Genomic DNA, 144179 nt, shown 5'->3' with positions numbered 1-144179 from the left:
TGCAACCATATTGCCACATAGCCCGAATGGAATATACGAGAAGTCATGAGAGAGATTTATTTATTTATCAGCAAGAAAAGAGATCTCTATGGAGAACGAAGCAGGAAGCAACAGGCTTTGAAGAAGTGGCCTTTGAGCTTGATCCTAAAGGAAGTAGGTGAAGAGATATCCCAACTGAGGAAAGAGCATAGTGGGAAAAGAAAAAAATACTCCAGGCTGGCAAGGGCATAACATAAGATACAAGATTTGGATGACAGGGTTAAGCTGAAGAATTGATTATCTGAATACTAAGTAATAGAATTTTGGGTCTAGGCAAGAGAAAATGAATAGTAATTGAAGAGAGAAAAGGCTTCAAATTCAGTTAAGGAAAATGAGTAGGGTTTCATGCCAAGAATTTTGTTATTTTTCCACTTTGTAAACAATGTCTTGGCCTTAAAGATATACAGCTGTTCTTATTAGCTAATTATGAATCCATCATCCCTTCCCCCACTTTTCATTCTATAAAGCAATAGACAACTGTACAGGGACTGTCACTAATCACCCAAGAGATGCTGCTACAGGTGTGGTGGGGAGGGGCTGTCATCAGTCTTCTTTTTCTCGCCAGGAATACATTCATACTAAAATTATTCTAAATCATTGCAGTAACTACATGATAGGACTCATCTTAATGATGCAGTACATGAGTCATAGCAACTCATTTCATGATCAGTGCATTTTTTATTGCAAATAACTGATTATTTCCATCAAGAGAGGGTGTTCCACACAACGGTACATCCATATGATGGTCTATTATGCAGCCATTGAAAATAATGACTTAGAGCTATACAAATTGCTATTGGGGGATTACCTCAAAGTGATATGGTAACAAATACTAATAATTAATTACCAAAAGCTTACTATCTGCCATTGTTTTCCATATATTATTTAAAATCCCCAACCAAATTCTAGTGCTATTTATCTCTTTTTAAATTAAGAAACTGAGGCACAGAAAGGTTAAAAAATTTGCTGAGAGTCGCACATGGAGTAAGTGGCAGAACCAGAATCTGGACACAGGCAGTCAAGAGTCCAACCTCTTAACCACTACCTGCTTAACTCTATATGCCATTGTCTGAGCTAAAGTTGGATTTGCTAAAATCTCTATGTGACTTGTTACATTTTGTTTATTACCAAATACCACGACTACAGCATTAAACCTAGGCAATCAAATGGCTACTTGCAAAGTGCTATGAATTGTTAGTCCTGGGAAGATAAAATATCTGGATTACTTTTTTTTCCACTTAGTGTATTTTTTGATAAAGCTGTAGAGAGCCATAATGTGGTGGTTAGTCAGGACAAGAGGGTTTCAAATAGTGCTAAGTTAAAGAAACAGCATTTCATTTTCCCCTATTTGTCTCATTTTTGCTTTTTAGATTGTTCTCTCCTTTGCTCTATTCCGTTAGTTGAAATCTAGCAAGTAGGACAATTTTTCTTTTTGTTTTTAATAAGTAGAAGCGTCATTTCTACCATCTAAACTGGTTATGTTTTTGTAAGTAACATGTCCAGAACTGAACAGATAAGATGCCAAAGGCATTCCAAGTTAAAATTTCTTCCTCCCCTAACCTCTGTCGGGCCTCCTGTTAAGAGCCTGCTGGAAAGTGGGGAAAAAAAGGGAAGACGGGGCTGGTTCTCTTCCTTTCTGTTTTTCTACCTGGTGTTTCTAGTTTATCTTTGTGCTACTGATTTCTGACTGACTTGCACTGTGCTCAGAGAATATTCTCTAAATAATTTCAATCCTGGGGCAGCCCGCGTGGCTCAGCGGTTTAGCACTGCCTTCAGTCCAGGGCCTGATCCTGGAGACCTGGGATCGAGTCCCACGTCGGGCTCCCTGCATGGAGCCTGCTTCTCCCTATGCCTGTGTCTCTGCCTCTCTCTCTGTTTCTGTGTCTCTCATGAATAAATAAATAAAATTTGAATAAATTAAATAAATAAATAATTTCAATCTTGGAAATTTGTTTAATGGCCCTGGATAAAGTCAATTTTTGCAAATGTTCTTTCTATACGAGAAAAAAATATATATATTCTACAACCAGTAGGTACTGTGTTCTACCTAAAGTCAATTAGTTTGAGTTTCTTAATCAAACTGTTCAAATCTTTGATATCATTTCTACAGTTTTGTCCACTTCTTCTTTTGGTTATTAATACAGATGTGTTAAAGTCATAACTATAATTGTACATTTGCTTTTTTCTCCTTATGCCCCCATAAATTTTGGCTTTATACATTTTTTTGGTAAATTTATTTATTTATTTTAGAGAGAGTGTGCATGAGTAGGGAGAGGGGCAGAGGGAGAGGGAAATAAGTAGACTCCCCACTGAGCAGGGAACATAGAGCCAGATGTGGAGGCTCAATCTCAGGACACTGGGATCAAGACCTGAGCCCAAATCAAGAGTGGGACATTAATGGAGTAAGCCACCCTGATGCCCCAATTGCTTTACACGTTTTGATGTTATGTTGTGAGGTGCGTTCAAACTTAGAGTTACTCTATCTGCTTCATCTATGGTAAATTTTTGCTTTAAAGTCAGCTTAATTTATTACTACAGCTTTAATGACCTTTTTGGTTTTTTGCAGTTTATCTTCATTTCATCCTTTTACTTCCAGTATTTATGTATCTTTGTGTTTATATTTGTATCGTGTTTGTATTGTAATATATAGTTATATTTTGTATTTTTATCCTATCTGACATTCTCTGTCCTTTAACTGGATTTGCATTTAATGTAATTTTTGATAGATGTGTGATAGATAGAATCTGCTTGACATACTGTTTAAGAAGTCTGCTGGTATATATATCAATATATCTATTCTTCTGTCTCTATCTATATATATAGATCTAGCTCTTTCTGAGAGACCATCCAAATATCTTTTCATCTTCTCATCCTCTCAGCTGCCTTCTCTAGAATTAGAAGACATCTCTAAGAAAAGAGCAGCCCCAAATAGCCCAGCATGCGTATACTCATATCTTTACGGGCTTTCTTCCCTCAAATGTTGGCCATATACATCTTCAATGCCTTGTCAGCTTTCTCATGTTATTAAGCAGATCATTTAACAACATTTTCACCATGCTTTCTCCCTGCTGTCAATGAGAAGATTGATTTGGTTTCCTAGTCCCATTACTGGAAGTGGAAATCTCACCTAGGATTTTCATTTTCCATCTTCCATTACTAGGCTGCCTCTGATTCCTCCAGGGTTGAAGAAGGGATCGACAGGTGGCAGAAATAAGAGGTAGTAAATGTCTTACTAGACTCACACCACTATACGTGGCTATTGGTTTCTTCTGTCTGATGCCAGAGTTTCTTCTGTCTAGAGCATTGTAGTAGGACTTATCATATTGCACCTGGATTCAGGCAATTGTCTTCAACTAATAACGTATGACCCCCTTGTGCATCCAAAGGTTTACTTTAGGATTTTTCTGCTGAGGTTGCCTGTCCCCTTATAAGTGGATTCTGTAATGGGACCCTTTCCAAAACAATTCCAGGATAAAATTCCTATTTCACATTCCACATCTGATCTCTAAAATTATCTGTTACTCTTTAACATTCTCAAGAGGATATATTTCCAAATACCCCTCGGCTCCTTTGCCATGGAGGGTTTTAGCCAGCTTCTATCCTATGAACTTCTTTTTTTTTCATGAATAAATCAAATATTATAAGTCTGTGTGGCCCTTTACCATGAGATCCACAGAAAGTTCTTCAAATGATCTTCACAAATTCTTTCTTATTGTGCTTAAAGTGAGAGTAAAGGACCTTCATCTATCTCTTAGCATAGATGGGCCTCATAACACAATAATTCTCCTCAGAGAAACCCTCAATTTCCAGCAACTCCAAGCCACTTCACTTTTCACCATTTCATATCTGAATGGGGGTGAGGAGCTAAGAATAGCAAAACTACTTGATACCATCTTCTCTGAAGTCCTATAAAAGAAGTTAACTTCTCATTTTGGAATTTGGGATTAGTTGGCTCCTATTGCTTGAAATCTTAGCCTAAACATAGACATATCAAGTGCCAATTTAATAGTGCTTTTTAACATTTACCAATTACTACTGTACACCTACTTTACACCAGTTTTTATTCCAGGTACTTCATATATATGTTCTGATAGATTGCTTACAGCTTTGTGAATCTTCACTAATGGTTGATTGAAAATTCAAATTAAGTTAATATGTATCTCTATCTTAAAGTTGGATAAAATAATTAAGAAATAAATATGGAAGGAATGCAAAATTAAGAAACATGGTAAATTAAGAAAGTGTGTTTTATACATTTGGTTTAGAAATGGCATATATTTCAAAACCTCTTCAAACTTTTCCTTAAGCCAAAAGTGAATTTTCTGCTTATAATCTAGTCTGTTGCATAATGGGAAATTAGAGCAAATAGTATTTGTCTTTATTTCCTGTGTTCATGAAATCAAAGTGCCCCATTTTATTTACTTTATATTTCCATTCCCATGAACTCATTGGTTTGATTACTCATTACCACATTCTGCAACCACTTCTTGGTTAATTTCGCAGTTCCAGTATCATCTTCATTCAATTGTCCCTGAATACTGCTACAAGTTTAATTTTTGCAGCACATCATTGTCATCATATCACTCTTTAATCCAAAAAATGTACTAAGACATCCTACTATAGTTCTATCTTCTGGAAGAGGAAATTAGGGACAAATCCACTAATTCTTGACTAGCTATTTGCAAAAGTGAATGATACCACAGCTAGAAATGCAAGAACAATATCATAAAGAGCAACAAAATGTATCTTATTCTTTATTTTTAGCTCAAGTCTTGGGTCCCAGACCCAATCTCATTCTACTCTAATATAGTTTTGTTCCAGTTAACCTGGACTACCATGAATCTAATCAGTATTTCTCTTGAGCTCTACTACTCGTCCCTTCCTAGTTTTGCAAGAAAAAGAATGGTGACTCTGAATGGGAACCCATGCATAGGTTGCCTACAATTTCACAAGAATTTCATGACACAGAAGTGTAAGATAAATATTTGGGGAATTTTCTTTATAATTCCTTTACTATCCCCACCAAAAGCTTTAGACCTAGCAGAAGCTTATGTTTCTCTAAGCTCCCTCCTGAAGGTCAGAGCATTCATTAACACTTGCAATCCACCACAACAAATTCACAATTTTCATTGTACTTAGAGCAGACCATTCTCAACCCAACATCATTTGCTTGTAACAGAAATACAAGCAGAATGCAGAAGAAATTTAAAAGGATTCATAAATATCTAGGAAATGGTTTTACTGATTGTTCCACCATTCACTCATTCAATAAACATGCTGGGACGGAGCACAAGTTTTACCTTTCAATTTTAGCAGAATTGTTTTTCCAAGAGGTATAAGTAATAGGGCCTAGTAGCAATAAACGATATACTGAGTAAGTATCTGGAAAGGAGAGTGTACCGAAGGAAAACCTCTTCAGACAATAAAGACTCAATGTGTTTCATTCATTCATTCAATGTGCCCTATTTTGAATGTCAGGGCACATCTGGTATTGAACAGTGAACAATGTATGGCATCTACCCTACTAAGGTGACAGCTGACAGGTCAGGTGACAAGAAGGGAGCCACATGAAAGAATGGCAGAGAAGAAACGAGAGCAGAAAGCAGAAGGAAACAGGTATTTTGCAAAACATAACATTTGAGCTTTAAAGGATGAATAGTTTGGGATTAGTTGGGAATAGGAGAAAGGGCACTGAGTGATGTCATATAAATGCATCATGGATGTATCATAGACCAATAATAAGCTGGAAATTTACATTTTGATTCCAGTAAGATTTTTATTACAGAATTTTTTTTGACTTTAGAGAAAAATTAGGAAAGAAAAATCCCTCACATGCCTGGCCAACAGCCCCAAAGTAAAAATGATCCAAAACAGAATAGAAAGCCAGAAGAGGGGGACTGAGAAAGAAATGGGATCCATTAACAGTAAAATTCTCCTGTTTAAATTATGATTTGGGATATCTTTGATTCCAGCAATGACATTTATTGTACCTGACTTTTATAAATATCCCAAGTCAATCCATACAATAAATAAGCTTCCTTCCACCAACCAACCTTGTTGATAAACCTATTCCTTGCATTTGTAGAGACTTTAAAGGTCACAAGAGTCTCACCTTGCATCAAGACTTAAATAAATAAAATTGCACGGGACTTAGTGGTAGGGGCAAGGAAGTGAGATGCACTTCCTTGGGATGTTTACTAAGATGCACTTCCTTGCCCATGAATTCAGTGTTGCATCTACCATGCCAGACTGAATAAATCAAAATATCATAGGAGGGAAAGATTGTTCAGAGTCATTAAAACCATTTTCTTTCTACAATCACTGTGCTAAGCTTTAAATTTTCCCAGTACTATTTATAATGAAAAACTGCTAGAGTGGTTTAGCGCCTGCCTTCTGCCTGGGGCATGGTCCTGGAGACCTGGGATCGAGTCCCACATCAGGCTCCCTGCATAGAGCCTGATTCTCCCTCTGCCTGTGTCTCTGCTTCTCTCTCTCTCTCTGTTTGTGTGTCTCTCATGAATAAATAAATAAAATCTTAAAAAAAAAAAGAAAAAGAAAAAGAAAAACTGCTAGAGCATGTTGGTAGCCATAAATCGTGAGATCATTAAAAGCACATGATTTTATTAAATAATTTTTTAAAAAACTGTCTCTGAGGATTTGAAATTTTCCACTTTCCATGTTCTCACCATGTTCAAATAAGGATGGAAAAACACAGATTCATTAAGAGGCTCTTCTTGGAGACAATGCATTCTCATTGAAAATATACAAAGTTAGACTTGTCTCATTTGAAGTTAATTTTTGTTCATTATCATTCAACAAGGATTTATTGAGCACTCAACAATATGTTTAAGGATTATATCAAGTGCTAAGGATAAAGCAGTGAAACAAACATAAAACATACCTATATCTCATTTTTGTGACAAAAACAGTCTTGTGGATAATGTCTCAGAAACAGGATGTTTTCAAGATTGTTTCAAGCATAAGACTTTGCTATCTTTCAATGTTGCAGTAGTTTTTTAGCAAAATTAGAGAAAGGGGTTGTCTTTGCCCTCAAGACTCTGACTTTTTAAATTTTTGACAGTATGGTAGATATAAATGGTATAGCATTGGGTTTATAATTTGCATATACCTAATAACTAAAGAGGTAGGGATTTTCATATATTTATTAACCATTTGTATTTCTTCTGTGAAATGTCTGTTTATCCATGTGTTTATTGAGCTGTTGGTCTTTTTCTTTTTGATATTTAGGAATTCTTTGTATATTATAGATAGTAATCCTTAGTTATCAGTTATATTCTATATTCTATACAAAAGGCTAGAAGGCTTGATTTTGCCTGTATCCCTTAGTAGATCCACTCTCACAAAAATGATAGATTACTCTCACCTTTACATGCTTAAATCAGGCTTTCCCCCATTCCCCAAATTTCTTGTCATGAATTTGTCACCTACCATGAAGTGACATTCATCCTGTCCTACAGATCCTAATAACATTAAAAAAAAAAAGATTTTTTGAGAGAGAGAGAGAAAATATGCATATGAGTGCACAGAAGGAGGGAGAGAGGGCAGAAGGATAGGCAAGGGGAGAGGGGGAGAGAGAACCTCAAGCAGACTCTCCACTGAGCATGGAGCCTGATGCAGGGCTCAATCACAGGACCCTGAGATCATGACCTGAGCTGAAACCAAGAGTCTGATACTTAACCAACTGAGCCACCCAGGTCCCCCACCTAATAACACTTCATATATATCATTACATTGATATATCTCTAGCACTTAGAGGAGTATCTGATACACTACAGTTACTTAATAGCTTAGATGAATAAACAAATGAATGGCAATAACTATCCAGGATCTACATCTCCCAATATTAGGGCTGCTTTATTATTCTTTCATACAATAAATATATGGTTGGTATTTACTTGTAATAAGTAATTCAGGGACTGTAAAGGTTAACTAAAAGATGTATTCAAGTCTTGTGGAGGAAATAACACATTAGAAATTATTATTAGAGTAATAAGAATGATAGTAGGATGGATTCATTTGTTTGGTCATATCCTACTTCTTGTAAGGGACCAAATGCATTTTCAGAAAAAGACAAAAACAAAAGCAACTTGGAATAAAAGTGTAAAATTTAAATATAAATTAAAAAATCAAGATCAAGTGAATGTGAATTGAATTAGTGTGTCAAAATCAGAAACCCAGGGACACCTGGGTAGCTTAGCAGTTGAGGTCTGCCTTCAGCTCAGGGCACGATCCTGGGTCCTGGGAGCGAGTCCTGCATCAGGCTCCCTACAAGGAGCCTGCTTCTCCTGCTGCCTATGTCTCTGACTCTCTCTGTGTGTCTCTCATGAATAAACAAATGAAATCTTAAAAAAAAAATTAGAAACCCTAATATGTAGTTTAAACATAGATCACACATAGGTGCTTTTTCAGATCTGATTTTAAAGCTACCGGTAACACAATAGAAAGGGATATAGCTTACATTTTAGGTCTTTTGCATTAAATGGAGAAAACATAGTAGCATTTTTAGACTGTGTTTTCCTAGAACTTAGTGCTGAATAAATTTCCCAAATGGCTCTTCATGTTGGAACAATAATGTCCTAGAAAATGGCCTTCCAGTGGCCCTTCAGAATGCAGCCTAACATGAGCTGTGTGGAGTGCTTTCCTGTATAGGTCCTAGGCATGTGCCAAGGGTTTGGGGAAAACTGGGGAGATCTTAACCCATTCTGTCAACTTCTGTCCAAGAAATAGAGAGGTGACAGGAATTCCAGAAAGAGGAATGGATTCAACTTGAAGAAATAGAAGGGGTAGATCAAGTGTCAAAACCGTTTCTATGGATTGAAGGTAGAGTATGGCACAAGCCCATTTCTGATAGTGGAAAAACAGAATAATTGTTCAGTATAGGTGAAAACAAGAATGAGAGTTGTATGGACATTGGAGGTTAAAAAGATGATGTGTAAGTTCCTGTAGCAAGTCACCAGGGCAGTGACTTGTCGCTTCAAGGTTTGTTTTGAAGTTTATATTTCATGTATGGGCCTCCACAAGTCTTAAAAATAAAAGCTTTAAAATGTGGAGCCTGCAGGTTTATCCCATTCCCCACTCCTCAGGACTAAGCTGGTTAAGTCAAATGACGGAGAAAAGAGGACACGTACTTCTATTCATTGATTCTATTATGCACCAGGCATTTTTCAAATATTATGATGTTAAATACTCAAAAAACATTTCTGTAAAGTATAATCTCCATTTTGCAAAAAAAAAAAAGGAATTATAAATTAATATTTATTTATGATTACTGTGAGGTATTCAAGTGAGTAAAATAAGGCTTAAAAGATAAGCTACTTGTCTGAAATGACCAGCTTGTGATCTGGTGGAGCCAAGGTTCAAAATCAAGATGTGCTAAACAGATATAACACATGGTTGGATTTTGCATCAATCCATTCTTTTTTTTTAATAAATTTTTTAAAGATTTTATTTATTTATTCATGAGACACAGAGAGAGAGAGAGAGAGAGAGAGAGAGAGAGGCAGAGGGAGAAGCAGGCTACATGCAGGGAGCCCAATGCAGGACTCGATCCCAGAAATCCAGGATCACATCCTGGGCCAAAAGCAGATGCTCAACGGCTGAGCCACCCAGGCATCCTTGCATCAATCTATTCTTAATGGTAAACTATACCTGATCTTGTGCCCAACGTCTTATAACTAAATTTCTACTCTGGATAGAAGCTGCCTTCTAATAATGGAAACATGATCCTAGGACCTCCCCATCCTAGGCCTAAGGCTCTATTTTCTTCTTGGTACCCATACCCCCTACTCAGAGTGGTATGATCCTGAGAGATTGCCCACTAAATGAATTAAAGCCTCACTTTCTGATTTTCCTGGACTAAAAATTTGCTAGACAGCCAAGGTTTTCAAATATAGCATCTCTTAGAATTCCCCCCTCAGTATTCACTCCTTATCAATTGGGACCTGATGTTTGAAACTGTGTTGCTCTTTTCCTGAAAATCTATATTCTGATATCAGACAGTTTGGGAAACACACTTTGCTTAAAAATTGAACTTTGTATTAATGCTTATAAGATAAGCGCAGTGTCTCCCTGCCACATAACTAACATATACTGCAATAAAATTCACTCTAAACTTCATACAAATGAAGACTGCTATTTTTAGAATTTTCTTCCTATCACCTAAGAAATCTTAAGGAAGGTATATTTTCTGAGACATTAAAAACTCTAAGAAGTTAGAAGCCAGATTAGTGAGCATTTGATACATATTATGAGACTAAATATTTTATAGTCAGTCATAATCCTTTTTAATATGAAATTAAGCCATAATAGCAAAAATACCCATTTTCAGCTTTACTATTCAGTATTATAAGCTTATATCCTTCAACAATGATCTATCAGCATTTTAGTATATGAAGAAAATTTTCTTTTATTCCCCTTAGTGGCCTCTTCCTCTTTGTTTCGTCATTTCTCATTAATTGTACTCTTACATATAATTTTATCTTGAGATTAATGTCCCACTTCAAGTAAGAATGATCATACTTGAAGAAAAAGCCAAGCTGGTTTCCTGCATTATGTTGTCTACAGAGGACAAATTAAATCACAGGAAATTGGTGCCTATCAGCTGAGTCAGATAAATGTTAAAGATCATATTTTCAAGTTTCACAAAAGGTTTCGATCATTCTAAATTTTTACATAAAGCTGTTAGATTCTTGGAGATGGTGGTAACTGATCTGAAAACAGCTTTCATTATAGAGGGCTCAAAAGTTTGAATCTCTATTGCTTATACCCATCAATCTAAAAAATTACAATACTAGTTTAACACACACACAAGAATATACACTTCAAATAGTAAATATAGTTTAAGATTATCAGATGACATCACTTCTGAAAACTTCAAGAAGCCTCTGAGAAATCTAGACCATCTATGACTGCTAATATCTGATCTTTTAAACTAGCATGTCATGAAAGGTGACAACTGTAGGCAACAGATTGCTTCTCTCTTTTCCCTATAAACTTAGTACTAAATTATGCCACTGACTAATTTAAAATGTGTAGTTACCCACTCTCTCCTCAGTTAACTTCCTTCCTCATTCTTTATCTAGAAAAGATGTGCTTCATTTATTTCGGGAACAACTAATATTCCCAGAAAACAAGCATCCATATCTGTCACTAGTTTCATACAAAACAGGAATTTTGTTATCATTTCAAGTTTAAGAATGACCCCTGGACACCCATAGGTTTGTTTTTAGCTCTCTGAAAATAAATGATATATGATTATTTGTAAAAATGTATTTAAATGTTGAATTACCCAACCTATTTCTAAAGTCCTAGGAAATGTTTACTGATGAGGAAACTGAAAGAATGTAAAACTACCAGCAACTAATTAAAACATACATACGTGTGCACACACTCTCTCTCTCTTTTTCTCTCTCTCTCTCTCTCACACTTTTTTATATTAGAATAATTCCTGAATAAAGTGTAAATAAGGAGCTATATTGCTTTGCATGTATTGTTTATCTTAATGGTAATGCTTTAGTGCTTAATTCCCAAGCTAATGAAAGGTAGCCATGAATATATTTTGCAAGATTTACAAACCCATATAATAATATACCTTATGTTCATGTGTCATTTAGTATTACATTCTCTCATTATCACAATAAACTTCATGAGAAATTTTGTAATCATATATTGTCTATGTTTACAAATGAGGAAACAACTAAGACTCAGACAAATTAATAGATTTGCCTAAAGCCACAAAGCTACAGTGTCAGGAATGAGACTCCTTCCTGGTCTTCTGCCCAGAGTCTGGGATTGCTTATTCCATAAAGGTTGCTTCTGTTCCCAGTGAAAAGTAGCTTCTCAGACATAATCCTAGAACCCACACATGGTACAGAACTTGAGCAAGTTACCAAGAATAGGGTTTTTTAATTTCGATTGTTATTTATTTGAGAGAGAGGGAGAAAAAGGAGAGGGAGCATAGGCAGGGGGAGGGGCAGAGGGAGAAGCTGACTCCCCACTGAGTAAGGAGTCTTACTCAGGCTTGATCCCAGGACTCTGGAATCATAACCTGAGCTGAAGACAGATGCTTAACGGACTGAGGTGCCCCAAGAATATGTTTTAAAATGAGTGACAGAGGAAATATGCTACATAGCATAGGGAAAAAAAAAATGAGCTTTGGACTTTGTCAAGACTTGATTCACATCCTATCTTCTAAACTAGCTAGCTCTGGGACCTTGGACAAATTATTCAACATTTCTGTATCATAGAAATTGCATGGAATTATTGTTAGTAGTAAAGGTAAAGTACCTGCCTCATTATAAACACTTACACAATGGCAGTTGTAAAAAGAGCCAGATACCCCAGCAGAGGTGGAAAAATCTGATTCATCATCCGAGTCACCTGTAGAACATTGGAAGACCATAGATTTCTGGGCCCCAACCCAAAGAGAATCTGAATCTGAATCTGTAGAATCTGAATCTCCATAGATACAGCCTGGGAATCTTTTTACAAGATGTTTTAGGTGATTGTGATGAACAGCTAGATTTGGAAATCCTTGATTAATTCATAGAATATAAACATTTCCTCTTATTCTTGTTTTAGCATTGAAATGATAAAATATAGAGAATTGAGACAGAAACCAGACCAAGCACTTGATAGCAATTTATCACAGCAACACAATGAGATAGAAAATTTTTTAAAGATTTTATTTATTTATTCATGAGAGACACACAGAGAGAGAGAGAGAGAGGCAGAGACACAGGCAGAGGGAGAAGCAGGCTCCATGCAGGGAGCCTGTTGTAGGATTTGATCCCGGGACTCCAGCATCACGCCTTGAGCTGAAGGCAAACGCTCAACTGCTGATCCACACAGGCGTTCCAATGAGATAGAAATTATTTTTCCCTAACTAAAAAAACTGACACTTGGTGAACTGAAAAATAATGGAGCCAAAACTAGAACTTAAGTCTATCCATGTATTTTCACTCCACATATCATGTTTCTACATATTCATGTTGGCTGCAGTTATAACATATGTTGTCACTGAAACTGCTCTCCAAAGTTAATGTGATTATAACAATGACGTACTTCTGAGCCATAAAATTGTTGATTCTAATTAATGCCACATGAGGTGAATAGAGTGGAAATATACAGCATTGTGTAAATCGTTAGATTTTCTTTTTAAGGACCATGATTGTTTACTTATTTCTCAAGACTGGGCTTCTGAATATAGATCATTTGCCTGAAGTGAATCATCTCTTCTAGTGATATTTAGTATAGATGTAGTTTTCAAGTAGAAGCTTCAACAACTTAACCCTTTTCAATAAAACTATATCTTATAGGCTGGAACAGCCCACCTACACAATCACAAAAATGTGTAGTAATTGACACTGTTTCACGTTACATGTTACATCATGTTGCAGATTATCTACCATTTTTGTAGGAAGTTTAACTGTTCCAAGAAGATATTTCTGATGTTAAATTTAAACATGATAGTTTAATGTCTAGAATAGCAATAGTCATTTACCATTCATTCAATTTTTCCTGCAATCATTGGAGGAGTATATATATTATATTAAGAATATAATGATGGGGATCCCTGGGTGGCGCAGCGGTTTGGCGCCTGCCTTTGGCCCGGGGCGCGATCCTGGAGACCTGGGATCGAATCCCACGTCAGGCTCCCGGTGCATGGAGCCTGCTTCTCCCTTTGCCTGTGTCTCTGCCTCTCTCTCTCTCTCTCTCTCTCTGTGACCATCATAAATAAATAAAAATTAAAAAAAAAGAATATAATGATGAATAAAACCATCAAGTCCTCTTTAAAGGTTTCAGTCTAGGTGGAGAGATGATTCTTACTCAACTAATCATATAAATAAGTGTTAAAATGGAACTTTTAGTACCATAAAGAAAAGGTATGCAATAGTACCATGAAGGGTCTGATGGTTCATTTTATGTGTCAACTTGACTGGGCCACAAGATACTCAGGTATTTGATTAAACACAATTTCTGGATATGATATTAAACCCAGAATGGTAAGTTTCTGGAAGAAACTGGCATTAAATTGATGAATGAAGTAAAGCAGATGGCCTTCCCCAGTGTGGGGGCATTTAATCCAGTGTGGGCTTTATGTATCCTTTTGGTTCTGTTTTCTTGGAGAATGCTGACAAATATAAGGGGTTATAATTGGAAGATTTTTTATGAGACAGTGACACTAAATGAGGTCTAAAAGATGAATAAAATTCATTAGGTAAAGAGAGGTAAGAATAATATGCCAGGCAAAAAGAAGAGTCTGTGTAAATGCTCATTTCTATGTAAAAACTAAAAAAAGGTGAGTATGAGTAATAGAGAGGAAGCTGTGGTGGGAGGTAGGTGAGACCAGGTTATACAAACCTTGTCAACTATGTGAAGAATTCTTTCTTTATCCTAAGAGCATCCACAAACATTGAAAAGTTTTATGGAGATGAACTGTCAAATTTGTATTTGAAAAAGATCCTTGGCTGTCAGAGGGAACATAAAGGAGACAAAGGAAGGTATAAGAGAGACAGAAGGTATAAGTGAGCCAGAATAGTGGTGGTAGATTTAGAACAAAAATTACACACACAGAAAAGATATTTAGGGAGTAAAATAATAAAGAAAGCTTTTCTAGCTAAACAGATCATACTATAATTCACTCAAAGGGGAGAAACAAAGACAGGCAGATTTGATGATAAGGAGAGGGCAAAGGACTCTTAAAGCTTTAGTCCCATTTTGGATACACCAGGTCTGAACTGGCATCATAATATTCAAGTGAAATAAGTAGGCTTTTTAAGATTTTATTTACTTATTCATGAGAGACACAGATAGAGAAGCAGAGACACAGGCAGAGGGAGAAGCAGGCTCCCTGTGGGGAACCTGATGCAGGACTCAATCTCAGGACCCCAGCATCATTCCCTGAGCCAATGAGAGATGCTCAACCAACCACTGGAGTCACCCCGGTGTTCCTCAAAAGAGCAATTTGAAAGACAAAAAGATTGGGGTTCTTGGGTGGCTCAGTTGGTTAAACATCTGATTCTGGATTTTGGCTCAGGTTATGATTTCAGGGTTATGAGACCAAGCCCCATGTCAGACTTAGAGCTCAGGGAGTGTCTGCTTGAGATTCTCTCCCTTTCCCTCTGCCCCTCTTCTCCAGGTTTGCATGCACATGTGCACACACTCTCTCTCTCAAATAAATAAATCTTTAAAAAATACTAAAAGAGAAAAAGATCAACAGCATCTTCTACTGCTATGAGATTAAGTATCATGAGGTCTCAAAAATCTCCAAAGTTGTTCTATTATTTTACTCCATATTGTATAATATATGCCTCTTTTATTACTTTAAATATGTATAGCCCTATATTTAATTTCCAAAATGGTTTATGGAGTAACAAGGCATGAGAAACTTTTGTAAACAAAGGAATTTTGGGATCCTGACAGGTACTAACTAAAATAAAAAGCCGGACTTCCAGATTATTTTTCTCAAATTAGACAATGAACTCACTCACCATGTAATAATAACACATGTACATAATCCTAGAATCCCTGAACTATAAAATATCATGTGGGATCAAGAGCATTTTGGAAAGAGATTTCAGAATTTCTCAGTGATAAGTAAATTTGTTAGCTAAAAGTTAAGTGAGAGGTATAAAATTCAGGTAGATCATAAAAACAAAACCTATCTACTTTATATTTACATATTTTTAAATATTTTACTATATGAAATAGTAAATATTTTACTATTTAAGAATATGTAAAACATGTATTTTTTAAAAACATTTAAGGAAGACTAAAAGTAAGAGAACAGGAATGACATGGATGGATATATAGACAGATTTATAGATGAATAGATATGTGAAAAAGTGAGTATATTAAAATGGTATAATTTAGATAATGGGTCCTATGTAAAGACTGGTTAACTTCACTGCATACTTGATAATTCTCATAATAAAATATTAAAAAGTAGGCAAATATCAATAAATCATAAAGTTCAGTCCTATCTACCATACATTCTCTAATCCCAATGTAATAAAATTAAAAATAAATACTAACAGAACTTAAAAATTCCAAACCACTAACAAATATATTTAAATAAGAAAAACTCTCAGAATCAAAATTGCAGAATATTTAGAAGATAACAGTAATGTAAATATTACATACAAAAACTCTTGACAAACAAGAAAAAGAACAAATTCAAATAAATTAATATAAACAATCCACTAAGTTTGAAAAAGACTATAAATTGCACGGGGGAGGCAGAAGGAAGAAATCAACATGATAAAGTCAGGAAATACTAACCAGATAAGAGCAAGGGAAAAACTAAATAATAAGCCCATGATCTACTTTTATAAACAAAAACTAATTAACAAATCAACCATTAGCTAACATAGCTAATCAAAGGAAAAATCCCCCAAACAACAATAAGAAATCTAAATGAGAGAAAAAAATCATCACACTTATGTACTAGAAATTGCAATAATAAAAATTTGACTATCTGAATTTTAAAAATCTGTTGTGTTCAAAAGTTGTAAAACATATCTGAAATAAAAAAGAAAAGGAAATTCAGTTTGTAATAGAAAAAAATGAGCAAGTGGTCAAAGACTTGCTTCCTAAAATGGTATCAGATAAACACAATTTCACAAAGCACTCAAGTAATTTATACCAGTTATCAGTTACTCAAATAACTTCAGTAGTATTTTACTTATTCCAGGGAGAATATTAGAAAACAGGCCTCCTACTTTTCAGGAGCCAGGGCTTCTGGTTTTGTCATTCAACACTATAACCTCTGCATTGACTGAGGCATTCTTCATTCACCAAGCCAGCTACTTCCGCTATAGAAACTGGAAATGCCAGTCACTCATTTTCCCAGCCTCCTGTACAGTTAGAGCTAGAATAAAACCCAGGTTCTGGGGCACCTGGGTGGCTCAGTCTGTTAAGTATCTGCCTTCAGCTCACGTCATGATCCCAGGGTCCTGGACCCAGTACCACCTTGGGCTCTCTGCTCAGCGGGGAGTCTACTTCTCCCTCTCCCTCTGCTCTTACCCTCCACTGCTTGTGTGAACAGTGTCTCTCTCTCTCAAACAAATAAATAAAATCTTAAAAACAAACAAAACAAAACAAAAACACCTAGTTTCTGCCTGGCAGATGTTCCCAGGTAGACTGTGAGTCAGCCAGTGACCCAGAACCAGAGCCTATACTAAATAAAATCTAACAGCAGAATAAAATGACAGCAGAATTGGTTGTAGCCATTTCTGTTTTCCAGAGATAATGGTGGAAGCAGATCCCTCTGTGGCACCATTGAGATTCCCGTGTTCATCATGTGGGCTGTTCAAGTCACAATGTCTGGTGCTCCCCAGTGGCAGATGTGGTAGTTTCTCTACACTATCCTGGACAGTGTCTTTGGGTCATTGCTCTGGCTATGTAGTCTCCTGGTCTAGTTCTCGGTATTCCAAGATATCCTCTGAGCCTCACAAATGCTTTCATGAATCCCCTTTCTACCACTGTTCAATAAGTTTCCATTTCTTCCAGTTAAGAATCCAGACTGGTGGTGCCTGGGTGGCTCAGTCAGTTAAGCATCTGCCTTCCTATTCAGATTGTGATCCCCGGGGGCCTGGGATTGAGCCCCTTGGTGGACTCCCAGCTCAGCAGGAAGTCTGCTTCTCCCTCTGCCCCCCGCCACCCCACACTCATGCTCTCCCTCTCTCAAATAAGTAAATAAATAAAAATATTTAAAATAAAAAAAAATCCAGACTGATGCACAATAAGACATTGGTAACAGAAGCTGACAGAAACATCTTTTAAAACTACAGATCTATCTCACATGCAAGTATCAATGTTAATGTAAAAATCATTTAATATAATCTAGAAGCTTATAAAAGGAATAATTCATCATGACTCAGAGGGGTTTTTCCAATGATTTCTCACTGTTAGGAAATCAGCTATAATTGATATAGTTAAAAGGTCAAAGGAAATAAACCATTTAATAATCATCACTAAAGTGATGCCAAAAAGACATGTGATAAAATTAAAGATCCATTACTGATTCAAAATACAATCTTCATAAATCTTGAAGAATATATTTTTAACATAATAAAATATATTTTTTCAAACTTAAATTACATTCATATCTAACAAGGAAACTATATTCATAAGCTCACTAACATCAGGAACAAGATAAGCATGCCTACTACCTTAATTGTTACCATAATAAGAACTGGACAAAGTAACTAGAAAAAAGAAGAGGGGCCCTTGAGTGACTCAGTTGGTTAAGAGTCAGACTCTGGGTTTCACTCAGGTCATCTCCAGGTCCTTGGATTGAGCCCCACTTTAGGCTCTGTGCTCAGCAGGGAGTCAGCTTCAGGATTCTCCCTGTCCCTCTGTGCCTCCCCCAGCTTTCTCTCACTCTCTCTAAAATAAATAAATCTTTAAAAAAAGAAAAAAGGAGTCATAAAAATTGAAGAACAAGTGATAAAGTGTCATTTATTTCAGATGGTAAGTTTGTATGTCTGTAAACTCAAGGGTATCAATTGATTTTCGATTGTAAATAAAAATAACTAAGCTGGCTAAGAACAAATCAATTTGCAATATCAACATCAACAGTTTTCCTACAATGCCTTTCTTTATAACCTGTTAGGAAAATGTGATAAAAGAAAAGGTTTGATTTACAATAGTAACAACAAAAATATCTAGGAATAAACTTAAAAGTGTAGAATTATATGATGAAAACTATAGCCAAAGAGACATAAACAAAATTAAATGCATTGCAATGCATATATTTATTTCGGAAAAGAAGGTTCATTGTTATAGTTGTGTTTGCTCTTCTCAAGTTATTTTACAAATGCAATGAAATCCCAATAAAAATAAAATGTCTTTTGAGGGAACAAGACAACCTTACTATGAAATTTGTATAAAAAATAAAGATGGGAATAGGTAAATATAGAAGTAATGAAGGACTAGTTTTGTTTTATCAGATATTTAAATCCATTATATAATTACAGTAATTACAGCATATGATATTAGCAAATAAAAAAGATCAATGCAATGGAGGCATTCAGAATGAGAGCCAAAGAGAGAAATTTCTTTATGCTAAGGCAGCGTTTGCAATAGTGGAAAATGGCAAACTATCCAATATATGGATATTCTATCTATCTATTTTGAAATTGTTTGGCTACTTAAGAAAGGAGAAAACAAGCTATTCCTACCCAATTCCTCAAATGTTGATAAATTCTAAATATATCCAACATTTAACATAAATAAATAAAAACTAAAAGTGGTTTTTTCTTTTTTTTTTTTTTTTTTTTACTAAAAGTGTTTTATGAAAGCATGAAAGGGTTTTAGTGGAGATGACTTTCTTCACATTCAAACTATAAAAGGCATAGTTTGACAAATATGAGTGCATTAAAATAAAACAGTTCTAAACAATGATAACAACTATGTATACACAAATGTATAATTGCAAATAGCAGTATGTCTGTGTACATTTTATGTGTGTATGCATGTCTGTTTGTATAAGTGCCAATAACTACGTGAGATAAAAACACCCTGAGAGCAAGTCTGGCAGGAGCTCATCCTGAGAAAGCCTGAGCCACTCCTGGCTAAACCTTGAGGAAGATAGAAAGGAAGATGATGAAACTCATTCTCTCTCATTCTCTTTCCAGTCTCTCCTCATGGGGGACATGAACCATCACACATGAGAAGGAGTTAGGAAGAGCTCAAGGAGAGACCGGGTCTATTCAAAAGCCTCCCCTCCAGTCTTGAATGTCTGACGCCTAGCTCCAGGGTCCTGCTGGGTACAAGTAGACAGTGTCTTAGCTCAGGTTCCTCAGGAAACACTGGAGGCTTTCACAAAGGCACTTTTCCAAAGAATGCTCTGAGAAACAGCATCCTTAGGTGGTCAAGGGAGTAGTAGTAAGCAGTGGAGTCATTGAACTCACAGGTGTTAGCCACCAGCCCTCCCAAAAGCTGAGGGATTAAATTCCTCAGCCCTGAAGGGGGATCCAGGCAGTGCTCTACAGCATCTACCACAGGCTGCAAGGGTGCCTCAGAGAAGCCTTGATTTAGAGATGAAGAAATGTAGAAAAAATATTTTCCGAACATATAACTTTTGTCACCTAAGTCTATTGAACAGTCTCAAACTTGCATTTTATTCACTGTTATATCCCTACACATACATGCATGCATACACATATACACATAGATAGATGCATATATAGAAAAATAGATTCAATAGATGACTAGTTAAAAGATGTTGGTTGAATGATTGTATAAATAAATAAACAAACAGGGGAGTCTGAGTGGCTCAATTGGTTAAGTGTCCACCTCTTGGATTTCACTCAGGTCATTATCTCATGGTCGTGAGTTCAAGTCCTGCTTCAAGGTCTACCCTTGATGTGGAAGCTGCTTGAGATTCTCTGCCTCTCCCTATCCCCCTTTCCCCCAATATGCATATATGTGCATGCTCTCTCTCTCAAATAAATAAATAAAACCTTATAAATAAATCAAACAAATAAGACAATTCTTTCAACCAATTGGCAATATCTATCAATATTTTTAATGTATTATATCCTTTAGCTTTTCAATTTTATATCTAGGAATTTTTCCTACAGTTATACTCACATAGATGAAGAAAACATTTGTGATAGGATATTACTTGCAGCATTGTTTATAATATTAAAAGACTGAAAATGCTATAAAGTTTACAAATATGTAACTGACTTTAATCACAGAATATCATGATGCAGTGAGTACCATGCAGCTACTCTAAAGGAAGTGATAAGATGTACTGAGGAACTATTTCCAAGGTATATTTTGTAGTGATAGAAGTATGGTGCAAGACAGTGAGGATAGTGTTCTCATGTTTGATAAAAATAAAAAATATACATAGATAAAAATAAAAATCAGGTAAGAATATAATAAAATGGAGTGATGGTCTCCTGTTAAATTTCTCTTGGTTTATCAAAGGTATTTGTCATATTTTTAATCTTATCTATTAAAGCTGTTTCTTTAACCCTAGTGTTACTTTACCAATCCCAAATGCTCTCAGAGCAGTTATATCATATTTATCTAGAGTCTAATTTGTAATCATTGCTGATTTCAGGCACTCTTTAAATTTAGCACTTTTCTAATTTCAGCTTTACAAATTAATAAATAGATGTCTCAGCATTTCTTACTACATATAAGCTATATTGTTGATCTACGTGAATTTTAAATGCACTCTTTTATTTTCTAATTTGTTTATTTCCTTCTAGTAGAGGCATTATAGGAATTTTTATAGCTGAAATAAACTCTAGAAAACATTTTTGATGTGAGGACTCTGGCCCATAGAGATGAAAAGCATTATCCAAGATTTAGTGCAACTTTGTACCAGAGGCTGCTAGAATTCCACATATCTGAAAGCAAGCAGTCAAGGGTTCTCTTTGGTACAAAACAATCTTTCCGTTAGATTTCATCTGGCATGAGCTTCCTGACCTGCTAAAAATAAATTGTGATTTGGCGAGAGGAAAATATTAATCATCTAGTATAAATTTCTTTTCAGAGATAACATGGCCAAAGTAATCACCCATTGTGTAGTTTATACCTAGGCTAACTAGGTTGATTTTTACAGTGAGAATATAATTAATATAATACAATATAATATAATATAATATATACTATTATGTCATGAAATAAACATCCTGAGAAAAATTAAGAAAAGTGTTCTTGTAGGACTCTATTAAATAAATCCTTATGTAAATGCTCTACTTTTTTCCCTAAAAGAGTTTACATTTCTGTTTAAGTAGAATGTTTGAAAAAATATATCTGTAAAGCTTTCTCTAAAAACTTAACAAAGCCCAAAGCTTATTTTTAATAAACAAGAAGCTTTTGCCCTTTTCTGTTAGCACATGATAAAGAGCACAAATGCAATCCCTATCAAAATATCAATAACGCTTTTCACAGAACTAGAACAAACAATTCTAAAATATTTATGAAACTACAAAAGACTCTGAATAGCCAAAGCAATCTTGAGAAAGGAAAAAGAAAAAAAAAAAAAAAAGCTGGAGGTATCACAATCCCAAATTTCAAAATATACTACAAAACTGTAGTAATCAAAACAATATGGTACTGGCACAAAAATAGACACATACATCAATGGAACAGAATAGGCAGCCCAGAAATAAACCCACAATTATATGGTCAATTAATCTACAACAAAGGAGGCACAAATATGCAGTGAGAAAAAGACAGTCTCTTCATTAAATGGTGCTGGGAAAACCATGCAGCTCATGCAAAAGAAGGAAACTGGACCACTTTCTTATACCATAAGCAAAAACAAATTCAAAAAGTATAAGACCTAAATGTGAGACCTGAAACCATAAATATCCTAGAAGAAGAGATAGTCCATAATTTCTTTGACATCACCTATAGAAACATTTCTCTAGATATGTCTTCTTTGATAAGGAAAACAGAAGCAGGGGCACCTGGGTGGCTCAGTGGTTAAGCATCTGCCTTTGTTTGGCTCAGGTCATGATCCTGGAGTCCTGGGATCAAGTCCTGAATCGGGCTCCTAGCAGGGAGCCTGCTTCTCCCTCTGCCTATGCCTCTGCCTCTCTCTGTGTCTCTCATGAATAAATAAATAAAATCTTTAGAAAAAAAGGAAAACAAAAGCAAAAATAGACCATTGAGACTTCATCAAAATAAAACTCCTGCACAGCAAAGGAAAAAAAAAAATCAATGAAATTAAATGGTATCCTATGGAATGGGAGAAGGTATTTGCAAATGAACATATCTGGTAAGTAGTTAGTATCCAAAATATGCAAAGAACTTGTAAAAGTCAACACCCAAAAACCAAACAATCCAATTGAAAAACGAGCAGAAGACATTAATAGACATTTTTTCCAAAGAAGACATATGGATGTACCCTATATTTATTGCAACATTATCTACAATAGCCAAGATATGGAAGCAGCCCAAGTGTCCATTAGTAGACGAATAGATAAAGAAGGTGTTGTGTGAATCTGTATAAAATGTATATATACTTATATATATATTTATATAAATTGTTATTATAATCATGATATAAATTATTTTGCTTATTATATATTGATAATATATTGTATTTATATATAATTTTTAATATATATTACTCAGCCATAAAAAAAGAATAAAATCTCTTGCCATTTACAATAATACGGATGGATCTAGAGGGAATAATGCTAAGTGAAAAGAGTCAGTCAACAATAGCCAAACTGTGGAAGGAGCCACGGTGTCCATCGAAAGATGAATGGATAAAGAAGCTGTGGTCTATGTATACAATGGAATACTACTCAGCCATTAGAAACAACAAATACCCACCATTTGCTTCAACGTGGATGGAACTGGAGGGTATTATGCTGAGTGAAATAAGTCAATCGGAGAAGGACAAACATTATATGGTCTAATTCATTTGGGGAATATAAAAAATAGTGAAAGGGAATAAAGGGGAAAGGAGAAAAAATGAGTGGGAAATATCAGAAAGGGAGATAGAACATGAAAGACTCCTAACTCTGGGAAACAAACTAGGGGTGGTGGAAGGGGAGGAGGGCGGGGGGGGGGGGTGAATGTGTGAGGGGCACTGAGGGGGGCACTTGATGGGATGAGCACTGGGTGTTATTCTGTATGTTGGCAAATTGAACACCAATAAAAAATAAATGTATTATAAAAAAAAAGAAAAGAGTCAGTCAAAGACAAATACCATATGATTTCACCCAGATGTGGAATTTAAGAAAAAAATAAACAAAAAATAGGCAAATCAGAAAAGAGACTCTTAACACTAGAAAACAAACCAATGGTTACCAGAAGGGAGGTGGGTGGGGGGGATGGGTGAAATAGGTGAAGGGGATTAAGGGTACACTTACGGTGATGATACTGAGTAATGTATAGAATTGTTGAATCATTATACTGTACACCTGAAATTAATATAACACTGCATGTTAATTATACTAGAATTTAAAAAATTCCAGTGTGTATATGTGTATCAAACGAGTGGAACAATTTGAGACCTTGCAGCCCAATAAAGATGCAATTGCACCCACCCTCCAAAGAAAGAAAAAAAATTGCCTGTATCTATGAACAAAATGAAGTATTCTTAGTATCTAACAGAACACAGTCTACTGTATCACACTCTTTTGACACTTAAATTTTAAATAAAATTTGTAAAATACTTATTTTTATAAAAGTGATATACATTTGTTTAAAAATGTAAACAAAAAAATAAAAAAATAAAAATGTAAACAAAAGATTAGCAAAAAGATAAAACTTAAGATTATCTTCGGTAGCAACACTAAGAAATAGTTACTCCCAAACAAACATTAAGTGCTCATTATCTACCAGATAGGACACAGTCTCACAGACCTCATCTCCTAAGAGCTCCTTCACTCCCTGCCTACCAGGCATATTGGCCTTCTTGTTCCTTGAACATTCCTAACAGTGACCATTTTCTCTCCATTACAGATATGTGCGTAAAGATATAAAAAGATTTATTTGCATTTAAAATCTCTCTTCATTACAGATATGTTTGCAAAAATGTACATAGTATTCATTTCATTACTAATTATTAATTTTTCAGTTATTTCTGAATTTTATTTGCATTTCTTTGTTTCTTAGTGCAGACTATATGTTCTTATGATTATTGCCTTATGACTTTCTTATGGGATTACTAACCAAGTCTTATGATTAGTTTCTTATTATTTTCTTATGATTACTAAGCAATTGTCTATTGAATTAGTTGATCGTGGCTTTTGCCTATATACCAATTGGCATGTTCAGATTTTTTTATTCATTTGTAAGTGTTCTTTATTTAATAATATTACAATTATTTGACAAATAAAATTTCCATAATCTTTCTTTTACTTATTTTTTGTTGTATTTAAAAAATACATAAGTATTTAAAATGATTTTAGCAGGGACACCTGGGTGGCTCAGTGGTTGATCGTCTTCCTTCAGCTCAAGGCGTGATCCTGGATCCCACATTAGGCTCCTCTCAGGGAGCCTGCATCTCCCTCTGCCTATGTCTCTGCCTCTCTCTCTCTCTGTCTCTCATGAATAAATAAAATCTTTAAAAAATAAAAAATAAATAATTTTATCTAGTTAACATTTTTTTATATAACTATTGGTTTGATCATCTCATATTGGTTTTTTTTTAAGTTTTTTTTTTTTTTTATTTGAAAGAGAGCAAGCATGAGTGAGGCAAGGCAGAGGGAGAAGAAGAAGCACACTCCTCACTGAACAGGGAGTCCAATGAGGGGTTCGGCTCGATCCCAGGACACTTGGATCATGACCTGAGCTGAAAGCAAATGCTTAACCAACTGAGCCACCCAGGCACTCTGATCATCACTTGTTATCATATTCTTATTCCTTTGTTCAAAAACTATTTTGAGCCTTGATGTCCATCAACAGATGAATGGATAAAGAAGATATGGCATATACGTGTATATATTTATATACAATGGAATATTACTCAGCCATTAGAAAGGATGGTTACCCACCATTTGCTTTGATAGATGGAACTGGAGGGTATTATGTTGAGTGAAGTAAGTCAATCAGAGAAGGACAATCATCATATGGTTTCAATCATACAGGGAATATAAGAAATAGTGAAAGGGATTATAAGGTAAAGGAGGGAAAATGAGTGGGAAAAATTAGAGAAGGTGACAAGACATGAGAGACTCCTAACTGGGAAACAAAGGGTAGTGTGGAAGGGGAAGTGGGTGGGAGGATGGGGTAACGGGGTGACGGGCACTGAGGAGGGCATTTGATGGGTTGAGCACTGGGTGTTATACTATATGTTGGCAAATCGAACTTTAATAATATATATATATATTAATATATATATATTAATATATATATATATATAAAACAACAAAACAAAATTATTTTGAGAACAGACCATGTATTGGGTACATGTATTTGGTGTTAGAGATCACAGGAGTGAACTGAAGAAACAAGGATGATACTCTCACAATGAGTATATTTGAGAGAGGAAGACAATAAGCAACTAAGTAAATTTTAAAAATTAGATTGTAAAAAGTAAGATGAAGAAAAACAAGAATATATAATGGAGAAAGTAACTGGGGTTACATTATTTGAGCTGATAGCTGAGAATCAAAAAGAAAAAAAAAAAAACTCAGAAAAACCACTCTGGGTAAATAATAGCAAATCCAAAGGCCTTTCAGCAACAAAAAGATGTGATTAAGACACACAAAACCCGTGTGACTGGGTCATAGTGAGGGAGAAAGTTTATAGGCCATTGTAAAGAGTTTAGATTTTATTTCAAGAGTAATGAGAAGCTATTAGACCTAACAGATGGGACATGATGGTTATTACCGCTTTTAAGACCATATGTTTTAAAACAAAGATTAGTAAAAGTGATGTATGTTCAGCCCAACTGCGTATGTGTAGTTATTGGAACTCATTTAGCAAAAAATCCATAGGTAGGGCAAACTCAAGGGTAAATTGACCAGGACTCTATCTCAGTAATGCCATCAAGGACCCAGGTATTTCTTAACCTTCCATTCTTATACCATTGATATATTGACTTGTACAAGACGGCCAAAGCAGCTCCAGGATTCACACAGCTAGATGTTGCCCACAGCGTCTGCCATAACCACTGCATTTTAAAGAGCCTTAAAAACGTAGATTCCTTTGACTTGGATATTCCAACTTTAGGAAATGACTACAAGATGAAGTAAAAGTCATCTCATTTTTAAAGTCTATTTCACAAAAGATAGATTCACCCATTTATTCAATAAAAGATTTAAAAGATTTAAGCACTGTTCCACACACTTGGAATCAACAGTGAGAAAAGCACCTATATTTGTAAACTTTACATATTTGGTGGGGAAGAAAAACAGTAAACAAAGTATCTAAGTAAAATAGGTAGCATGTAAAACGTTGATTAATACAAATACATAATTACTCTGGGTGGGTTGTAAGCCCGTTAACTCCAATGAAGAATATGAAAGGAAAATAGCTTTTTGTTGATGATCTGTTTGTTTGTTTGTTTGTTTAAGGCTTAAAATGTATTTTAAAAGTTGATGCTGCATTACTACTCCATTTCTCAGAAAAACTCCAAAGGTATCAAGGACAAATCAAACATGGTACACAAATAAAAAAAAAATGCACGGCATAACTACCTAAGATGGGCAAGGCTAAGAGCTACCGTCTGGCCTCCAGCATACAGCAACCCTGTTCCCAAGATTGTACTAGGCCTATCAAAAGCTGTGAATAGCATCATAGACATAAAAAGGCCTTTCCTGGGTTATCCTTACCCAGAAAAAAGATGGAGGCAACCTAACACAAGATTTTTTTTAAGATACACTAAAATGAAAATCTCTAAGAGAAAGGTCTTCCTGGGGACATGAAGGGGTAATATACAGGATATAACAGAATCATATGTATGTTGTCTGTGATCTTTGTGGACATTTGCCTGAATTCCCACCTGTGAGCGAATGGAATGGGGCTAAGGTCATTGGGGGATGTTTGTTTTTGTGGTGTATGTAGCAGTGTCTGTGGTGTTGGAGGATATAAGAATGAGAAAGCAAAAAGAACAGGATGGACAAGAATGGAATGATCAAGATTAATGGGGCTCTAACTGGATCCATTTTGCCATGGTTCCACGCCCACCCCCCACCCCAAGGCCCTTAAGAATCACATGAGACTTCAGGAATGCACCACACCAAATCAATTAGTTAAAGGATATACCACACAGAACTGATTTGTTAAATATCGCCCCTCCCTTGCCTTCAGCCTCCAGTAAACGCCCTCAAAGTAGTACAGGCCAGAAAGACCTCACTATTGGGAGGAATCCGTAACACTTTTCCAGGGCAGAATTCTGGATAGTCCAAAAAAGGTCCTGCCTTTAAGAGTTTTGGGGAAACTAGACATTGACATTTTTATTAGTATCGGCGACGTTTGTTTGGAGCAAATTCAGCTCCAGGCGCTGCATGGTTGAATGCAGGAGGGGTTCCACCAATTGCCCCAATTCCTTCCATTGTAGCAGCCTGGCCAAAGCGTTCAGTTGTTGGTGGGGTCAATCCCAAGGTTCCATCTGGCATCATAGTGGCAGGTCCTGGAGGAGCTGGGGTACCAGCTGGCACTAGAGCAGGGGGCATGGCACCTCTATTGTTTATGCCCATAGCACCGCCCATAGCCATCTGGCCCATCCGTGTCTCTTGCTCTCTTGCATTAGGGAATGTTCCCTTGAATCCTTCCTGCTGCCACCGCATCTCTTCCTCTCCACGCCTGCGCTCTTCCTCTTGTCTGAGCTCCAGTTGCTTTCATTTTTGCACTTCTTGGTTGTACAGCTCCTAAGTTCTTCTTGACGTCTGGGCGGCTGCTCTCGCTCCTTGTGAAATTGCTGGTTCTTTATTATTATTTTTTTAAAAGATTTATTTATAAAAAAAAAAAAAAAGATTTATTTATTTATTTATTCATGATAGAGAGACAGAGAGAAGCACAGACACGTGCAGGGAGCCCGACGCGGGACTTGATCCTGGGACTCCAGGATCGCGCCCTGGGCCAAAGGCAGGCCCTAAACCGCTGAGCCACCCAGGGATCTTCAGTTGCTGGTTCTTTATAACCAGTTTCTCTGGAAGTCCCTCTTCATCATCCAACTGGGCCATGGGCTCCACAGTCACAGGCCGAGGAAATGTGGTTAGCAGGCAGGAGCCTTCCCTGCACCTGTCCAGAGCTTTCCCAGCAGCTGGCTTCCCTGAGAATTCAACAATGCCTTTTCCTGAGGGCCTTCCTCGAACATCCACGATGACTACAGCCCTCTCCACCTGGCCAAACGCGGAAAAGGCTTCCTCCAGCACTTCATTGCAAACATACTGAGGAAGGTTTCGGACTGTAAGGGATGCACTATGGTAGGCAAAGCACACACGCAGCTGCTTTCCATGAAGTGGCATGTTGTCCAGTTCTACTTCGGCAATCTCCACCAAGGTTTGGGTTTCCAAATGGATAAAGCCAAAGCCCTTATCCTTATGAATGAAGACTTCACCTGCTTTCCTGTATTTCTCAAATAGTTTCCTCATCTCCTCTCCAGTGATATCAGGAGGAAGATTGCCCACAAAGAGCCGGCTATGTTGGGTGAAGGTCTTCTCTCCTGATTTCCTAAAATTCTTCAGGTCAATGGTCAAGCCTTCATTTTGGCTACTGGCTTGTTGCCCATTTGCAGGTATTGGTGGCGGTGGTGGCTGCTGCTGTTGCTGCTGGTGGTGCTGCTGGTGGTGATGCTGATGATGCTTCCTTGGAGTATGGTTTTGCTTCTCCAAGTTAAAGGTTTTATTACTCTGCATTTTTGCACCCCGCTACCGACTCTTCTCTCCTCAGAGTAACGGCGACCCTGTTTGGTTTTTAGTATGGTCAAATGAAAAGATCCAGTTGGAAAAGTGGGTTTGAAATTTGGATTTGATTCTGAGGTACAGATACAACTTTAGAAGCAGGAAACTCAAGCTCCAGTTGAAGCAATTGAAAAGGAACCAAATATCTAAGACAAGAGAATATAGATTTTCAACAAAGGGAGAAAGAGGCCTTTTGTGAATGCTATCTCTGGATAGGAAAGGAATGAGAGAAGGAACAAATTCTTCAGATATTTGCAAGGGAATCGTTGTCCCTAGGGTAGAGTAAGATCTTAGTTAAGAAATGAGCATCTGACATTATTCATCCTGCAACATTCAACCTGGAAGATGTTTATCAATGATAATGAATAGTCAGTAAACAAATATGCACTGCTTCCATCAAAACAGTCTTGTGGCTCCTGTGGTGGAGATTGTTTTCTTCTATCCCTAAAAATGAAGTGAAACATCTGTGAGGGGAATAGAATTCATAGGTTAACAAATTAAAAAAAGAAAACAGCTAAAATCAAAAGCCCTGATTTATAGACTGAGGTTCCTTTTTTTAATTAATAAACTTTAATATTTAGAGCAGTTTAAGGTCACAGCAAAATTGAGTGGAAAGCACAGAGTTTCTACATCCCCCATCTTCACACGCACACACACACACACACACACACAACCTGCTCTACTATCAACCCCCAACCCAGCCAGAGTAGTACATTTGTTACAGTTGATGAACCAACATTGAGATGTCCTTATCATTCAAAGCCCATGGTTTACGTTAGGGTTCATTTTTGATGTTGGAGGTTCTTTGGATTTTGACAAATGTGAAATGAATGACACATATATGCCAGTGCAGTATCATATAGAATAGTTTCACTGCCCTAAAAATCCTCCATGCTCTGCTTATTCATCCCTACCCTTCCCTTAACTCCTAGCAACAATTACTCTTTTACTGTTTCCATAATTTTGCCTTTTCTAGAATATCATATACTTGGACTTATACAGTATCATAAGTATTTCAGATTATAGTATTCTGTTAATATCCTTTTAATTGCCATGAGATATGTCATAATGTTCCCTTTTTCATTTCTAAAATTCGTCATTTGTGTCTTCTCTCTTTTTTCTTAGCCTAGCTAGAGACATGGATTTTACTGATTTTTAAAACAACCAGAATTTGGTTTCATTGACTTTCTCTGTTGATTTCCAATTTTCAATTTCATTGAAATTGGAATTTCATTTCTGCTCTAATATACATTATTCCTTTTATTCTGTTTACTTGGATTTAACTTGCTCTTCTTTTTAGGGTTCCTAAAGTAGAAACTTAAATTATTAATTTTAGATTTTCCTTCTTTTGTAATATATGCATTCAATGTTTAAGCACTGCTTTTGCCGAAACTCACAAGTTTTAAATTGTATTTTCATCTTCCTTTAGTTCAAAATATTTTAAAATTTCTCTTAGTATTTCTATTTGACTCCTGTGTTATTTCGAAGCATATTGTGTAATCTCCAAGTATTTGGGGATTTTCCAGTTATCTGTTATTGATTTCTGGTTTAATTCCATTGTAGTGTGACAGCATACATTTCTTTATTGTTCTAAATTTGTTAAGGTATTTCTTTTTATTTTATTTTATTTTATTTTATTTTATTTTATTTTATTTTATTATTTTAGAGAGAGCGTGTGAGAAAGAGCACGAGCAGGGGAGAGGGGCAGATGGAGGAGAAATAGTCTTGTCGCTGAGCAGGCAGCCAGCCAGGTGGGTTTCTTGTAAAAATCATATAGTTTGGTCTTCTATGACCCACCCTGATAATCTCTTTTTTGTTGTTTAAAATAATTATTGATGTAGCTAGATTAATATCTACCATTTTATTTTACTGTTTTCTATTTGTTGTTTTTTGTTTTGTGTTCCTATATTTGTGTCCCACTCTTTTTTCTGCTAATTGTGATTTTAATTGAGAATTTCATAGGATTCTATTTCTTTTTAATGCATCAATTACACCTCTTAAAACATTTTTTAGTGGTTGCCCTAGAATTTGCCATATACATTTACAACTAATCCAACTCTATTTTCAAATAACGTTATACCATTTCATGGGTAGTACAAGTACTTTATAGTAACAAAATATTGCTAATTTCTCCCCCTGGTCACTTGTATCATTGCTGTCATTTATTTCACTTACACATAAGCTATAATCTTCAAATACATTTTTGTTATTATTTTGAACAAACTTATCTGTTAGATCAACAAAGAATAAGAAAAATAAAAATTTTGATTTTACTGTCACCTATTCCCTAATGCTCTTCCTTTCTTTAGGTAGATTCGAGTTTCTGAGTTATCATCATTTTCCTCTTCTCTGGAGAATATCTTTTAACACTCTTCTTGCAAGGCAGACCTACTGGATACAAATTTCATTCAATTTTTGTTTGTCTGAGAAATTTTTTCTTCTTGACTTTTGAAGGATAATTTCCAAGGGTACAGAATTCTAGATTTTTTTATTTTTTTGTTTGTTTGTTCCATACTTTAAATATTTTCCTGTGTTCCCTTCTATTTACATGGTTTCCAAGGAGAAGTAGAAAGTAATTCTTACCTTTGTTCCTCTAAAGTAAGGTGTTTTTTTTCCTTTACCTTCTTTCAAGATTTTTTTCTTTTTTATTTCCTGCAATTTGAATACGATATGCCTAGATGTTTTTTTTGTTTGTTTGTTTGTTTGTTTTTGGCTCTTGCTACTTAGTGTTCTCCGAGTTTTCTGGATCGGTGGCTTGGTATCTGACATGAATTTCAGGAAAATTTCAATCAATATTGCTTCAAATATTGCTTCTGTTTCTTTCTTTCTTCTCCTTCTTATATTCCCATTATGCATATATTAAAGTTTTTGCAGCTGTCTCACAGCTCTTGGATATTCTGGCGGGGTCGGGGGGGAGGTCCAGTATTTTTTTTCTTTGCTTTTCAATTTTGAAAACTTTTATAACATATCCCAAAGCTCAGAGATTCTTTGCTCAGCCATGTCCAGTCTACTAATAAGCCCATCAAAGATATCCTTCATTTCTGTTGCAGTATTTTTGATCTCTAGCATTTCTTTTTGATTCTTTCTTAGAATTTCGTTCTCTCTGCTTATATTTTCTGTTTCTGCATATTATCTCCTTTTTTTTTTTTTTTTTTTTTTAACAAGCCACCTTAGCGTGTTCATTATAGTTGTTCAAAGTAAGAGTTTGTTACTTCCAATATCTCTATTATATCTGTGTCTGGTCAGATGCTTGTCCTGTCACTTAAAACTGTATTTTTTGCCTTTCATTATGCCTCGTAATTTTTTGTTGAGAGCTGGACATGGTGTATGGGTTGAAAGGAACTCTCGTATAGGACCCTGGCAATGTGGTGGTGAGGTATGAGGTGAGGAGAAGGTTCTATAATCCTGTGATTAGGACTCAGTCTTTTAGTGAGCCTAAGCCCTTGAACTGAGAATGTCACACTGCTTTTCAGTCCCCCAGTCCCATGTCTTATAGATGGGGCTAAGGGCTCCAAGCTGGAGTTGAGTAAGTAGGCAGGATGGAAGGCTAGAGGGGATGGAGGTGGGTATTTCCTTTCCCCTAGGTTAGTTTCATTCTGATACAATCCCAAAAGTTGAGGCTCTGGTTCTGGTGAAATAGTTTCTCTTGAATGCAGGCCTTATTGAAAAGAACAGAATGCTCTGGCATATTTCAAGATGGTTACTTTTCCCCTTTCCCTATCAATCTCTCAAGGGTCCTCAAGGGTTTTTTTTCCTTCTGATATTTGCTGTGTGAGAACCTGGTAGAGCTTCAGGAGGTGAAACTCATAAAAGCATGGGCTCCTTTCCCTGAGGTTTTTAACTCTCAGACTTCTCCACATTGAGCATCCAGACTTTGTCAATTATACCTTGAATTTTCCAGTCCCAGTACTGGTTTCAATGGAGGTTTCTGCATCTGAGTTTCTGCTCTGCTAAGCTGTGCTTCTCCGTATGGCCTATCTCTCAAATTTGGGGGGCAGGGGAAGCATTTTATCCTATCACCTCACTGCCCTAAGAGATCTAAGAAGAGTACTGAGCTTTCAGTTTGTTCAGATTTTTACTTGTTATTAGGATAAAGTGGTAAGTTTCAAGCTCCTTATGTACTGGTGAAGAGATTGGAAGTCCCAATCCTGATATTTAATAGGTGAGTGTGTTCTCACTATGCCCACTGTTCGACCTGCTTACACACCCCTGCACTTCCTTATTCCCTTTTGAGATTCCCAACTCTAACACAAGGACTGGTTCAGTCTACCTTGGCTCATCTGAGTAGTTATGACATGCAACCGTGAAAAATGAAGAAAAAGAAAAGTCAGGGGTGAGGGTTAATTGACAGAAAGAAAGAAGACCAGCTTTTCATAAAACTCAGAAATGGTTATTATCTGGTATTTCTTCATGGGTTTATGTGACAATATTTTTTTAATTAAAAAAATATTCTTTATGGCCTTAAAACTTCTATTTTATATAGCCAAGAATGGCCTTTTGTAAGTAGCATTTCTGTCCTTTACGGAACAGATAGACTCTGTGGCATACCTTTGCTAAAGAAGCTCATAAGAATAACCCTAAAGCAGGATGGCAAAATTTCTCTTCAAGCCAGCATGCCATGAATGAAAAGATGTGGGGCAACTTCCACTCCCTCTGAATGAATCACTAAATCAACCAAAGTGGAAGGGAGGGTCATGGAAAGAGCCTCCATGCCGGAGATAGTAGATCAGAGCATTCTTGCATGTCTGAGTGGTAAAACCCTGTTCAACAATAAAAATATGTGTCTCAAAAACGTTAGTTCATTTAGGGGGCACTTGGGTTAACAGTCTGCCTTCAGCTCAGGTCATCATTCTGGAGTCCTGGGATCCAGCCCCACTCAGCTGGCTCCCTGCTCAGCAGGGAATCTGCTTCTCCCTTACCCTCTGTCCACCCACTCCCCTGCTTTCTTCCTTTCTCTTTCTCTCAAATGAATAAAAAAATATCGTTTTAAAAAATGTTACCCATTCAGAATTTGGGGTATTAAGACTTTTTTTTAATTTTCTTTTAACTCATATAATGGCTTATTCAATTAATAAATATTTAATTCCTTTTCCGTATACTCAGGAGTTAAATCTAAAATAAGTACTGCACATGTAGACTTTTGTGACTATTATGACATCAGACACAGAAATCTACCTACCAATCTCCACAGCATCACAAAGAAAAAGAAGTTGATAGAAATTCAAGCAGCAGAAGGGGGCAGTAAAACTCAACAGAATACTCTGGCAGATTTTTAATATGCTTTCTTATTTTTTCTTCATAGAGAGAATTTCCCAATACATTTTGGAGACTAACTTAAAAAAAGTCTGATATATATATATATATATATATATATATATATATATATATATATATTATACACAAAACACTAAATATACACAAAAGTGAGAGCTATGATTTTACATAATCAAAACCTTATTTTTTATTGTGTGATATATCATAGTACTTTTCCACATAAAACAGGTTTAGCTGTTTGGATTTGGTTTGGGACATTTCATTATCCCCTCATGACCAGGAATCCCAAATGTACTATCCACTCTATGTCATGGTCTCAGACTTGTCAAAATTACTTAATAAATGATATCCTAATGGTTTTTCCTCAAGCCCATACTTGGACTTCTTTCTAAACTGTGTCCATCCTTCAAGTGTCATTTTCTCTTTGAACTCTCTTCTGACTGTAGAGGTACATGGAAATCTCTCCATTCTATCATGCCACTGAAGTTACAGGTTAAACCAAGCAGTTGAACCACATAGATTTTTTTCATTGAACTTCCACTGTGAGCGAGAGTTCAATTTCTTTACATTCCAAGTAGTCTAAATGTGATTATTCTCTAGACTGTTTTGTCCTCATCTTTGAATTCAGTCTCCACATTAGGATCTAATAAGGAGGATATCGATGATGAGGACTTCAACACGAATTCAGGATTGCAATGTAAAACTTTAGTACACTACCAGAGTCAGAGTATGGACTCCTACATGACACCTAAAAATTAAGCTCAAATGAGTGGCCCTAAATATCACTCTAAAATTTGAATACATACAACCTACTCATTTAATAGAAAATGGAATTATTAAAAAATTATGCTCTTAGTTTTAATTTCACGTAGGATTTAATACAATAAATGGGAGTGTCACAAATCGAATGATTAAATATGACTAGAGGAGGAAAAAGGCTTCATGGATGAGATGGAATTTTAGTCATTTGTGTCTCATGTAAAAATCAGATATTGTGTACCTTAAGCAAAATGGTAAGAAAAAAAAAATTCCAAGTGAGTCTCTTTTTCAAGACTCCTACAGACTGAAGTATCCGGTGTCGTTTTACTTTAGGTTCTATGCTGTTATTTCTATTAGTGCTAAGAATGTATGGCTTAACAGAACTTGTTATTCTCCACTTTGCTGCTGGTCACTAACTTTCCTCTCTCTCTCTCTCTCTCTCTCATTTCGCCCTTACATCACCAACCAAAAGATATTAAATAAAAGCAAAGGACGATGAAATTTTAAATTGTCAAAATCATCCGTCTTTTCCACCCATTCTACTCACTTCCTCATCAAAGTATGTTCCAAAATGAGAATAGAAAATTTGCACTCTTAAGCCCAATTGAAAAAAGTAAATGCAATGTTGTATTTTGATCCACCGTCACAGTCCTCCTCGTCTCTGAAAAGTGGGCAGAAAGACAAAAAAAGCAAACTTAAAAAAAAAAAAAAAACTAGTTTCTTCTCCGTGTATCTCCTGTGAAGGGCTGGTGGCCAAAGTGGTGAAAGAAATGCACGAAAGCAGATGTGCTGAGCTTTTAGCATCCCGGCAGATCCCTCATCACAAGAGGGGAAACACGGTAGCTCAAGCTCGGACGGACTGTTGGCAGGATCGCCGCTTAGGAGCAGTCCTGGGGCGAGGAACCAACAGCTTACAGATGTGCACACTGACTCCAGATATTCTATTTCATTCAGCCAAAATTTTTAGAAAATCGTAATGTATGGATGTATGTGCTACACGTACACTAGGTGACGGGTCGCCACGAACATCATGACATGTTTGACATACATGACGTAACCCGTGTCAGCCTTTCCTGGCCCCGTCTGTCCAGACTGTGACTCCTCGGGCCCGCAAAGACCTGGGCATGAGACGCGGGGGTGGCCGCGCGGGGAGATTCCCTGCGTCCTGGGACCTCCGGCCGCTCGGATTCCGGGAGAGGAGGCCCCGGATTCTCCCTCCCGGCAGGGGGACCCGCCGCGGCGCCCGCGCGCTCTCCGAAGCTCCCGGTCAAAGACTGCGGAGAAAGGGAATCCGGCGCCAATCGCCCTCCGGAACCGAGGGGGGCAATTCGCTTTGCACCCCCTTGGGGAAGTCCGAGGCAGCTTCTCGGGTTTCCGATTTTCTCATTTGCGTGGAGTCAAAAAAAAAAAAAAATCCTTACGCAATTATTAAGTAGACAGGGGGAGGGGAGAGTGATGGGGGGGAGGGGGGTGGAAAGAAACAGTCATGCGTCACGTGGGCTTAGTTATCATGCATAAAAGGAAGGTTCCGTCCGTTAGCGACTAGTTGTCAAACAACTTGCAGCGAGCGTCTGGAGCACGCTCGGGAACTCCGCACAGCGCCTGCCTCCTCCAGCGCCGCAGCCCCGAGCCCAGGACGGGAACGCCTCCGCCTCCGCCTCCGCCGCCGCCTCCGCCTCCGCCGCCGCCTCTGCCACCGCCCGCGCTCCGCCCGCGCCCCGCCCGCCGCCGCGATGCTGGCCCGCGCCCTGGTGCTCTGCGCCGCCCTGGCGGTCGTCCGCGCAGGTGGGTACCTGGCTCCCCGCCGCGGGGACTCCTCGGCTGGGTGATCGCCGCGGAGCTTCCGCTCGGACCGCCGGGACCCGCTCGGGGCTTTGATGATGTTTGACCTGGTAAAGGGCTTGGACCGTTTGGGGCCCCAAGGACTGGGTGTCTCTCCGAGCTTTGCCACCTGCTCTGCTCAGCCTGAGCCAGTCACTTAGCGGGTGTGGGTCTCCCTTGTCATCCGCTAATACGTAGGACTGAGTAGGGATACTAATTTGCCGATGGTCATTATGATAAGGCTCCGGATCAATCAATATAGGAGATGTTCTGCTCTTGGGGAGTGGGAGGAACTGGTTTACGTACCCTAGTTGGTGCTTTCCTGACCCAGGAAAGCCCAGGTTACTTTTTGAAGATAAGCAAAACATTTTAACAGTAAGCTGTTTTTACGCTGAAATTTCTCCCACATTTTGATTAATTGTACTAGATACCTCCACTTGACTTTTGAGGGTGCTACTTCTGTGAGGTCCTTAAAAATGCTAATTTGAACATCTCCAAAGTTACTAAAGACAGCTTGGCAACATCGCTTCCCTGGTTGAACGTTGTTGGCCTTATTGAATTTAGATTTCTTGAATTTATTTATGTAAAGTTGATCCATACAATTCAATGTTAAATGAAGATTAAAGAATGAATCATTTACTGTCCTTACTTTTTTTTGTAGCAAATCCTTGCTGTTCCCACCCATGTCAAAACCAAGGTATTTGTATGAGCACAGGATTTGACCAGTATAAGTGTGACTGTACCCGAACAGGATTCTACGGCGAAAACTGCTCAACACGTAAGTGTGCCCTTGGGGGTGCCCTCATTTGGACTGGGGATATGTCCAGTTACCATTTTACATACTAGTGTCTCATAATAGGTCCTATTAATCTTTCCCTCTTCTGTTTTTGCAGCGGAATTTCTGACAAGAATAAAATTATACCTGAAACCCACTCCAAATACAGTACACTACATACTTACCCACTTCAAGGGAGTCTGGAACATTGTCAATAACATCCCCTTCCTGCGAAATACAATTATGAAATATGTGTTGACATGTAAGTACAAGTCTCTTTCTAAGGTTTTCAATTTCCTCAAAGAAAAATGTTCTTTATAAGACTTTAGATTATTAAACCTTTTAAGATTTTATTTATTTGAGAGAATGAACCTGAGTGGGGGGAGGGGTGGAGGGAGAAGCAGACTCCCTGCCGAGCAGGGAGCCAGACAAGGGACTCAATCCAAGGACCCTGGGATCATGACCTGAGCCAAGGGCAGATGCTTAACTGATGGAGCTACCCAGCCGCCCCTTTGCCCTCTATCTTAATGGCCCAAAATATTGACATTTCGGTCCCATTCAGTTTGTAAAGTTCTGTCTCAAAGTCAGAATTCTACTTACAATCCTGTATACCTCTTCTAAATTCACTGCTCTTACCAATCTGAAAGAAGCGTGGTCCAGTTGTTAATTGAATATCCATGGACCACTGGTTTACAATAGGTTATCTTTGATGGAATTAAATTCGGTCTTTAGTGCCACTTTGCACGTTGTACAATAAAAGTGAACATTGATATGTCTTGCGTATAGGAACAAATAAAACAATATTTTTTTCTTAAATTTCAGCCCGGTCACATTTGATTGAGAGTCCACCAACTTATAATGTGAACTACGGCTATAAAAGCTGGGAAGCCTTTTCTAACCTCTCCTATTATACCAGAGCTCTTCCCCCTGTACCTGATGACTGTCCAACACCCATGGGTGTGAAAGGTGAGTACGGGGAGGCAGTTAGACATGTATTCATTGCAATAGGGATTGGGTTGCTACCTAGAAAATTCAGCCCTGAACTATCATTTATTTGTTAATAAAAGCATATTTTTTGCTTGAGGATATCTGTGAATCTCTAAACTATTAAACTATCCTATGAAAGTGGACATTTTGGTATAATATCTTCACATTTTCAAATTCTTTCACTAAAACCAAATTAATACTAGTTAAAGTAAAACTATTCAATGTTTCCCTATATCTTAGAACTTCCATTTATATTATAATCCTATTTACACAGATGAATACAGTTCACACCTTTATTTCTCCTGTAAGTGAAGAAAGCCCCAGACTAAATTGACATTCACTGCTTGCTTGAACTTGTAAATGAATTCTTATCTTAGCTTTCTCATTCTTCAGGCAAGAAAGAGCTTCCTGATTCAAAAGAGATTGTGGAAAAGTTTCTTCTGCGAAGAAAGTTCATTCCTGATCCCCAAGGCACCAATATGATGTTTGCATTCTTTGCCCAGCACTTTACCCATCAATTTTTCAAGACAGATCATAAGCGAGGACCAGCTTTCACCAAAGGATTGGGCCATGGGGTAAGAAATTCAAATTATAGCAAAAGTCATACTGAGTACTGATATGAAGGAGATACATATACACACCAAATCACTCCCTTGTTAAAAAATTCCATCTATAAAAACCTTAGTGGAATTTCCATTTTAATTCACTTGTTTAGTAAAAATACTCAAGCACACACACGCATATATACAGACATTATTATTTGTAATTTGAATCTTACATTTTTACTTTAAAATATTAGCACTGCAAAAAGTTGCATCTTCAAAAAAGCTATTTGTACTCTGGTTATGCTGCTTTAAATATTGAGATTTTTGCAGCATTATTACACAGTTCCAACTTACCAGTAAGAATTTTATATCAATAATATATTTTCTGATGCTTATTAAAGGAAATACCATATAGTGAAGCATATTATATACTTATAACTCTACACAAGACAGGTTTGTAGTGTCAGAGGACAAACTAATTTACTATTTAGTGGTTGTGAGAGAAACGTGTTTTATCAAATTATTTATTATTTAATGATGAATTACATTATAGAAACTTTATAGAACTTCAACAGCAACAAATTAAAATTTTTCCATAATCTTCCAGGTGGACTTAAATCATGTTTATGGGGAAACTTTGGATAGACAACATAAACTGCGCCTTTTCAAGGATGGAAAAATGAAATATCAGGTTTGTTCCATTGGAATATTAAGAATTGACTCACAACTAACCCATATTTAAAAACTTCCCCTGATTAAAATTTAATGTTTGTACTACTGTTGTTTCTTAGGTAATTGATGGAGAGGTGTATCCTCCTACCGTCAAAGATACTCAGGTCGAGATGATCTACCCACCTCATGTTCCTGAACACCTGCAGTTTGCTGTGGGCCAGGAGGTCTTTGGTCTGGTGCCTGGTCTGATGATGTATGCCACCATTTGGCTGCGGGAGCATAACAGAGTGTGTGATGTGCTTAAACAGGAGCACCCAGAATGGGATGATGAGCGGTTATTCCAGACGAGCAGGCTAATACTGATAGGTAAGCAAGAAGAGAAAATAATTTCAATAAAACCCTCTCCCCCAGAGAAAGCTGGCATGTTACTTTTTATCCGTTTTAAGTAATTCTGGGAGAATGTAGTGAATGGAAAATCACATGCTCCATATTTCAGTCTTTGAGCGTGATTGAGGGTATTAATACTTTTCTGTTTTGTTGGTAAACCAGGACAAAATAGAAGTGAAAGAATAGCAGATTAACAAGATTGCATTTCAGTTGCTTGATCAGAGAATTAATGCTCTAATTTTTTTGTTGTTGTTGTGTAAATAGGAGAAACCATTAAGATTGTGATTGAAGACTATGTACAACACTTGAGTGGCTATCACTTCAAGCTGAAGTTTGACCCAGAGCTGCTTTTCAACCAACAATTCCAGTACCAAAACCGCATTGCTGCTGAGTTTAACACACTCTACCACTGGCATCCCCTCCTGCCTGACACCTTGCAAATAGATGACCAGGAGTACAATTTCCAACAGTTTATCTACAACAACTCTATATTATTGGAACATGGCCTTACCCAGTTTGTGGAATCATTCAGCAGGCAAATTGCTGGCAGGGTAAGCCTTGTTATTGAAAAAACAAAGGACTAATCAGAATTTCTGCCACCAAAGTGATCTTTCTGAACTCTTACTGAAAGTTTAATATTTTGCTAGCCAATTCTTTTAAAAAGCCCAATTTTTGAAAGTCTAAACTTGTAGTCTCCAGCTATCAAATAGCGATATGTAGTCATAGCTTAATATTTTTGAAAACTATTCTATAATTATAGAATCTGCAGATTATAGAAATATTTCTAACTTATTTTGGGTCTCAGCTGGGAGCATTAGTCTTCCCTCCTTTGTACCCAAGGAATGAATGCTTTTAAAGTAGAGATCATCATAAAGATGCCTAAGACCTTATTCTACAATTTAATTCATTTCCCATAGGTTGCCGGTGGCAGGAATGTTCCAGCTGCAGTACAACAAGTAGCAAAAGCTTCGATTGACCAGAGCAGACAGATGAAATACCAGTCTCTTAATGAGTATCGCAAACGCTTTAGGCTGAAGCCCTATACATCATTCGAAGAACTTACAGGTGAGAGAAACTTCTTAAGAATCAAGGGTCAAATGGAAACAAGTTGAAAGGGAATTGAGCAAAGGGTTAAAACTTTTTTTTTTGGTAAAGTTTTTTATACATTAGTTGAATATCTGTTTTTGTCACCTTCACAGGAGAGAAGGAAATGGCTGCGGGGTTGGAGGCCCTTTATGGTGATATTGATGCCATGGAGCTGTATCCTGCCCTCTTGGTAGAAAAGCCTCGTCCAGATGCCATCTTTGGTGAGACCATGGTAGAAATGGGAGCACCATTCTCCTTGAAAGGACTTATGGGTAATCCCATCTGTTCACCTGACTACTGGAAGCCTAGCACCTTTGGTGGAGAAGTAGGCTTTAAAATCATCAACACTGCCTCAATCCAGTCTCTCATCTGCAATAACGTGAAGGGCTGTCCATTCACTGCATTCTCTGTTCAAGACGGACAACTCACCAAAACAGTCACCATTAATGCAAGCTCTTCGCACTCCGGTCTAGATGACATCAATCCCACAGTCCTACTGAAAGAACGGTCAACTGAACTATAGAAGCCTGTTAATCCTATTTATTTATTTATATGGACGATTCCTTTTAACTTAATTATTTAATATTTATGTTAAACTCCTTATGTTACTTAACATCTGTTAAGGAGAAAGGGGTCATACTTGTGAAGATTTTCATGTCACTATTTTAAAGATGTCTTCGGGTTAAAGAGGAAAACAGTTTTCTGTTTTATAAATGAGTTTGACATCCTTTTACTTGAATTTCAGTTTATATTATTATTATGAACAAAAGCGAAGATGTTGGATATTTAAATGCTGTTCCAGGATGACAAAATGCTGCAAGTTTTTTTCGACACTATCGGGATTTCTAGTGTATCTTCCCTGGTGCATTAGAAGCAACTACCTGCACACTTTCTTTTCTTCTGTTAGCCACTGTGCTGGTAGAAACTCTCTTCTGATCAGTTTACTTTCTTGTTTCCTTGATTTTTAAGATCTGAGTATACCTTTCTTTGGACTCTGTCTATACTTTCTTACCTGAACTTGTGTAAGTTTTCAGGAAAACCTCAACTCAGGACTACTAGTAATTTAGCTCCTCTTAAGAGGAATGAAAGGAAAAAAAAACAGCCCTTAAAGGACTCTATACACAACAGTATACACTTATTTTAAGTGAAAGGCAGCGATCTTTTTGTAAATTAATTTTAAATTGTAACAGAAGGCTTCAATGAGGCTAATGACTGACAAAGAACTGTAGGGGGTTCTTGATGGAAGGAAGTCGTATTTCTATTAAGAATATCCTTTCTCATTTAAAAGCAAAGTCAAATTCTGAATAGTTCCCGGGAAGATAATGTTTCTTTTCCACATCTCATTGTCAGCTGACATTTGCTGGTACTGTATACTTAATTTATTGAGGATTATTATTTGTTTTGTTAGGATGTTATTATAAACTAGGTTTAAGCTGCAATCATTTTTTTTTTTGCATTATGTGAGAATCAGTATATCTTCTTTGAGATTAACTCTGAATTATTATGTAAACACTAAGAGAAATTATTTGAGATCTGTGAGTAAATTTTCAGGAACCCAACTCTGGTATATTGAAATATGGCAAGTTGGAATTGAAATATAGATTTCCCTATATACCAGCCCACAGAGAACACTGTGTCTCATTAACCTGCATGTACCATAAGATCTTTACAGTTTTGAGGGACCTATGGATCCTTCATTAAGTCATTCAGCTATAACTTATTGAGGACACAGGTGCAAATATCACTGTGGGTTTTAATATTTTTTGTGGATTCTAATATTTTTAAATCATGCACTGATTACAGATAACATCAGTATTTGTAAATGAGAAAGCATGTCTTTAGGTAGAGAAAGAAAATGAAATTTTATTAAAGGAAATAACTCAGGGGAATTTTTAAGATTTTATGTTTAAAAAGTTAAGAAATAGTCAATATTAGAAGGGCTTATGTAAAAACCTTTTTAACTTCACTGAAAGAAATTTTGTTATTAATATCAATGCCGACTGAATTCGGAGTATAATATATGAATGTTTTGGTGCCTCAGACAAATGTGTATTTAAATTAACTTATGTAAGATGTAAGTGTTAACAAATGCCTGTTTATTTTTATACTATCTAAGAATGAAAAATCTCTTCTAAAATAAATTTTTGACTGTTTCCATATATCTTTGTCATGATGTATGATTTCTCTGAAGCATCTATTCCAAACCAGACTAGCTGTTAATGAAATGATTCTGCCCTCCATCAGAGGTATCCTAGGATCAGTTATCCCTTGTTCACTATAACACTGTATTGGAAAATGTGTGCTTTGTGCTATCAGATAGCAACAATTGTGTTTTGATTGCCTAATCTAGAAGGAAAAAAAACAAGTACAAAGTACACAGAAGGCAAAGAATAAGACAATGTCTTATTTTGAAGGTACAAAATAAAGGTACAAAATTAAGGTACAAAATTAAGAAGTTCAAAGAGATGTTCTATTCAGTTGATACCTGGCTCATGGACTTCTGTTTTCCCAATCATGGTAATTTGATAATATCAATATCCACATGGACCACCTATTTAACATCCTACCCGGCTTTTCTCTTCCTTGACCTCCTTCATTCCTGTGATGGCTTCTTCCACCTTATTTTCTATGACTATACATATCTTGATCTTATCATCAGTTGCTATACCATTACCAAAATCTTGATTTCAAGCATCTTCCTTGACTCCCCTTCTAACTCACCTATCTTAGTACTCACACTTTAACATGTTACTCCCTCTCTAGTTCCACTGAGCCTACTGATCCATTGGCCTCATCACTATTCATTACCCTCATTTATCTCATTTCCTTACAATCACTCGTCTACTTTCTCTCCATTGCACTTAACAGGCTTGATTTCATTTCTGCCATCCTTATCTGCTTATTTGACTTCTTAGTAGCATTCAGCACAAATGTCTGTAGTTTCTTTCAGTAAAGATTTTTTTCCCCTTGGCTTCTTGGTTTGATACTTTCCTGGTCTTCACCTTCACACTTAAAAAATCTCATCCTCCACTGTATCTATAAATTGTAGTATCTTAATTCCCTGCTTTTTATCCGCCCTCTTCCAGGTTAATCTCATCTAAGAACTTGAAACATTAATTATCACTCCCAAACATTTCTCCAGAACAATCTCAAACTGTCAATTGACAACTTATCCACTCAAATCCATACATTTAATGTCCTATTTTACAATCTCTGCCCTCTTTGTACCAATCCAAAATAATCATCCAAAGGACACCACCATGCTGTTCTCAAGCAAAAAACCCCACTTTCCTTCACACCCATAGTCAATCCCACAGCAATCTTGTTGATTATAACTACAAACAAATTCTACACCTCTCACCTTTTCTCTAACTCCAATACTACTAACCTAGTTGATACAGTTCTCTCTCAACTGGCCTTCCTTCTATTCTTGCCTCATTCCAAACCATTCTCCTTATAATGATGAGAGTGATCATTTTCAAACATACATCAGATATGCTCCTCTCCTGGTTGAAATCTTCCAATGACTTCCTATTACACAATGGATAAACCTAAACTCCTCATCCTATCTTAAAGTGTCTCAGTAATCAGACAGACCCCTGCCTATCTGATCTCATCTACCATAATGTCCTACCTTTGTTTTCTGTGCTCCAACCACATCTGCTTTCTTCTGATTTGTTCACCATCAGGGGTTCTCAAGCTGCTGCCTCTGTTTAGAATGCTCCTTCTTCTGATTTCCACATGGCTAGAACCTTCTCAATGTCCAAATCTTGGCTCAGATGTCTGCTTCTCAGAAAGGCCTTCTCCAATCACCAAACTAACTACTCTTTAAGCTCTTTCATCTTCTTTTTGGTGTTTGTTTCTGTTATTATCTTGATTTGTATGTTTATTATCTGTGTCCCCTCAGTAGAATTTCATGTCTATGAAAGCAAGGACCTTGTTTGCATTATTTACTGCTCTCAGAACAGTGTCTGGTACTTAAAGGGCATTACAAAATATTCAGTAGGTGAACAAGAATAAACTTCATGAAAAAAGTAAAATATATGGTGATTCTTAAAGAAAGAGTAAGCTCTTAGAAGACAGAGATATCCACTCTGGAAAAAATATTTGGACAGTTTTTCTAAAACTAAAAATTCCCTTATCATGTATATTAGTTTTCTATTGATGTTATGACAAATCACTACAAATTTACTGGCTTCATACAACACAAATTTATTATCTACAGTCCTAGAGGTCAGAAATAAGACAGATCCAATGTGTTAAAATCAAGGTGTCAGTAGCGTTGTGTTTCTTCTGGAAGCTCTAGAGAGAATCTGTCTCTCACCTTTTCTGGCTTCAAGAGGCTAACTGCATTACTTGGTTCATGGTCCCTTTCTTTATCTTCAAAGCAGCAGGATAGCACCTTCTAATATCTCTGACTCTGATCCTCTTGCCTCCCTCTCATCAGGACCTTTTTTTATTACTTTGGGCCAATAAAAATAATCTGGGAAAATCTCCCTTCCTCAAGATTCATAATTTTTTTCACATACACAAAGTCCCCTGGGCCCTGCATGTAAGGCAACTTATTCACAGGTTCTAGAGATTAGAGTCTAGAAATCTTTGGAGGACCATTATTTTACCTACCACATTATACAAGCCAGCAATTGAACTCTCAGGCATTTATCCCAGAAGAATAACTATGTTCACATAAAAATTTGTGTATGAAAGTTCATAACAACTTTATTCATAATTGCCCCAAACTGGAAATAATTCAATATCCTTCAAAAGGTTAACTGTTAAACAGACTGTGGCAAACTGTGGTAGAGCCACACCATGCAGTACTATGTAGTGAAACAAACACAACTAATGATACATGCAATAACTTGAATGGAACTCAAAGGAGTTATGCTGAGTGAAAAAAAAAAAAAGCCAGTCTCACAAGGTTATCTATTATCATATATATAATATATCTATTATATATATGATCTGATATTGTGCTGATTGAATATTTTTGCAACTTGATTGAGGTGGTAGTTACACAAAGCTACAGATGTGACATAATTGCATAAAACTATGCACATACACTCACACAAATGCATGTATAAATGGTGAAATCAGGGTAAGTCTGTGGGTTGTACTGAGGTAAATTTCCTGATTTTGATATTGGATTATAATTATGTAAGATGTCAACATTAGAGGAGGTGGTATGAAGGTTGCATGGTATCTCCCTATACATTTCTTTGCAACTTCCTGCAAATTCATAGTTATTTAAAAATAAAAAGTTTTTTTTTTAAAAGGAAGAGATGCAATGCCATTCTTGTTGGCAAGAATAAGTTTACAGGCCACTTTTGTAATTTGATTTCCTTGACTTTTATCCAAACTGCCACAATAGACTGTCTTAGAGTGGATACCTAACCAAGCTGGGAAAATAAAATTCTCTCGAAAAAAAATTCAGAATTAGGATGGAGATTCTAGTTCAGTCTGACAACTGCATAGTTGACAATGGTAGCAATGCAATCTAATGGATAAACCAACAAAAGTCTTTTCAAAAAATGATATGAGAACAATGAGATTAACGAAGTTTACTTCCTAAAATTAGAAAAGTTGCTCATCAAAAGACTATGCTGGGAAAATGAATAGACATGCCACAGATCAGAAAATAGTCATGACACACACATTTAACAAGGACTGGAATATAGAACATATAAATAACTCTAAATAGTTTAAAAAATTAAGTAGAATAAGCAGAAGACATAAGCAGAAACTGACTGAGAAAGATATATGAATATCCAGTAAGTATATGAAAATATGTTGAACATCATTAGTCATCAGGGAAATGCAAACTAAAACCATGGTAAGCTATACTAGACACTTATTAGATTGATTAAAATTTAAAAGATTAAGTGTAATGGTTAATTTTATATGTCAACTTGGCTAAGATACGATGCCCATTCGTCTGGTCAAACACCAGTCTAGATGTTCCTGTGAAAGAATTTTTAGATATAATTAACATTGAAATAAGTAGACTTTGTGTAAAGCATATTATTCTCCATACTATGGCGAACCTCATGCAATCAGTTGAGGGCCTTACAAAGCAAAGACTGACATTACCCAAAAGAGAATTCTCCTTAAGAGTGCAACACAGGAATTCTACTTGGATTTCCAGACTGTTGCCCTGAAGAATTTAGACTTGACATCAATTTCTACCTGAATTTCCAGCTTGCTGGCCTGCCCTGAAGATTTCAGGTATCCCAGCCTCCACAATCCCTTAAAATCTGTCTCTGTTTCTGTCCCTGTCTCTCTTATTTGTAAAACTGAATCCCTGATGTTCTCTCACTTTCCTTCTCAATTTTGCAAGTAATAGGGAGATTGAGAAAGAGAGAGAGAAAAAGAGAGAAAAAGAACCAATATGTATCATTGATTACCAAATGTTCACAAAGACTGGAATAAATGAAGCTCTCATAATTGCTGATGGGAGTGTAAAACATTATACCCACTTTGGAAACCAATCTGGCAGTTTTACATAAACACAAATGTACCCTATAATCTAGCAATCCACTTCTAGCTTTTATGTAAGAGAAATGAATAAAAATGCACACAAAATACTTGCACAGGAATGTCCATAGCCACTTTACTCATAATACAAAAAAAAAAAAGGAAAATAATGCAAATTTCCATCAGCAAGAGATGGAATAAGGTAAAACAGGTGGTGGTATCTCCACATAATGGAATGCTATTCATTAGTAGAAAGTAATGAACTACTGATACTTTTGATAACATGGATGAATCTCAAAAACATGTAGAGGGGAAAAAAGGCACAAAAGAATACATATTGTGTGACTCTAATTAAATAAAGTCCTATAAGGAACTATCTAAAAGGAAAGTAATCAAGAATCATAGCTGAGGGAAAGGGAGTAGCAAAGATTACCTGAGAAGGTGCATAAATAACAAAGCTTTCTGTAGCAGTAGAGTGGTATGAGTGACACAGGTATATCTGTCCTAAAAAGTCATTGAACTGTCCATATAATCATGTGCATTTTGACAAATACAACTTATATCCCAATATAACTTATATCCCAGCAATAAAAAAGTGAAAATATGCTGGGACTGAATAGATAATTCCCAACAATATTTTTGGGGTCTATGTTTATTTTCTGCATATATTTGTTATCTATTATATACTCATCATCTTATTGTAAATGCTACTTTTATTCTATATGACAATCCCATGGAGAAAATATTGTTACTATCATTTCACTAAGATAAAAACAAGCTTAGAACCATTCCATAACTTACCCAAGCACCCACAGAGCTCAAATGTGTTTAATTTCAAAGCTCTTTCAATTATGAGGCACAGCATGGACAACAGTGGTCCTCTATTAATATTTCAGTTACACAAATAGTTCCCTGGCTGAAAAAAATCATGTTTTCATCATGTATTCTTCTTTTCTTGAGAAATATTACAATTGTATAACCATATAACTGTACTAACGATCATTAAATAAAGAGATGACATGACTTCCTTCAGTCACTGGAAACATCGGTTTTTAAAACTTTTCCTAACAAGAGACTCACTAAACCCTCAAACCACTCCCTTTTATTTTGTCTTTAGACATAGGAAAAAAATAGCTAACAAGGGAAGTCAATGAAATGCAAATCTCATATATTTGAATGCAGCTATTATCATATCTTTCAGTTTTCTTATCAGGAGAAATAATGATATTCCTTTTCTCTTTTTCTTTTTGAGGTTACATTATTTAAATGTGACTGCTTTGTATCCATTTACCTTCCCTAACACAACTTAAAGGAACAAATTAAAACACACACACACAGAATTATGTCCTCAGTGTGTGCCTTCTTCCAAAAAAGTTTAGTTCCATAACTTAAAGCGGGGTCCTACCTAATTTTTCTCTCCCTCCTCCTAAAAACATGTGGACTAATATCTGGACTTTATGGTCCTGGATGTACTAACATCACATTATATTATATAACACTAAATATCCATTTCAGATTGGATTTATTAATTTCCAGCTTATGTATTACATATTTCATACTATCTACATGATCACTTTAGTAATCAAGAAACAGTTACTTTCAAAATTGACTTTCTGATGTTCCCTCATTTTCCTCCGTTCCATATAGATAGATGATAGATGATAGATAGATAGATAGATAGATAGATAGATAATAGATAGATATCTTTGACAGGTGTTAGAACTAATTTAATAATGTTTTAAGAACATAATATCACAGACTTAGAGAGCTCAGAGCTGCTTTATTTCCTATAGCTTTCAACAAAGCTGAGGGTAAAAAACAAACAAAAAAAAGATATGAAATCACAATTGTCCCCCAACCTCACCTCCAATTCCAATGTACTATCAAGGACTCAAACTTTGGTCGCATTTAGCCACAGTCTGGCTATGAAGGAGAGGAGAGTCGCTTAAGATAAACAGTAAACAGTTTGGTAAATCATTCTGCTTTTTAAGCCAGACATAAATCACTACTTTCAAGGATCCTCAATAAACACAACTGTCAATCAAAAGTGATCAGATTGCTTTCATTCTAATAATTAATTTGAATGCCTAAATTAGGTAAAATTTATTTTAGCATGCTATGGAAACCCAGAAAAAGAAATGGTCACACTGTCTATGAGCTGAAGCCACAGGGAAAAAAATTCAGGGAAAAGATCGTTATTTGATAAAGATCACAGGGAGAGTTATCGTCAGTTTACTTCTCTGTTTCTTTCCTAGATGTCTCCTCACTAAAGTCAAATGGAAGAAGCTTAAGATTTGAGTTGGTCTGGTGCTATAGCCTCTATGGCTTCTTTGGCTTCCCCTGCGTCTGTGCCTTTTTGAGAGTGAACCCTGGCCAGAGAACACTCACTTGTTCTTTCATGTTCCCAATTGTATCTAATAGGTGATGTGGAAGCAGCATAGCGTGACTTTCTCTGGCTATTACTCAATACCTGTGCATGATGACAACATTCATAAAGCACAGGGTGGGATATATTTTACATGCTCTTGAAGTAGTGTTTTCCACTTACATATTACTGGGAAAGAAGCAAGGAAGAAAGGCCAAGAGGTAAACAATCTTTCTCTGTAAGCAAAACACAGTTGGAGGTGATGCAAAGCAAAAGAATGTTTCTTTAGCCCATATCCGGAAGCCTACCATTTAAAATGTAAATTTTCTGTAATATTGTCATGGTATATTTTATTTAGACTTGGCTTAGCACTATTGGGTAATAGGGTAATAGTCTAAATATTGAGTTACTGAAATGCCGTTTAAATTGGAGGAAGCCTGCTTCAAAGAATGAGAGCCTTCAAATGGTAGAAACAGAATAACTGTATTAAAGCTCCCAACTTTGGGGAATTTAACACCAAATTGATGCAGCGCTCCCTTTTCTCATATTAATTCTCTTTATTATTTACAAGGTTATATATATCATAAATATTCTCAAGTAACTTGAGGCTGTAGCATTGACTTTCTGTGACATGGAGAACTAGAAATCCCTCTGGATTTCATTTTCTTCAATTATACTATGAGAAGTTTTAGAGAAGGCTACATAATTCCTTGTCTCACACCTGACTCCGAAATTAACTTAATATCTACGTATTCTGGGCACCTGGGTGGCCCAGTGGTTGAGCATCTGCCTTTAGCTCAGGTCGTGATCCCAGGGTCCTGGGATCGAGTCCCACATCAGGTTCTCCACAGGGAAACTGCTTCTCCCTCTGCCTATGTCTCTGCCTCTCTGTGTCTCTCATGAATAAATAAATAAAATCTTTAAAAAATATATCTACGTATCCCGTGGTAACAATATAGTTCTTTGTTTTTCAGATGGTTTAATGGGCATAAGAGACTGGGGATAAGAAGCTCAAAAAGATTCACCCTGTCATAGTGTTATAGGAAACATTACACAGTGTTTTTTATCTTGGTAGTTGTGGTAGACAGAATCATGTACCCCACCTCCTCAAAGTTGTCCAAGTCCTAATTACTGGAATCTGCCCTACATTGCATAACAAAGACTGCAGAGGAATAAAGGTTGCTAATCATCTGACCTTAAAGTAAAGACCATCTTGGATTATCCAATGTAATCATAAGAGTCCTTGTGGGTATGTGAAAGAAGGAGGCAGAACAGTCAGTGTCAAAGTGATGCAATGTGAGAAACACTCAAGGAGCTATTACTGGCCTTGAAGATGGAAAGAACCTAGGAAGCATAAGAGGCAAGAAAAGTTATTCTCCCATAGAGCTTCCAGAGAGGAAGGCTCACCTTGATTTTAGCCCAATGTGACCATTTAGGACTTCCAAACTATAGGCTTATAAGATAATAAATTTATTAATGAGTTACAAACAAAATAAATTTGTTAATAAATTGCTACTAAATTTAGTGTTTATTATCTTATAAGCCCATTTTTTCTTTTTTAAAAAAATATTTTATTTATTCATGAGAGACAGACAGAGGGACAGAGACATAGGCAGAGGGAGAAGCAGGAAGCCTGATGCAGGATTTGATCCCAGGACCCCGGGATCACACCCTGAGCCAAAGGCAGACACTCAACCACTGAGCCACCCAGATGTCCCCAACTTAATGATTTTTCAACTTTATGATGGTGCATTCAGTAAACATTGTACTTCAAATTTTGAATTTTGAACTTTTCCTGAGTGATGCTCTCTTGTGATGCTGGGCAGCAGTAGTGAGCTGCAGCTCCCAGACGTAACCTCATTTTATTTTAAGTCGAGGAAGATATGTACAACAAATTGTATAGTGCAGGGGCGCCTGGGTGGCTCAGTCAGTTACAAGTCTGTCTTTGGCTCAGGTCATAATCCTAGAGCCCTGGGATGGAGCCCTGCACCAAGCTCTCTGCTTAGTGGGGAGCCTGCTTCTCCCTCTCCTGGTTCCCCTGCAATGAGCTCGCTCTCTCTCTCTCTCTCTGTCAAATAAATAAATAAATAAAATCTTAAAAAAAAATCATATAGTGCATTTTGAGCTCAGTCTCTTTCTAGTATATGTTAATGTTTTGGTCTTTTTTGGACCTGTTTGTGGCATCCCACATAGACTGGCAGGGTGTGTGCTTCTTGTTTCAAGGGCCTTATTACTTATTTGTCTTAGGTCTTATCTCACACATTTGCTTTAAGTATAGTCTTTAAGTTCATGTAATCATCATTGAATTTCTTCAGAGATTTTCCTCCTTTTTTGAATTTTCTCTGCAAATACTGGCTGTGGAGTTGATTAACTATCTTCCTTACCTGTATGCTCACTCTCTGCTATATCTGTCAGGATCAACTCTAGTCTATTGTGTATAAATTGGAGGAGATTTTTAAAAAAGAATGTATAATTTCTTTCTTGGAATTAAAATTGAAAATGAAAGTTTCTATGTTTATTGCAGCACTATTTTTAAAAAATATTTTATTTGTTTATTCATGAGAGATGCAGAGAGAGAGGGACAGAGACATAGGCCTCGGGAAAAGCAGGCTCCCTGTGGGAAGCCTGATGTAGGACTTGATCCCAGGACCCTGGGATCACACCCTGAGCCAAAGGTAGATGCTCAACCACTGAGCCACCCAGGCATCCCTATTGCAGCACTATTTATAATAGCTAAGGTATGGAGGCAACTCAGGTGTCCATCGATAGATGAAGCAATAAAGAAGATGTGTACATATACACAATGGAGCCATAAAAAGGAGAACTTGCCATTTGTGACAACATGACTGGACCTAGAGGATATTATGCTAAGTGAAATAAATCTGACAGAGAAAGACAAATATCATATGATTTCACTTATGTGGAATCTAAAAACTGGGGCCCCATGCCACTGCCTGCTTTTCTTCTGACTCTCCTCCATAATCAGGGTTGTGGGATCAAGCCCCCTGTTGGGCTCTGCACTCAGCATGGATTCTGCTTATCCCTCTCCCTCTGCTCTTTTCTCCCACCCCTTTGCATGCTCTCTCTCTCTTTCTCTCAAAATAAGTGTGTACATACACATGTATGTATGTGTGTGTGTGTGTTACATATGAAAATCAGTCTGCATTTTCATCAATTTGGGGGACCAGCAGTCAGTAGAATTGAAAGAATTCTGGTAGCAAACAGTCTTCTCTAGATATTTTCTTAAAGCAGTTAATTCAACCTATTTAAGCCATATGGGTTCCTGGACCCCATTAGGCAGAATGCTGGTGTCCACAAAATACTGAGTGAATATTGAAGGACTATGAAATCAGAAAAGGTGAACTTTAGGACGGAAGGGAGGGATATACTACCAGGATTACTTTTACTGCATTTAGGAGAGGGAAAAAACAGTCCTAAAACCTGCACTAATTATGGGCACTGATCACAAACATAGGACCACCCATGGGAAACTGAATATAAATTTGTTTTCATTATAACTCGTGTTTCGTGGTTTTTTTTTGTTTTGTTTTGTTTTTTTGGAGGGGCTGCAGTGTGAACAGTTTACGTAAAGGGTGGGTGTGGAAATATTTATAAAGGAACATAAATAAAATGAGTTCTTACGTAACTTCCTCTGAATGAATCTTGCTAATGTTTTCTTGGCTTCTAAGCAATCTTTATCAAACTAGGAAGTGGTCAGCCAGACCTGGGGGAGACAAGACAATCAGTGGGTATGTAAACAACTGTATGTAAATCAGTAGGGGACTTATACAATTTCTTCTTCTTTTTTTTTCCCAAGGAAAACGTAAGTTTGCTTTATTTCAAAACAGTAACTTCTTCCATTGGAGCAGTGGCCAAAATTCAATACTGATACAAATATAAGTTCCTTAGGAGGTCAGAATATGTAATTCAGGCAAATTTTCTGAATTTTTTTAAAGGCAGAATTTTCAAATCATCAATTAGAAACCATGTAATCAACATATGTAAAATAAGTCACAGTTCAAGTTTAAGCTGAATAACATCTGCTAATATTGAGAACATTGCACATATTTTCAATGACTTAGATGTCTACCTATCTCCACTTCTTTTTACTAGATTTAAATAAATCCAAGTATTTACTCATGGTAGGAGATTCTGGCATTAACTATAGCTGAGTTTAACAGAAATACAGAAAACCATAAAGATTTATCAAACATTCACAAATGATCACTTAACAGCAATTCCTCAGAAGCTCTCAATGAGAAAGGCTGTTCCCCAAATAGCACCTAAGGTTTGCTGTATAATGTAATTCAACAGAACAGCACTCCGACCAATGATAAACAACTTACAGGAAATTATTTCGCCTATTCAATGTTTCACTATAGCTACTATATTCCACCAATATTAAAAATTTTAAAACCCTATTATGCTGCCATTTCCCATTAAGTAATTTTGCAATGAGTCATCTTTATGATGCCATTTATTCAACTGGAAAAAAAAAAAAGATGGTACATTCTGGTTTTCACTTGTTATAGTGAAAAATCAAATTATTGAATTAAATCTATATGAAACCTACATTTTTTTTCTCAGTGCTGAACAGCACTAAAGTGAAAGCAGCTTTCAGTCTTGGCTTTCTTTTAAACGAAAGCATTATGGAATTTTCAGCAGTAAACATTATCTGGTTCCTACTTGAACCCCATTTCCCAAGGAAATGAGATAGAGAATCTAAGGTAAAAGCCTTATTCAAGGCAAAAAGGTTCCAACCCTAAATATTTCACTCCAACAACCTGTGTTTCATCACTGAGTAGTAAATGATTACTGACAACTAATGATGGTAACAGTATTACCCTCACTGATGTCATTATTAAATTTTACATACTGTGTTATACCCAAATATATGCATAAGACATTTGTCCAGATAAATTAGTGTTAGGAATTAAAAACTCACAACTACAAATGTCCTTTCTTCTGAAATCTATATAAATGTTTTCAAGCCTAGAAACCTAAACATTATGACTACACATTAGAAACATGTTACCTCTGAATACACGTTATGGAAAACTTCAGAACTAATCTCATAAAATAAGAGAAACCCCACAAACTTAGGGTGCTTTTGTTATTGCTGAATCTAATTAGACTTAAAAGGATACCACTGAATACTAAATTCAGGTATTTACTAAATACTGTTGATTTCTACTAGCCAAACAGCCCTAACCAACCAACAGCTGGAACAAGGATAGTTTTTCTCGGCTCACTGTCTATTAGGAAGTTGAAACATTTTCAATTAAAGCCTTCATTTTTCCTGTAGACTTCAGCATGTGTGGCCCAAACAACACTATTTCTGAGGTGACCTCAGATGCAGGTTTTGGAATTCCTTTTTCAAATTCACCTTGACTTATCGCTTCGATATCGATAAGCAAATTTCTTTTTCAGAGCCTCTGCTATGAGGGCAGCAGGGTAGCCCTCATAGCATCCACCGGTTTGGGCTTCATATCCTGTTCTGACCTTTTTTTACTGACTGCAGTTTTACACTATTCATATCTTTAAGGATCTCTAGCATTTTTGGCATATCAGATTTCTTTGGACTGCTCTTAACCAGAGTCTTTCCAGCACAAGCTTTTTTCTCTCTTCGCTCTTTTATTAAGTCAACAGAAGACACACTTTGGTGGAGCCCTGATGGGGGGAGGGGTGGGGGGTGGTGAGGGAGGCCGGGAGACAGAGGGTGGTGCTGCAGCCACAGATGTGGTAGGTTCTAAATCACCTGCAGTGAGATTTTGCTGTTCTTGCAGGGTCACAATTTTGGCAATCTGTGCTCTGAGAGCAGCAAAGTTCATTTTCAAGGGCACGGATCTTCTGCAATGCTTCCTCATTTGCTAGTGCGGTCTTCTGTTGAGGCTCTTCTGGAGACAGACTTGATAAGGAAAACTGTCTGCTTGGCTGCTTCTCAAAGAAAGGAATGTCATCCTGAAGGGGTTGCCTTGGTCTGACGTCTGTCCTTCGTCTCGTTGAACACTCTCCTTCTTCTTTAGCTACCCATCCAACATCAGCAAAGGACACCACTGCCTCTTCTCCTGGATGGCTGGGGCTCTGTTGTAGGTAAACTGAAACCAAACTCTTGGACCAATATTAAAAATTGGTCTTGGACACTGGATCAGAGATAAGTTAGTACCAATTTTTCTTACGATACTTCGAGATGAACCATATGGCTTCCCAGACCAGAGTACCGATTGCATGCTTACTCCAACCTGTTGAAAAACCATCCTAATTAGTCGCTTAATCCAGCCAAGCATTTAGATGGCAAAGTGTCTCCAAATTTGCATTTCAAGTACTTCAGGCATATATAGCAGCACATGGTCCAATAAGCACACTCTGCCTCGTGGCAGCCAGGTGCCTTCTTGAGCTGCTCCAGCTTCCAGCTTGGCTCTCCCAGGGAGGTACTGACTTATACAATTTCTTAGACTTGAAAGGTTTCTTATCACATCTCAGCCTCTCCCGACCTTTTCATTTTCCTTTACCCTGAATTCATTGAGGCAATTAGGTATGCACACAAATTAAGAGTTTGAAACACTCAAGAGCAGTTTAGTAAGAAAGTAGAGATTTTCAACCCTACATAAAATGTCTGCCATGTAGATGAAGCTAAGCAGAGGAGAAATATAGTAATAATGCTTTGTTAAAAATATGATTCTTCCTAGATTGATCCTAAAATTGCCATTTATAAATTGGCCACTTTAATTACGGGTGAGTACAGTGGGATACTTCAGTGAATAAAGTAGCAAATCCTAGAGGCGTGGTCCACCAATTCCCTAGTCCACATTATCTTTGGACAATCCTTAATGAGACTTTGAGGATTTTATTTTATTTTATTTTATTTTTTAAAGATTTTATTTATTTATTCATAGACACAGAGAAAGGCAGAGACACAGGCAGAGGGAGAAGCAGGCTCCATGCAGGGAGCCCGATGTGGGACTCGATCGCGGGTCTCCAGGATCACGCCCCAGGCTGCAGGCGGCGCCAAACCGCTGCGCCACCAGGGCTGCCCGAGACTTTGAGGATTTTAATACATTGTTCAGAGTCTTGCACATCTGCCCCCTTCCCCTGCCAAAACTCTTGCCCACTTTTTAGATTACAAGGGCTGTGTAGATAACCCATTCAATGGTCCACGATTTTCAGTACTACTCCATTTCACTCACCATCTTCTCCTTTCCTAGGCAACCGTTATCATTGTTTAGCTCTGTACTAGCTCATAAAATTTAACCCATGGTCTTTTCCACTAACTTCTGTACTTTTCTTTCCCACCTTAACTTATACTTCATTACATTCCTACCACATGCAAGCCTAATTCCTTATTCCTCAATTTTATTTCAGTCAGTCAATCTTGAGTTTTCTTTCTTTCTGATCACACATTCTTATCACCCAGAGTTAACTTTTCCCAATATTTTGGTATATAATATCAAATATCTTAACTTGAACAGAAATTTTATTTCTTTTTTATGAACTCAAACCCATGAATTCTTTATTGCTTATAATTTTAAATCTTTTAAAAATATTTTTTATTTATTTACTCATGAGAGACACACAGAGAGAGGCAGAGACATAGGCAGAGGGAGAAGCAGGCTCCATGCAGGGAGCCTGATGTGGGACTCGATCCCAGAACCCCGGGATCACACCCTGAGCCAAAGGCAGACGTTCAACCGCTGAGCCACCCAGGCATCCCTATAATTTTAAATTTTGATGAAAACTCCCTCACTATAAACTCTACATCCTATCCTATACAAAGCTAATTATATAGCTTTTCATTTCACAATTGGGCCTTCACTACAATCAGGAATTGACTGAGAGAAAACTCTTTAATAAGCCAATAGCTGAGAAGCAGCAGAGAGGGAGGTGGCACAGGCTAGGCAGATTAACAGGACATCAGTTGGCTCACTCCCCACCCTCTGCAACCATCCTTCCTTTAGCAAAACCCCTACCTTAATTTCAGATGAGAAATTTTTACTTTCTTAAAACAAAAGATAATTCTATAAAATGAACCAATCATCAAATGAAAAGAATTTATAGAAATGAAACACCTGATGCTGACAATAATGAATTCAGTATGTGTAGAAAACTGAACTCAAGAAATTTTTCTGGAAAGTAGAATAAAAGACATGTGAGGAAAATGGGAAATAAAAGATGAAAGAATCAGAGAAATCCAGGAGATCTAATTTCTAATAAATAGGAGGTTTGCAAAGAGAAAAACAACAACAATATAGGAAATTTTGCTTTACACATTTTAAATTATACATAAAATGTCTGACAGTATAAAGAAGTTAATGAGTACCAACCTAAAAAGTGAGAACAGACCCAAACCATAGTGTTATGAAATTTGGGAATTTCATAGTGATGAAGTGATGAAGAATGAAGTAATGAAGAAGAGAACGTAAAGGTTTCCAGAGATAAGGTGAAAAGTTAAGTCATAATTAAAATCAAACAAAATCGGGGCACCTGAGTAGCTCAGTTGGTTAGGCATCTGGCCCTTGGTTTCAGCTCTGGTCATGATCTCAGGATTGTGAGATTGAGCCCTTCATTGGGCTTCATGCTCTAAGCTCCTGAGCTCCATGCTCATCACTAAGTCTGCTTGAGAGTCTCTCTTTTCTCTCCCTCTGCCAACCACCACCACCCCCCCTGCTGTCCCCACTGCTCATTCTCTCTAAATAAATAATTTTTAGAAGAAAAAAATCAGATTGCATTAGGCTTCTCAGAAAGAGCATTAGACACCAGGAATCAGTGGAAACGTACCTGTTAACTTCCAAGAGAAGACTATTTCCAAGATGAAATTCTATAGTAGCCAAAGATTGGATTGGATTAGCCTCCAATCTAATGTGAGGCTAAATAAGGGTTTTTCAGACATGCAAGAACCAAAAAAACCAAGCGAAAAAAATGGCTCTGTTAAGTACTCCTTTATCAGAAGCTATTAGACAATTACTATAGTAAAATAAGAACATAAAACAAGAAAGAAGAATATAATGGGTCTTATTAAACTAGATATCCATTATAGCAAAATGACAAAATTCAGTTTTGCTTTGATGATAAAGCTTAAAGAGCCAGGATGAGACACTCAGCAGGCCTAGAAGCAACTGCTTGAATTGGAACAAGGTAACAAAGGGCTTGGGGGGTTGTCTCCAGAAAAAAAATGGAATTGAGAGATTATATGACAGGTTGGATATTTTGAAAAATAATATCGATAGCAATTTATTTAGAGACAGTAAAAATTTAATAAATATAATGGAATATTAACAAAAACGAAGCACAGATATTAGAAAAAAAATCTAAACAAATGAAAAAGCTAAGTAAGTTTGAAAGAAAACCTAAATTTGGGACAAACAAGAAAAGCTAATTAAGCCCTCAATGCTATCCTTCATTTAATCATCAAAGTGATCTTAATTATGTTTCCTCTTCTACAAAACCAGTGGTTCTCCAACCTGTGTATCTGTGTGTGCATGACCAATTTGAGAAAAGGAAAATGTTTAGCAATGTTAATTTAAGAATAAAAAGAGGGGTGCCTGGGTGGTTCAGTGGTTGAGCGTCTGCCTTTGGCTCAGGTCATGATCCCGGTGTCCCAGGATTGAGTCCTGCATTGGGCTTCCTGGATGGAGCCTGCTTCTCCCTCTGCCTATGTCTCTGCCTCTCTCTCTGTGTGTGTCTCTTATAAATAAATACATACATACATACATACATACATACTCAAGGAACTCTGAATAATTCGGCATTAATTACAAATCAATTGTTAGCACATTGTCTCAATGGATGTCAAATTACATTCATGTATCCAATCAAAGAATAGTACTGAGACCTCACTACTATGTGCCAGAGGATATGGGGGATCATGACCAAAGCAATAGAGTCCTTGCTTTTACAGAGTTTTACAGTTCAGTGAATGAAAACAGACCATCGACAAATAAACAAATAGGTAGCGACAAGTACTACAAAGGAAATAGAACATAAATTTGGGGAAGTTATTTTATTTAGGGAGTACAGTAAAAGCCTCAATGATTTGGTGAATAGAGACTTGAAAGAAGTTGAGAATGTCATGTGGGTATTTGAGAGAAAGGTGTTTCAGAAAGAGGAAACAGAGTGTACATTCTGAAATAGGAGTACTTGGAGTGTTTGAGAAACAGCAAAAGCCCAGGTGGTTGGAGTGGAATAGGCAAAAAGGAAACTAGTAGAAGATGAAGTCAGAAATGAAGCCATAGATTTGATCTAGGGCCTCGTAGGACATGGTGATGACTCTGGATTGATTCTGAATGTGACGGGAGAGTCTCTGGGGACTTTGAATAGAGGTGTGACAAACCCTGATCACACACTGTGGATTTATCTACTTTTTAAAATTCTTACAAATCACAGAATTTTAAAATTCTTACAAATCTCTGACATCTCTTCTGTCTGTTTCTGCTTACTTTGTAAAGAGAGGATCTTAATGTTTGTTGATTTAATAGGGCAAGTTTGAGAGGAGAGAAAGAATAGTAGATGGAAATCTTCAGTCCAGATGGAGGACCATTTTGTCTTCATGCACAAACAGCCCAAAATAGAGAAGACTGATTTTCTTTCAGAAACTTATTGCGATTGAGAGAGTCTATCCATTTACAAGTCTTTGACTTTATATTGCAAGTGCAATATATATATATATATATATGTATATATATATATATATATATATATATATCTTATGTAAATATGCAAACAGAATATTCATTCCATCTTTCCACCCCTGCTTTAGGTTATATTACAAAGCACTCCTGAGTTGACTGACAATGAAGAGTGTTACACCCAAATTATTTTTTTCTCACCAAGTACTAGTTTTTCCATGTGGCAAGAAAGATGATTGATGACATTTCCTGATTACATACTTCCATCTCCAAGACCCAGAAGAGAAATCTTCTCTAGTTCCAATAAAAAGCTCCCAAATGAAAGTCTCAGGTTGGCTTGACCAGGATCACATGTTCATTTTGGCCCAATCACTGCAGCTGGAGGAATGAATGAGTCACTCTAAGAGGCCAAGTACAAATCAGGTACCCAACCCAGCCCTGGGGAGAAAGTACTATGATGGATAGCTGAGCAGGGAGGGCAGGGAAAATGAGACAGATAAAATATGTAAGCATCTACTATATATGGTAAACAAAGTTTTTGACAATCTGAAGACTGTCTATGTCTATAGCCTTATCTCCTTTCACTCTAGGATTATATTATACTCCAGAAATTGATGGAATGTACTTTGAGATAAAGCAGATCTAAGTTTGCATCAGAAATTTGCAATTTACTATTTATGGCTTTAGGTAATTTTTGTAACCTCCCTAAGCCTTAGGTTCATAATTTGTTAAATGTGGCAAATACTTGCGCCAAAGGAAATGATGCAAGAAAAACACTTGGCATGGGGTTTTCTAGGTACCAGTTGTGAGATTTTAGGAAATTGATAAATAGCATCCTTCTTTTCCTCTTAAATTTGTTTAATTTAAAGAGATGCTAAAGAATCATAAAATGGAAATACTTTTAAAAACATGTCAAGTCATTTTTATGCTTAAAACCCTCAGAGATTTCCCACTTCACCTAGAGTAAAAGCCAAAGTCCTTATAGGTCTACACAACCCTAAATTCATCCTCCCCAAGCTCTAGTTTCTGTTACCTCTCTCCCTCATTTCCTATGGCTTCCCCTGTGCTCACTTTACACAGCCACACTGGCTTCATTACTCTTTAAACTTCTAAGAAATCTCCTACCTCAGATCCTTTGTCCTTGCTTTTCCCACTTTTGGCCAAGAGCACTGTAGGCCCATGCATACACATGGCTTCCTCCTCACTTAAAGAAGAAAATAGACATAGTCTCTGTCCTCACTGCGCTCATAGTCTAGTGAGTAGATGAGCATTAAATGCATAAACAAATATGACATGAGTACAAAGTGTGGTAAGTGTTACGTTAGAAAAAACCTATACTCTTACTCCAACAGAGAATAATGGAGCAGAATTGAAGAATTTAGAATCATAAACAAAGGAAAAGCCCTATAAGGAAAGGTCATTTAAGCTGGGAATGGTATGCAAATAACACAGTCAGAAAGTACAGACTTTGTCTAAGACCATTATCCAGCCTGGTAGAGATAGAACAATAATGAAGCATGACCTGAGAGCCAGGTAGACAAGTCATTAGGATCTGCAATGTTCAATCACACCCAGGCACTGGCTGATGCAAGTTTAGGAGCAGAAAATTCAGTAAATGAGGGACTCCAATACAGAAAGAACCAGTCTAATAGGATCAGAGTATAACCAAGAGCAAGATTCATTCAATGCTCTACTGAGAGCTATTCACTGGGCCTTCTCATAATCTTACAGAGAATGTTCTTAGAATAGAGTGGGGCCCTTTCTTTACCTTTCAATCAGAATGCAAATAAGTAAAGATGATATTATTTTAGAAGTGATCTTAGTTCTTTTCAAACTGACTTGTAAACTCTTTTAAAAATAATTCTAGACACAGGAAGTTGCATAAGTAGTACATACAGTCCTGTGCAACCTTTGCCTAACACCCCCTAATGGTGACGTCTTATATAAATATCTTACATACATAATATCAAAACCGGAAATTGACATTGGTACAATACTGCTGTGATGGTTAATTTTATGTGCCAACTTGATTGGGTCACAGGATGCCCAGATAGCCAGTTCAAAAGTATTTCTGAGCATGTCTGTTTTAGTGTTTCTGGAGGAGATTAGTATTTGAATCAGCACACTGAGTAAAACAGATGATCCTCTCCAACAGAAGTGAGCATTATCTAATTCCTTAAAGGCCAGAATGAAACAAAAAAGTGGAGGAAGGGGGAATTTATCCTCCTTCTTCCTGACTGCATAGTGGAGACAAGGTCCTCATGCCCTCAGTGCTCCTGGTTTTCAGGCCTTCAGATTCGGACTAAAATTGACAGCATTGGTTCCTTTGGTTCTCAGGCCTTCAAACTACACCATTGGCTTTCCTAGGTCTCCAGCATGTATATATTCTGACTCTTTTTCTGAAGAATCCTGACTAAAAATACAACTGCTAATTAGATTACATACCTTATTCAGCTTTCACTAGTTTCTCAATGCACTCATTTGCCTGTGTATATTGATGTGTGTGTGTTTACTTCTATGTAATTTTGATACCATAAACAAATTAATATAGCCACTATTAAAATCAACATATAGAACTACTCATACAACTCAATGTCAAAAAAACCCAATTTGATTAAAAATGTGCTGATGATCTGAATAGATATTTTTCCAAAGAAGACATACAAATGACCGTTGACATATAAGTGTATGAAAATGTGCTCGATAACACTATTCATTAGGGAAATGCAAATCAAACTCACAAAGAGATATAACCTCACACTTGTTAGAATGGCTCTTATCAAAAAGATAAGAAATAACAAGTGTTGGTAAGGATGTGATGAAAAAAGAAACTTTGTGCACTATTGATGGGAATGTAGATTGGTGAAGCATTACGGAAAACAATATGAAGGTTCCTTAAAAAATTAAAAATAAAAACGTCATATGATCCAGAAATTCCATTTCTGGATACTTATCCAGAGGGGGAAAAAAATACTAACTCAAAAAGGTATTTGTAATCCCATGTTCATTGAAGCATTATTTACAATGGCCAAGACATGGGAGCAACCTAAGTGTCTATTGATGGATAAATGAATAAAGAAAATGGAATATACACACACACCCCAACGATGGAATATTATTCAGCCACAAAACAAGAAGGAAAAATCTGTCATTGGCAACAACATGGATGAACCTTGAGACCATTATACTAAGTGAAATAAGTCAGAGAAAGACAAGTAACATATTATCTCATTTATATATGGAATCTAAAAACAAAACAAAAACAAAAACCACAGACCTCATAGATACAGAGAACAGATAGGTGGCTGCCAGAGGCAGGTGGCCCCCAGAGGCAGGGGACAGAATATGGGCAAAATGGGTGAAGGGAGTCAAAAGATACAGACTCCACTATTAAATAAACAAGTGACTAAAAAATAAACAAACAAGTGACTGTAGTTAATGCTGTACTGTATATTTGAAAGTTGCTAAGAGAGTAGCACTTAAAAGTTCTCATCACAAGAAAAAAATTTCTAACTATATGTGGTGATGAAAAATAATAAGATAAAACTATCCCAAAGTTTGTAGGAATTCTTTTTTTAAAGATTTTATTTAAAAAAACAAACAAAATAAAATATTTTATTTATTTATTCATAAAAGACAGAGAGAGAGAGAGAGAGAGAGAGACATAGGGAAAAGGAGAAGCAGGCTCCCTGTGGGGAGTCCAATGTGGAACTCAATTCTAGGACCCAGGTATCATGCCCTAAGCCAAAGGCAGATGCTCAACCCCTGAGCCACCAAGAGGCCTCCATCTTGTAGGAATTCTTTATGCTCCTCTTTTATAGTCATACCTCCCCAACCCCGTCCCTGCCCTTTAATTTTTTCTCTACCTTCATAGTTTTGTCATGTGGAAAATGTTATGTAAATGGAATCATATAGTATATGGCCTTTTAAGACTGGCTTTTTTCAACTAAGTGTGATGCCCTTGAGATCCATCCAAATTGTTGCATGTATCAATAGTTCATTCATTTTCATTGCTAAGCAGTATCCCATTGCATGGATATACCAGTGTTTGCTTAACCATTCACCCACTGAAAGACATTTCAGTTGCTGCATTTCAAATTTTTTTAAGTAAATCATTTCTAAACTTCAAGTCTTTCACTTTTGTGAATAACTTTCAATCCTCAAGAGTGATAGATTCATTAAGAGTTTTTGAGCAAAGGGGAGCCTGGGTGGTGCACGTAGTTCAGCACCTGGCTCTTGGTTTTGGCTCAGGTTATGATCTCAGGGTGGTGAGATAGAGCCCTGAATTGGGCTCCAAGCTTAGGAGTCTGCTTAAGTTTCTCTCTTCTTTTGCCCCTCCGACCTCTAATTAATTAATTAATTAATTAATTAATTAATCCTTTTTTAAAAAGTTTGTGAGCAAGATAAATGCAGTCAGAAGTGGAAGCATCACTTGGGATGTCACTCTGAATACATAGGACTTTACAGGGATGACTTTAAATTCTCTAAGCACTAGTTAGTCGATAGCTTAATCCTAAACTGTGTCAAGTCTCAGGATGCTGTGCAGGGAGTGGACCAGAGAGGGTGGGCATGAGGCAAAGAGGGCTAATCCAACTGAAATATTACATAGGACTAAAAAAAGGTATGACGGGGGAAACGTGTGCATATGAGCAGAGTCTCATCTTTCCTGTTTTCACAGGAAACAGGAAAGATGACAACATGGGAGCCATTTACACTTCTCATTTCCCTCAAATGATCAGTGGCTGGACTGTCACTGCCTTTCAATGCCGCACCCCTTTAAACCTGCACTTTATGCCCAGTAATAGCCATTTATGCCCAGTAATAACCATTTCATGGTTGATTTTGATTGATTTTGCATGATTTTGCAAAGCCATGTATGGGAAGAAAACAAACAAATGAACAAAGGAAATGCTCTGTGTTATAAAAAAATTCAGAAGAATGTGTTCTCTCTTAACTCAATGAAGTTTCTGTATATTTGAAGTTAACTTTAGCTCAACTTGGGTAAATAACAGACCCCCAACTAGACCTAAAGTTGCTAAACTTGCAGAGAGTATTCATATCTTATCATTCTGAAGGCAATGAAACAGGCCAAAAAAATTCCCTGAGGGGTGCCTGGATGGCTCAGTCAGTTAAGTGTCTGACTCTTGAGCTTGGCTCAGGTGTTGATCTCAGGGTTGTGAGTTCAAGCCCCAGCATGGAGGTCACTTTAAAAAAAAAAAAAAAAAAGATCCCTGAATTGCCATTTTCACTATTTTATTAAAATATTGTTCTTCCAACTACTGATTAATATCTCTGATGAACATAGATGCAAAAATCCCCAACAAAATATTAACAAATGGAATGCAATATATATTGAAAAATCATTCACCACAAAATCAAGTAGGATTTATTTCCAGGATGCAAGGGTGGCTCAATATTGCAAATCAATGTGATATACCCCATCAATAAGAGAAGGAATAAGAATCATATGATCATTTCAATAGATGTAGAGAAAACATTTGACAAAATACATCTATTCATGGTTAAAGCTCTCAACAAACATACCTCAACATAATAAATGCCACATATAAGGAATTCACAGCTAACATCATCCTCAATGGTGAAAAACTGAGAGCTTTCCTTTTAAGATAAGGAAAAGACAAGGATGTCCACTTTTATTCAACATAGTGTTGGAAATCCTGGCCACAATAATCAGGTGAGAAAAAGAAATAAAAGACATTCCCATTAGTAAGGAAGAAGTAAAACTTCTTTGCAGATGACATGATGCTATATATAGAAAAGCCTAAAGATTCCACCAAAAACTACTAGAACTGATAAATGAATTCAGTAAAGCTGGAGGGTATAAAATCAATGTACAGAAATCCCTTGCATTTCTTTATACACTAATAATAAATAATATAATGAGAAATCAAGAAATAATCCCCAAACAATATGGTACCAGCACAAAAAGACACATAGATCAATAAAACAGGAGCAAAGCCCAGAAACAAACCCACAATTATATGATCAATTAATCTTCAATAAAAGATGCAAGAATATGCAATGAGAGAGGCACCTGGCTGGCTCATGCAACTCTTGATCTCGGGATTGTAAGTTTGAGCCCCATGTTGGGTGTAGAGATAACTTAAAAATAAAATAAGATGAAATCAGAGAGTGAGACAGACCATAAAAGACTCTTAACTATAAACAAACTGAGGGGGTCACCTGGGTGGCTCAGTGGTTGAGCATCTGCCTTTGGCTCAGGTCATGATCATGGGGTCCTGGGATCGAGTCCCACATCAGGGTCCCCACTGGGAGGATGCTTCTCCCTCTGCCTGTGTCTCTGCCTCTCTCTTTGGGTCCTTAATGAATAAATAAATAAAATCTTAAAAAAAAAAAAAAGGAAACAAACGGAGTGTTGCTGGAAGGGAAATGGGTGGAGGATGGGGTAACTGGGTGATAGGGCATTTGATGTAATGAGCACTGGCTGATAATGCAACTGATGAATCACTAAACTCTTTCTCGGAAACTAATAAAAATAAAAATAAATAAAATTGGAACCATATCTAAAAGCATAAAAAATAATAAAATGGTTTTAAAATCTGAAAATAAAAAGAATATGCAATGAGAAAAAGTCTCTTCAACAAATGGTATTGGGAAAACTGGAAAGATACATGCAAAAGAAGGAAACTGGACTGCTTTCTTACACCATACATAAAAATAAGCTCAAAATAAATTAAAGACCCAAAAGTGAGCCCTGAAACCATAAAAATCCTAGAAGGGAGCACAAGCAGTAATTTCTCTGACACTGGCTGTAGCCACATTTTCCTAGATATGTCTCCTGTGGCAAGGGAAATAAAAGCAAAAATAAACCATTGAGATTATATTGAAATAAAAGGCTTCTGCACAATGAAGGGAACAATCAACAAAACTAAAAGACACCTACTGAATAGGAGAAGATATTTGCAAATGACATATCTGATAAAGGGTTAATAGCCAAAATATATAAAGAACCTACACAACTTAACATCAAAAACCCAAACAATTCAATTAAAAAATGGGCAGAAAACATGAATAGACATTTCTCCAAAAAAGACATACAGATGACCAACAAAACACATGAAACGATGCTCAGCATCACTCATCATGAGAGAAATCCAAATCAAAACTGCAATGCGATATCACCTCATACCTGTCAGAATAGCTAAAATTAAAACAACATCAAGAAACAAGCATTGGCAGGGATGTGGACAAAAGGAACCTTCACGGGTGCCTGTGTGTCTCAGTCAGTTAAGAGTCTGCCTTTGGCTCGGGTTATGATCCCAGGGTCCTGGGATTGAGCCCCACATCAAGCCCCAAATTAGGCTCCCTGCTCAGGGGAGAGCCTGCTTCTCCCTTTCCCTCTGCTGCTCTCCCTGCTTGTCCATTCTCTCTCTCCCTCTGTCAACTAAATAAATAAATTCCTTTAAAAAGTGTGTGTGGAGGGGGGGACCCAATGCACTGTTGGTGGGAATGCAAACTGTTGCACCCACTGTGGAAAATGGTATGGAGTTTCCTCAAAACATTAAAAATAGAACTATCCTATGATATAGTAATGACACTACAGGGTATTTACCCAAAGAACACAAAAACATTAATTTGAAAGGTTACACCCCTATGTTTATTGCAGCATTATTTATAATAGCCAAACTATGGAAGCAGCCCAAGTATCCACTGATAGGTGAAGGGATAAACATTATGTGTGTGTGTATATGGTGGGTAGAGGGATGGGTGAAATAGGTGATGGGGATTAAGAATACACTTATGATGAGCACTGAATAATGTATAGAGTTGTGTTTTTTTTTGTTTGTTTTTTTTTAAGATTTTATTTGTTTATTCATGAGAGACACAGAGATAGAGGCAGAGGGAGAAGCAAGCTCCCTGTGAGGACCTCAATGCGGGACTAGATCCCAGGACCCCAGGATTATACTCTGAGCCAAAGGCAGATGCTCAACCATTGAGCCAATGTATAGAATCATTGACTCACTATATTGTACACCTGAAACTAATACAACACTGTATGTTCAGTATACTGGAATTAAAATTTAAATAGTGGAAAAGAATATATTGTTCTTGCAAAATATTCTATGGGAAAGAGGTTTCGTGAAGCTCTAGATGAACAAAAATTATTTTAGACACAGTCCCTGCATTCAATAGGCTCACAACAGGAGAAAACTAATATTGGATGCATAAAACATTGAGCATATACATAAGCTCTTATTCCAGCAATTAGAAATAAATATTTCTTGGTTCCATGATATTCTCTTCTTCAATAAATTTTCCTTTACCTTAGTGGCCCACTTCCATAATTATCACTTAAAGTCCTTGTGCTCTGTGACCATATCTCTTCTATCCTTCAAGATTGCTTCTGTGAGTACCTGGAACTCTTTGGGTTCTCCAGTCTTTTGAATCTCTGCTGTACTCCTTTTCTTCCACTCCCTTCTGTCTTTTGTCTTTCTTTTTCTAGAATAAATATAATGGTTGGCCACCTGAATAATTCTCTTGCCCAAACCTCAACTTTCTTGTTCCTCTCCATCCCCCCTTTTGGAAGAAACTAAATATCCACTTTCTCTACACTTTCTTCACATTTTCCCTACACTAACTTTACACTTTTTTCATACTTTCTGTACACCTACTCCTCATACTCATATACCAGAATTTAAATGAAAAAAGACACACAAATCTCTATCAAAATACCATGGACTTTCTTCAGAAAGTTGAAACAAATATTTTAAGATTTATGTGGAATCAGAAAAGACCCCAAATACCCAGGGGAATATTGAAAAAGAAAATCAGAGCCGGGGGCATCACAATGCCAGATATCAAGTCATACTACAAAGCTGTGGTCATCAAGACAGTGTGGTATTGGCACCAAAACAGACACATAGATCAATGGAACAGAATAGAGAAACCAAAAATGGGCCTTCAACTCTATGGTCAACTAATATTTGACAAAGCAGGAAAGACTAACCACTGGAAAAAGGACAGTCTCTTCAATAAATGGTGCTGGGAAAATTGGACAGCCAAGAATGCAGAAGAATGAAACTAGACCACTCTCTTTCACCATACACAAAGATAAACTCAAAATGGATGAAAGATCTAAATGTGAGACAAGAATCCATCAAAATCCTAGAGGAGAACACAGGCAACACCCTTTTTGAACTTGGCCACAGCAACTTCTTGCAAGACACATCTATGAAGGCAAGGGAAACAAAAACAAAAATGAATTATTGGGACTTAATCAGGATCAAAAGCTTCTGCACAGCAAAAGAAACAGTCAACAAAACTAAAAGACAACCTACAGAATGGGAGAAGATGTTTGCAAATGACATATCAGATAAAGGACTAGTATCCAAGATCTATAAAGAACTTATTAAACTCAACAGCAAAGAACAAACAATCCAATCATGAAATGGGCAAAAGACAGGAACAGAAATCTCACAGAGGAAGACATAGACATAGCCAACAAGCACATGAGAAAATGCTCCGCATCACTGGCCATCAGGGAAATACAAATCAAAACCACAATGAGATACCACCTCACACCAGTGAGAATCGTGAAAATTAACAAGGCAGGAAACCACAAATGTTGAAGAGGATGTGGAGAAAGGGGAACCCTCTCGCACTGTTGGTAGGAATGTGAACTGGTGCAGCCACTCTGGAAAACTGTGTGGAGGTTCCTCAAAGAGTTAAAAATAGACCTGCCCTATGACCCAGCAATTGCACTGTTGGGGATTTACCCCAAAGATACCGATGCAATGAAACGCCAGGGCACCTGCACCCCAATGTTTATAGCAGCAATGTCCACAATAGCCAAACTGTGGAAGGAGCCTCGGTGTCCATCGAAAGATGAGTGGATAAAGAAGATGTGGTATATGTATACAATGGAATATTACTCAGCCATTAGAAATGACAAATACCCACCATTTGCTTCAACGTGGATGGAACTGGAGGGTATTATGCTGAGTGAAGTAAGTCAGTCGGAGAAGGACAAACATTATAAGGTCTCATTCATTCGGGGAATATAAAAAATAGTGAAAGGGAATGAAGGGGAAAGGAGAGAAACTGAGTGGGAAATATCAGTGAGGGTGACAACAGGAGAGACTCCTAACTCTGGAAAACGAACAAGGGGTGGTAGAAAGGGGGATGGGCAGGGGGATGGGGTGACTGGGTGATGGGCACTGAGGGGGGCACCTGATGGGATGAGCACTGGGTGTTATGCTATATGTTGGCAAATCGAACTCCCATAAAAAATATATGAAAGAAAGAAAGAAAGAAAGAAAGAAAGAAAGAAAGAAAGAAAGAAAGAAAGAAAGAAAGAAAGAAAGAAAGAAAGAAAAGAGGTACACAGGAGAGAAAGCTGATACCCCTACAAATTTATGATTACTAAATTCAAAGGTGCCTTCAGTATTTCTGGTAACCACATTGTGTTTCTCTGACCACCTTTCTCTCTCCTTTAGAAGAGGACTTTTCTACACCTCTCTCCTCAAACTTCTGCTATAGACCCATTCTCCCCCTTCCTTCCTGAAAATGGCCTACCTTCATCTTAACAGAGAAGAGAGAGGTCAGTATCGGTAAACTCCAACAAGTTCCTGCACCTAGAAAATGTCTCTGCACCTGGATCTTCACTCCTATTTCAGCAGTTGTGCCCCACCTCCTATTCAACGCTTAGCTTCAATCTCAGTTCCCACTCTCCTTTGAGCCCCATACCATCCATTATCTCTCCTTTCTCTGGTCCTTTGCCTCTGCATGTGTATTAGTCCTTCTCACCAGCGTTTAAACATGCATGTCCATCTCAGAACAGAACTCTTCCCTTACTCACTCCCTACTTTTCAGTTACTATTCTCCTTCTTCCTTTCCCTAATTTATCATGAAAATGTTATTTTTTACTATAATAACTATAGGTTTTGTCCCACAGCTGTCCACTAGTGCATCCTCCCAACCTATCTTTTTTTCTAATAAAAGACCATGTTTGCAGCCACAGAAGTCCCAGGCTTGGCCAACTGCGGTCACTCTCTGGCTTCAGCAATTGGTGATTGGCCCTGTGACCAGTATAACCCAGGGGCCAATAAAGTAATCAGAAACCACATTGGATACTTCAAAGACAGAAAGGAACCCACTCAGAGAACTCTTCCCATAAGCATGGAAAGGCTGAAAGAACAAAAACTCTTGGTCTGCAGAAGCAAAGAGGGGTGAGGAGTAGAAACACAGGAGTTCGCAAGAGGAAATCTTGTAGACCTGGTGCTCCAGGATGTAGGAGGAAGATCTCCAACTGGGGTGTGGACTTTCATGATGTGGCTGACCATATCCTGACTGGCCCACTAGGTAACATGAAGCAGAACAATGGTTAGCTCCAACTACTGAGGGAATACATCTTGGTAGCTATTGGTAAGGAACACAGTGAAGCAAGTGTTGGGGGTTCAGAAAGAAGCTGGAAGCTGGAGCCACTTTCCCCAGTTGCTGGAGTGATGAGATGGCAATTAATAAAAGGAGAAGAAATTCCTTTCTTCCCACCTATTGCCTTCTAATGTTCCTCTAGACTTCCCATTCATAGAAACTGATAAGAAACTAGCCTGCAAAGGAATCTGAGAAATGCAGTTTCCAGAGTCCCAGCTCCCATACTTCAAAGCAACTTATCAGTCTAGAGTTCGTAAAAATGTGGCATATGACCTAAACTGAAATTGGCTTGTAAATCCAAATCAATAGGAACTTCTTTTTCCTCTCAACGCCTCGGGCGATGAGGATTGATCTCAGAGTGTAGGCAGCACGTGGAAAAGCCTGACCGAAGATAACAGTGGAATGAATCAAGTAGGAGCATGTGAGTCCTAGCACTATCACTGCCTAGCTTCTAAGTCTCTGAAATTCTAAGATGTAGTGGAAAAGGGGTGTAAGCACCATCAATTCCCATCCAGGATAAGGGAAGACTGACCTACAAATAAATTTTAGAGTTTCTTTTAATAACAGAAGTTACTTTTTATTATGTCAAATATGCTTTTCAATGTAATGGTTACTCCAACAGCTTTGATGGGGGCTGGAAAAGGAAAAGCAAGGAAGGGAGACAGAGAAACTCTTGTCAAGGAGGGATGAGAGATCAAAACAATGTTTTAGAAGTCAAAGGTGGAGAGTCTTTCAAGAGCTAAACAGTAATGTTCAATGTCATTGAATGAATTACCCAAAGAGGGATTAATTAGGCTAACACTCCTTATTACTAGTGGAGTACCGTGCTCAATTTTAATCATCTTTGTATAAATTCTTTCTAGTCTCCTGATTCAAATTGAGGGCAAGATTCTTGGTTTATAGTTTGCAGAATTCCCTTTCTTCCCCTCTATGAAAAATCAAAGAACTAAGTTCAAGAGGGAGTACCTTAATTTATACTATCACCCAGAGAATGCACAGAAAAAAAGAACATGGCTCAGCCCCTTTTTTGAAGAAGTTTACAGTCTAGCCAGGGAGACACTTATTTAAATTGAGGAGCTCTGAATCTTCAGCCAACTTCAGAATTTGTGAATTTTATTCTTTAAAGCAGACATATTGCTTTATTATCTTTTAAAAATCCAAACATACTTGCTAGGTCATTTTTTAAAATTTTATATCTGTACATTCATTCCCTAAGGCTGCCATAATAAAATGTAACATGCTGAGCAGCTTAAACACAAATTTATTTTCTCACAGTTCTGGAGGTTGGAATTCTAAAATCAAGGTGCCAGCAGGTTTGGTTTCTCCTGAGGCCTCTCTCTTTGGCTCGCAGATGGTTGCCTTTTCCCTGAGTTCTTCCCCTGATCTTTCCTCTGTGCATGTACATGTCTGTGTCCTAATCTCCTTTTTTTTTTTTATAAGAATACTAGTCATATTAGATTAGGGCCCACCCCTATGACCTAATTTTACCTTAATTACCTCTATATGGTCCGAGTTCTAAATACAGTCGCATTCTGAGGTACTAGGGGTTAGGATTTCAACATATGAATGTGAAGGCAACACAATTTAGGCCATAACACCCTGAACACCAATTCTACACAATGTGGTGATTTGTACAGTCATATTAAGATGATTCATAAGAGCAGTGGATATCCCAACTGGAAGAAGATAGTTTTCTAATCCAATAAAAAACTTATGGGTTTTTTTAATCATATTACTTCAAACCAAACTATTAAAAATTATCTGGGAGGAAATATCATCTACCTAATAAATACTACTGCTTATAATAGTGTTCCCTTAACTTTTAGCCAAGCTCCCAGTTGACATGAATCTTCTCTGCTTGGATTAGTTCTCCTGCTTTTCATGGCAACAGTTGGATGTGATGCCTGCTGTTCTCATTCCAGTAGAGACTCTTTAAAGAAAAGCCCTTGGGAGTGTGTATACTGTTTACTTTTTCAGCCCTGCATGGCAACAGGATTTAGTGTCTCCCTCATTTTAAAAGCTCTTTTCCACGCCCCTCACAAGGCCCTCTAGGAGAAAAACATTTTCCACATATTCTGCTTATGTATCTTAGTAGCTGATTATACCTGTATGTTTGTTTCCAAAATACTACCCGTTACAACTTGCACAACTTGGAAGCTTGCATATCGGTTCATTATGCAAAAGTCTACATTTACACAAAAATTGTCTCCCTTTTCCTCCAGGCATCAAGTCGCAGAGCCCTGCCCTTTCACGCCATTCATCCGGTCTGAAAGGGTAGGGCAACGGCAGAAACCATACTCATACATCATTGCCCTAACTGAAGAACTGGCTGGTCTTCACACTCTCCAAGGGAAATTCTGTGTCTTCTGTTAGAAAGCAGGGAGGGAAGCCCTACATCTCCTACTCCAAGAAATTCCTTTGGAGAACTGGATGATGCTATAACCTGCCACATAGGATGAGACCATGCCTAGAAACAGCAAAAGCCAAACAAATACGCAAGCAACATCCTCTTTATTAATGGCAGACCATTACCTTAATTAACATCAAAAGTGAATGTGCAGATATTAACTGAATCTGTGAAATCTATTCTTATTTATTCTCAATGTGATAAATGTAGTATTTTAGAATTTAGACAGAGGACAGAGGAAAAGTGTTTCCTCCCCATTCCCAGAGAAACTAGGAGACACCCTTTGCCCTAATAATGTCAACTATGTAACAGATTTTCCGACCATGATGCCTTGGCTCACGAGTATACCCTGGAGCATTCATAGGTGTGTCCAAATATTGATCTTCTCCGCCCTCAGGTTATCTGGATCCCTGGGTAGATAATGCAGGCATACAGGCGCCTCTGTTTCCTCCTTTGTCCCTTGAAATAATTATGATGTTCAGTTTATAATGTCAGTTATGATATAATAGGTAAAAAGCCCTGTTGTGACTGACCATATTTTCTCTTTTTTTCCCCCCTTGTATGTCAGGAATATCTGAAACAAATATGAAATTCAACTACATAAATTATTATAGAGTTAGGACATTTTCATTTTCTTTTATCCCTTTGCTCCAATTTACTATTTTGTTAATCTTATTTTGCATGTCTTTAATGAGGATAAGTCCTTTTGGAAAAAAAATCATAATAAAAATTTCTACTAGTGGTATTAGAAAAGTTGAAATATAAAAGGTAACCATACAAACATCGTCCTGGTTGCTTTATGTTATTCATCAATTCATGATCATCCTAACAAGAAAAATGACCTTTGATGAAAATCCTACACTAGACTGCAATTAAGCACATATTTTCATATCTAATTCTCAGTTGTTTCTTTCTTCCACATGGTCATTTATTATATTGCTAAAAAAGTATATTTAATGGCTCTTAATATTCAATTGATATGTGCAGTGCATCACTGAATGAAAAAATACGTGATGATATACAGTGGCGGAGGCAAAGGAGCATGTAGGGAGCTTCTAAGATGAAGAACTTGAAACTTATAACTAAAGTTTCTTTTTAAAAAATCTATAATTCTCTTCTACCATATTCCACCTTCAAAGAATTTCTCCTTTTCATCAATTTATTATTGCATTACTGATCAAGATCTTGATATATCAAAGAAATAATTCTTAGAAATAGTGTTACCATAGTCCAGAGTATCAAAATATGTAACGACTTCTTTCCCCTATGACTCCTTTCCCTTATTACAGCTTTATTTCTCCCCAATAACACCGAGACACTATAAATCTGCCTAATGTCTATAAAACTCCAATCAAGGGGGATCCCTGGGTGGCACAGCGGTTTAGCACCTGCCTTTGGCCCAGGGCATGATCCTGGAGACCTGGGATCGAATCCCACGTTGGGCTCCCGGTGCATGGAGCCTGCTTCTCCCTCTGCCTGTGTCTCTGCCCCTCTCTCTCCTCCCTGTGCATTCTCATGAATAAATAAATAAAATCTTTAAAAAAAATAAAAATAAATAATAAATAAATAAATAAATGGAATCCATAGGCTTTAATAGGAAGCAGAATTAGAGGCAAAATTTAAATTCAACAATTTATAACTTTAATTAGGACATAAGTCTAAATAAAAGAATATTGCATTTCCAAATAAAGGTAGATGCCTGTATCAGTATTTTATTTTAATGAATATAGCTTATCAAAAATTTCCACAAAATCATATTTGTTTTTTAGTCCCTTTTCAAATTGTGTTTGTATTGTTGCTGAGAACATAAATCTCAAAACAAGATTTATAAAGTCATCATTTCCTTTCAAATGCTCATGATCAACATAATACTGAACAGTAATGTCATTTTGGACATTGGGAAAATTACCTAACTTTTCTAGCGCTTAGTTTTCTACTCTATGTAATGGAAATGATAATAGTATCTACTTCATAGAGTTCTTTTGAGAATTTAGTAAAATTGGAAATATAAGACAATGAGTACAGAGTCTGGCATACACTAAATATTCAATAAATGTTAGTGCTAACGTTATTATGATAATGATCTTTACCATCATTATTATGTCACAATCCTCTCTTCTGACCTTATAGTTAGGTCAGAAGACCTAATCATCTCAGATTCCAGTTTCTTCCAATATTTTCTGTAATTCAGCCATGGAGACTCTCAGTAATATCCAGATGATGATGATGATGATGATGATGATGATGATGATGACAATAACTATATGACAATGTGGACAATAAAGACAAAGTCCCAGAACAGCTTGTTATGAATGATCATGTGAGTTTGGAGGATTCTTGTATTATAGCCAGAAAACCCAGGAATGTTTCAACCTAGGCTTTGTTTCTTTTCACATGATATCCACATAGAAGAAATATTCATAAGAATCCAGGGGAAATGGCAAATAAGTTACCAGTTTATTATTAGCTTGTTCTGTACTTAAATTCCAAAGCAGAGATCTCTGGTTAGCTGTGTTAATGAATGTAACCTGGTGAAAAGGATTGCTTTAAGTGCTTTTTTTTCACTAGTTTAAGTATAAATCCATATTTTAGGGTCTTACTAACTTCAGGTTGACCATTTGGTACAAAAGACTAAAAAGATGAGAATGCTTGTGGATGCCAAGAAGGGCAAAGAGAGTAGGATGACTAGGATTACCTTTGGAGAAGACCCTTCAACACTTTCTCTGGCTCTTGCTTCATGGTACAAGAGGAAGGAGGGAGATTCACAATTAAATGCAGGACCTTATATACCATACCCCCATCTACAACTAAATGTGGTCCAACAATGTTTAGGATTTGGCTCCAATTAGATTAATATTCCTTTGGAAAGTTAATATTTCCTTAGAAGAAGGAAAAAGAAATCCTTCTCTACTCTTTTTCCCAAATGGTGATTCAAGAACCTTTTGAGCCTATAATAAAAAGAAATGGAATGTAGCTCTATAACACATCAAAAAATAATAATTGCTAAAAAAAGTCTGAAAAATAATAATGAATAATGAAATTTTGAGTTCTTGCCTTTAAGCACTCTAAAAAATTATGTTTTTAGTACCTAGCCTAGAAAGGCCTAACATTTCTGAAACTATATCTCTTCTTGAATAGAAATGAATAGATTTTTAAAAAAATCTTGTTTATCAGTTTAGCTCTCAACTAATCAATGAAATGCAGTTATTAATCACCAATGAATATATATATACACACACAAAGATGGAAGACCTCCTCTATGACAGCATCAAATGCAAAAGAAAAGGACAAAAATCAAATGTTTTTTGTAAAATCAGCATAACTAGAAGCTTATGCAGATAACAAACAGCCAAATGATAAATATCCTCCAAGGCACTTTGTGCTCTTACAATCTTCTGGCCAATTAATTACCTTACTATTATATCATAAATGATTCTTAAACATACCCATAATTGGAAATTTCATTCTAATATTTTTTTTCTGTTTTGAATATTGAATACATTTTCAAAACCTCTACAGACTGCAAGGCAAAATGACCCAAGATTTTCTTTACTTAACCACAGATCGTAAGAAGAGAAAAGAGAAGCTTTCTGACCGTTTTTGAGTTGGTCCTTGGTAGGGTTGAATCACAGCAGTTTGTGAATGTTTCACAGATTCCTGAAAACATCAGTTACACTTCAATTGTTCAGATCTAAACTACTTTTATATTATAAAAGAGAAATAAAATTGGCTTAGACTTCCTTATCCATTCATCCATTCAAGATCTGACTCTCAGGAAGATACAATCTATGAAGCAGAGAGTTATTATATAATGAGGCAATTAATACAATATAGATGTAAAAGAAGGTATTTGGGAGTAGAGAAGAGGGAGCAAGTCACTCTGCCTGGGGGAAGGGGAAGGAGGTGTGGGAAGGATTCAAGGAGAAGATGGAAAAACTGTTTTCAGTATGACTAAGAGAACCAGGTGGACAAAGGCAGGGTACGAGGTGTGGCAGAGGTAGAGGAAAGGACATTCTAGGTGGAAGGAAAATCTTCATACATGCATGGAGACATGGCAAAATATATATGTTTGGGGAGTTGAGAATCCTTTTTTGCCAAGAAATCACAAGAGAAATGAAAAAATATAAGGAAGAGAATGCTGGTAAATGATGCTAGAAAATTAAGCAATGAACATGTGGTGAAAATAAGGCACAGTCAGGAGTTTGAAATTGATTCTCTGATGATTTCTGAAGGGGAATTAGTGATAGTTTATTTGAAGAATGTATTTTAAAAGAAATATTAGTAGAGGCCATTGTAAAAATTAGCATGCAACTGAACTTTGGCAATGGAAATAGAGAGAAGGAGATGTTTAGGAGATTAAACACACACACACACAGAGGTTAGAGGAACAGATTAGATGCTGAGGATGGAGGAGAAGGAATAATCTAAAATGAAGCCCTAATATGCTAATTAACAAATTATAGAAATACAGGAAAGATCTAATTAGTGGAGAAATCTGTGAGCCCAACTTTTCATATACTGAGTTAGAGGTGCTTCTGGGACAACCAGGTAAAGCTATTCCATTGTTATTTAGGTAGAATCTGTGGCCAAGAGAGGTTTGGGCACGAGATAAAGATTTGCAAATCACTGCCACTCAGTTGGCAGTCTAGGCTATGGAATTGGAAAAGACTGCCCAGAGAGAAATTGTGGAGAGAAGAGAAGTGACTCACTCTCATTGCATAATAACTGAGTCATCAGATGATATATCAGGTCTGATTACTTACTGATTGTAATTTTAAAAGACCTGGGTAGGGCTGGATTGTCCCAAAAGGCAAAGAACAATCTCCTTAGTGCCCCTCTGGCAAGGGTGGAGAAGATAGGAGAGGAGCTGTTGTAGTTGAAGCAGGAGTAGGATTGGGAGCACAGTGAGCCTCCCCCCTCCCAATTCTGTCTTGCCCACAATGCACCCAGGGCTTTAGAGAACATACCATTAACTATATTGTAATATCTGAGAAGCTTTCCGTTTATCCTTTTGATTGAATTTCTACCAGGTACATGTGTACACACGTGCATGTGTGTATGTGTACATATGTGTATATGCGTGTGAATGTGTTCATGTGTGTTTTCCATAGACACAATACAGGAACTGGCAAACGGAATCCATTGATTAAACAATACACCATCCAATGTCATCTACTTTCTACCTAGGTAAGTATTCAGTTATCATCTCTTGTTGAAGCCATCCCTAGAGCTCCAATTCTTCCTGGAGGACTCTGTATCGCCTTTTTGGATTTGCTTCACTGGCTCATCATCTATATTGCCTTTCTGTCCCATTACACGCAAAATCATTCATTCTTTCAACAAATATTTAATTTCAATCTACTTTATATTCCTATTCTTAAAACAGGGCCTAGTACAGATGGAGTTTATAAATTATTTAAAAAATTGAAGAATACTATTACTGTTATTGGTATTATTTTTATAGTAGTAACTATTATTTATTGAAAGGAGACCAGGAAAAAAAAAAAAGAAAGGAGACCAGGATCCTTAACAATTTATTGAGTACTTTTCATATATTCTGGGTTTTGTGCTAAATGTTTTATATGGGGGAATCCCTGGGTGGCTCAGCGTTTTGGCGCCTGCCTTTGGTCCAGGGCGCAATCCTGGAGTCCCGGGATCGAGTCCCGCGTCAGGCTCCCGGCATGGAGCCTGCTTCTCCCTCTGCGCCTCTCTCTCTCTCTCTCTCTCTCTCTCTCTCTCATCCTCACTCTCTCTCTCATGAATAAATAAATAAAATCTTTAAAAAATGTTTTGTATGTGTTATCTCCTTTTACTCCTCATGATAATCCTACAGTATAGACATTATTATTCTTAAGGGATGACTCCACTCTCCATCTCTGCCACTGTAATTTCAGCTACATCTAACACAGTATGCACTCCCTTCCTGAGTAAGAGGGTTTGCTATTTGCAACTTTTCATCCCTTGGCATCTAGGAGTGCCACTCTGTTATGGGTTGAATACTTAAAAAAAAAAAAAAAAAGGCTGGAAAAGGTGTCCTATTTCTCACCCACAGCATTCCTTCCACATCTGCACTGAGTTCCATTTCTTCTTGCCCTCAAAAACCATCTTCCATTAGTTTTCCTACTTTATTTTAACTTCTCATTTCCTTCTTACCCCTTCCACTGAATCCTTAAATATTCTCAGCTCTCTCTTACCTTAAAAAAGCAAGAAAAATAATATATGTCTTCTTTTCCCCAAATGTACTTTAAGCTAATACCTACATCTAGCCTATAGTTTTATGGGCAAAGTTACTGCTATAGTTGTCTATACTCCCTGGCTCCTGATTCTCATCCTTCTTCAGCTCACTGAGTAGGGGCTCTCCTACTCCTATCACTCAATCAAACACCATCACCACCAAGGTTATGCCTTTTTTCTTAACTCATTTTATGCTTTGCTGTGGTTACTTGGAAACAGCCTTTTTAGGGAAATTTATCACTAAAAATAACTTGCAAGACTGATTCAAAACATGCTGAACAACTGGAGGTGGGGCTGCCTTAAAATAGCAATAGCATACCAGTTTTACTGAATATCCCCAAAAAGGCTAGACAATATTAATTGCCCCTAATGAGGGAGGGTTAAAAATAAAATATTATAATTAGAAAAAGAAGTATTTTTAATCTATAAGATACTACTTGTCAGGTTTAATCTGATCCGTAGTGAAATGGAATAGAGAGGCCAGGCAAAAGTTGGTCGAAACAGGCTTTTAATTTTTTTTTTTTTAATTTATTTATGATAGTCACACAGAGAGAGAGAGAAAGGCGCAGAGACACAGGCAGAGGGAGAAGCAGGCTCCATGCACCGGGAGCCCGACGTGGGATTCGATCCCGGGTCTCCAGGATCGCGCCCTGGGCCAAAGGCAGGCGCCAAACCGCTGCGCCACCCAGGGATCCCGAAACAGGCTTTTAATGGGATGCACTGCTCCGGGGCCGCAGGGGAGGGAGGGTGGGGGGGCGAGGGGAGGGAGTCGCACCCAGGCAGACCGCAGGGGGGTCTGTAAAGAGTTTTCGTTGGGAAGGTGGGGGCAGGACGGCCTTCCGATTAGGGCAAGGATTACAGGTCTTGTAAGCTAAATTAGGGTAGGGTGGCAAGGAGGCATTATTGGGAGGTTGCTGGCCTGGAGTCGGCCGTTTTGAGGTCCTCAGTCTCGCCAGCCCAACACTACTCAAGGCATCTATAAAGTGACTATGAAATGATTTTATAAGCAGTTGTAGAAGAGCAATAAGTGAATTCACCATCAGAAAAATAACTGAAAATAACTGCAGCCAAGTTCAGAGACCTACAGTCACAGCACTGGGACTTAATTGGTATGAATATTATTTATTGACCTTGACTATGTTAAGGGTTTGTATTTAGATTTTAATATCTCTATGTCACTAGGAAACAGAAAAACTAAAAAACTAAGGAACAAGACTTTTCTGAACAACAATGCCATGCTGGGCAAGCCGGTAAGAGATTTGTAGAAGCTCAGTTGGAGAAAAGACACAAATTCAAAAGAAGTTTGATTAGAATTTAAGTCTTGGAATGGCTACAGAGGAGGGAAAGGAGAGGAGGGAGGGGGTTTAATGGAGAAGGCTTTGAGAGATAGGTGTTTTAGGGAAGAATGATAACTAAAACCTTTCCAAATTTGCGACTCTTAAATGGTGTCATCCTGAAAAGAAAAAAAAATATATATATATCTAATATAATTTGCTTACACTATTCTTTGAACTTTATTGCTTAAACTTTGACTATATAAAACCCAAATATGAATTATCTGAAAGTAATGTAACTTGTTCAGAAATAAAGTGAATTCATTAGTTTCTTTATTAATAAAAAATTTAACCAATCCATATACTGTTGGTTGGTATTTACCAGTCCTCAGATCCAATCTAAATGGCTCTGTCCTCTACAAAGCTTTATATCTCAGGCCATATCACTATTAATGGCATTAAAGTAGCCAATGACAAAATCCAGAGACTTCAGATATGTTCCTTTATTTTAAATTACAGAGAAGCATCCCTGATTTATCAAAAATAGTTACAAGTGAGGAAAGCAGAAAGAATTTGAACCGACAGTTTTGACATAGGAACAAGAATTTTTTTTTTTTAATTTTTATTTATTTATGATAGAGAGAGAGAGGCAGAGACACAGGCAGAGGGAGAAGCAGGCTCCATGCACCGGGAGCCCGATGTGGGATTCGATCCGGGGTCTCCAGGATCGCGCCCTGGGCCAAAGGCAGGCGCCAAACTGCTGCGCCACCCAGGGATCCCAGGAACAAGAATTTTATATTGTATTTTGATAAAGCCTTAAAAGTAACCCACTACTTAAAAAAATCATTCAATAATATATGCCACAAACAACTTCATCTCTAACCACCTCTAAAGCCCATTCTTTAATTTCACCACTAAGACACAGGTTAAATTAGTGAAATGAAATGAGACTTGGGAAGAGGGTAGGGTCTGGAATAGGTAGGGGAGCAGATGAAGCTATACTTGGGAATGGGAGGAGAGACCAGGTGTGGCTCAGGTAAAACTCAGGGACGACGGAGGTCAGAGAAGGACCATGGGGTCACGGAGGGGTAGGCTAACATGAATACTAATCCATATTGAAATCATTACCCACATGGTCCAGTTGGGAACAGTGTTATATTCATAGAAGAGCAGTAAAATAAGAATCCTGATGTTTATTTATGTTTTTTCTCAAAATTTAAGGGAATTCCAGATTCTGCATAATGCTGTCCAGATGTAGATTGGGTGAGAACTTTCTCTAGTGTACATGAAAAGCACAGAGCCTAAGAACAGTCATATGTTATTAATTTTCAGCTAGATACCCATACATTACAGGGTAATTTAAAAATATCTAAATTTTGTGGTTGCCAAATCAGCATGAAAATCTATGTCCATGATAACTAAATAATAGCCATGTTGAAATATCACTACTCATGAGAAGAGGATAAGGGTAAATATCCATTAAAAAACTGGAATGAATTTGTCTCTTTATGCCACATGGTAATGAAAGCTGTAGTTAAGAAGATGCAAAACCACTGATATAGAAAGTGGGCTATAGAGATGTTTTATCCTGGGGTGCCCAGGTGGCTCTGTTGATTAAGCGTCAGACTCTTGCTCTTAGGGTTGTGAGCCCAAGCCCAGGATTCAGCTCCATGCTGGGCAAGGAACCTACATAAAAAATAAAAATAAATAAAGATGTTTTATCCTGTCAAAGCATTTTCTTGTGTCCTAAATTTGCTTATGTGATCAATCTTAAATATAAATCTGGATTCACTACTCTCTTATTTTGGGTACTCTCTTATTAAGAAGTAGCATTACTCCAAATTCATTATCAAATTACATATTAAACAGCTTTGCAGAAGTGATAAGCAACTCAAAAGTCTTAGTGGCTCAATGACAAACATTAAATTTTCCTCATATTATATATCAGTGATTGTGAGTCATCTGCTATAGCTCTTTCCACATATCTGCCTCTGAGAGCACCCAGGATTAAGGAGCAGTCCTTTAAAAAAAAAAGATTTTATTTATTTATTCATGAGAGACACAGAGAGAGAAAGAGAGAGAGAGAGACAGAGACAGAGAGACAGAGAGAGGCAGAGACACAGGCAGAGGGAGAAGCAGGCTCCATGCAGGGAGCCCTACGTGGAACTCCATCTCAGGTCTCCAGGATCACACCCTGGGCTGAAGGCAGCACTAAACCACTGAGCCACTTGGGCTGCCCAAGGAGCAGTCCTTATTTGGGACATGCATTTTTGTAGCAGAAAGTTGGACACATGTAAATGTTCTTAAAGCTTCTGCTTGAATGAAGTAAATATCTCATCTGCTCATCTGTCATTGGCCAAAGCAAGTCACACGAACAAGCCCAACATAATGGACTGGGCATATAAACTCATCCTATAGAAGGCACTATAAGTCACATAGCAATGATGGGTTATATCATCCTTTTATAAGAAAGGGAACTACACAACTAGGATTGATAACACAGAGACTTTATACTGTAAGCTTTGGGGAGTTAACTGAACTGAGGTTTCTATAAGGATAGCAGCAGATTCTGATTTTTGTTAGATTAATCACCATAGCAAATTTTGAAAGGAAAGAATGCTTCTGTGACAAGATAAAACATTTTCACAGCTACTGTCTACTTCAGTAGCTCTGGGTTTTTTTGTTTTTTTTTTTTTTTAATTTTTATTTATTTATGACAGTCACACACACAGAGAGAGAGAGAGAGAGAGGCAGAGACACAGGCAGAGGGAGAAGCAGGCTCCATACACCGGGAGCCCGATGTGGGACTTGATCCTGGGTCTCCAGGATCGCGCCCTGGGCCAAAGGCAGGCGCTAAACCGCTGCACCACCCAGGGATCCCTAGCTCTGGGTTTTGTTGGTGAGCATTCAGGATCACTCATTCATGCCTTTCTATTCCTCTGGAAGTATACTGTGAAAGGTCACCCATAATATCTCTCTATCATCCATCCATATTTTAACTGCACCTTCTTCAGCATTTGACACTTTGAACACATTCTCTTTAAATCCCCTCACCACCTGGATTTAAAGACATAATCTTTCCTGCTTCTTATCCAGCCCCTCCTATTTATGTTAAGGGTGCTTCTTCCTTCGCTTGCAAAGTGGTGTGGTTCTTTTGAGTACCATTCTTGGCCACCATTGTCTTTCTTATTTTATGCTCAATCTGTATTCTCTCATACACAACTTTAACTGTCTCCAAAGTTAAAATAATTTCACAGTGTGATTCTAACTCTGATCTTGCTCCTGACCTTCATGAAATTCATGATTCCCTCCTAGGCATTTTTCCAAAAAGTCTATGTTTCCATGAGCCTCCAGAACTACATAGTCATGTACTTCTATCTGAAATATCTTTCCCCTTTACAGCTTAACCCTTATTTATATTTTTATATTCAACTCAAATACTCACTCTCTAGACAGCTCTCCCCCACTCCCCTTTGTGTGTTGACTGCCTTTTCAAAGAGAGTCCTTTGCATGGCTCCGTCATGGCACTCAACACACTATCATCATTGCTTATTTGTTTGTTTCTCTCCCTTTTAGAAACTCAGATCCTTTAAGGAAAAGACAGTTATTTGTTTTTGTATACATAGCAACAACTGCATGTCTAGCACCTACCAGGTACTCAAAAATGTTTTAAAATGATTGAATTGATATAGAATGAGTGGTTAGTGAGAGACAGAATTCCTTTGAATCCGGAAATAAGTTTGGAGACTGAGAATCAAGGAATCTTATCTATGATATATTTTTAGAAAAGTTCAAGTCTACAGTGTCTGCTACAAAGGTGATATAATCTAGGACACCTTATGAGAATTTTTTTAAATGTGAAGCTTCATAACCTAAAGGGTAATTTTATTCAAGTTTTATAAATGATCTTCTTACAACCAGATATCCATGTGTTTTAATTGTTCATGTTTTCATTTGAGTTTATGATCATGTTGTGAAGTGGAACTATTTTAATTATTTCTGGCTTTATCAGACAGGCATTTATTCAGAGGATCAGGGCCACTAGGGACCCATCTGTGTGTGTGTGTGTGTGTATGTGTGTGTCTATCTATCGATCTATTGATCTATCGATCTATCGATCTCTCTATGGATTTGTTATAGAGATTTGACCTTACACAATTGTGGGAGCTGCTTAAAAAGCAGTCTCTTTAAGTCTGTTGTCTTTCCATCCAGTGCTGGAGCTTAAAATCTATGAGATAGGCAGTCAGGAAGAGAAAATGGTTGCAAAGTCAGGGAGACCAAGAATAAACTGGAACCCATAAGCACGAGCTGGAATCTGCAAGGTTGGACTGAAACTGATGTCAGTTTTTGTTCCTCTGCCCTTAGTGCTATGTGTATTCTGGAATGTCGGGGTGGGGGGGCGGGGGGCTTCACCATGAGGCTAAACAAATACATTTGTCCCAGGAGTCAGAGAAGTTATAGGAGGGAAGTGCAAGAGTTGTAGGCCCAGCTCCTGGCTTACGCGAAGTGGGTGAGCCAGCCTATAAGTGACAATGTATATGAGCCACAAAATAATTGCTGCTTCATGTCTGCCTTCCAAATCTTGCACAAGAATATCCTTTGTGGTTTACCCTAACCACAGACTTTCAAGAAAGGTCATTCTGGGAAATGTAGTTCAGGCTAGCCAAGTTGACACATTGCAAAGCCACCACACTGGCTTATGAAAATTAAGTTATATGTGTATGCCAAATGACATCACAGCCTAGTGTATTTATTGAATATTTTCTTGTTCTAGTCTTTGGCCATTAACTCACTGAATTATCACAACCCAATGCTGTAGGGACTGTCACCGTTCCCATTTTCCAGATGTGAGGAAACTAAATCACAAAATGGTTAAGTAACTCGCCTGAAGTCATTGAGCCAGTAAGTAGTAGCAGAAGCAGGATTTAAACTACCTGGGAAATACAACTCTAGAGCCTCTGCTCTTGCCCATTATGCTCTATCACCCTGTGCAACACTGTGAGAAAAGTTCTGGAAGAATTGAGTCGACAGATGGCATAATGTAGTCTAAGCCTGGAAAGTGTGAAAGCACCTGGGCCGTAGCAGTCAGCACTGATTTTCCACTGTGCAAAACACAACATTGTTTGCTTGATTAAATTAATGCTTTAAATTTTGCTTGAATTTACTTTTTATGGATTTAATATTTTGGTTTCATGTTGTATGAAAGCTATGGTGACGTATAAGGAATTTATATATTATTTATGTTTGCATGTATAATTTTTATGATGAAAAGAATTAAAATCAATATGGTTCTCAAATAGCAAATGCTTTAACTCATCTTGAGGTGAGCTGGGCTATTTCTGAGAAAGAAAGGAAATGTAAAGAGCCAACATCTCTGAGTTATCACTAATAAATTAAAGATGAAAAAATGCACTAAAAATAAACAAGTGAATCACTACTTAAGTCCACAGAGAAATGCTTTTTAAAAACCCTCAATTCCAGGGTTCCTGGGTGGCACAATCGGTTAAAGTGCCTGACTCAGCTTTCAGCTCAGGTTGTGACCTCAGGGTCCTGATTTTGGGGTTGAGGGGATTGAGCTGCACATCCTCTCTGTGCTCAGTGCGGCGTTTGCTTTAGATCTCTCTCCCTCTGACCCTCCCCCTTCTAAAAAATAAATCTTAAAAAAAAAAAATCTCAATCACTACTAAATGAGAGATGCTTTTGACAGATGATACTGTTTGTGAATTAAATGTACATGCAGTTCTCCTTGTCCAATCACAAAAAGCCAGATTTTCACAACAAAAATACTTCCTCTTTGTCTGTGGGGCAGATTCTTAAAATGTTCCAAATGTGCTCTAGCAGGCAAAAGCAATGGGAATCAAGGTACGTCAGGATGATTATGGTTGTCTGGTTGGGAGCCTTCTGAGACTGTCCTTGTGCAATTCTCTGTGTAATTCAGCATTTGAAAATTAAAACGCATTTGGAGTTTTCTGTGACCATGGCTTTGCATTGCACAATTCCTGAACTGCTTTCAATCACTTAACCACTTCCCCCTTACACGGATTGCCTACATTTCCTTTACAGCGCATCATGTGCTAGGAGAAGTGTCTTAGTCTATAATGTGTGTCTCACCTGCAAAACACTGGAATCATACTTGGCACTGAGTCAGCTAACAGACTTACAGTGGCTTTATCCTGAAAATCTAATTTGTATGTAATTCTGAAACTACCAATCTCTAAAAATACACTCAGCTTTAGATAAGGTATATTTTCCTAAAAGTGCTTTTTTTTTTCTTAAGATTTATTTATGTATTTGAGAGAAAGAGAGAGAGTGTGCAGAGAAGGGGCAGAGGGAGAGAATGTCTAAGCAGACTCCCACTGAGCAGGGAGCCTGAGGGGGACTGGATCTTGCAAGCCATGAGCTCCGGACCTGAGCCCAATCCAAGAGTTGATGCTTCACTAAGCCACCCAGGCGCTCCCCAAAACTAGTTTATTAAATGCCTTGCCTGCAGATCAACTGCCTGCCCTGGCCCTGGAGCATCTCTGTCTGTGTTGGATGCTTCCTGCCCTAAATACAGGCCCTGCCAAGCCCATCTCTGCCTTGCCTGCTATTTGGAATCCTCTCTCATCTTTTATAGAATCCCTTATAGTTTTGATAAGACCTAGCACACAGAGTGCTTACTATGTGCCAGACACCCTTTTAAGCATATACTAATTTTTAAATGATGCAAAAGAGTGGTAAAATAATTTCTAGAAGATTATGTAGCCATTAAAAATAAGGAGATATAGGGGCACCTGGGTGGCTCAATTGGTTAAGTATCTGCCTTCGTCTTAGGTTGTTATCTCAGAATCCTGGAAAAGTGCCCATTCAGGTTCCCTGCTCAGCAGGCAGTCTGCTTTTCCCTCTCCCTTTTGACTCCCCCCACCCCCATTCATGCTCTCTGTATCTTTCTCAAATAAATAAATAAAATTTAAAAAAATAAATAAGGAGGCATAATAATATGAAACCTTATTGATGATATAATATTAAGTGGAAAATCAAGTTGCAGAACAAAACGTTAACATGATCACCTACGTTAAAACTATACATTAGATATATAAATAATAGTTCTTGTTCTTTCCCTCTCTCTCTCTACACATACACACACACATGCAGCTTAAAGTTTTAGAAAGCATATATTTATATATCTGTATAGTTTAAATTTTTCAATGAACATTTAAAAACAAAATAAATAGGAAAATGACTACATAAAAATAAACTATGATTTTAACAAACATACCAGAACTGGCGATTTTTTTAAAAGATTTTATTTATTTATTCATGACAGACACAGAGAGGCAGAGACACACGCAGAGGGGGAAGCAGGCTCCATGCAGGGAGCCTGATGCTGAACTCGATCCCAGGACTCCGGGATCACGCCCTGAGCCAAAGGCAGATGCTCAACCACTAAGCCACCCAGGTTCCTTAGAACTGGCAATTTAAGTAAATTAGTGTTATATTCATGAAAGGAGAGAAACTTGGCTAGATATTAACCTTATTTTAATCATGATTTAAAAAAAAATTTTGATATCCACTGTTAAGAACTGCCAACTAAACCAACATTGTGTTTTTCTGAATATCCCCCTATGAGAACATAGATTTCTAATTTGGGGATTTTTTTTAACCACACAGTGGCATTTGTCATTGTGGCTGATGAATGAAATTGCTAATGATCCTGGGTAATGCCGATTTTAGTCAAAACTGTGCAGACTTCTCTCTCATTCAGAGCACTGTAATTTTTTAAAGGATGTTTTATGGGTAACCATTCACTCCTTTTATAAGGCATAGAGACCTCAAAGTGTTTTCAAAGTCTATTTCAAAATAATAAGCTTAATTACACTCTGTGGGGAGAAATCTGCATATTTACCAAAATTTTCACTGCAAAGTTTCCATTATTTTAGTTAGCTGCCAACTGGACTAAATCTTTAAAACTTTTTAATAATTTCATCAGTGGTAGAAGTTACTAGGTAAATGCTTTACTTATCACCTGAGATTTTTCTTCCTCCTGCTTTTAATAGTACACCTGTCATTTCATCTCTATAAGTAACTTTTGAATGTAAAGTATTTCACATATTTTATAACTTATTCTTGCATTTGAATGAAAATAACCTTTTACTATTTTTGCCTATAATTACCATCGCGATGAATAGCAGTAACCACCAAGTTGCTTAAATAAAAAACATGAAGTCCTCCTAGAGCTTTTCTCTTTCTTGGATTTCCCAAATCCATTATCTTTGAGCCCTGTCAACTCTTTTTATTAAGTGCTCCTTAAATATTACTTTAGAGCTTTTTCACTTCTTATATAGATTCCTATCATAGTCTCACTGGACCTCTGCATTTAGTTTTATCTCTTCTAACATCACTTCCTCAGTGTCATCACAACAAACTTTCTAAGGCCATATCAGTAAACCCCCATCAACTTCAAGATAAAACACAAACCTAAGGCTGTACAAAATCTGACCCCTGGTTACCTATCTTCCCAGTCTTATCTTTTCTCCAAATTCCACAGGCATCCTAAGATCTGGCCACAGACAACAACCTATAGTTTTGTGAACATGCCGTACTCCCTTCCTACACCTTTCCATTATTTTCCCTTTATCCTTTCTCAGCTTAATTATTTCTTCTTTGAAAACATCTGTTTCACTTCTACCAAGATTTATCTTATTGGAACCTCCTTAACTCCATTACTCAGAACTAAAATAGGTAAGCTTCCTTTAGGAACCCGTAGATCTTTCCATGCCTTATTACATTTGTTATACCAGGACTTTTGTTTGTAAGTTCTGAAACTAAACCCAAAACATTTAAAAATAGAGAAGGGGGAACTAAAGAGAATGCATTAAGTTAAAGCCAGTGGAGGGTGTCTGGGGGGTTCATTTGGTAATTAAGTGCCTGACTTCAGCCAGGGTCATGATCCCGGGGTCCTGGGTCCGCCCTGCTTTGGGCTCCCTGCTCAGCAGGGAGTCTGCTTCTCCCTCACCCTCTGCTCCTCCCTTCTGCTTGTGTACTCTCTCTCTCTCTCAGGTAAATAAATAAATAAAATATTTTTAAAAACAGCAAACCGTTAAAGCCAGTGGAAAGACCAAGAGGTAAATTTTAAAGCATAGCTGAATATAGTGGCTTAACCAATGTCTTCAGGAGTCCACATATTTTCCTCCATTTTTATCTTTATTTTTCCCTATATTATTGGCCTTAATCTCAAGTAGGCTACCACTACATGGTGACAAAGAAGGTCACCAGCTGCTTTCTTAAAATTTCCATCAAAAGTACTCATTGAACTAACTTCGGCCATTTACCTGTTTTACTGAAAACTCACATTACTCAGGACAATGAGATAGCCTGACTGACCAGGCCTAGGTCATATACTCACTCTTGGTGCTGGGGTATGAGATAGAGTCAGTGCTTCCTAACTATGAACTGACAATAAGAGAAATAGTCCACCAGAAAGGTGCTGAACATAGAAGGATACATAAATCTACTATAACCCTTATCATAATATATTATTATAGTCTGTTTGTCTGCTCACTAATTTGTGAGCCTTTTCAAGGTATAGATTAGATTGTTTTCTTTTTAAAAAAAAAAAAAAAGATTGTATTTATGTATTCATGAAAGACACAGAGAGAGAGAGAGAGGCAGAGACACAGGCAGAGGGAGAAGCAGGCTCCATGCAGGAAGCCCGATGTGGGACTCGATTCTGGAACTCTGGGATTACACCCTGGGCGGAAGGCAGGTGCTAAACTGCTGAGCCCTCCAGGCGTCCCAAGATTATATTGTTTTCAACTATGTAACCCAATCACTAAGTATACTCATATTAGTGTTCTTGTGAGAACTTCATGAGATAATGTATTTATAGCATTTATAATACTATTCAACCATAAAAAAGAATGAAAAATTGCCCTTTATGACAAAATGGATGGACTAGAGGGTGTTACGCTAAGTGAAATAAATCACATAGAAAAAGACAAATACTATACAATCTCACTTACGTGTGGAATCTAAAAAATAAATAAACTAAGTGGTTTATTTTTTTTTAAGATTTTATTATTTTTTCATAAGAGAGAGAGAGACACACACACACACACACACACACACACACATACACAGACACACAGACACAGCCAGAGGGAGAAGCAGGCTCCGTGCAGGGAGCCTGATGTGGGACTCCATCCCGGGTCTCCAGGATCAGGCCCTGGGCTGAAGGTGGCGCTAAACTGCTGAGCCACTCGGGCTGCCCTGGATCCTTCTTTTTAAGAACAGTGAGTTTTCTCAGAACCCTTCCTTTCCCAAACCAATTACTGCCAATTACTGTGGCATATCCTTGGTCAGAACTGGATCAGAGTGAGACCACTTCAATTCTCAATGGATTAAGCAAGATGTTTTCAAAGGAGGACAATGTGCTCTCTAACATTTTTGGGGCCCTGTCAATATTAAGGCAGGGGTGGGGGTGGTGAGGGAGCATACAGCTCTAGTGCTGACAAAAAGTGAAGTCTACATTTTGCAGGTGTTTCCAAAGTAATATGCACTCATTGTTGCAATCTAATACATCTGTAGTGTCTATAGTAACATTACTATTCTCCCCTATTGGCCCCTTATTTTATCCTCTAGTTAGCAGTTTGGTATGCTTCTTATTTGCTCATACAGAAACAAGACCATGCTGGTGAGTTGGCTCCCCCAAATTGAAACATGCTATATATATTCTATAACATTTTCTTTCTAATAGGTGCATATCCCTTCTATAATATACTGTGCCAGTTATAAACTGTATTGCTTTTCAGGTCATAGACCACTCTTTGCCCTGTTTCCTGATCCTGAAGCCGTCTTTAAACATTTCTTTTTTGATAGCTGGCTCAGTTTTTAGGGTCTCTCAATAGAGGGTGCTGGAGAGACACCTCAAGTCCAAGGTAGGAAGAAGGATTTCTCTTCCTGCTTCCTAAGTGTGGTTTTGGCATGGCAGCCAGTTGATGGCCCTGGAAAAGGCCTAGTAATGCCTTGTATCAGCAGCTCACCTCGTGGACACTCTGACAAGTTTTTCTGCCATGCTGAAGGTTGGTCTGGGGACCATCTGTAGTGTCCCTAGCAAGTTTCTTGTCACAAGCACGCTGTGTTCCCATGGCAGCCTCACCCTCACTGGAGGTATGAATCTTCAGTCTTGGCCAGAGGGAGAAGAGCTCTTCTAGTTTCTTCCTTCCTTCTTCAACTCTCCTTCAGCCCAAGGAATAATAAATGCTTTAAGCGTTTGCTACTTTTCTACTTCTTAAGAGTTTTCTTTCCCTCTTTTAGTAGTTAACCAATTTTATAGCTTAGCAATTCTTCATATCAAATTTTCTCCGTTCAAATTACTGTTGTGATTCCTTTCTTCTCACTGGATTCTGACCGATACAGATGAATATACTATCATTTGTGGTTTTGCTTGCATATCTTGCTTTTGTCTTTATTATTTAATAAATATTTACTGAGAACCTACTGTGTGCCACATACTAGTTTAAACAAAAGGAATATTGTAATAAACAAAACTAATAAAGTCCTTACTTCATGAAGTTATAGTCTAGAGCAAAGATTCAGATAATAAAAATAAACATAAAAAAAAAGATAGTGATAAATGCTGTAAAGAAAATAGGAATATTTAAGAGACTAGAGAGTAAAAATAAATCAGAGGATAGAGAACAACCGGGTCACATACATTATTCATTAATTTAACAAATTATATTGAATTGTTACCCTATGTCAACCCTGTCCTATGAGCTAGAAATACAAAGAAATGATTGAACATGACCCTTTCCTTCTTAGAACTCATGGTTTTGAGCATATTACCCTGGCCCTTTAAAGATACCACCTAGGAGACAGTTCTCCCAAACAAAAATATTTTGTAAGCCAGGAAGTTAAAATCCCAAACCATACTAGGGAGTACTTACTCTGCGAAGAAAAAGACGAATGGCATTTTTTCAGGTACATAAGTAAATATAAGGCAGGAAAACATGTTTATACACATACTGCCTATATTGCTTTATCATTTTCAGCATGATGATAAACCGCCCATAGAGATTACCAACTCTGATCTCTTCACACATTACAGTCAGATGCCAACATCTTTCTTTCAGAAAATTTGAGAATCCCCTGTATCATCTTCAATCTTCTTTATTCTTCCAGGAATAAATTAATAATAAACTATTGCTTCATGAAGTGACCTCACACAACAACTCCTTGAACTCTGTATACATTAACACAACCAGAATGATGTGAGATTAGGGGAAATCCCATATACTTTCTGTGGCTCATCATTTCCTTAACCTTGCCAACTTTTTTTTTTTTTTACCTTCATAAACACTATGATATAATTATAATGTTCAGCCATTGTTTAGCTTCCTAATCTGGATATGAAGATGGATAGATTTACCAGGAAAATGGAAAAGTTGGTTTCAGGCTGTATTCCTTAAAGTTTGGTCATGAAATAAGGATCAAATATTACTATTCAGAAGCATGGCTGCCTTATTGTAGAGAGTAGAAATTTTCTTTGTGTTCATATATGCAACTACTACATTTCCACTTTAATTAAAGCAGATGCTATATGAACATTTTTCAGGCTGAAAAACATTTTCCCTGAAAAACAGGGAAGTCCAAATATGAGGAAATAGGGTTTCATAACTTAACTGAAAAGTTCAGAGATAAAAACTTATCTGGCAAAAAAATTACATTAAAGATGGAAATGAAAATTAAAACTGCTAGTCTAGTTAAAGGATTATTTTTAATCAGTGAAAAATAATTTCAATCCCTCATCTTTAAAATGAGACAAGTAATACCTTCCAGCTCCAGTTGTTAAAGGACCATATATGAGAGTGAATATGAAGCACCCAGGGCAGTTCCAGCACTCTACAGGGACTCAACTAAAGTCTGTTCCTTTCCTTTCCTCCTTTCTTAATATCTCCAAGAAATATCCTTGGAATACACTCTCCTTGACTGGCTAGAACAAAATAATATCAACCATGCTGTTAATGATTCCAAGCTTTTTCAAAATGTTTTTCTCCATGTGCTTCACTTTAACCAGTGAATATTTCTAAGCACCTACTACATGCAAGATCCCTCCAGGTCCTAGAGAATATGGCTCTGAATATACCTGACACAGCCTTTGAGTCTCATGAGAAAGACAAGTACCCATCAAACAATTATGCAAGTAATTAATTATAATCATCCCTATTTCATACCTTTCTCCTTAAACTCTTCTCATTGAGTAATGTATGATATGCTTGGCTTATTTACCTAGCTATTGTCTCTTTCCCACTATAATGCCTGTTTTATAACCTACTAAATTCACCAAGATTAGTGTTTGACATATAAGACATTCAATGAATATTTGTTGAAAGAAATGCATGAATTATAATTTTAACAAAAACTTTGAAAAAAGTTAAGGAAACTATATGAGCCTTTAACACAAGGGTTGACCTAGTGTTTTATACCAAGGCTTAAAAAAAGAAGTTTCATTGTATGTAAAAGAGAAATAAGGGACTGGTCATATAGAAATTTAAGGGCCTAACTGATGTCTTCTGAGAAACCATAAAGTGCTAAAGTTGAGGTTAGAACACAGGAAGAGAAGAATCAGACCTATAAATACAGAGAACAAATTGATGGTTGCCAGAGGGAAGAGGATAAAGGGATGCACAAATATGTAAAGGGGAGAGGGAGATACAGACTTCCAGTTATGGAATGAACAAGTCACAGGAAGAAAAGGCACAGCGTAGAGAATATAGTCAACGATATTATAATACTATTATACGGTGACAGACGGTAGCCACACCTGTGTATACGGTGCAAGTATAGATTATAGTGTATAGTATAGTATATAGAATGTAGTATGATGCATAGACATGCTGAATCCACTATGCTGTACACTTGAACCTAATGTAACATTATCTGTCAACTGTACTCAAAAACAAACAGACAGGATCCCTGGGTGGCTCAGCAGTTTGGCGCCTGCCTTCGGCCCAGGGTGTAGTCCTGGGGTCCTGGGATTGAGTTCCACATTGGGCTACCTGTGTGGGGCCTGCTTCTCTCTCTGCCCGTGTCTCTGCCTCTCTCTCTCTCTGTGTCTTTCATAAATAAAGAAAATCTTAAAAAAAAAAAAAAAAAAAAAACAGATACAGACTGAGTGAAAAATTTTGTAACTTAGCACTGGTGTAAAGAACTAAGATTAATATAAGAAAAGATATAAATAATTCATTAAACCTTCAGGGGAAAATACAAATCCTGCATGTTAGTTTGAAAGGATCATAACCTCTAACGAAGTGAGTAGTAAAAGAAAGGGTAGTCAGGCAAGCCCATTTGACCATTATTTTAATTAAAAATTTCTTTTTCACAGGCTAAACACATATTTGATTAAATTTAATTCTTTTCTTGCAACTTCTCAGATATCTATGCTGGAGAAAAGACACATGTTTAGCCTGTGGAAGTCCAATCTAGGCAGATAGTTTCTCAAGCTGTGTGTATTAACGCCTAAGAGTCGAAAATCAGTTTTTATAAGGCTGGTCTTAAAACAAAAATGAATGCTAAACAACATATATGACTGTATCTAATCTATGTGATCTCAAGTGCATAAAGGAAACCTTAGACAAATGGGAATGTGCAACTTTCTCTAAAAGTCCTGTGATCAAAATGTTCAGAAACACACTTTCTTCTTGATGTTCCCAAAGGGAGATTTTCACATATAACAAGATACTCTCTTACTGGGAATTTTATTACATTCTGACACTAGCCTGTGTCCATGTAGTCAATCAAAAACAATATAATTTTTTGAAATATGAGAATACTATAATGTAATTTGCCTTTTTTTTTTTTTTTTTTGAGAGAGAGAGAGGGAGAGAAAAGATAGAGGGAGAATGAGAATCTTAAGCAGGCTCCACGCCAAGCATGGAGCCCAATCTCATAACCCTGAGATATGATCTGAGCCAAAATCAAGAGTCAGACAATCAACGGAGCCACCCAGGTGCCCGTATAATGTAAGGTTCCTTTTTAATAAATACACTTTGCTGAGAACATTTTATTGTGTAATGCATCAAGGCTAATTTATCATTTAACCCTTTATGATAAATATGTTGGACAGAGTTCTATAATTTCATCATAAACACAGCATATATTTTTAAAGATTTATTTATTTATTTCAGTGAGAGAGAGTGTGTGAAGAATGCAGGGCGGAGGGACAGAGAAAGAGGGAGAGAGAAACTCAAGTAGACTCTGCGCCAAGCCCAGAACCCATGTGAGGCTTGATCCCATGACCCTGAGATCAGACATGAGTCAAAACCAAGAGTTAGAGGCTCAATCAACTGCACCACCCAGGCACCCTACGACATGTCTTTTGTCAAAGATAAGGAGAGATTACTAATTCTTATCTTTGTTTACTTCTCTAAATCAACTTTGGGATCACATCAGCTGATCTTGGAAATAACAAGATCCAAGCCTGGCACCATGGATATGGCAAGCAGAAAACTAGTTGACACCAAGAATTACTCCTGGTGCAAATGGTCAAAGTTAAAAAGTTTTGTATGGGGGTGCCTTGGTGACTCAGTCCATTGAGTGTTCAACTTGTGATTTCAGGTCAGGTCATGATCTCAGGGTCATGAAATCCAGCCCCCTTTGGGCTTTGCACTCAATGTGGGGTCTGCTTGTCCCTCTCTCTCCCTCTCTGCCCCCTCCCCCTCTTGTACACTCTCTCAGTCATACATGCTCTCTCTTTCATAAATTAATTAGTTAATTCTTAAAAAATAAAGTTTTAGGGACACATGGCTAGGAAGCCAGAGAAAATGAGATTAAATCAAGGAACTTCAATTAGTTTTGAAGGGATAGAATGCATGTGTGTTGGGAAAAGTGACAAGGTATGAAATTGGAATAAGCAAGTACATATCATATTATTAAAGTTTTTTGTTTTTGTTTGTTTGTTTCTGTTTTTTGTATGCCAGACATATATTACAAAGGGAATGAGGAGCTAGGAGCTATTGAAAAATCTTGATCCGGAAATTTAATATGAACAATACAGTGGAAAGAATCTAGAAGCATTGTGGTGTGAACATTGAGCTAGGAGTAGTGGAGAGAGGAGTGATTATATATGAATGGTGTCATTGGACTAGAGGAAGCTAATAAATAAGGCATTTGGTAATGAGAACCCAAATTAAGACAATCATATAAGAAGCAAAAAGTTGGAGCATATCTGGGAAAAAGTTAGATATACAAATACATGATTATTTTTATCAGAATCTATATACACTGTTCCTTTTATTTTTAAAGAAATGTGCTAATGTGCCATGCAACCTTTATCCCCTTTCTTTATTGTATTCCCAAAGTCTTCATTCCTCTCTGTCATTCTCCATGCATTTTTTTTCACATTCCTGGTTTCTAATTCTTCCCAGAAAGGTACACACCACTTCAAACACCATGATGTCGTGAAAACTATACTGTATTTATGAGCTGGAGTTCTTTGTTGCTAAGTATAGAAACCATCTCTGAGGGAAAAGTAAGGAATCAAGACTCTGGGGTTAAAATAAGGAAAGAGGGTCAAAGTCCTATGGATAATTAGTAGGGTTTTAAACTAAGCAATGGAAATGTATTGTAAAGCCAGTGGGAGATCACAAAGTCTATAGGAAAGATACTTGGAAACCAAAGCAAATCTTTGAGGCTAAACGCTAAGAAATATAGAAAATTCTAGTTTAGAACATTAAGGCATCAGCAACAGAATGAAAAAAATCAAACTCTGTCATGTTGTTCAAGATCAAATTACAAAGTAAGCATCTATTATTTTTTAAGATTTTATTTATTTATTTGAGACAGAGAAAGAGAGAGAGTGAGCACAGGCAGGGGGATAGAGAGAAACAGACTTCTTGCTGAGCATGGAGCATGATGTAGGGCTCGAGCCCAGGACACTGGGATCATGAACTGACCTGAAGGCAGACACTTAACCAACTGAGCCAACCAGGCACCCCTGAGGTAAGTATCTAATGGCACTATTGGTGTGAAATAATATCCTGTTATTAAGGATAAAATTCTAAAAATCCCAGCACCTAGAACACAGCCCAGACAGAGTGAAGTCCTCTGCAAGTACTTGTTCAATGTTGAAAAGATGCTCAACCTTTGGTTAGGCACAGTAAAACTGATTAATGTCCAGTCATATTATATCAAGGGGGAGATTAATTCTCTAAAAGCAAATCTCTTGTTAGAAATAGAACAAGATATTGAGCAGCCAAAAAACAATAAATACTCACCATACCTAAAAAATGCTGGGGCACCTGAGTGGCCCAGACAGTTAATTGTACAATTTCAGCCCTCCTCATGGTCTCAGGGTGGTGGAATGGAGCCCCCTGTTGGGCTCTGCATTCAGCTGGAGTCTCCTTGTTCCTTTCCCTCCTCCTCTACTTCTCTATTCTCCTCCATGCTTGCTTGCATACATACTCTCTCAAATAAATGAATGAATAAATAAATAAATAAATAAATAAATAAATAAATAAATAAGATATATTTGAAAAAATGCTGGGGCACCTGGGTGGTTCAGTTGGTTGAGCATCAGACTCTTGGTTTTGGCTCAGGTCATGATCTCAGGGTCATGACATCCAGCTCTGGGGACTCTGGGTTTAGCGCAGTCTGTTTGAGATTCTCTTCTTCTCCCTCCCCTTCTATCTTACCTCCTGCTTGCACATGCTAGCTCTCACCCTCTCTAAAATAAATAAATAAATAAATAAATAATAAATAAATAAATAAAATCTTTTTTAAAATGTTAAGAATTCAGTGGTTTCATTATATTCAGAGTACTCAGGAAATTCTGTAACTAATGTTAGGAAATCCAGTAGCACTAAATAAATAAAATGTTTTTGAAAATAAATAAAATAGAATGCTGAGATCAAATTACCTTTTAACAATAAAATTGATATGTTGATCCATGATTTCTTCCCCCAATACTTCCTTATTTGTTGATTTTTCCCTATTTTGTGCAAAGTTAAGGTGGCTTCTGAGACACTATTTGTACATCCTGCTTTTATTCCTGGTTGCAATTGTTCATTTACTCCTTTTATTTCCTATTCATCTTTGGAAAGCAAAGGAAGAGATTATTTTCTAATCCGATGATAATCTTCCTCATGTCATTCTTCTCTATTTCTTCCTGATCATAATCTTCCTCTATTTCCTTGCTTCATTCTGGAATTCATCTCCTCTCCCCCAGTCTAACCCAGCCTGGGTTTATTAACCTTCAGAGTATGGTGTAATACTAAACGCTTCCTCAACTGAGTCATGTAAATAAGAGTAACTTCTACTATTAAAGTTTAACAATTTGCTCTTTTGAAAACTTTGCTTGTTGCTGGGTCCACACAAAATGGAAAGAAATAGAATACTGTGAATAGTAAAATTCTCTTTTTTACAAAAATAAAAATGCATTATATTATTTAAATGTATTATTTGTGTGGTGTTGGTACAATAGCCATAAGATTTATCCAGAGCCTTGCAATGACTGATAATTATAATGTTATCTCTAACTTGCTGAAAAGCAACATGAAATGAAATAAGAAAACTCATAATAATATTCATAGTTCAGGATTTTCTCAGAAAAAGCTCCCAGTGAATAATGCTTAGATGCAGATACTACAGGATGAACTTCTGGCTATAAAGAAACAGGGCAGAGTGAAAGCGACACAGTTCTAGTTTAATAGTGGAAGTGTCTCCCAAGTAATGCCCTTGAATGATGTGGAGAATCTATTACTTCCAGTAAATAGGAATGATCATGCATCTTATCTCAGAGCAGCGGAAAGTAAAATGTGTAGCAACATTGAAATTTTGACATACTTAAGACATATTGAATGACTTGTCTGACTGCAGTATAGCGAAGTCATGAAGGGATAGATGAATGTGGCTTAAATTCCTGCTCTTCTATTTATCAACTGCATGGCCCTGGGTAAACTTTCACCTTTTAATCCTCAGTATCTAACATGGATGTAACAGTGCTTTCTTTTCGGAGTTGCTGAAGGAATTAATCAGGCAATATATGCAAAGGTCTTTAGAAGTTACTGACACATAAGGAACTCTTAATATGTGAACTATTTGTTTTAAGAATACTATATAGGGACACCCAAGGGACAATGTGATTGAACACTAAAGGCTCTCAATGACCTGGTAAATGAGAAGTTAAAGCCTGCAGTACTGCAACACTGAAATAAAGTACATCAACATGAGCAATTTATTTTTTATTAGAGTGTAATTTTCTTAGAATTTTCAGAAAATACATCAATTGTCTGGGTCTCTCCTGATTCAGGAAAAGGGAAAGTGGTAAAGGTCTCTTTTTTGTTGTTGCTTAAATTGATTCTATGAAGATAATTATACACAGCAGTTTTAAAAATAGAGCAAGTGGAGCATTTCTCCGGATTAAACAAAGAGAAAAAGGCCATAAAAATAGCAATGAAATAGTATTTGTCCACCTCTGTCTCTTGGTCACAAATTCAGGGGCTCTAGATTCTCTCAACTTGTGCTTGGAAGCATCCAAGTTTGTCACATTTGTGCTTCACAATTAGCACACAGGCCACTGTGGAGGCCGAGAAAATTAAGGCCATTCCACTTTAAGTTCAGCGTTAGCACAAGTCCAGCCATCCCAGGCCCCGGTGAATAAGAGCTGAACTTTACCTTACTTCAGTTACAGGAAGAAAACAGCTTACAGCTTAACGTCCTAGAAAGCCCCTATTAAAATGAGAACAGAGCCCAAGCCGAGGGCAGGAAGCCCCTATTAGAATAAGAACAGAGCTCAATGCCCTTGAAAGCCCCATATCAAAATGTAAACAGAACTTGAGAAATTCCTCCACCCCTTCTGAAGATTCCCTAGACCAGCCTATAAAAAACTAAGCTGAAACCCACCTCGGGGTCCAAGTTCCTGCTCCGCTGTGCCGGGTATACTTGGACCCAAGCTCGAGCTTGTAATAAACCCTCGTGTGTTTGCATCGGTGTGGGCTCCTTGGTGGTTTCTCGGATTCGCAATCTTGGGCACAACAGCCACAAAGTTTTTTCTTCCTCTACTCCTTGGTTTCTGTTGTTTCCGACTGTTTACTTTCTCTCCTGCATCTTCTCTTTTCCAGGTGCTGTGTCTAGTCCATAAGTCAACCTGCTCCAAAAGCAAACTTGAGTGGAGAAATTTCCCTTAGTCCACGGCTTTGCTAGGCTCTTTCTCCATAGGATGCAAAGAAATGTTTCCTGCCCTCTCAATTTCTTAAATATATATATAAATATATATAATATATATATTTCTTAAATATATATAAATATATATATAAATATATATAATATATATATTTCTTAAATATATATATAAATATATATATATATCTCTTATTTTTATCATCTCTTTCTTTAAGGCTCTGGCACAGGTGTCTGGAAACAAGGGTAGAATAAAGGCACAAGCTCAGAAACACATCCCTAGCTTTACACAGAATTATCTTTCCATTATGACACTGACCCTCTGATGTGGAACTGACTCACCGTTTTCTGAGAATGAGTTCTGTTCCTGATGGTCCCTCAATTATTTATGCAAATAGACTCCTTTGGGTATTTCCACCCCAGTCTCATATACAATGCAAGGATGGGTTTCTTGGGGGATCCTATGGGGAACCCAGGAGATGAGCTCCACACACTAAGATTTTTTTTGCTTCACAGATATGAGAAAATTATCTATAGAATGTTCTAATACCAGCATAGGATGCCTACTGTGTCTTTCTCAACCACTGTGCAATTTCAGTTTTCATCTTGCTTGACCTCACTGTTGTGAGGTCATCTCATTGAAATTTTGTTTTCTCTTATCTTTGTGAAAGTCATTCTCTCTTGGTTTTCTTTCTGCTTCATTCCTCAGTTGAGGGTGATGATTTCCATGTTTCTACTTCTTATCCTCATCATTTTTATAACAAAGAGAATATTTATCACTATACATCTGGCTGCCAATTTTGTATGTAAACCGGATTCAACGGGAATTGTCTCAGTCAAGAGTCTCCTTCAACTTTCACCTTTGATTAGCTCTACAAAACTGCTTCATTGTTCTCCCTCTTCTCATCTTGCCTACCCCCTTCCTCTCTCCTTCCCTCTTTCCTTGTTTTCCCTCTCACTTTTCCTGTTTCTATGTGACAAAAAACTCACTAAACAGTGTGCTTTAAAGCACTAATCCCATGAAATATACCAGGGCATAATTGTTCCATAGCTAATTATGTCTTTAAAGATCAATTTACAGGGCACCTGGGTGGCTCAGTGCTTTAGCATCTGCCTTTGGCTCAGGTCATGATCACAGAGTCCTGGGATCTGTTCGCCTTGGGCTCCCAGCAGGGATCCTGCTTCTCCCCATGCCTATGTCTCTGCCTGTCTCTCTGTGTCCCTCATGAGTAAATAATAAAATCTTTAAAAAATAAAAATCAGTTTACTACAGCCTTTCCTGGAGAATTACAATACATATTTATGTTCCAAGGGTTTTAGAGAAATAATTCTCTATAAACACCAGGAAATTGTTCACATTCTAAACTTATTCCTTTCTAATGATTTTTTAACTTACTGTTTTTCTAGCTACCACTTTATTTATGTTATCTTTATAACTATTTCGGTTGAGCCACAAATCCTTTGATGCTCTTCAGTCTCTGGATATTCCCCATACTTGGGATGAGTAGGGGGCTTGGGCTCACTAAGCAATTTCCAACAGGCCTGGAAGTTTAAGTGTTCACTCATGGGCAAGGTCAGTGTTATCATGTTTAATTAACTCATTGTCAGACTCTTTGATAAATCCTACCTTATTTAAAGTTCTGGGTACTTTTCCATCTGTGTCTTATTTCTGAGGCAACTATGATTTTGGAGAAACATGATGTAATTTAACAAAAGAATAGTAAGCTAGTTTTCAGGCTTAAGGGTTTGTTGCTAGGTTTGTAAGAATACTAAGTTTACTTCTGTTTTGGGCAAAGACTTTATTGTCCAAACTTTGAAATTTTATTCAGTCTTTATTATGCTGATTTCTTCTAATGAACAAAAAGAAATTCATGGCATAAATTATTTTTTATAGAATAAGTCAGGGACAACAGAATCATTCTGATTTCTCATTAAACTCCTAATTCTGATGGGAATTTCCAAGTCTACACTGTCCCTAAAATGCTTTATTCTTTAAAACTTTTTTGAAGAGTTAACATGGAAGGTGATCCCTGTTAAAAAATTAGGTATAGAGTGTATTTCAACATATATTAAATCATCATGTTATAAAGTATGCTGACACAATGCCAATAGTGTCATAGTAAACTAAGAATTAATGTATTTTGCATAAAAAGGAAAATGGACTTTAGCCAAGACAGCTACGGTTGCAAGACAATTTTATAGTTAGGTTGGTAGCTTCTCCTTTACTGATGTTTAGGTCTAAAATGTTACTTGTGAGTCATTGAGTATAGAGTAGGATACTAGTGACCCTAAGAATATTCCTTGTCAGGTGTTTTCTAATCTGTCATTAATAAAATAGAGCCATGGGGCCATCCCACAATGTAATTATGTCATTATGACAAAGTTAAAGGGAAGTATTTGAGGATTAAAGATTGGAAAATACCAAATACCTCCATTGTGATGGAAAAATCCCATGTAGCTGAAAAATAAATAAAGGATCTATCCAAACAGGAGTCACAAATAAGTCATCAGCATAAGTATAAATCATGCCCATGCAGATATTGTAAGACAAAAGGACCCATGTAAGAATGCAGGGAAGAATTCTAAATATGAATATATGTGCAATCAATAAAGAAAAAAGATTTTTGCTCTAATCTATATACATGTGGCTCTGTAATAAAAGTATAAAATTAATTGCGAAAAAAAGTTTTAGAATAAATCTTAAGGTTCCTATAAAGTCCTGTGACTTCCTAATACATTTGGAAATATGACGTAATGGTTAGGTTTTATCTAGCTCCTGTATTTATTTTATGACAACTTTGATCCAGCTTTATTCTTTTTTGAAACTGAGAATTATTTGGCTAAACATCAGGAATTAATTTAAACTTCATCTACATCTGAATCTAGCAACTTTTTGTATTCAAATTATTTATAATCTAGGTGTTATAGGGGAGGGGAATGAATGGGAAAGAAATTTACCTTTATTTATATATTCAAATATATATAAGCAAATATTTTTGGTTCTCTACCTTACTCTCTACCAGTCAATATTCTTGACACTATGGAAATATACAGATGAACAAGAGGAACAAGTTCCCTTTTCTCACAGAGCTCAATTTCTATTGAGCAGACCAAGCAGTTAAACATGCAAACTAGTACCAAATTTAAGCAAGATGATAAGAACTAAGAAAGAAACAAATAGGAAGTGTAATACATGCAATATCTGTAAGAGGTGATGTTTGAATTGATGCACAGCTACAGTCATGTGAAAAATCCTGCCTAAACAGATACTATTTGTAGGGAAGAAAATGCTAAGACCTCAAGAAGGAAAAGAATTTGAGTCTATTTTAGAAACAGAAGAGAGACCAGGGTAACTATTACCAAGGGCAAAAAGGAAAGAGGTGTGAAATGAGCCTTCCAAGAAGGCAGAGACAGGTTTTTGTAAGGAGTTTGCATTTTATTGCAGATGCAATGGTAAACTATTGAACTTCCTGGTTAGTCTCTGTGGTTAATATCACAAAACTAAATCATAAGTATTTCAAGATGTCAGATAACACTTATAAAGATTATGAGTTATTTTGTGGAAGATTTTTTTCATCATAAAATCTAACATTTATCTTTCTTACTGTCCTTGTTAAAGAGATGAGGAGATCTTATTATGAAGTTAAGTATAATTATTATTTTAAAGGATATCATTTGGAAAGGTAATAGTTTCCATTTGAAATTATTAATCTCATAGATCATGAATAAGGAGCAATCTATGTGGAGGAAGTGGTTATGGGGTAGGAGGTGAAAAGGTTTAAGAAGCTAATTCATTTTTATTGTGTTGAGTTCAACTGAGGAAGCCTTTCTGCAAAGGGTTAATAATTTTCATTATTTTATATCTGCTTCAAAATGAATTAGATACTAATTTCAATAAATTTGGCAACTATAGAAAGGTACAAAGAAGAAAATAATAACTCATAATAACATTACTTTCCAGTCTTTCTTAATTACTATAATATATATTTGACAAATTAAAATTTTATAGGACATGAAATTTTACAACCTAATTATTTTCATGTAACATTATATTTTTGGTAATTTTAATTGTTAATTAATATTCTTTGACAACACTATTTTAATATTTGTATAATAATTATTCTTATGGTTCTACAGCAATTCACTTACTCATTTATCTGTTTTGATTTATTTTTTCTTCTTTAACCTAGAAGAGGTTTATGAGAAATTGTTACTCATAGCACTTTTCTTATTGTATTTTATTTTTTTAAAGATTTATTTATTTATTTATTATTTATGATAGACAGAAAGAGAGAGGCAGGGACACAGGACGAGGGAGAAACAGGCTCCATGCAGGGAGCCCGACACGGGACTTGATCCCAGGACTCCAGAATAGCACCCTGGGCCAAAGGCAGGCGCCAAACCGCTGAGCCACCCAGGGATCCCCCCACATTTTTTTATTTTAAAATTTGTCCCACTATGTCAGAAGACAAGGGCTAAATCCTTGGCCAACAGAAATATAGGAATTCTTTTAGTTCTGTTACTAAGCATCACAGTGACTAATAACACAATCTCAATAATGACAATAAAAATTACTAATGGCCCAAATATTGGTATATATTTTATATGTGTATGTCAGGAAAATATTTTTTCTGAGGTATTCTTCTCCTTACTTCATATCTAGTGTGGCTTTAGAGGTTATTTCTAATGTGGAATGAAGTGGGCAATGTACATTCATTGATTTCAAACTCAAAGTAAAATTCTCAACCACTAAGAAGATTCCTATATTTCTGCTTGCCAAGCGTTGGTCCTATGTGTTCTAATGTAAAGGAACACATTTTTTTTTTTCTTAGCATAAGCAGGGTGGGGGGGTGGGAGGGGTGCAGGGCAGAGAGGGGCAGAGAGAGAGGGAAAGAGACTCTCTACACTGAGTGTAGAGCCCAATGTGGGGCTTGATCCCATGACCCTGAGATCATGATCTGAGCCAAAACCAAGAGTCAGACACTTAACTGACTAAGTCTCCTGGGTGCCTCTTATGACAGTACTTTATATTAGGATGTGTCCCATTACCAGGTGCCCCAGTGGCTCAGATTAGGATACATTCACAGACGAATAAATCATTTTTAAAAATCATATGATCTTAAAAAAAAGAATAAAGACCCATGTTTGTACCATACTACATATCTCTATAGTGCATAATAATAATTGTGGGGAATTGGGAAATACAAACACAGAATCACTGCTTTTTTTTTTTTAAGATTTTATTTATATATTCATGAGAGACACAGAGAGAGAGAAGCAGAGACACAGGCAGAGGGAGAAGCAGGCTCCATGAAGGGAGCCCAACGTGGAACTTGATCCCGGGTCTCCAAGATCACGCCCTGGGCCGAAGGCAGTGCTAAACTGCTGAGCCACCCGGGCTGCCCAGAATCACTGCTTTTAAGATGGTCTTTAGCTACAAAGACAGGTTATTTAGCTTTTTGCTTACAGTTTATCAAATGAATTTTTTTTTCATCAAATGAATTTTAAAAAAGACAAAATAACAAGTTTTTGTGATGGATAAGTAACATCTAAAAATACGTTCATGGTCATCATCAACATGAAAAGTCCTGGGCAGCCTGGGTGGCTAGGCAGTTTAGCATTGCCTTCAGCCCAGGGTGTGATCCTGGAGACCCAGGATTGAGTCCCACATTGGGCTTCCTGCATGGAGCCTGCTTCTCCTTCTGCCTGTGTCTTTGCCTCTCTCTCTCTCTCTCTCTGTGTCTCTCATGAATAAATCAATAAAATCTTTAAAAAAAAAAAAAGAAAAGAAAAAGAAAAAGTCCTTTAATATGCATTTTAACCAAAATATCTAAAACTGCCAAATAATAGAAGTAGTAGTAGGATTAACAGTATTGGTAATAATAGTAGTGTTAATTGTCATAGTTACCATTTATTCTGAGTTTACCATGAATTTATCAGGCTAGTGCTTTATTGCTAATACTTACAATTACTGTCCAAGACAGATACTATGATCTCTGCTTTACAGAAAATACAGTTTAAGTTCAGAAAGGCTAAGTGAGCCATTCAAGATCACATAGAAAGCAATGGAGTGAAGACTCAACCCTGGCCTCTCTGGCTCTCTATTTTAGATCAATGTTGCTTGGACCCAGGGAACTTACTTGGTTCTGGTCCTGACGATATCATTTCTCTTTAGGCAACTCTCTGGCTGTTTTCATAGCTATAAAACAGTAATGCCCCATTTACATCCCATGTATTTCATGTTAGATTAAAGCAGAAAATTCACTTCAAAAATTATGTAAATTTTCTTCCAAGATTCTAGACTGGTATTTTTTTTAAAGATTTATTTATTTATTCATGATAGAGAGAGAGAGAGAGAGAGAGGCAGAGACACAGGAGGAGGGAGAAGCAGGCTCCATGCAGGGAGCCTGATGCAGGACTCAATCTGGGACTCCAGGATCATGCCCTGGGACAAAGGCAGGCGCCAAACCTCTAGACTGGTATTGAAGAACATGTTTATTAAGTAACAGAATGTCTAAGGAAAGGTATAAAAATGTTTCTTGAAAGAAAAAATGTTTTATAGAAAGTGGTATTATTATATAAAAATATCAAGCAATGTTTATGAGAAGCACCAACATGGTACTGCTTTTGTTAATCATTTCCTTAAGTTTTGGAATCTTACTTGGTTGTACTAATCCCCAGATAATGAGGAACATTGTCTAAAGAGAAACAACAGTTAAAATAGATATTAGATTCTATTTTCAGTGGGGTAAGTCACTGAGCCAGAAAGAAGGAAATTAGAAATGGAATGCAGCATAAGTTTATTATAATACAACATAAGGATTTATTAGCAACAAGGGTCATAATCAATTTAAAATAACAGCCACAGAGAGAGAGAGAGGCAGAAACATAGGCAGAGGGAGAGGCAGGCTCCCCATCGGGAGCCCAAGGCAGAACTCTATCTCAGGACCCCGTGATCACTACCTGAGCCAAAGGCAGACACTCAACCACTGAGCCACCCAGGTGCCCCTTAAATTTATGTAACTTATCCAGGTTTGCTGTTCTGATCCATGACTTTAGCAGATTTTAGACTAAGTAACATATCAATCTTATTGGAAATAAATTAACCAAACCTCTCACACACATATAAACTTAACAATATCTGAGAGTTTAGTCTGGGTAAGAGAAGTAGGTAAAAATACAATTCTATTTTAGGAAAAATGGAAAAAACAAGCACTAACAAATGTCTGTTCTCCTCTGTGTAAAAAGGACTATAAATTAAAAAGTTTACAAGAAGATACAGTTACAATCATAATAATTCTCTTAGGAAGTTTTGCCTTCCTCTCTTCAAAACCACTAGTGAATTGAAGGAATAATTGTTACCTTTTATCATGTCTACAACAAACAGTATGAAAATTAGACAAATAAAGCTACAATAATCATGAGAGTGTCATCTTCAAAGTAATACCTTATACATCAACAGAACAGAATAGAAAGCCCAGAATAGACCCACATAAATAGTCTCGACTAATCTTTTGACAAAGGAGCAAAGGTTATATATAATATAATAGAGCAAAGAGAGATTCTTCAACAGATGGTGGTGGGACAGCTGGACATCCACATTCAGAAAAGTGGATCTAGATACAGACCTTACACTCTTCACAAAAATTAACTCAGAATGGATTATATCTAAATGTAAAACACAAAACTATAAAACTCCTAGAAAACAAGAGGAAGAAAAACCTAGATGACCTTGGGTATGGTGATACCTTTTCAGATGCAACACCAAAAATACAATCCATGAAAGAAATATTTAATAAGATGGACTTTATTAAAATTAAAAACTTCTGCTCTGTAATGGACAATATCAAGGAATCGAAGATAAACCACAGACGGGGATAATATATATGCAAAAGACACATCTGGTAAAAGACTCTTATCCAAAAGATGCAAAGAACTTTCAAAATTCAACAATAAGAGAAAAAACTAATTAAAAAATGGGCCAAACATCAGGGAAATAGAAGTGAAAACCACAATGAGATACCACCTCACACCAGTCAGAATGGCTAAAATGAACAAGGCAGGAAATGACAGATACTGGCAAGGATGCAGAGAAAGGGAAAACCTTATACACTGTTAATGGGAATGCAAGCTGGTGCAGCCACTCTAGAAAACAGCATGCAGTTTCCTCAAAAAGTTGAAAATAGAGTTACCCTATGACCTAACAATTGCACTACTGAGTATTTACCCCAAAGATTCAAATGTAGTGATCCAAAGGAGCACCTGTACCCCTATATTTATAGCAGGAATGTCCACAATAGCTAACTATGGAAAGAGCCCAGATATCCATCGACAGATGAAGAGATAAAGAAGATATGGTATAAATACATACAATGGGGGCAGCCCAGGTAGCTCAGCAGTTTAGTGACACCTTAAGCCTCAGCCCAGGGCCTGATCCTGGAGACCAGGTATTGAGTCCCATGTCGGGCTCCCTGCAGGGAGCCTGCTTCTCCCTCTTCCTGTGTCTCTGCCTCAGTCTCTCTCTCTATGTCTCTCATGGATAAATAAAATCTTTAAAATAAATAAATAAATACATATATACATACATTGGAATATTAGCCATCAAAAATGAAATCTTAAAAAAAAAATGAAATCTTGCCATTTGCAACAACGTGGATGGAACTAGAAGGTATGCTAAATGAAATAAGTCAATCAGAGAAAGACAATTAGCATATGTTCTCACTTACATGTGGAATTTAAGAAACAAAACCGAGGATCATAGGGGAAGAGAGGAAAAAATAAAACAAGATGAAATCAGAGAGGGAGACAAACCATAATCACAGGAAACAAACAGGGTTGCTGGAGGGGAGACAGCTGGGGGGTTGAGGTAACTGGGTGATGAACATTAAGGAGGGGTCAGGATGTAATGAGCACTGGGTGTTATATAAGACTGATGAATCACCGACCTCTACCTCTGAAACCAATAGTACATTATATGTCAATTAATTTAATTTAAATTTTTAAAAATGGGCCAAAGACTTGACCTGAAACCTCACCAAAGGAGACATACATAATATGTACAATATGTAATTTGTGTATTTTTATATACATACAAAATATGTAACAATTTATTATATACATACACAAGCATATGAAAAGATGGGCCACATCATATGTCATCAGAACAACACAAATTAAAACAACAAACTATCAGTACACACTTATTAGAATGGCCAAAATCTGTAATACTATAACAATAGCACATGACGGTGAGGATGTGAACCAACAGGAATTCTCATACATTGTCAGTGGGGATGCAAAATGATACAGCCACTTTTGAAGATAATTTGGAAGTTTCTTACAAAACCAAACCATATTTTTACTGTATGATCCAGCATTCATGCTCCTTTGAATTAGTCCAAAAGAGCTGAAAACTTATGTCCATACAAAAACCTGCACACACGTGTACCTTATGAGCTTATAGTAACCCTATTCATAGTTGCCAAAACTTGGAAGTAATTAAGATGTCCTTCAGTAGTATATTCAGACAATGGGAGATTATTCGGTACTAAAAAGAAATGAGCTATCAAGCCATGGAAATTCATGAAGGAAACTTAAATGCATATTAGTAAGTGAAAGAAGCAATCTGAAAGGTTACATACCATATGATTCCTACTGTATGATAATATGAAAAAGACAAAACTATGAACACAGTAAAAAGTCAGTTGGTTGCCTGGGGTGGTAGTGGGGAAACGAATAGTGGGGAAAGATAAATAGGCAGAGCACAGAGGATTTTTAACAGAGTGAAAATACCCTGCGGGATCCCTGGGTGGCCCAGCAGTTGAGCACCTGCCTTCACCCCAGGGTGTGACCCTGGAGACCCTGGATCAAGTCCTGCATCGGGCACCCTGCATGGAGCCTGCTTCTCCTTCTGCCTGTGTCTCTGTCTCTCTCTCTCTGTGTCTCTCATGATTAAATAAATAACATCTTAAAAAAAAAATACCCTGTAGGGTATAATGATAGATAATGTTACATACATTTGTCCAAACCCATAGAATGTATATCACAGTGAATCCTAAGGTAAACTATAGACATTGAGTGATTATGATGTGTCATTGTAGATTCATCCTTGTTTAAAAAAGAAAAAGGAGAAAATAAAAGAAAAAGAAAAGAAAAAAGAAAGTAGCACCTTGGTGAATGATATTGATAATGAGGAGGCTATGCACATGTGTAGGCAGGGGGACATATGGGAAACCTCTACTTTCCTCTCAGTTTTGTTGTAAACCTAAAACTGCTCTAAAAATATTGTTTTAAAAAGAAAGCAAGTTTTCAGTTTGAAAAGGCAAAGTGCCAAGGAAGGTAAATGAAGAAAAACCCATACCTAAGTAATCAGACAAGCACTCCTTGATCTTCCCCTCTAAATCCGTAAGCTTTCCTGCCTCTGTGCCATCTTTTCCTTCTTCCAACATTGTAATGAAGGAGAATACAACCATTCCCGTCTCAAAAACTTATCTCTCACTTGTACCCTGGTCTGAGAACTCACATCTGTTTAAGGTCTTCCTCTATTTAGCCCCTTTCCCTCCAGCTGTATCGCTTCCATCAACAGGCAATTATGTTTTAGAATTCTTACCCTAAGGCAACAATAAAATCCTCCTATTACATGCATTCTATCTTAGATCCTCATTTCTCAGCTCTATTTGAGAATTTTCCTCTGTTGTCAACTTTTAAAAACAAGAGATAATACTTTTTCACCTATTTCTCAATCTTTCCAGTATTTTTTTAATTGTTTACTTATATTGCATCCAGTTCCTTTCTTCTCATTCACTTCTCACCCTACTTCTCTCTGGATTCCACCTCCAGAAGTCCACTGGCGCTGCTTTTGTTAAGGGAGGGTACCAGGGGCCAGATACAAATTCGATGGATTTGGTGTTCACCTTATGCAGCCTCTCATTAGAGCTTAACATAGTTGATCACTCTTAGCAACTTACATGCTCTTGCTTTTTTCCCCTTAACTCATTGGCTTTTACTTCTCAGTCTCTTTTGCTGATTCCTCCATTCTTACCAATGTCCCAGTCGACTTCTTCAGATTTTTCACTCTTCCTTCTGTCTTCCCTTTCTGTGCTCTCCATAGTTTTTCTCATAGTTCCCTTGGTGTAACTACTACAGATGTGTTGGCAATTTCCATATCTATAGTTCTGGTGCAGACAACACCTTTAAGCTCTACAGTTGTACATTCAATTTCTTCCCTGACACCTCAACTTACATATCTTACCAGCATTTGAAATTTAAAATGCTCAAGCCATGAAATAAAACTTGGTTCTCACAATTTACCCAGTTTCTCACACCAAAAAACCCTAGGAGTCCTAATTGGTTTCTTACTATATCAAATCAATCAGCAAACCCCATTGATTCTTTCTCTAAGGTATGCCTCTCATGAATGATGAGAGACATAAAGTGGGGTTTATGTGAAAAATATTTCCTGACTCCTCAAGGGGTTCTAGAATTGACATTCTGTCTTCTCTTGCATTTGATGTGTAGTTAATAAGCCATCTTATGAACATGAAGGAATATGGGTCTTAAACTGAAGCTTGACATTCAGGAAGGCAGAGGAAAGAAAGGGTTATATCAGGCCTTTAGTGACGTCACTAAACTGCTATCCTTAATGATGTCACTAAACTGCTGAAACAAACCAACAGTGAAGCTAACTTTACCTTTAGACTTTCTAATTATGTGAATCTCTTTTACTGACACATTTTTCTGCTACTTGCAACTGAGCTAAATATCACACCACATTTTATTGTATAAATAATGTCACTAACAACAGGCCTGCCTAATCTCTCAGTTGAAGTATTTTTTTCTCAGTGAAAGTTTCTCTTGTACAACTCTATTTAAGCCTATAGTCCATTGCTTTAATTATTAGTTTGCTCCCTCAGGAGACTGAACACCTAAAAGGAGAGGGGTTCATGTTATTTGCTGCTCTACAAGTTGAGCGTGTTCATAAACAGCCTACCATCCATCCCCAAAACACTTTTATAAAATCCAATTTCTCAACCTCAGTACTATAGAGCCAGATACATCTTCATCATAGAGGGCTATCCTGTGCAATGTATAATATTTAGCAGCATCCTTGGCCTGTATTTATTAGATGCCAGTAACATAACCCCCCTCCGTCATGTGTGACAAAAAAATGTGTCTAGGAATTGATAAATATTCCCTTGGAAGTAAAATTGTCCAATTGAGAACTACTGACCTAATATAGTGACTAAAAGTGTGCATTTTTTTTAAAGATTTTATTTATTTATTCATGAGAGACACAAAGAGAGAAAGAGCGAGAGAGGCAGAGACACAGTCAGAGGGAGAAGCAGGCTCCATGCAGAGAGCCCGATGTGGGACTCGATCCTGGGACTTGATCCTGGGACTCCAGGATCACGCCCCAGGCTGAAGGCAGGCACTAAACCCACTGAGCCACTCAGGGATCCCATGAATTTTTTTCTTTTAAGAGAAAACAAGACAGTATGAGCAGGGGGTAGGGGCAGGGGAAAAGAGAGAGAGAGATTCTTAAACAAGCTCCAGGTTCAGTATGGAGCCCAATGGAGGGCTTGATCCCACAACCCTGTGATCATAATCTGAGCTGAAATCAAGAGTTGGACACTTGGGATGCCTGGGTGGATCTGCCTTTGGCCCCGGGTGTGATCCCAGAGTTCCAGGATCGAGTCCCACATCGAGCTACGTGTGGGGAGCCTGCTTCTCTCTCTGCTTAGTCTCTGCCTTCTCTCTGTGTCTCTCATGAATAAATAAATTAATAAATAAAATCTTAAAACAAGAAAAAAGAAAGAAAAGAGTTGGACACTTAACCAACAGAGCCACTCAGGCATCCCAAGAGTACAAACTTTATTACAAACATCTTCTTGGGCTTTTAAACTAATGGCAAGTTATAGAAGCAATTCTTACAGGATCATATTATATCCATCCTTGAATATAGACAGAAAGGGCTAAAATTTCCACAAAGGGCAAAATATATTGGTTTCATGAAAACTATTGGTTTGGTATGTAATATAGGAGAGTGAGGGTAAACTCCACCTTTACCGGGTACAGGATATGATCTCACGCACCAAACCTGCTTTTCTCAAAAGCCAATCCCCCTCCAGAAACTTCCCATTCCAAAGGGATGGGTCACTTTCATCACTGAAAAAGGAAGGACCAAGAGGAGAACATTTCTTGTATGTAAGGAATATCATATGAGGCGCCTATAACAGAGCTTCGCACCAAACCTCTTTCATCACTTCCTTATTTCTTACATATACCCAGTCTAATCCCTAAATGGTTTCTCTCCATTTAGAGTGAGATCTTTCAAACTGTTACTAATTATAAACTTCTTCAGAAGCAAAGTGTTTACACTGAGAGTGAACGTGCAGGTACTTGAGCCCACACAACCTCCTTGGCCTCAGGGCAAGCACTTCTACCTGAACCGCCTTCTCTAATAGACAGGATGATGAAAACGGAAGCTGCAGAACTGAGTGAGCCAAGCCAAAAAACCTTGTTTGGATGATTAAGTGTTCTGTAATACACAAAGAATTCAGAAGAATGGTGCAAAGTGATTGCACCTCACCATGATCTGACATAATAATCCCTAACTTTATGTCCAAACATACTTTTATTTATACCAATCACTACTTGAATACATCATTTTGGTAAATGTGAAAACTAATTTCTGAAGGTGAAATTTGTAACTTATAATTACACATTTTGACTTTTCTTTTTCCTTATCTCTTAGATTGAAGCAAACAATTTTTACTTTTGAATCTAAATGAGTTTTATTCATATTGATTTTCATATATATTTATTTAAAAGTTTGCAAGACTTCAGTTGTAAGTCTTGATTCCAAGAACAAAGAAATTGATGAAATCCATTATAATTATATATAATGTTAATAATTAAGGTCATTGATGTAACTAAGAATGATAATATATGATATGGTTCATTTCCTCAGGTACTCCAGGAAATAATATAATTTTAACAATTGATCTAGCCATGGATGGAATGTCTATATTTCCTCTATTAGAAAAGAGATTTTTACATTAAAAAATTAAGTCATGACCATAAAATAATTCTTCTGGAACCTGGAATGGAAGAAGACTTTAATGGGTATTTTTATTATTTGCTTTGTAGATTATAATACTCTTTAGGGTTAGCTTGGGGATGGATGCCAAGTCTAAGATTGTGTGTGTATGTGTGTGTGTTTATTTTCCTAGATTTCTATGAATACTTTGAATAGTTAACAGAACCAAAATATTAACTGACATAATAATTTCTCACTATTCTGATTCCATAGCCTAATGCATGTGGAACCACTTGTCTCTATCTCTATATCCTAATAGCTATCCTATCTACTAAATTCCTATAATACACTAAGCATGCATATATTATGCCAATAAATTACCTTCCCCCCAAAAGAACTCTGAAAGAAAACTATTATTTCTATTTTAGGGATGAGGAAACTGAGTTTAGGGAATTCAGGAACTCACCCAAAGTCACACAGCTTGCAAGAAACAAATCATGTTCCTTCTATGAAGAAAAGCAATCACTACCTTATCCATCAAATAGGAGTCATAAGACAGAAGGGATCACCTGGGTCTTTCTGTTCCACTAAAAGAGGAGTCTTATTGAATATGTAGGTAACAGGCACAAAGCTGGAAGTGAAAGCTAGCAAAACTTCAAATGAATTTAGCAAGCTAAAAGAACAGATATCCCAAATCAGCAAGATGAAATTATTATAAGGATGGATGTAGTGGCCTAGACTTATCTTTAAAAAAAATCCATAAGGAATGGATGATGGGTTTGGGGAGAATTCTCTCTCAATAATCACTCAAGCAGCTTACAACTGTCACTTTGTCAAATATCTTAGGCCATTGGAGCCACATGGTGTTCATAGCATTCCCTTGATCTATTAACCTAGTAACCCTAGCAGAAATAAAACTGATTTGTTTAGCATGATTTGTTCTTTTGGAACTCATGCTGGATTCTCACTAGAAACTACATGACTCAAGTTTTCCTAAACTATCTATTTAATAATATATTCTAGAAAATTTTCCTAAGGATTGGTGTGAAGTTTACTAGTTAGAAATCCCTGAGCTCTATCATTTTCTTCTTTTGAAAAATATCAGAACAACTCTTCTTTGGACTTCTGCTATCTTTACGCAATTTTTCAAAGACAACTAACTGAGAGCTTTATGTTCATGTATCCAAGTACTTTCAGAAACCAAGTTACAATCTGGACCTGTAGTCCACAGTTTAAAGTTAATGGTTATAGGTTACGAAAGGAAAAAGATGTTTTCTTTCTGTCACCTAATTTTGGTTCCCCATCTCTGCCTAATTATTATTATTCTGAAAGGAAGGGAGGGAGAGAGGGAGTAAGGGAGAGAAAGAGGGGGGAGAAGGGAAGGAAAATGAAAGAAAAAAGAATGAGAAGGAGGAGAAGGAGAAAGGGAGTCAAGGAATAAAAAAAGAAAAAAAATTTTTTTGTTTAACCTCATTTTGCAATTCTCCATTGATTATAAACTTTAAGATACCATAAACCAAGTCTCCCAAGCTTCACATTATTCATAGATTTCTCAACCAGTTCTTTCTTGTCATAATTAAACCAGAGAAAGAGTTTCTCTTACCACTTCCATTTAAAACTTTAAATTTTCAAAAGAACAGGTCAAGAATTTTTATAAATTAATCATAAGGACAGAAGATATCAGATTAGTGGAAATCACATATAAATACTATATCTTGGGATCCCTGGGTGGCGTAGCGGTTTAGCGCCTGCCTTTGGCCCAGGGCGCGATCCTGGAGACCCAGGATCGAATCCCACGTCGGGCTCCTGGTGTATGGAGCCTGCTTCTCCCTCTGCCTGTGTCTCTGCCTCTCTCTCTCTCACTGTGTGCCTATCATAAGTAAATAAAAAAAAATTTAAAAAAAATACTATATCTTGTTTATATACAACACTACATAGCAGTGAAAGTGCTTAATGCAATGAATCTGTTTCAAAATCATCTTAAAAATAGCTAACTTACTCAACTAGTTTTTTTATTTCTAAGAACACAGGCCCAGAGCCAAGAAACTAAGAAGTTCTGGTGCTAACAGGAAAGTTAGAAAAGCTATTCAGAGAGAAAACATTTGTGAGTAGGTGGTACAAACTTTCCCTTAAAATGTATCTGGTTTTGTTTGTACTTATAGTGAAGTATTTTCCCATCTTGTCACAAGATTATTTTAGAGCATCTGTTTAAAGGCAACATTGATTTTAACACATCATCTGAGAGTCTCATATTTGGTGTATGAATGTACCAGAATAGTTGGCCATTTAAAAATATAGTCATGGGGTGCCTGACTGGCTCACCCAGTACAGCATGTGAATCTTGAGCGTGGGGTCATAGATTCAAGTCCCATATTGGGTATAGAGATTGCTTAAAAATAAAAAAAATAAAAAATCTGAAAATACAGTCAATGTGTATTTAAAACCTGAAATGCAACATAAAGGTACTGTTTGGAAAAATATAGTAGTATTTCTTCTTTTCTGTGTAGCCACTCTAATTTCTTCGGTTCTTCCTTGTCCTCAGCCACATCTCCCATTCTCTATTATCATATCCTGTCAATTCTCATTTTAATAAGTGCTTCTAAATTCCATTTCCAGTCTTCTTTTCTCACCCAAGATTTAGGTCTCTAAAACCAATCTCCTCCTCACTCCACTCTTTCAATAAGCAAGAAACAAGGAAGAAAAGTCCTACTGTTTCTAAACCTGGAAAGATTTCCTGTGCTGTACCTTCTGGCCCACTACCATACATTTAGTCCTCTCATAACCTGTCACAAAGATAATAAAAATAGCCTTTCATTGGTCTCATGCTAAGCAGATTTTTCCCACTCTTGTCTCATATCCACACTGCTGTATCTAATAACTTTCTGATTTTAATCCTCATTGGATCTACGTTGCCTTCAAAACAAAACTGTTACTCATTGGCATTGGAATTCACAGTTGGTCCCCCTTGATATCCTGAGCCTCATATAACCCCCCTCTATGCTCCTACCCCTGGATAAACCATGAATACAACCTCACCTGAATATGCCATGCTCTTTCACTTTTGATTATTCATTTTACTGGGCCTGGAAATTTGTTCTTCTTCTCTTCTCTACATATATCTTCTGGTTCTTCAAGCCCACTGCAAGTATCACTTCCTGTATGATTTGATTTTCTTACTCAGAAAGAATAAACCTCTACTTCCCTTTGCCTGGAGCACTCTTTATAGAACTTATAGAATATTAATTTCAATATGGTTAGAAAAGCACTATGATAGAGATAGATAAGTCACATAGTGTGGCAAGAAGAAAGGAAAAATCAACTCTTGATCTTTTCACTTCTGTAGACTGTGAGTTCACTGAAGGCAGCCACTTGGTTTTACTTGTTATCCATTCAGTTAGACTTTAATGAGAAACAATGAGTGTTCAGTATACTTTTCTTTAACAGTTTCTCTCTTAAAAAAAGTTAATTATTAACCTTTATCAATGTTTTAACATTGAATTTCATGTACTTGTATTTTCCTTCAATTGTCTAATGTGTTCAAGCCTAGTCTTCCCAATAGGAAGACAGTAAATCCCTAGAGGTGAGGCATTCAAAAGATTCATAGCCTGAACTAAACAATAATCTTACACTAAATAAACTACCTTTAACCTCAAAGTTAGTTTCCTGAATTAAAGTTTTTATCATTTATGCATAAAAATACCAAAACTTGATGTAATCTTTTACGTGGTTATTGCTCAGTCTACTCGGAATGTGATTTGAATATGTTAATAATTTGGGGAATTTTTTCCAAGATGATACATAAGGCAGATGAATATCACAGAGTTGACACAACAAATTGAAATAGATCTCATTTAAAGTTACAGTGGAATTTATAAGTTATATGGCTTTCATTAGTTATGCGATAATTAAGAATAAAGCAGAAAAGGCAGCCAGTAATCTTTACCATTTTAGAGTTTCCAATGGTATCATAATTTATACCAATATTAACAATCTGAATAAAATCCTAGCATACTGTATATGGTTCTTATTCATTTTTTTAATAATGTAAAGCTAGGCAAATTCTCTTCTTTATGAACTTTAAGATTTTAATCTTTTTTTAAAAATCTTTTTTAAAATCACTGAAAATACTTTAAAATGATGCCTGAGTAGGATTGGGGGCCTTTCAGTTTCCTTGATATAAGTTTATGAGAAATATTGTTTTCAATAACTAGAATTTTTTATTTAACTTTGGCTGAAAACAAACTTACCAGTTTCCATGCCATCTAACATTTCTAACTAGAGTCATTTGTAATTTCAAGTGTCTGATTATATAATTACATTGTCTAATATCTAAAAATAAGGTTTTGATCCATTGTAAGAAAAACATTCCAAACTATAAGAAAAAAATATGTGCAAAGTTGTTCATTACCATCATGATATATACTACAAGGTTTCATAGGGCTTCAATTTCTAAAAGTAAATCTAATAAAGACTGAATCTAATATTACAGAGTTTGAATGAGTATAGCAAAGTAAAAAAAAATGCTGGTGTGAATTAAATTTTTAAAAGCAGAATATAAAGGTGTTTGTTTATTATGATTACAAACATGTTTAAAAAATTATCTAGAGGTGGATTGCTGGGAAACCATAAGGAAGAAATTCCAAAATGTCAGTGATGGTTGTGTTTAATTTATAGATTTGGGGAGATATTTTTTCTCCCTTTCTTTATTTCCCAAGGTCTATAAGGTTGTTTCATGATTATTTTAAACTTCTAATTTAAAATAATATTTGCAATAATATGTATTCAGTAAACTATTCTAGCAAGAAATCTACTTGAAACCTAAATTTGCCAATTAGTTTATTACTTTTAAATACTTAAAGTGATCTAAAATTGTGTTATGTGTGCAGTATTTATAAAGATACAGATACTGTCAACTCACACAGGTTTTTATTTTATTGGGAAAAAAAAAGTAGACCATCATCATGCCTATTCTGCTTGTTCTCACATTTCCCATTCTACTTGTTCTTCATTTTTAATGTATTTTCTTAAGTTCATCTTCAATTCATCACAGATATAGATGGGTGGATGGATCAAGACCTGGCAAATGGAAAGGATCCAGCTTACCTCTAGAATCTTCTCAATGCATGGCTATACTGATTATTTAAAAAAAATCATCTTTAAAGGGCAGTTAGATGTGTTTCACAGTGTCAAACATTTAAATTCATTTTCCTCCAAGCAGATCTATTAAATGACTTTTATTGTCCTTATTTTATATATAAGAAAACCAAGTTTTCTTGGTTCACAACATTTAGTAGGTAACTCACATGAAGCTTCTGACTTTGGTAAGTTGCTGTGTGTGTTTTTAATGGTAGCTGTTGTCCTCTGTTCTACAGATCCTCATTCTATCTTCTCTATATAAGTCCCCTGGTTTTCTGCCAAGGTTTAGCTGCAGAAAATGAGGGAAATACTCTACTTAAACAGAATGTCAACCAGTCATCCTGTTTTCTACCTCAACTTCACCCCCCACTTTCACAGGTACCTAGGGCGAGTAACTTCCAAGCCTATCAGGATCTACAGTGGGAAAAAAAAAAAAAAGATTTCTTCCTGAATCTCTCATTATTTGTTTCAGATTCAGATTTCTTAAGTCTACTAAGTTACCAGATATTTCAATATTTTAGTTTTTAAAATACTGAGCTCCTGCTGCTGGTCCTTCTTCTCCTTTTTTTCTCTCTCAATATTTTATTTAGAAATATAGTATACATACCTAAAAGCAAATAAAACATATATATACATCTAGGGTAGGCAATACAATGGTCCCCAAAGACATTCATGTCCTAATCACCAATACCTTTAAATATATGCTCTTAAATGGAAAAAATATAGATCTGATTAATAATCATGAGGGATGCCTGGGTGGCTCAGTCAGCTACATGTCCAACTGTTGGTTTCAGCTCAGGTCATGAGATGGAGCCCCTAGTCCAGCCCCGTGCTGAGCATGCAGGCTACTTGAGACTCTCCCTTCTTCCTCTGCCCCTCTCCCCACCCTTTGCTCATATACGCTCTCTCTAAAAAAAAAAGGGGGGGGTGCCTACGTATCTCAGTTGGTTAAGCATCTGACTCTTGATTTCATCTCGGTCATGATATCTCAGATTGAGTCCCAGGTTGGGCTCTGCACTCAGTGTGGGGTCTGCTTAAGATTCTCTCTCCCTCTCCCTCTGTCCTTCCGCTCCTGCTTCCTCTTTCTCTTTCTCTGAAAAGAAGCTTGATATGGATTACCTAATTGGCCCAATATATCCACAAGGGTTATTACAGGTGGTCACAGAGAGGATATGACTGACCATTGACCTGTGAGAAGGATTCCAGAAATCAGAGGCTCCTCACTCTCTCACCTGTCCTTGGAATGTGCATCCTGCTTACCTTCCCACTTCCAGTAGCTGCCCCAAGGACAGCTTTGAGATAGTGATTTGGTATTGAGACCATCTGGATGACATATATGAGTGAACCCAGTTAAAGTCTGTATGTAAACATTAAAGATTCAATGGGCAGGCACAGAGATCTACTTGTCTTGTGGCCACCAAAGTCAAGACTTGTATATAAGTTCCCATGCTTATTAAAACTTTCACCTACCAATCTGAAATGCCCTGCTTCTTTCCTTGGTCTTTCCCTGCTTTCTGATTATGGGGGCCAATTTCAGATAATAGTCAGGAAGCTACTTAGGAGGTTGTGAACCAAAAAGGTAGTTAAAGGGAAAAAGGAACATCACAATGATGTTATGTGAGAAGCTGCTGCTGCTTTGAAAATGGAGTAAAAGACTAGGAGCTGAGGAATGCCAGTGGCCTCTAGAGGCTGGAAAGGGGGAGGAAACAAATCTCCCCCTGGAGCCTCCAAAAAGTAACATAGTGCTGTTGAGTCCTTAATTTTTGCTTAGTGAGACCTATGTTGGACTTCTAACCCATAGAACTATAAGAAAATATGCGGGTTTTTTTTTCTTATGGTTTAATTAATTTATTTAAAGAGCACATGCAAGCGTGGAGGAGAGTAGACGGAGAAGGAGTGAGATAATCTGAAGCATACTGTTGAAAGTGAAGCCCAACACAGGGATCATAGAGGGGCTTGATCTCATGGTCCTGCGATTATGACCCTGAGATCATGACCTGAACCAAAATCAAGAAATCCAGAGTCTGATGCTTTAACTGACTGAGCCACCTATGTGCTTCATATATTTGTGTTGTTTTAAATCACTATGTTGTTAAAGTAGCATTAGTAAACAAGCATAGCATAATATAAAAAATAATTAAAAGTTAATATCCATGTAACCATCATCAAAAAAATAAAACATCACGAGCCCCTTAGCAGCAACTGTCCCTTTTTCTCTGCCATCTGTCCTTTTCTCCAATATATTCCCTTTGTACTAACTTTCTTGATATTTATGTTATACTATGCCTTGTTTTTCTTTATATTTTTACAACCTATGAATGCATACAAAAATATAGTTTAGTTTTGCCTGATATTTTTCATATAATAAAGATGTATGCGTTGTGTATTCCTTTAGTTCAATGTTATTTCTATATGATCCCACAACCTTGAGATCCTGACTCTAATAAACCAACTGTAAAGGTTAATTGGTGGATACTCTGGAAAGTATGAATATGAACTGGGTATTAGATATTATTAAGGAATTTATTAATATTACTAGATATGATCATCACAAAGGATTCAGTTTAAAAAATAAAAGGGTCTTTAGGGGCGCCTGGGGCGCCTGGGTGGCTCAGTCAGTTGGGTGTCTGACTCTTGATTTTATCTCAGGTTATGATCTCAAGGTTGTGGGGTCAGGCCCCACATGGAGCCTGCTTGCAATTCTCTTTATCCCTCTCCCTCTGCCCTTTTCCCCATTCTCTCTCTCTCTCTCTCTCTCAAAAAGAAGGTCTTTATGAGGGCACTTGGCTGACTCGATTAGAGGAGCATGCAATTCTTGATCTCGGGGTTGTGAGTTTGAACCCCACACTGGGTGTAGAGATTACATAAATAAATAAATATTTTTTAAAATTAAAAAATAAAAGACACATCCACACAAAAAGATCTTGATCATTAAGGATACATATTGAAATATTTATAAGTAACACAACATAATGTCTATGGTTAGCTATAAAATACTATCTATTCCAGCACAAAGAAAATAAAGGCGTGGGACAGATGAAGGCAGATTGTCAAATTGTTAATTGCTGGAGCTAAATGATCTGTATTAAGGAATTCACCAATCTATTTCTATATGATTGAAAATTTTGTGCATGATTTAAGAGACCTATAATAAAATGCTTTTTAAAATCTAGCATTAATCCATAACTCTAATCTCTTACCAGAAAATAACTTGTGAGATTCTATTAGTTTCTAATTAATGCGATAAAAGATCACCACAAATTTACCACTTAGAACAACACAAACCTATTATCTTACAGTTTTGAGATCAGAAGTCCTAAAATCAAGAAGTCTGCACATCATCAAGGATGTGTTCCCTTTGGAGGCTCTAGAAAAGAACTCATTGCCTTATTTCTTATAGTTTCTGGAGACCACCTGCATTCCTTTGTTTATGGTCTCTCTCCATCTTCAAAGATCTACCCATCTCTCTCTCTCTGTCACTTTCTCTTTCTCTCTCTCTCTCTCCCCGTCTTTTTATCTCCCTTCTCTCTCTCCTCTCTCATCTCCTTTTATGACTAAGAACTTCCTGCCTCCTCTTCTAACCATTGTGATTATATTGGGCCCATCCAAATAATCCAAGATAAGCTTCCTGTCTCAAGATCCTTAACTTAGTCACATCTGTGAAGTCCATTTTGCCATGTAAGATATCATATTCTCAAGTTTAGAGAATTAGGATGTGGACATCTTTGAGAGGCCATTATTTGGCCTAGCATAGGAACTTGTGTACTACAGTTGATTTATTTTAATTCTACATATTTTTCAACACCCAGAAAAGAGAGAGGGAAGAAGATACACAATTGAGGTGAAAGAAGTTCAGAGTTAAGGGGAAAATTGCCTTTCTTCATCATATATTTTATTTAGGCATTTATAATTTGTGTTTAAGGATGTATTTCACAATTTGGTTTCCTTCTAGATTTAACATCTATAAAAGGCTGTAGCTAAAAACAGAAATACATATAGAAAAATTTTTAAAGAAAATGAAAATTATCCATAATTTTATTATAATTTATAATCATAATTTATTCTATAATTTTTATTAGGATTTTTGTTATAAACATAACAAACTTAGGAGAATTAATTTTTAGCCTTTTATTTTCACTTTTTTTTAATGGTGAGATTATAGGGGTGCTTGGGTGGCTCAGTCAGTTAAGCATCTGCCTTTTTGGCTCAGGTCATGATCTCAATCAAGGTCCTGGGATCAAGTTCCATGGAGGGCTCCCTGCTCAGCAGGGAGACAGCTTCTCGCTCTGCCTCTCCCTCACCCCTGTTTATGTTCTCTCTCTCTTTCAAGTAAATAAATAAAATATTTTTAAAAAATTAAAAATAAATAGTGAGAGTATATATTATATAAATATTTGGATCTTTTTGTCCTTACATAATTCTATGTAATGAACATTTACTTCTGCCATGGAATATTTTCAAAAATGTCATTAATAGTTTTCTGTTATTCTATTGTTGGGATATGACATAACTTATAAAGCCATCTACCTATTTTGAATGTATTTATTGTCTTAGAAGTGATTGTTGAAATAGCATTATTGATTCAAGAAATATAAACTTTTTTTTAATACAAACATTTTTTAACGGTCTTTAAGTATAGCAAGAAATTGCCCTTTTGAAATCTTTGGGCTTTTCTGATTATAATTTTAAAACAGACCCAGAAGGTAACCAGTTATTGCCTATTATTTTCTTAAAATTCAGTTATATTAGCAGCCATCTAACTTGTTTTGTGTATTCTACTTCCCACATTTTTATTTATTTTTCTCTCTCCCTTTCATCCCCCAAGCATATTCATAAACATCAACATAACTAGTATGAGGATAAATGACAAATAGTCTTCTTAGATAATCAAGACTTACTCTTTCTTACCTCTTGTAATGGATAAAAGGGATTTAGAACAATGAATAGATGGATCAGTTCATTAATCATTATTATAATATAATCAAATGTTAAAAGGCTTGGGTAAAGGTACTAAATCCAGAAAAAAAATAAAAAGAAACTTTTATGAAATTAAACATGTTATTTTTATCTTTTAGCAATGATCTTTATTTTTGCTTTCCTAGATTTCTTTTTGACCTCACTCTGTCTATATAACAAATACTCAAATACATATTCAGAATTAGTCCTAAGGAATTTATAGTGGTCAAAGATTTCAGACTTGCAATACCATAAAAATCTAAGGATTACTAAGAAAGGTAGCATAGGCCAGTGACGAGAGCTAGGATTTCTGAGTCAGAAGTTGAATTTATTACTAAGAGCTGAATGACCTCAAAGGAATCATTTTAAGTCCACAGTGTTAGAATTTGTCAATTTATAAAATGGGGATAATAGAGGATAGATATATCTAACATGAATATAATGATAACATTATAATTTATTTCAATTATATTCACATGTATTTACTGAGTGGCCTTTCATATCTAGATATGAAAGCATTATTCTAGAGATGCCGAGGTGGCTCAGTGGTTGAGCGTCTGCCTTCGGCTCAGGGAGTGGTCCCGGAGTTCCAGGATTGAGTTCCACATCATGTTCCCTTTGAGGAGCCTGCTTCTCCCTCTGCCTCTCTCTCTCTCTGTCTCTCATGAATAAATGAAATATTTTTTAAAAAAGAAAAAGAAAGCACTATTCTAGATACAATAACAAAGTTTGCATGGTCCTAACTTCATGGAATTCGTAAGAGTCTAATAACAATTATGACTCAAAAAAAGAATGATGAATGTTACAAAAGGAACTATCAGGGCTGCTGTGTAAGCTGTAGAGCAAGGGAATTAAATGATGGAGGGACTCTCCTGGCTAAGGCCAGAGAAAGGGAATAACAAAAAGAACTAGTATCTTTATGAGTTGATAATCTGGCTGCTTACCGGAATAAAAACAGAAAGCAGAACATAATTTATTGACTTTCAGATTGTTTAAGAAGATTAGCTGCCAACATTTAAGAACTTCAAGGTTATAGAAAAAATAAAGAAATTTCCAGATTTCTTTTAAAATGAGAGAATCTAACACATGACCAGCAACCAGCTGAACCAAGGAGCATCTACTTTCATTTATGTACACTCCAATTTCTCATAGATACCACCTTCCGTACTGTTTTACAGCTGACCTATTTTACTTTACATTAATCTGCCTCTGCCTATATTTGGGTTTTCAATATCTGATCTAGAAAGAAGACTGTACACTGAAGAACAGAAGTAAATCCTGTGTACTTGGAGCACCGGGACAAAAAGGAATCAGACTGGGAGCCTGAAGCTGCAGTGGATAAATTTGTGCCAGACTGGAGCAGGCCTGGTATGGTCAATGCATAAAACTGAAGAGTCCTGGGGGCCTGGGTAGCTTATCCGGTTAAGCACTGGACGTCAGCTCAGGTTCTGATTCCAGGGTCCTATGATGGAGCCCCATATGAAGCCCCCACATCCAGCCCCCCACAGAACCCTGCACAGAGGTCCCTGCTCAGCGAGAAGTCGGCTTGTCCCTCTCCCTCTGCCCCTTTCCCTACTGGTGTGCACGCGTGTGTAATAGCTCACTCTCTCTCTCTCTCTCTCCTTCTCAAATAAATAAATAAAATCTTTCTTAAAAACCCTGGAGTCTTGAGCAGGGAAATTACATGCTCATACTGGAGTTTTTTAAAAAGTTCTCTGGATGCAGAGCGAAAAAGGGATGTAAAAGTGCCTTGAAAGTTGAAGACTAGAAAGTATCAATTTGGATTATTTTTGTCAAGTTTCAGATGAAAATCAAGGATGAATTTCAAATTTTGTGCAGACTGGTTCTAGTCTGATTTAAAAAAAAAAAAAAGTCATGACTCCTTAGCTTTTTCTAAAGACAATAAAATAAAAGTTAGTCATACCTTGAAAAAAAAAAAAAAACATTACCAAAATTATCCTAACATGAAGGGGAAAAAAAACTTGCATAAAAAGTGAAAAACCAGATGATAAAACCTGAGTGATAAAAGAAAACTTTCCCGTACGTTACAGAAAAGTCTTCCCCTTACTCAATACAGTACATCCTAGTATTATTCAAATAAACTTAAACTCATACAGACACACTGAAAAAGTTATAACTCAGAATGACCCATGGGGCTTATTTCCTGTTAGAACTCTATCCCTTATTCTGTTCTAAAATTTTATTTGAATACATTTCAGCAATGATTCATTTTGTCAGTCTGCCAGAAATCTTTCCTACTGAGCGAGTGGCATGTACTTCACGTACTTTAGCAGGAACACAATTGAGAGTTTACTCAGAATGCTTCCAAATATCTTACTTGCCAATTAAAAAATAAGTCATACTATTTTTTTTATTGGTAATATCCCTCTCTGAGACTAAATATCATATGACAAACAGTGAAAATTAAAACAGCAGGGGAGCTTATCTAGGGATGACCTTGACCTACATTTTGGGGATCAAGTCTCCTTCAGTGAGGCCCACTGCCTGGAATCTATGCATAACCTGTGTCTGGTGTTCAGCATAAGCCACCACCTTCCAAATCCATCCTGTGCCAGTGGGTACCATGGCATGTCTGATAGTATGACACACACTCCTTTTCTTGGTAATTTTGTGCCCTAATATATTAGCAAGATTTCACTCAAGACCATTATTTCATTATTATATTCTCACCTACTCCTTCATCCTCATCTCCACCTGAGGCTTAAGTTAGAAGTCTATGAATTGCTGAAGTAAAGCAATAATGATAATAGCTAAAATTTATTGAGTCATTGTGTATCTGAGAATGTTCTGGGTGTTCTGTACTATCAATTCATTTAATCCTCACAACCCCCCATCAGATAGGTAGGGAAGTTATCCTTTTTACAAAGAAGGAAACTGGGTTATATATGGTAAAGTCATAGCTTGAACCTTTGCTATTAACCACCACACTCTAGCTCTAGAGCTCATACTTTCAACCTCTTTTTTACATTCTGCTGTACTCTGATTCACCTTTTTTCTGTAATATTTAGCACTGTATTGGATGTGCTCTTTTCTGGAAGGCTTCTAAGCTTCTCATGGTCATATTCTATCAGTCTACAAGTCCCATCAGATATAGCTGGATTGCAGTGGCCCCAACTTAGGTTCAAGCTGGGATCCCTACTCTCCCCAACTCCTAGGTCACAGCCACATACAGATGCTCCTTTGTCCTTCTTTCATCTCCATCAAGTCCAAGTGATAACTTGATTTTTTTGCTTCTACTTACTGCCCTTTTGGAGACAGCATTTCTTCCAGTTGAGAATGAGCAAATAAAGAATCCTCTCTCTTCACCGAGTCAGAAGCAAGAAACAGGAGGAAACCTTCTCCACACAAAATATCTTATGGAAGCTTGGCTGGCAAAAGGACCATGTATTCCTAAGATCCAGATATCCCACCTGAAACTATTGTCCCCCTAGAGAGAGAGGGACAAATCTAGAGAGTCATTTCTTGAACTGCCCTCTCCTTAACTCTCTCACTTCCGTACAAGCAGCACATTTAAATTGTTGTCGAGTCCATCTGTTTCTCTCCATATTCATCCTCAGTAATTTTATAAAGGCAAATTTATCTCTCATCTGAATCACTGAAAATGTGTAACCTGGTTTCCCAGACTGCCCTGCCTCTGCCATTCCATTTTGCTCTTCACACTCTAGCTAAAGAATCTTTGCAAAATGTAAACCTAATCCGTTTATTCCCATGCTCGGAGTCCTTCAATGACTCACCATTCTCTTGAAATAAATAAAAGATTTCAAACATTGCTTTCAATTATCTAGCCTTAGTTTATATTTCCAAACTCATCTTTTATCATCTGTCCCAACCATGGCCCTACGTTCTCTTCCATTCCATCACTTATAACCCTTCTTTGTTTTGGTAAGGTAATATATTTTTTTCTTGCCTACTGGTGTTTACACATCTTTTCTCCCACGCTTCTCACTGCTCATTCTCCTTTGTCAGACTAGCTTATCCATGTTTTGTGTGCTTCTATATTTCCCTGTACTTTCTTGCTATGTTCATGGCCAGTTGCATTTTCATTGCTATTGTTTGTGTAGTTTGTATCTCTGGCTAAACTGTAAGCTATACAGGAACAGGAACTATTATATTTTTATTACTATTGTGTCCCCAGCACCAATTACAATGCCTGGCAAATAATGGGCACTTGGTAATCATTTATTGAATGAATGAGCACATGAGTAATCTGCTACATTACAAGTTAAACAGGTTTCCATGGATCTGTTTGAAAGCTAAACTTCCGAATTTACTTCTGGAATAGTTTGCTAATAATTTGGTTTTTTGATCCATTTTATCCATTTGTTCCTTTAGATATAGAATATATTTTTACATAATCAACTCTTCCTTTCATTATTAATGACTACTTCTAAATTTCCTATATTTATTATTTAACTAGGAATATTGAATAAAACCATGGTCCAATATAGAGAAGTAAGAAATGGCAATAAGAACTAGAAAGACTGGAAAATAGAAAAATAAAATGATATTCATAAAGTGTTATCAAATTACCTGGTATTTATTGAGTGCCTAATAAGTACAAAGCTTGGCACTTAGGAGGCATTCCAAAAATAAAGGTTGACTTTCTTAAAGAATGAAGCAACTGTTCAGAGTAATTTTATCCCAATGTCCCTGATAGAGAAGGTTGTTGATAGCAGTGCAGATACCTCCCTGCCTACAAATCAAGACTAAGCATTCACTTTATAATTTTTGTTTCTGGTTCTCATGTAGAATAAGTATTCTGTGGGACATCCCTCCTACAGAATTACAAGCTGTGGCTAGGACAGGTGTCTGAGGTATTGTGAGTTTTACAGAAGTTCTGGAAGTTCCCTTAGTGTCTTTCTGGCAGGAGGAGTAGTTGTGGATAGACTTAGCTGTGGCCAGAGCTGGGAGATAGGAGTAGCAGGCAGCCAAGTGGGGCTGGATTGCCCTGAGAATCTGAAGGCTAATCCCAGCAGCAGCACTGCTACTGGGATACTGAGCCTTCGGCCAGCACTGAAGTATTGAGTTGAGTCTTAATTCTCAGGTGATCTAGGGTTATTAGAGGGAACTAAAATGATCCTTAGCTGTGGGAACCCCATGGGTATCAGCAGAAGCACAATGCAAATCCTCTGTGTTGGACTGCTGCCTAATTTAGATCCAGTGAAATGCCGCATAGTAAGTAAGATAAGGCAATTTGATAAAAATTAAAGGTTACCAAAAAATCAGGAGGTAGCACTATTACAGTCACTAAAAACAATAAAGAACAGATTTAGACACCTAAAACTTCCTGTACAGAATTATAAGAGGATACTTATAAGTTTTGAGCAAACATATGAAATGTTTAAAGAAATAAAGGATTCCATTATAAAGATAACCAACTAAAAGGGGAAGTGAAATATATAAAAATGAAAATATAGCTGTTGAAATTTTTAAAACTCAATCAATACTTAACCAGTAAACACATCAGCAGAGAAAATTAATGATGATAGATCTTAAGAAATTACACAGAATGCATCACAAAGAGACAAGGATACAGGAGATATGAAAGACATGTGGAGGACAGAAAGAGAAGGTTAACACAGACCTAGACAGAGTTCCAGAATAAGATAATAGAAAGGAGAGGCAAAATTTAAACACATAGTGTTTGTAATTCTTGAGATATAATAAAAGCATGAATCTCTGTAGAATCCCAATACATTCCAAGTAGACTAAATTTTTTAAAAATCTTGAAAAAATGAGATCACGTACAAAGGAATAGCAGTTGGAATGATAGCAACAGCAGCAACGTAAATTAGAGAGATGAGATAATTTCTTCAAATTGTTGAGAGACAAAACTATCTTTTAAGAATGTGCAACATAGGGGCACCTGGGTGGCTCAGTCAGTTAAGCATCGATGGATGGAGCCCTGCATTGGGCTCCCTGCTTAGCAGGGAGTCTGCATCTCCCTCTCCCTCTGCCTTTTCTCCCTGCTCATTCTCTCTCTCGCTTTCTCCCTCTCACTCTCTTTCTCACAAATAAATAAAATCTCTTTTTAAAATGTGTAACATAAAGAAATGCTTATATTAACCAAAACTAAGATTCTTTATTATTGAGAAATCTACCCTAAAACAAATAAAGCAGTAAATGTGTATGTAATAAATCAAAGCAAATATTGACTGTATAATTTAGAAAGAGCAATGTTGAATTTATGGAACTAAAGAAAGGATAAGGATAAAACCCTGGACAAAGTTAGCACAGTAGGAGGAATAAAATTAAAGGGTATTGAGGTTTTTATATTTGAAGAGGGGTTGATATTAATTAATTCTGATTTCTTTTTCTTTTCTTCTTTTTTCTCTCTTTTTTAAAAGATTTTATTTATTTATGAGAGACAGAGAGAGAGAGAGAGAGGCAGAGACACAGGCAGAGGGAGAAGCAGGCTCCATGCAGGGAGCCCGATGTGGGACTCGATCCCGGGACTCCAGGGTCACACCCTGGGTCAAAGGCAGGCGCTAAACCACTGACCCACTCAGGGATCCCTCTTCTTTTTTTTTTTAAGTAGGTTCCATGCCCAGCATGGAGTCCATATGGGGCTTGAATTCACAACTGTGAGATCGAGACCTGAGCTGAGATCAAGCAAGAATCAGATGCTTAACCAAATGAGCTACTAAGGCATTCCTTAATTCTGATTTCTGATAATTTTCTAGGCTCATAAAAATTATTCAGGAGGATCTAAGCCAGTGTGCACTGAGAGACTGTAGTTTGGTACACACAGGGAGCTCTTGGCTCTAGGGCTGGAGATCTGGCTGCCACCATTTTATTTCCTCCTTTCACCTGGGAGAGATGCAGCCTTTAGGGAGCAAAGAAGACAACAACTTTACACAGGGCCCAGCCACCTGGCAAGGGGCAAGGCATCTCCTACCAAGGCACAGACCTCTGAGTATCAGTGCAGTAGGCCCCTCCCCCAGAACAGTTAAAAGAACAGGAGACGAACAAGTTTACTGACCAAGCAGTACTGGAAAGCTCCAGGACTGAGGGAAAATAGTATATACAACTCAAGGTTTTTTCCTTATGATTCGTTTATCTTTCAGGTAAAAAAAATTCCAATAGTTTTTCGTTTTTCCTGTTTAACTACAATATTTTATCAATTCTTCATTTTTAAGTTTTTTCCCTGTTGACTTTCATATCTTTATAATTACACATCATAGATATATCCTTTATTTTTGGATTTCTTTCAATATATTCAATTTAATTTTTGTAGATATATAAGTTATGGGAGTTTTTGGTCTTGTTTAGTTTTACAATTTTGGAATTTAGTACCTTCTAACATATGGACCAATATACACTCAGAAACAAGTGGAGCACCATATTGGTGCACTCTGTGAGATTATATATTCTCTCTTCCTTCCCATTCCACCCCTCTCTTTTATCTTGTTTTTTGTTTCTGTGGTGGTTGTTGTTGTGTCTCTATATAAATTTTGCCGGTTTATATAAATTTTAAATTTAGCACCTTCTACCATACAGAACAAAATACACTCAGAACCAAGAGGGTCACCCTCTTAGACCATTCTGTGAGACTATATTCTATCTCCCCCACCACATCCTCCCCATTTTTTTTTTTTTAATTTTTACTGTTGCTTTAAATTTGTTTTTTGCTTTCATGGTTTCTTTTCTTTTTCTTTTCTTTTTTATTTTTTTTTCTTTTCTTTTTCTTTTCTTTTCTTTTACTTTTCTTTTCTGGTCCCTGACATCTTCAGAATTGTCTAGGGTGTATTTTACTTAGGTAATGGTTGATATTTTTGACTCTGCTCGTTCATATGGCCATTCTACACTGGACAAAATGACTAGAAGGAAGAATTCACCACAAAAGAAAGAACCAGAAGTAATACTCTCTGTCACAGATCTAATGGATATGGATTTAAGTAGCATGTCAGAGATACAATTCAGGGGTACAATTATAAAATTACTGGTGGCTCTTGAAAAAAGTATAAAGGACTCTAAAGATTCTCTTACTATGGAATTGAGATCTAACCAGGCCAAAATTAAAAATCTAACTGAGATGCAGTCTAACCTGGATGTTCCAACTGCCAGGGTTAATGAGGTAGAAGAGAGCATGAGTAACATAGAAGACAAGTTGATGGAAAGGAAGGAAGCTGAGGAAAAAAGAGAAAAACAATTAAGAACCCACTAGGAGAGGCTTTGGGAAATAAATGATAGTTTGAGAAGGAATGATATTTGTCTTATTGGGAATCCAGAAGGTGTGAAGAGAGAGAGGACCACAAAATATATTTGAGCAAATCATAGCTGAGAATTTCTCTAATCTGGGGAAGGAAACAGGCATTCATACCCAAGAGATAGAGAGGACCACGCCCCAAAATCAACAAAAACTGATCAACACCCTGACATTTAATAGTGAAGCTTGCAAATTTCAGAGATAAGGGGAAAATTCTAAACGCAGCTTAAGACAAGAGATTCCTAATTTATATGGGGAGAAATATCAGAGACCTGGCAGGCCAGAAAGGGCTGGCATGATATAGTCAGTGTACTAAACAAGAAAAACATGCAGCCAAGAATATTTTATCCAGCAAGGCTGTCAGTGAAACCAGGAGCTGGTTCTTTGAAAGTATTAACAAGATAGATAAACCTCTAGCCATACTTATCAAAAAGAGAAAAGACTCAAATTAATAAAATCATGAACAAAAGAAGAGAGATCACAACTCATACCAAAAAAATACAAACGATTTTAAAAACTTATTATAAACAACTGTATGCCAACAAATTAGGCAATCTGGAAGAAATGGACACATTTCTGGAAACCTACAAATTACCAACACTGAAACAGGAAGAAATAGAAAACCTGAACAGGCCAATAACCATCAAGGAAATTAAAGTAGTCACCAAAAACCTCCCAAGAAACAAAAGTCCAGGGCCAGATGGCTTCCCAGGGGAATTCTACCAAATATTTAAAGAAATAATACCTATTCTACTAAAGCCATTTCAAAGGATAGAAATGGAGGGAATACTTCCAAACTCGTTCTATGAGGCCAACATTACCTTTATCCCAAAACCAGACAAAGACCCCACCAAAAAGGAGAATTACAGACCAATATCCCCAATGAACTTGGATGCAAAAATTCTCACCAAGATACTAGCCAATAGGATCCAACAGTACATTAAGAGGATTATTCACCACAACCAAGTGGGATTTACCCCTGGGATGCAAGGGTCATTCAACATTCGTAAAACAATCAATGTGATGGATCATATCAATAAAAGATAAGGCAAGAACCATATGATCTCTCAATAGATGCAGAGAAAGCATCTGACAAAACATTTGCTTTATTCCTGACTAAAATTCTTCAAAGTGTAGGGATAGAGGGAACATTTCTCAGTATCATAAAAGCCATTTATGAAAAGCCCATAGTGAATATCATTCTCAATGGAGAAAAATTGAGAGCCTTTTCCCTAAGATCAGGAATATGACAGGGATGTCCACTCTCACCACTGTTGGTGAGTACTAGTACTAGTAGTCCTACATAGTACTAATAGTCAACATAGTACTAGTAGTCCTAGCCTCAGCAATCAGACAACAAAAAGAAATAAAAGGCATTCAAATTGGCAGAGAAGAAGTCAAACTCTCCCTCTTCGCAGATGACATGGTACTGTATATAGAAAACCCAAAGACTCCACCCCAAGATTGCTAGAACTCATACAGCAATTCAGCAATGCAACGGCACACAAAATCAATGCCTAGAAATCAGTGGCATTTATATACACTAACAATGAGACTGAAAAAGGGGAAATTAAGGAATCAATCCCATTTACAATTGCACCCAAAACCATAAGATACAAGAAATAAACCTAACCAAAGAGGTAAAGGATCTATCCTCTAAAAACTACAGAACATATATGAAAGAAATCAAGGAAGACATAAAGAGATGGGAAAACTTTACAAGCTCATGGATTGGAAGAATAAATATTGCGAAAATGTCTATGCTACCCAGAGCAATTTATACATTCAATGCAATCCCTATCAAAATAACATGGACTTTCTTCAGAGTTGGAACAAATAATCTTAAGATTTGCATGGAACCAGAAAAGACTCTGAATAGTCAGAGGAATCCTGAAAAAGAAAACTAAAGCTGGGGACATCACAAAGCCTGAACCTCAAATTGTATTACAAAGCTGTGATCATCAAGACAGTATAGTATTTTTTTAAAGATTTTATTTATTTATTCATGAGAGACACAGAGAGAGAGAGAGAGAGAGAGAGAGGCAGAGGCACAGGCAGAGGGAGAAGCAGGCTCCATGCAGGGAGCCTGATGTGGGACTTGATCCTGGGTCCCCAGGGTCAGGCCCTGGGCTGAAGGTGGCACTAAACCACTGAGCCACCCAGGCTGCCCAAGACAGTATGGTATTAACACAAAAACAGACACATAGATCAAAGGAACAGAATAGAGAACCCAGAAATAGGCACTCAACTCTATAGTCAGCTAATATTTGACAAAGCAGGAAAGACTATCCACTGGAAAAGGACAGTCTCTTCAATAAATGGTTGGGAAATTTGGACAGCCACATGCAGAGGAATGAAAATGGACCATTCTCTTACACAATATACAAAGATAAACTCAAAATGGTTGGAAGATCTAAATGTGAGACAAGAATCCATCAAAATACTAGAGGAGAACAGAGACAACAACCTTTTTGAACTTGGCCAAAGCAACTTCTTGCAAGACACATCTATGAAGGCAAGAGAAACAAAAGCAAAATGAACTACTGGGACTTCATCAAGATAAAAAGCTTTTGCATAACAAAGAAAAGAATCAACAAAACTAAAAGACAACCTACAGAATAGGAGAAGATACTTGCAAGTGACACATCAGATAAAGGGCTAGTATCCAAGATCTATAAAGAATTTACCAAACTAAAAAGCCAAGAAACAAACAATCCAGTCATGAAATGGTCAGAAGACATGAACAGAAATTTCTCCAAAGAAGACATGCACATGGCCAATAAGCACATGAAAAAATGCTCCATGTCACTTGCCATCAGGGAAAAAGAAATCAAAACCATAATAAGATATTACCTTACACCAGTGAGAATGGCTAAAATTAACATGACAGGAAACAACAAATGCTGGTAAGAATACAGAGAAAGGGGAACCCTCTTGCACTGTTGGTGAGAATGTAAGCTGGTACAGCCACTCTAGAAAACAGTGTGGAGGTCCCCCAAGAAGTTAAAATAGAGCTACCCTATGACTCAGCAATTGCATTACTGGGTATTTACCCCAAACATACAAATGTAGTGAAATGACAGGACACCTGAGCAATGTTTATAGCAGCAATGTTCACAATAGCCAATTGTAGAAGGAGCCATGATGTCCTTCAACAGATGAATGGATAAAGAAGATGAGGTCTATGTATACAATGGAATATTAGCCATCAGAAAAGATGAATGCCTACATTTGCTTCAACATGGATGGAACTGGAGGCTATGAGGCTGAGTGAAATAAGTCAATCGGAGAAAGACAATTATCATATGGTTTCACACATGTGTGGAATATAAGAAATAGTGAAAGGAGCTCTAAGGGAAAGGAGGGAAACTGAATGGGGAAAGATTAGAAAGAAAGATAAACCATGAAAGAATCCTAACTCTGGAAATCAAACAAAGGGTTGCAGAAGGGGAGGAGAATGAGGGATGGGGTAACTGGATGACAAGCACTAAGGAGGGCACTTCATGGGATGAGCACTGGGTGTTATACTATACGTTGGCAAATTGAATTTAAGTAAAATATTTTAAAAATCACAATTATAAATTTGTTTTCTATTTCATTAATTTTTTACTGATGTTTTTCCTTCTTTTTATCACCTTAGAGTTTAATTTGCTGATCTTTTTTCTAATCATTAGCATTATTGGCCCAATGACTGATGAAGACAATCTATAACCAATTACAAAAGTTTAAAGTTCATTCTTGCAATCTTGAATAAGACAAGGATAACCATTTTCACAATTTCTATTCAACATTGTACTGGAAATCATAATCAGTGCAATAAACATGAAAAATAAATGAAAAGCATAAGGATTAAAAAGGAAGAAATAAAACTGGTATTATTTACAGATATTATTGTTTATGTAGAACATCTAAAAGAATTTGTGGAGCAGTGCCTGAGTGGCTCAGTCAGTTAAGTGTCTGACTCTTGCTTTTGGCTCAGGTCATGATCTCATCAATTGTGAGATGCTTTCTTTCTCTCTCAAATAAAGTAATAAATCTTTTAAAAAAGAATTTGTGGAAAAATCATGAGAATAAGAGAATCTAGAAAGGCAACTAGACATGAAAACTATATGATTTTTATGATATACATAAAAATCATTTGAACTTTTATACAGTAGGAACCAACTACTGCAAAATTAAATTTTTTTAAAATTTTTATTTATTTATGATAGTCACACACAGAGAGAGAGAGAGAGAGGCAGAGACATAGGCAGAGGGAGAAGCAGGCTCCATGCACTGGGAGCCCGACGTGGGATTCGATCCCGGGTCTCCAGAATTGCGCCCTGGGCCAAAGGCAGGCGCCAAACCACTGCGCCACCCAGGGATCCCCTGCAAAATTAAATTTTAAATAGATATGACTTTCAACAGCATTAAAACAATCATCAAAATACTTAATTTCAGAATATATAAAAAGTACTCCTACAAATCAATGAAAACAAGGTAGACAACCCAACTGTAAAGTAGGTAAAAGAACAGAATACACACTTAGCTAAAGAAGAAATTTAAATGATCAACAAATATAGAAAAATATATGTAATCTTTTTATAGCAATAAGCATTTTAAAACCACAATGAAATACTACTATACAATCTCCAGACTGGCAAAAATGTACTGATAATACTACATTTTTTAAAAGATTTTATTTATTTATTTGACAGAGAGAGATAGCACAAGCAGAGGGAGAGGGAGAAGCAGAAAGCCAGAGCTGGGACTCAGTCTCAGGACCCTGGAATCATAAGCCAAAAGCAGATACTTAACCGACTGAGCCACTCAGGCACCCCCTAATAACACTACATTAAAGATGTAGAGTCACAAGGACCCTTATACACAACAGATGCGAGTATAAATTGGATCAACTAGTTTGGAAAATTGTTTTCCATTATCCACTAAAGTTCCTTGGGTATAATAATTCTGTTCTTAGGCAGAAATTCAAGGATAGGCTACATTAGCATCTACATGCAATAATGTCCTTAGTCCATCATTCGCAGTTTTCAAACACTGGAACCAGCCCAAATGGCCATGAATACTTAAGTAGATAAACACATTGTGAGATAATCATATAATGGAATGCTGTACAAGAAAGAAAATGAATGAACCAACCATATAATTGGAACTACATACAAAAATATGAACGGATTTCAAAAACAAAGCTGAGGGAAAGAAGCAAACCAGAAGAGAAAAACTTGCTGTATTGTTGCATTTACATAAATTTCAAAAAGTAAATCCAAACTCCTTGTTTTGGATATATATATATATATACAACCAATAATGCAAAGAAACTATTATTATAAATTAAGGATAAAGATTACTTCTAAATAAGAGGAAGGAATTTATAATTGGAATGAAATAGACAAGTTTCTGGGGGTGCTTCTTATGGTTTTTAATCTGAGTTGCACACAGGTATTTGTTTTGTAACTATTTACTAAATAGTACCTATAATTTGTACACATTTCCATATGTGTTATACTTCATATCTTCAAACTGAGTCTAAGAAAATACTGTACAGGGGCATGCGGGTGGCTCAGTTGGTTTAGCACCTGTCTCTTGATTTTGGTTCAGGTCATGGTCTCAGGCTCATGAGATTGAGCCCCCAGTCAGGCTCTGTGCTCCGCAGAGTCAGCTGGAGATTTTTCTCTCCCTCTTCCTTTGTCCCTCTCCCACCTTAGGTAAATCAATCAATCAATCTTTAAATAAATAAATAAATCTTTTAAAAATTATTGTACAAGTTAGGCTTTAAGTATGGGTAGTAAATTTTTTAGTATAACCATTAAAAGAATAGAAATTAATGCAAAAATGCCAAGTCAGTTCAGAAGAAAAATAATGGCCCTAGAAAAATAAAAATAAATCAGTCAAGGGGCGCCTAGGTGGCTCAGTCAGTTTTAGCATCTGCCTTCAGCTCAAGTCGTGATCCCAGGTTCCTAGGATGAAGCCGTCATCTCCCTCTCTCTCTCTCTATCCCCCCACTCGTGTTCATTCTGTCTCTCTAGGGCTCTCTCTCTCAAATAAATAAATAAAATCTTTTTTTAAAAAAAATAGTCAAAAATAAAAAGATAAGAATACTGAAGAGAGGCTCCTGGTCAGTGCATCCCGTCCAGGCTCGTGGGCCCGCGCCCAGGAGTCGCTGCCGCCAACGCCCGGCGGGCGCCCGGGGAGGAGGCGGTGGCCCAGGGGCCGCAAGAGCGCAGGTGACAGGTGCGGCCTCGCGGGGAGGCCCACGCTGCGCGGGGCCGTTCATGAGGCAGGTCGGCCACCAGCGTGGACCCCCAGAGAACAAAAGGACAAGATAATAAAGTACATAATGGTTCTTTGCAGGGCAGCCCGGGGTGGCTCAGCGGCTCAGCACCTGCCTCCAGCCCAGGGCCTGATCCTGGAGCCCGGGGATCGAGTCCCGCATCGGGCTCTCTGCATGGAGCCTGCTTCTCCCTCCGCCTGTGTCTCTGCCTCTCTCTCTCTCTCTCTGTGTGTCTCTCATGAATAAATAAATAAAATCTTAAAAAAAAAAAAAAAAGGTTCTTTGCATCAGAAGGATACAGTCCATGACAATGACCACAATGACCTTGAGCCCCACCCTTCTGGACAGTCAAATCGGAGTAACAGCTGTCCCCCCACGGCGGACCCTCACCTGTCGGGCTATTGCCCACGGCCGTCGGGTGTCCTCACTCCGTCGACGAGGCACCTGGTCTACCGGAGGGGGCCCTCCGCTCCCACAGCTCACCACTTAGGGACAGCTCGGGAACGGAGACCATCATTTGATGCATGATGCTGTTGGGCAGCCCGGGGTCTGGGGAACAACACCTATCAGCACAGGTTCAATTTCCTCCCTGAAAACCCTGCCTTCTCAGGCTGGGGGACGAGCGGGGCTCGGGGGAGCAGCTGAGCTGGGCGTATGGGAGCAGCCGCCCTCGCCCGCCAAGCCCCCGGGTGGCCCCGTTGTGGACGGGAGACAGGCCTTCACGGCACCTCTCGACAAGGCCCCCGGGATGAACAGCTGGAGCCGGGCATGGTGGCTCTGAAGATGGGGACGTCACCCCCTCTGCCGTCAAGACTGTGGGGTCGGTCGCCAGCTGGGTGGCGATGACGGGGGTCCCTTCTGGCAACGGTGGCGCGATCGTCCACATGCCGGTTTCGGAGCCAACCTCGTGGGCTGCCATTGCCAGCGAGCCCGCCAAACCGCAGCCGAAAATGAAAGCAAGGAGCGGGCCTGTGCCTGGGGCCGCCCTGCCCCTCCACGCATAAAGCATCATTAACATGGACGTCGGCACGTGGGACAACCAGCGGCCCGTGCCCACGGCTCCCGCCGCCGCGGCCGCCCCACCGCCCCAGCCAACTCTGCAGCCTCTTCCCGCTCAGCGCCCCCCGCCCCCCGCTTTGGCCCAACCCAGTATCCAAGGCCTCCGCGGCCACCCCAAAGCCGCTGGGCCGCCCCTCGCCGGAGACACGCGGCATCCGGGCAGAGCCGAGGCAGCGGCCGAGACGGCAACTCGCCTGCAGATTCCCAGCCACCTTCTGCCCCCGCCGTGGAGCCCCACCCGCTTCCCGAAAAGCTGAAAGCTGCCCACAGCTGCGACCCTAAAGAGTTTGATTGGAATCTGAAAAGTGGACGCGTGGGGCAGCCCGGGGGGCCCAGAGATTTAGCACTGCCTTGGGCCCAGGGTGTGACCCTGGAGACCCGGGATCGAGTTCCGCGGCGGGCTCCCTGCATGGAGCCTGCTTCTCCCTCTGCCTGTGTCTCTGCCTCTGTCTCTCTCTGTCATGAATGAACGAATGAATGAATGAATGAGAGAAAGAAGAGAGAGATGAAAGAGAGAGGAAAGAGAGAGAAAGAAGGAAAATGAAAGAAAAGAAAGAAAGAAGAAAGAAAGAGAAAGAAAGAGAAAGAAAGAAAGAAAGAAAGAAGAAGAAAGAAAGAAAGAAAGAAAGAAAGAAAGAAAGAAAGAAAGAAAGAAGAGAAAGAAGAAGAAAGAGAAAGAAAGAAGAAAGAAAGAAAGAAAGAAAGAAAGAAAGAAAGAAAGAAAGAAAGAAAGAAAGAAAGAAAGAAGAAAGAAAAAGAGAAAGATGCGTGTTCATAATACAAAGCTACTCCGAGGCCGGCAACACGGCTCCATTAAGAACTCCACCTGGGGGCAGCCCCGATGGCCCAAGGGGCCCTTAGAAAAAAGCAAAGCAGGTGCTGAAAATGCTGGTTTCCTGCAAGCACACAACCTCCATCTTTGAGGGCTTTTCTCTCTAGGAGAAGCGCCAGGAGGAGGAGGAGGTGGAGGTGTGCAAGGAACCGCGGAATCGAAACCACCCATAAGGACCAACCACTTTCCTCCACGTGCTGACGTTTGAAAAGGTTTAAGAGAACACGGGCTTGGTGCGGTTGTCTCGGGCAGGGCCCCACTCCTTGCATCTTTACGCTCTTTGTATTTATTTTTTCCCAGATGGATCTGCGTTCATTTGTATTTTTCTGCGAATTCTAGGATTACAGAGCTCACTGATAAAGAAGTGTGTGTTGTCCGCTCATCAGTCAGATGTCACGAGAAACCCAAGAACCCTCACGACAGAACAGAAAACCTAATACATCCCGAAGCTTCTCTTGTGGTTGTTTGGCAGAAGTTATGTTCTTACTCACAGTCACTGTCATTTAACATCTTTTTTTTTTTTTTTTAAGATTTTATTTATTTATTCATGAGAGACACAGAGGAGAGAGAGAGAGAGAGGCAGAGACACAGGCAGAGGGAGAAGCAGGCTCCATGCAGGGAGCCCAACGCGGGACTCGATCCCAGGTCTCCAGGGTCACACCCTGGGCCCAAGGCAGGCACTAAACCGCTGAGCCAACGGGGCTGCCCCATTTAACATCGTTATAGGGGACTTATTTCTCACCCTTTTACTGCTTTATAGCGACAGGAGAAACCATGACTTCTTTCGTCATTTACTGTATTCTGTTTAAATACTTTTCAAAATGCTGAAATCAGTGGGTTAAATGATCACCTCGTTCGGCTCGTTTGTCATCTGTCTAAAATACTTGTCTGTCCATTTGATGTTTCTACTAGACAGAAAGAGAGATTTGAGGTTTTCAGATTCGGGAGCATGCTGTGTTGGTGCAGAGCGTCAGGCACCATGTGGCCACCGCGTCCCTTGCCCC

General features: G+C 37.3%; 1 protein-coding gene, 1 long non-coding RNA gene and 3 pseudogenes across 3 annotated transcripts; 3 read left to right on the top strand and 2 right to left on the bottom strand.

Moving 5' to 3' along the window:
* Positions 1-27910: 27910 nt before the first annotated feature.
* LOC112648208 (non-POU domain-containing octamer-binding protein-like) lies at positions 27911-29397 on the bottom strand (annotated as a pseudogene).
* A 7575-nt stretch (positions 29398-36972) lies between these two features.
* Positions 36973-43864, top strand: PTGS2 (prostaglandin-endoperoxide synthase 2). The gene is made up of 10 exons (XM_025430122.3): positions 36973-37217; positions 37915-38031; positions 38147-38290; positions 38851-38994; positions 39409-39590; positions 40168-40251; positions 40352-40598; positions 40884-41170; positions 41537-41684; positions 41819-43864. Exons 1-10 carry the CDS (start codon positions 37166-37168, stop codon positions 42226-42228), a joined length of 1815 nt encoding a protein of 604 aa, XP_025285907.1. The 5' UTR covers positions 36973-37165; the 3' UTR covers positions 42229-43864.
* An 11716-nt stretch (positions 43865-55580) lies between these two features.
* On the bottom strand, positions 55581-56942 carry LOC112648225 (mitochondrial fission regulator 1-like; annotated as a pseudogene).
* Positions 56943-77112: 20170 nt separating this feature from the next.
* On the top strand, positions 77113-128397 carry LOC112648233 (uncharacterized). Of its 2 annotated transcripts, XR_003128842.2 has the most exons (4): positions 77113-77308; positions 80100-80175; positions 128027-128151; positions 128242-128397. It is a non-coding gene; the product is annotated as an uncharacterized LOC112648233 (long non-coding RNA). The 2 variants fall into 2 exon arrangements; XR_003128841.2 differs by having other exon boundaries at positions 128027-128397.
* Positions 128398-131901: 3504 nt separating this feature from the next.
* On the top strand, positions 131902-143612 carry LOC112647828 (YTH domain-containing family protein 1-like; annotated as a pseudogene).
* The last annotated feature ends 567 nt before the right edge of the window (positions 143613-144179 follow it).

This window comes from Canis lupus, chromosome 7 (assembly GCF_003254725.2).
Source record: "Canis lupus dingo isolate Sandy chromosome 7, ASM325472v2, whole genome shotgun sequence".
NCBI classification, from domain to species: Eukaryota; Metazoa; Chordata; class Mammalia; order Carnivora; family Canidae; genus Canis; species Canis lupus.
Note: the sequence above shows the minus strand (reverse complement) of the source record. Positions and strands in the feature narration are given on the sequence as shown.

Coding starts and splice junctions, on each gene's coding strand:
- PTGS2 (XM_025430122.3), top strand. CDS start 37,166: ATGCTGGCCCGCGCCCTGGTGCTCTGCGCCGCCCTGGCGGTCGTCCGC. Junction 38,291..38,850: donor TATGAAATATGTGTTGACAT/GTAAGTACAAGT, acceptor CTTAAATTTCAG/CCCGGTCACATTTGATTGAG. Junction 41,171..41,536: donor GCAGGCAAATTGCTGGCAGG/GTAAGCCTTGTT, acceptor CATTTCCCATAG/GTTGCCGGTGGCAGGAATGT.